At 42.6% G+C, this 144,179-nt stretch overlaps 3 protein-coding genes across 3 annotated transcripts in view; 2 read left to right on the top strand and 1 right to left on the bottom strand.

Annotated features, from left to right (window-relative positions):
- Nucleotides 1-21,820, bottom strand: part of LOC115130454 (MAGUK p55 subfamily member 7-like) — a 246,094-nt gene extending 224,274 nt beyond the window's left edge. The window contains exon 1 of the mRNA XM_029661620.2: nucleotides 21,661-21,820. The gene's annotated coding sequence lies outside the window, so the exon portion shown is untranslated. The remainder of the gene's footprint in view (nucleotides 1-21,660) is intronic.
- A 23,147-nt stretch (nucleotides 21,821-44,967) lies between these two features.
- LOC115130453 (WW domain-containing adapter protein with coiled-coil-like) lies at nucleotides 44,968-115,678 on the top strand. Its single transcript, XM_029661618.2, has 13 exons — nucleotides 44,968-45,187; nucleotides 45,380-45,413; nucleotides 46,284-46,476; nucleotides 60,247-60,341; nucleotides 69,755-69,870; nucleotides 74,723-74,844; nucleotides 82,566-82,808; nucleotides 96,911-97,033; nucleotides 97,183-97,331; nucleotides 107,097-107,224; nucleotides 112,441-112,627; nucleotides 112,854-112,981; nucleotides 113,094-115,678. The coding sequence occupies exons 1-13, from the start codon at nucleotides 45,147-45,149 to the stop codon at nucleotides 113,161-113,163; spliced, it is 1,629 nt and encodes a 542-aa protein (XP_029517478.1). The 5' UTR covers nucleotides 44,968-45,146; the 3' UTR covers nucleotides 113,164-115,678.
- Nucleotides 115,679-127,850: 12,172 nt separating this feature from the next.
- LOC115130452 (BMP and activin membrane-bound inhibitor homolog) lies at nucleotides 127,851-131,764 on the top strand. Its single transcript, XM_029661617.2, has 3 exons — nucleotides 127,851-128,395; nucleotides 129,884-130,162; nucleotides 130,775-131,764. Exons 1-3 carry the CDS (start codon nucleotides 128,320-128,322, stop codon nucleotides 131,191-131,193), a joined length of 774 nt encoding a protein of 257 aa, XP_029517477.1. The 5' UTR covers nucleotides 127,851-128,319; the 3' UTR covers nucleotides 131,194-131,764.
- Nucleotides 131,765-144,179: the final 12,415 nt, after the last annotated feature.

Raw genomic sequence — 144,179 nt, 5'->3', positions numbered from 1 at the left:
AGCGGTATGGCGGCAGCGTGGTCCCATGGGGTTTATACTTGCCTACAATGGTTTGTACAGATGAATGTGGTACCTTCAGGCGTTTGGAAATTACTCCCAAGGATGAACCTTGGCTGATTTATTTAGATTTTCCCATGATGTCAAGCAAAGAGGCACTGAGTTTGAAGGTAGGCCTTGAAATACATCCATAGGTACACCTCCAATTGGCTCAAATTATGTCAATTAGCCTATCATAAGCTTTTAAAGCCATGACATCATTTTCTGGAATTTTCCAAGCTGTTTAAAGGCACAGTCAACTTTGTGTAGGTAAACGTTTGACCCACTGGAATTGTGATACAGTGAATTATAAGTGAAATAATCTGTCTGTAAACAATTGTTGGATTGTTTGTCATGCCCAAAGTAGGTGTCCTAACCGACTTGCCAAAACTATAGTTTGTTAACAAGAAATTTGTGGTGGTTGAAAAACGAGTTTTAATGACTCCAACCTAAGTATATGTAAACCTCCGACTTCAACTGTATGTGGCAGGGTCAACAGACCGTCACGGATTATAAAAGGAAAACCAGCCACGTCGTGGACACCGACGTCTTCCTTCCGGACAGGCTGAACACGTTCTTCGCTGGCTTTAAGGATAATACAGTGCCACCAACGTGGCCCACTATCAAGGACTGTGGGCTCTCCTTCTCCGTGGCCGACGTGGGTAAGACATTTAAACGTGTTAAACCTTATCCCTAGCCGCGTCCTCAGAGCATGCCAGACCAACTGGCTGGTGTGTTCACAGATATATTCAATCTATCCCAGTCTGTTGTCCCCACATGCTTCAAGATGGCCATCATTGTCCCTGTACCCAAGAAAGCAAAGAAGAAGGTGCAACAGTGCCTCTTCAACCTCAGTAGGCTAAAGAAATGTGGCTTAACACCTAACACCCTCAAACTTTTACAGACCCACAATTGAGAGCATCCTGTCGGGCTGTATCACCGCCCGGTATGGCAACTACACTGCCCACAACCGCAAAGCTCTCCAGAGGGTGGAGCAGTCTGCCCAACGCATTACCAGGGGAAACTTCCCACCCTCCTGGACACCTACAGCACCCGATGCCATAGGAAGGCCAAAAAGATCATCAACCACCCGAGGCACTGCCTGTTCACATCCAGAAGGCGAGGTCAGTACATGTGCATCAATGTTGGGACCGAGCGACTGAAAAACAGCTTCTATCTAAAGACCATCAGACTGCTAAACAGCCATCACTAGCACTTCATACTATTCTACGGTATCTTAGTCACTTTTAAATTGTGTTTACATTGCATCACCCATTTCATATGTATATACTGTATTGTATACTACACCGCTGACTGTTAAACAGCCATCTCCAGCACATCATAGGCTGCTGCCTACAGACATAGATTAGGAATCACTGGCCACTAAGGAAATGAAACACTAGCCGCTTTAATAATGTCTCTGTATCTTAGATTACTCATCTCATGTGTAAACTGTACTCTATACTATTCTACAGTATCTTAGTCACTTTAATTGTTTGTAAATATTGCATCACACATCTGTCACGCCTTGGTCATAGTGTTTTGTGTTTTCGTTATATATTTGGTCAGGCCAGGGTGTGACATGGGTTTTGTGTTTCGTATTGGGGTTTTATAAGATTTGGGATTGCGTATGATTAGGGGTGTGTCTAGTTAGGCATGGCTGCCTGTGGCGGTTCTCAATCAGAGTCAGGTGATTCTCGCTGTCTCGGATTGGGAACCGTATTTAGGTAGCCTGGGTTTCACTTTGTATTTTGTGGGTGATTGTTCCTGTCTCTGTGTAGTTTCACCAGATAGGCTGTATTAGGTTTCACGTTCCGTTTGTTGTTTTGTATTTTTGTATAGTTAATTCATGTGTCACTTTTTCCATTCAAGTCATGAGTAACCACCACGCTGCATTTCGGTCCTCTCTTTCGACAAACGAAGAACGCCGTTACAGAATCACCCACCACACACGGACCGAGTGGCGTGGTTACAGGCAGCAACAGCAGGAGCAGCGAAGGGAGAACGTTATGGATAGCAGAGGCCGGGAGTATACGACGTGGGAAGAAATAGACAGGTGGGCGGCCGACCCAGAGAGAGTGCAGGAGCCCGCCTGGGATTCGCTGGAGCAATGCGAAGAGGGCTATAGGCGAATGGAGTCAAAAAGAAAAACACGGCGGCGCAGAGCGAAAACTGAAAGTAACCCCCAAATTTTTATTGGGGGAGGGCTCAGAGGGAGAGTGGCTGAGTCAGGAGTCAGACCTGAGCCAACTCTCCCTGTTAATCGTGAGGAGCAGCTGCAGTGGGAGAGGCTGCACCACTTGGAGAATTGGACATGGGAGGAAGAACTGGACGGAAAAGGACCCTGGACTCAGCCTGGTAAATATCGCCGCCCCAAGGAGGAACTAGAGGCGGATAAAGCGGAGAGGCGCTGGTATGAGGAGGCAGCACGGCGACGCGGATGGAAGCCCGAAAAGCAGCCCAAAAAAATTATTGGGGGGGGGCTATATGGGAGTATGGCTATGCCAGGTAGGAGACCTGCGCAAACTCCCTGTGCTTACCGGTGGGCTAGAGAGACCGGGCAGACACCGTGTTATGCTATGGAGCGCACAGTGTTTCCAGTGCGGGTGCATAGCCCGGTGCGGCACATACCAGCCCTTCGTATTGGCCGGGCTAGAGTGGGCATCGAGCCAGGTAAGGTTGGGCAGGCTCGGTGCTCAAGAGCTCCAGTGCGCCTGCACGGTCCGGTCTATCCAGAGCCACCTCCACACACCAGTCCTCCAGTTCCAGCACCACGCACCAGGCCTTCAGTGCGCCTCGCCTGTTCAACACAGCCAGAGCCTTCCTTCCCTCCTACGCTGTCGGAGTCCCCCGCCTGTTTAGCTCAGCCAGAGCCTTCCTTCCCTCCTACGCTGTCGGAGTCTCCCGCCTGTTTAGCTCAGCCAGAGCCTTCCTTCCCTCCTACGCTGTCGGAGTCTCCCGCCTGTTCAGCGCAGCCAGAGCCTGTCTCCTCTCCTGCGCTGCCAGAGCCTCCCGCCTGTTCAGCGCTTCTAGAGCTTTCCTCCTCTACAACGCTGCCGGAGCCTCCTGCCTGTTCGGAGCAGCCTGAGCTGTCAGTCTGCAAGGAGCTGTCAGTCTGCATGAAGCAGCCAGAGCTGTCAGTCTGCAAAGAGCTGCCAGTCTGCAAGGAGCTGTCAGTCTGCAAGGTGCTGTCAGTCTGCATGAAGCAGCCAGAGATGTCAGTCTGCAAAGAGCTGCCAGTCTGCAGGGTGCTGTCAGCTGAGCTGCCAGTCTGGAGCTGCAGTCTGCAGGTGCTGTCAGTCTGCATGAAGCAGCCAGAGCTGCCAGTCTGCAAAGAGCAGTCAGAGCCAGTCTGCATGAAGCAGGAGCTGCCAGTCTGCAAGGAGCTGCCAGTCTCAGTCCTGCATGGAGCAGTCAGAGCTGTCAGTCTGCATAGAGCAGCTAGATCCACCAGTCAGCCATAATCTTCCAGATCTGCCAGTCAACCAGTCTCTTCCAGATCTGCCAGTCAACCAGTCTCTTCCAGATCTGCCAGTCAACCAGTCTCTTCCAGATCTGCCAGTCAACCAGTCTCTTCAGATCTGCCAGACCATCTTCCAGATCTGCCAGTCAACCAGAATCTTCCAGATCTGCCAGTCAACCAGAATCTTCCAGATCTGCCAGAATCTTCCAGATCTGCCAGTCACCAGAATCCACCAGAATCTTCCAGATCTGCCAGTCAACCAGAATCTTCCAGATCTGCCAGTCAACCAGAATCTTCCAGATCTGCCAGTCAACCAGAATCTTCCAGATCTGCTAGTCAACCAGAATCTTCCAGATCTGCTAGTCAACCAGAATCTTCCAGATCTGCTAGTCAACCAGAATCTTCCAGATCTGCTAGTCAACCTGAATCTTCCAGATCTGCTAGTCAACCTGAATCTTCCAGATCTGCTAGTCAACCTGAATCTTCCAGATCCGCCAGCCAGCCAGGATCTACCGGAGCCTACTACCTACCTGAGCTTCATCTCAGTACTGGGCTTCCTCTCAGTACTGGGCTTTCTCTCAGTACTGAGCTTCCCCTCAGTTCCGGGCTGCCCCTCAGTTCCCGAGCTGCCCCTCAGTCCCGAGCTGCCCCTCAGTCCCGAGCTGCCCCTCAGTCACGAGCTGCTCCTCAGTTCAGTGGGGTTCTGGGTGAGGACTATTAGGCCATGGTCGGCGGCGAGGGTGGATTATCCCAGGACGCGAAGGGGAGGAACTAGGACATTAAGGAAGTGGGGTCCACGTCCCGAGCCGGAGCCGCCACCATGGACAGACGCCCACCCGGACCCTCCCTATGGTTTTGAGGTGCGTCCGGGAGTCCGCACCTTAGGGGGGAGGGTTCTGTCACGCCTTGGTCATAGTGTTTTGTGTTTTCGTTATATATTTGGTCAGGCCAGGGTGTGACAAACGAAGAACGCCGTTACACCATCTCATATGTACAGTGGGGCAAAAAAGTATTTAGTCAGCCACCAATTGTGCAAGTTCTCCCACTTAAAAAGATGAGAGAGCAACAGTGTGTGAAAACCTTGTGAAGACTTACAGAAAACGTTTGACCTCTGTCATTGACAACAAAGGGTATATAACAAAGTATTGAGATAAACTTTTGTTATTGACCAAATACTTATTTTCCACCATAATTTGCAAATATATTAATTAAAAATCCTACAATGCGATTTTCTGGATTTTTTTTTTTCATTTTGTCTGTCATAGTTGAAGTGTACTTGTGATGAAAATTACAGGCCTCTCATCTTTTTAAGTGGGAGAACTTGCAAAATTGGTGGCTGACTAAATACTTTTTTGCCCCACTGTATATACTGTACTCTATACTATGCCACTGCATCTTAGTCCATTGCCGCTTTGACATATGTATATATATTAATCCATTCCTTACTTACATTTACGTGTATTTTGGGTATATGTTGTGAAACTGTTAGATATTATTGCACTGTCGGAGCTAGAAGCACAAGCATTTCGCTACACCCGCAATAACATCTGCTAAACACATGTTTGTGACCAATAACATTTGATCGGGGGGTTCTCAAACTTTTTTGGGTCGAGGACCCCTTTTGTTATAGCAAATTCATCAGGGACCCCCTCATAAAATCAGAACACAACTTGAGTGAGATAAAAAGAGCATACACGGAGTTTTACTATGACTTTGGCAGTGCATGGCCAGATGAACCAAGTCTCTGGACCTAGGAAGGAACATTTTAGAAGGCTCACCTCTTGGCATCAGAGTGAAAAATAAATAGTTTTCAAGCTAATTATATGCAATTCTACAGACTGTCATATGGCAGAGATATTTGTTGTTGTTGCAGCTTTGATGCTAATATCCTACAATTCTACAAATTGTTCCATGAGGCAAAGTCAAATTTGTGCATTTATGTAAAAATAAGTAGTATTGAGTTTATTAATGGTTAATTGGTGGAGTATAGGCCTACTGTGGATACCAATATCCCTGTGAGCCTCCCAGTCCCATGTTGCCCAGGGAGGCTAATAGCTTACTCCTGTCTATACAGCAATAAATCCAATCATTCAAAATAGGCTATACAGCAAGGATCATTAACTTAAAAAATAAAAACACAAAAAAACACAAAGTGGATTGTTTTAAATCAAATTGACTTAGAGTCAGAAGGGCCTGCAATTTGGGCAGAGCGAGTGGCAAACACCAAATACTGTAGATGATTGTTGAGACTGTCAATGAAAACCAAAGAGATCCAGCCAGGCATATTGCATTATGTAAAAAGACAATCGCAGAAAAACTGTTTGGAAAACAAAAATGGCTATTGCTGTACAGAGAAGATAATGAAAAGATACTAATAAGTATTTTAGTGGGACGGCAGGGTAGCCTAGTGTTAGAGCGGTGGACTAGCAACCGAAAGGTTCAAATCCCCAAGCTGACAAGGTAAAAATCTGTCGTTCTGCCCCTGAACAGGCAGTTAACCCACTGTTCCTAGGCCATCATTGAAAATAAGAATTTGTTATTAAAACTGACTTGCCTAGTTAAATAAAAGTTTAGTTATCAAAATGATAAACTTAATTGAGAAAATAGTCTTATTGGCACCAGTGGATAACGGTGAGAGTGCATATTTAATGTCTTTATCATTGGGTTAGTGACACTTTGTTTTTGGAAAATAAATTTCCTCCATGTTAGATGGATGTCATATTGTATTTGTGTCTCCCCTTTTCGTAGGCCTAATATATGGATCAGACAACGTCGTTTTTATTGATCTGTTTGTCAGTGTCAGCAGAGTAGGCTAACCTGTACTTTTTGTCGTATAAAAAAAAAAAGACATGCCTCAGAATACGTAGTAAAACGTTCAAGTATATGTTTTCAAAATGCATACTGCCTCCAGCTCATTGCAAAGTGGTGTGTGACGTGCTGAAGACTGCCTAGTTGCCTAAACACGCTTCAAATACCAGTTGAGAATTAAAAATAGTAACTGCGATTGCCTTTAAAACTGTCGCACAATGATTGGGCTTATTAAAGCATGTTTCACTCCAGCAGCAACAAACAGCTGTATCAGAAGTTCTCGTGCTACATTGACTGGTATTTCATTCAATGAATAGGCTAAAGTGATTTACCTGCCATGAAAACCACTGCTGCTACTTCTGCTGCTCCAACAGCACATCCAAGTACCAAACCCACCCCAGTCATGAAAGGAGCCAACGAAGCAGCGGAGGGAGGAGAGAAAGAAAGGGAGGACAGAGTAAACCCTCCACCACTGTCAGCAGTATTCTGACCTGAGGGAGGGGTTGGAAGGTTGCGTTCAAATGGCACCCTATTCACTATATTGTGTACTCATTTTGAAAAGAGCCCTATGGCAATAGGGTGCCAGTTGAGACACAGCCAAAGACCGGCAAAACGCACCCACACACCCAGCCCTGACCGGATGCCCTCCCTCACAAAGGCACAGTCTGACAACATACCAAACCCCTTTCTTTCTTCAGTGTTTTTGTTCATCCTTCTTGCTAGTCATCAGAATCCATTCTGTATCCACAAGGAAAGTCAAAGAGCAAGATCATGGGCTAGGGTCATCACATACAATACAAGAATTCAGACCCCTTCCTTCGTCCACATTTTGTTACATTACAGCCTTATTTTAAAATGGAAAACATGTCCTCATAACTCCACACACAATACCCCATAATGACAAAGCGAACATGGGATTAGAGAAATATTTGCTAATTTGTTAAAAAATAATAATAATAATATTCAGACCCTTTGGTATTAAGACTCGAAATTGAGCTCAGGTGCATCCCATTTCCATTGATCATCCTTGATCAAACCCAGTGCCTCTTTGCTTGACATCATGGGAAAATCAAAAGAAATCAGCCAAGACCTCAGAAAAAAAAGTTGTAGACCTCCACAAGTCTGGTTCATCCTTGGGAGCAATTTCCAAACGCTTGAAGGTACCACGTTCATCTGTACAAACAATAGTATGCAAGTATAAACACCATGGGACCATGCAGCCATCATACCGCTCAGGATGGAGACGCGTTCTGTCTCCTAGAGATTTACATACAGTACTTTGGTGTACAACGTGCAAATCAATCCCAAAACAACAGCAAAGGACCTTGTGAAGATGCTGGAAGAAACAGGTTCAAAACTTTTTATATCTACAGTAAAACGAGTCCTATATCGACATAACCTGAGAGGCTGCTCAGCAAGGAAGAAGCCACTGCTCCAAAACTGCCATAAAATAGCCAGACTACGGTTTGCAAATGCACATGGGGACAAAGATTTTAGAGAAATGTCCTCTGGTCTGATAAAACAAAAATAGAATTGTTTGGTCATAATGACCATCGTTATGTTTGGAGGAAAAAGGGGGAGGTTTGCAAGCCGAAGAACACCGTCCCAACCGTGAAGCAAGGGGTTGGCAGCCTCACGTTGTGGCGGTGCTTTGCTGCAGGAGGGACTGGTGCACTTCACAAAATAGATGGCATCATGAGCGTGGAAAAGTATGTTGATATATTGAAGCAATATCTCAAGACATCAGTCAGGAAGTTAAAGCTTGGTCGCAAATGGATCTTCCAAATGGACAACAAAGTCAAGGTATTGGAGTGGCCATCACAAAGCCCTGAGCTCAATCCTATAGAACATTTGTGGGCAGAACTGAAAAAGTGTGTGCGAACAAAGAGGCCTACAAACCTGACTCAGTTACACCAGATCTGTCAGGAGGAATGGGCAAAAATGCACCCAATATATTGTGGGAAGCTTAAAAACATCTTATGACTGCAGGGGCAGTATTGATTAGCTTGGATGAAAAGGTGCCCAGAGTAAACTGCCGGCTCCTCAGTCCCAGGTGCTAATATATGCATATTATTATTAGTATTGGATAGAAAACACTTTGAAATTTCTAAATCTGTTTGAATGATTGTGAATATAACAGAACTCATATGGCAGGCAAAAACATGAGAAAAAATCCAACCAGGAAGTGGGAAATCTGAGGTTGGTCGATTTTCAACTCAGCCCCTATACAGTGGGATATTGGTCATCTTGCACTTCCTAAGGCTTCCACTAGATGTCAACGGTCTTTAGAAACTTATTTGAGGCTTCTATTGTGAAGTGGGGCCGAATTGAGTCAGAGGTCTGGCAGCAGTCACGCGCTGGTCACGCAGATTTCACATGAGAGGTATCTCCCGTTCCTTTGCTTTTCTGAAGACAAAGGAATTCTCCGGTTGGAACATTATTGAAGATTTATGTTAAAAACATCCTAAAGATTGATTCCATACATCGTTTGACAAGTTTCTACGGGCTGTAACGGAACTTTTTGACATTTCGTCTGCAACTAATGAAAGCACTTTGTGAGTTTTGATTTGTTTACCAAACATGCTAGCAAAGGTAGCTATTTGGACAAAAATGGTGGACATTATCGAACAAATGAAACATTTATTGTGGACCTGGGATTCCTGGGAGTGCATTCTGATCAAGATCATCAAAGGTAAGGGAATATTTATAATGTTATTTCTGACTTCTGTTGACTCCAACATGGCGGATATATGTATTTGTTCTCTGAGCGCTGTTCTAAGATTATAGCATGGTTTGCTTTTTCCGTAATGTTATTTGAAATCTGACACAGCGGTTGCATTAAGGAGAAGTATATCTTTAATTCCATGTATAACACTTGAATTTTCACCAACAGTTATGAGGAGTATTTCTGTAAATTGATGTGGCTCTCTGCAATATCACCGGATGTTTTTGGAACTACTGAACATAACGCGCCCAATGTATACTCAGATATAAATATGAACTTTATTGAACAAAACATACATGTATTGTGTAACATGAAGTCCTATGAGTGTCATTTGATGAATATCATCAAATGTTAGTGATTCATTTTATCTCTATTTGTGCTTTTTGTGACTCCTCTCTTTGGCTGGAAAAATGGCTGTGTTTATCTGTGGTTTGGCTCTGACCTAACAATCGTTTGTGGTGCTTTCGCTGTAAAGCCTATTTGAATCAGGACACTGTGGTGGGATTAACAACAAGATGACCTTTTAAAATGGTATAAAATACTTACATTTTAATTATGAGATTTCTGTTTTGAATTTGGCGCCCTGCACTTTCACTGGCTGTTGCCATATCGATCCCGTTGACGGGATTTCAGCCCTAAGAAGTTAAGGAACACTACCCGAAGCGTTTGACCCAAGTTAACCTTTTTGGGATAGGGGGCAGCATTTTCACTTTTGGATGAATAGCGTGCCCAGAGTGAACTGCCTCCTACTCTGTCCCAGATGCTAATATATGCATATTAGTATTGGATAGAAACCACTCTGACGTTTCTAAAACTGTTTGAATGATGTCTGTGAGTATAACAGAACTCATTTGGCAGGCGAAAACCTGAGAAAAATCCAACCGGGAAGTGGGACATCTGAGGTTTGTAGTTTTTCAAAGCTTGGCCTACCAAATACACATTGAGATATGGATGAGGTTGCAATTCCTACGGCTTCCACTAGATGTCAACCGTATTTTGAAACTTGAATGAGGATTCTACTATAAAAGGAGGGGCTCATGAGACCTCTGACGCGCGCTCCCGACAGAGTTACCTCACGTTCCAGTGCTTTTTCTGAAGACAAAGGAATTCTCCGGTTGGAGCATTATTGATGTTTTATGTTAAAAACATAACGACTGATACCATACATCGTTTGACATGTTTCTAAAGGACTGTAACGGAACTTTTTGAATTTTAAAGTGGTGAAGGAATTTTTACTAGGGTTAAATGTCAGGAATTGTGAAAAACTGAGTTTAAATGTATTTGGCTAAGGTGTATGTACATGTCATGCTCTGACCATAGAGGACCAAGGGTTCTCTATGGTATTTGGGTCAGAGCGTGACTAGGGGTTGTTCAAGTCATGTTGGTGGGTTGTATGGTTTTTTATTTTACCTTTATTTAACCAGGTAGGCAAGTTGAGAACAAGTTCTCATTTACAATTGCGACCTGGCCAAGATAAAGCAAAGCAGTTCGACAGATACAACGACATAGAGTTACACATGGAGTAAAACAAACATAACAGTCAATAATACAGTATAAACAAGTCTATATACAATGTGAGCAAATGAGGTGAGAAGGGAGGTAAAGGCAAAAAAGGCCATGGTGGCAAAGTAAATACAATATAGCAAGTAAAACACTGGAATGGTAGTTTTGCAATGGAAGAATGTGCAAAGTAGAAATAAAAATAATGGGGTGCAAAGGAGCAAAATTAATTAATTAAATACAGTTGGGAAAGAGGTAGTTGTTTGGGCTAAATTATAGGTGGGCTATGTACAGGTGCAGTAATCTGTGAGCTGCTCTGACAGTTGGTGCTTAAAGCTAGTGAGGGAGATAAGTGTTTCCAGTTTCAGAGATTTTTGTAGTTCGTTCCAGTCATTGGCAGCAGAGAACTGGAAGGAGAGGTGGCCAAAGAAAGAATTGGTTTTGGGGGTGACTAGAGAGATATACCTGCTGGAGCGTGTGCTACAGGTGGGAGATGCTATGGTGACCAGCGAGCTGAGATAAGGGGGGACTTTACCTAGCAGGGTCTTGTAGATGACATGGAGCCAGTGGTTTTGGCGATGAGTATGAAGCGAGGGCCAGCCAACGAGAGCATACAGGTCGCAATGGTGGGTAGTATATGGTGCTTTGGTGACAAAACGGATTGCACTGTGATAGACTGCATCCGATTTGTTGAGTAGGGTATTGGAGGCTATTTTGTAAATGACATCGCCAAAGTCACCAAAGGTTTCCAATTAGAGGCAGCTGGTAATCGTTGCCTCTAACTGGGGATCATATTTAGGAAGCCCTTTCTCTCACCTGCTTTGTGGGATATTGTGTTTATGCTTCTTGCACCACTGATGTCACGTTTTCGGTTGGTCCGTCCATTAAAACAACCGTGACAGTAAACTTCCGACTTCAACTGTATGAGTCATATAACGCCTGATGAGAGCACTGTCAGGAATACTAACAGTGTTTTTTTAATTAAAAGACACAATTACTCATCAACAACAATACTAAAATAAAGTGCAATATGCATGTGAAATCAATATGTAAACATGTCTCGACATTGTATAATCCTATGCTATAATGTTTTCTTACAAGGAGAAAAACATGCACACTGTAGCACTTCTCATGTCCCACTCTGGGGTAATGTGATGGATGGGCTGTCACTGTTTAGTAGCTCTCTGTAGCCCCGGAGGTCCATCCATCTGTAGTGAGCGTGACATAGGGTTGGCCAATTCATTGACAACTTTGGCTTTAGCTTGCTTAGTTTAAAGCGAGTACCACCTGTTTTCTGAAATGGGTGCGAGAGGGCGAAGTTCGTACCGTTGCTCGAGCACTTTCACGAGGTGCTGAAACCTCCTATGCTTCTCAACCACCGAGAATGGGTAAACATAGTCTATCGCTCTTGTAATTTCTTTGCTCCGGTCTGAATCAGCTGCGATAGGCTGCTTGAATGCAGAAGGTAGACGAAGTTGTGTTGTTGTTTTTATGTGTTTCTTGCTCCGGTGGTACTGGAGTGATGTCGGCGTAAATGTGTCAACATGTTTGAGGTATTAGCAGCTGAATAGGCTATTCTGGTTGAGCAGTGGCGACATACTTTCTCTGTCTGTCGACTTTGTAATCTACCAGGAAGTAAAATGTTCCCAAACTGCAGATTTCTCAACCCCAGCACTCGCCATCGTACAGAACTAGTTGCCGGCTGCGCCTTACAAAAGTACAGTTTGAAATACAACAATTAAGATTTTAATTTGGATTACAACATTTGAATAGGCTGTAGTTTTAACGGAATAGCCTGAAATGTATTTTCTTAGCTCCGATTTACTTGAGCCATACAATGCAGTGTAGGCATAGGCTGAAGGCCTAGTGTTTTTTGTATTTATTTTTCTGTATTCATTGGAGTTCACAGTGCGCACTGAATCAAGGTCCCTGTACCGAATGGTTCGGTACAAATACATATACTGTTACACCTCTACCTCATAGGGAAGGAGTTCGTGCTGGAGATGGATCACCGGGCCTTTCAATGGCTCCATCAGATGAGAGACACATACTGTATTAGAAGATTACCAGGTGGTACCTTTCCTTACAGCCCTTCAAGTTCTCTGTCCTGGACCTGGTAAAGAGAACATCATGGCAGACTTCCTGTCATGTCATCAGGATGAATACGTTTTGCACCGACTTCGCACTGCGACATCACGTCTGTCACATCACGATGTTGTCACCATCGACGATGGCTGTCAACCTTCTATATCTGATACCATCTTAATATCGCCCAACCCTAATGTCCATATCACAACACCTTGATGCCTAAACTTCTCTCGTTCCCCCAAAGACGCAATTTGTGACACATCCTACAGGTACCTCCACATCACTGTGCATTCCTGGAGAGAGATAAACAATAAAACATGGGAACATCTGGACATTCGTGCAGCAGAATGCATAATCAACCATTCACCTAAATAGGTCATCACTCAGCAGTCATATTGCGCATCCCTCCCTGCCCCTATGTTACTGTATATAAGCCAAAGGACATGCTGCCTGTCATCTAATACTTTGCGGTGAGTGTCTGCATCCCAAATGGCACCCTATTCGTTATATATAGTGGGACCCAGGCCCCTATGGGCTCTCGTCAAAGGGAATAGGGTGCCATTTGGGATACAGATTATGAGTCAGGGGCCTCCTGAGTGTCGCAGCGTCACTACAGACCTGGGTTCGATCCCACGAAGTGTCACAACTGGCCGCGACCGGGGGTCCCATAGGGTGGTGCACAATTGGCCCAGCTTCGTACGGGTTCAGGGAGGGTTTGACCAGGGGGGCTTTACTTGGCTCATCGTGCTCTAGCAACTCCTTGTGTCGGACCAGGCGCCTGCAGGCTGACTCTGGTAGTCAGTTGAACAGTGTTTCCTCCAACACATTGGTGCAACTGGCTTCCGGGTTAAGGCTAAGGTTAAGAAGCGCGGTTTGAAGGACACATGACTCGACCTTCGCCTCTCCCAAGCCCATTGGGGAGTTGCAGCGATGAGACAAGACTTAAATTAGGGCCTCCCAGGTGGCGCAGTGGTTAAGGGTGCTGTACTACAGCGCCAGCTGTGCCATCAGAGTCCCTGGGTTCGCGCCCAGGCTCTGTCGTGACCGGGAGGTCTGTGGGGCGACGCACAATTGGCCTAGCGTCGTCCGGGTTAGGGAGGGCTTGGCCGGTAGGGATGTCCTTGTCTCATCGCGCACCAGTGACTCCTGTGGCGGGGCCGGGCGCAGTGCGCGCTAACCAAGGTTGCCAGGTGCACGGTGTTTCCTCCGACACATTGGTGCGGCTGGCTTCCGGGTTGGATGCACACTGTTAAGAAGCAGTGCGGCTTGGTTGGGTTGTGTATCGGAGGACGCATGACTTTCAACCTTCGTCTCTCCCGAGCCCGTACGGGAGTTGTAGCGATGAGACAAGATAGTAGCTACTACAACAATTGGATACCACGAAAAAGGGGTAAAATTTAAATTGGGGAAAACTACTACAAAAAAGTTGTTTTGTTTTTTTAAAGACAAAAACAAAATAAACAGTGAGTCAGAAGCAATGCTGATGAGGCAGTAGTGGTTACAGACAGAGGCCAGGACCTTTTTACAACCATCTCTCACATTTCCTTGCTTGCCTTTTTCTACATATGGGAGTTTAGAACTGAACAGCCTGCATTTCTGCATGTATAAGGCATCCACTTATTGTATTGACCTGAGTTTTTACCATCACAAGCATTTGAATTGAGGCGTAGAAATAAGTAAGCCTAACATGGTGATCAAACCGGACGCCTGTGTGCACCATCGTGCGAATATTGATTTTGTACCCCCATACCAGACACAATCAGGACACACAGGTTGAAATATCAAAACAAACTCTGAACCAATTATATTAATTTGGGGACAGGTCAAAAAGCATTAAACATTTAACGCAATTTAGCAATGCTAGCTTGCTGTTGGTAGCTAATTTGTCCTGGGATATAAACATTGGGTTGTGATTTTACCTGAAAGGCACAAGGTCCTCTGACCCAACAATTAATCCACAGATGAGAAAGGAATTTGGTTTACCATTTTGTCATCTCCTCCTTCCTCAGGCTTCTGTTTTACTTCTTTGGACTTTAAATGGCGGTTGGCAACCAACTTTACGATACATTACTGCAACAGACCCACGTGGGTATATGCTCCTAAAGACCATTAAAGAGATGGGAGAGGCCGGACTGGCAGCGTGTTGAGCATCAAAAATAGAACCTATTTCTATTTTAGCGCCTAGCCAAACAGGCGCTCGCTGAGGCACGCGAGCAGTGTGGATGCAATGACTGAATAACATGTATGTGTACATTTATTTTGCATCACGAGCGGTGTGGTTAGCATGTAAGGCTTGCTCCTGATAGGCATGCCTCATTTCCTAGAGACCTAGCCTACAGTAGAGTCTTTCAAATTCTTAATAAGGGTAGCTCTACAGATGATGCAATCTCTATTGCACTCCACACTGCCCTTTCCCACCTGGACAAAAGGAACACCTATGTGAGAATGCTAATTCATTGACTACAGCTCAGCGTTCAACACCATAGTACCCTCAAAGCTCATCACTAAGCTAAAGAACCTGGGACTTAACACCTCCCTCTGCAACTGGATCCTGGACTTCCTGACGGGCCGCCCCCAGGTGGTGAGGGTAGGTAGCAACACATCTGCCACGCTGATCCTCAACACTGGAGCTTCCCAGGGGTGTGGGCTCAGTCCCCTCCTGTACTCCCTGTTCACCCACGACTGCATGGCCAGGCACGACTCCAACACCATCATTAAGTTTGTAGATGACACAACAGTGGTAGGCCTGATCACCAACAACGACGAGACAGCCTATAGGGAGGAGGTCAGAGACCTGGCCGGGTGGTGCCAGAATAACAACCTATCCCTCAACGTAACCAAGACTAAGGAGGTGATTATGGACTATAGGAAAAAGAGCACCGAGCACGCCCCGATTCTCTTCGACGAGGCTGTAGTGGAGCAGGATGAGAGCTTCAAGTTCCTTGGTGTCCACATCAACAACAAACTAGAATTGTCCAAACACACCAAGACAGTCGTGAAGAGGGCACGACAAAGCCTATTCCCCCTCAGGAAACTAAAAAGATTTGGCATGGGTCCTGAGATCCTCAAAAGGTTCTACACCTGAAACATCAAGAGCATCCTGACCGGTTGCATCACTGCCTGGTACGGCAATTGCTCGGCCTCCGACCCCAAGGCACTTCAGAGGGTAGTGGGTACGGCCCAGTACATCACTGGAGCAAAGCTGCCTGCCATCCAGGACCTCTACACCAGGCGGTGTCAGAGGAAGGCCCTAAAAATTGTCAAAAACCCCAGTCACCCCAGTCATAGACTGTCCTCTCTACTACCGCATGGCAAGCGGTACCGGAGTGCCAAGTCTAGGACAAAAAGGCTTCTCAACAGTTTTTACCCCCAAGCCATATGACTCCTGAACAGGTAACCAAATGGTGTGCCCCCCCCACCCCTCTTTTACACTGCTGCTACTCTCTGTTTATCATATATGCATAGTCACTTTAACTATACAGTCATGTACATACTACCTCAATTAAGCCGACCAACCAGTGCTTCCGCAAATTGGCTAACCGGGCTATTTGCATTGTGTCCCACCACCCGCCAACCCTTCTTTTTACACTGCTGCTACTTTCTGTTCATCATATATGCATAGTCGCTTTAACCATACCTACATGTACATACTACCTCAATAAGCCTGACTAACCGGTGTCTGTATATTAGAGGTTGACCGATTTCAAGTTTTCATAACAATCGGAAATCGGTATTTTGGGGCGCCGATTTCCGATTAAAAAAAAAAAATTTTTTTTTTAATACCTTTTATTTAACTAAGCAAGTCAGTTAAGAACACATTCTTATTTTCAATGACTGCCTAGGAACTGTGGGTTAACTGCCTTGTTTAGGGGCAGAACGACAGATTTTCATCTTGTCAGCTCAGGGGTTCCAATCTTGCAACCGCACAGTTAACTAGTCCAACGCTCTAACCATTGCACTCCACGAGTAGCCTACCTGTTACGTGAATGCAGTAGAAGCCAAGGTAAATTGCTAGCTAGCATTAAACTTATCTTATAAAAAACAATCAATCATAATCACTAGTTATAACTAGTAATCCAGTTTAGCAGGCAATATTAACCAGGTGAAATTGTGTCATTTGTCTTGCGTTCATTGCATGCAGAGTCAGGGTATATGCAACAGTTTGGGCTGCCTGGCTCATTGCAAACTAATTTGCCAGAATTTTACGTAATTATGACATACATTGAAGGTTGTGCAATGTAACAAGAATATTTAGACTTAGGGATGCCACCCGTTAGATAAAATTAGAACGGTTCCGTATTTCACTGAAATAATAAACGTTTTGTTTTCGAAATGATAGATTCTGGATTTGATCATATTAATGAACAAAGGCTCGTATTTCTGCGTGTTATTATGTTATAATTAAGTCTGATTTGATAGAGCAGTCTTACTGAGCAGCAGCAGGCCCATAATCATTCATTCAAACAGCACTTTCGTGCGTTTTGCCAGCAGCTCTTCGCAAGCACAGCGCTGTTTATGATTTCAAGCCTATCAGCCTAATGGCTGGTGTAACCAATGTGAAATGGCTAGCTAGTTAGCTGGGTGTGCGCTAATACTGTTTCAAACGTCACTCGCTTTTAGATTTGGAGTAGTTACTCCCCTTGCGCTGCAAGGGGAGTAATGGGTAACGATGCGTCGAGTGTGGCTGTTGTCGATGTGTTCCTGGTTCGAGCCCAGGTAGGGGCGAGGAGGGGGACGGAAGCTATACTGTTACACTGGCAATACTATAGTGCCTTTCCACCTGGCTACTCCTACCCCGGTCAACAGCACTTCACCCCACACAGCAACTCGCCCAAGCCTTCCCCATTTCTCCTTCTCCCAAATCCGTTCAGCTGATGTTCTGAAAGAGCTGCAAAATCTGGACCCCTACAAATCAGCCGGGCTAGACAATCTGGACCCTTTCTTTCTAAAATGATCTGCCGAAATTGTTGCCACCCCTATTACTAGCCTGTTCAACCTCTCTTTCGTATCGTCTGAGATTCCCAAAGATTGGAAAGCAGCTGCGGTCATCCCCCTCTTCAAAGGGGGGGACACTCTTGACCCAAACTGCTACAGACCTATATCTATCCTACCATGCCTTTCTAAGGTCTTCGAAAGCCAAGTCAACAAACAGATTACCGACCATTTCGAATCTCACCATACCTTCTCTGCTATGCAATCTGGTTTCAGAGCTGGTCTTGGGTGCACCTCAGCCACGCTCAAGGTCCTAAACAATATCTTAACCGCCATCGATAAGAAACATTACTGTGCAGCCGTATTCATTGATCTGGCCAAGGCTTTCGACTCTGTCAATCACCACATCCTCATCGGCAGACTCGATAGCCTTGGTTTCTCAAATTATTGCCTCCCCTGGTTCACCAACTACTTATCTGATAGAGTTTAGTGTGTCAAATCGGAGGGTCTGCTGTCCGGACCTCTGGCAGTCTCTATGGGGGTGCCACAGGGTTCAATTCTTGGACCGACTCTCTTCTCTGATCCACCTCTACGCAGACGACACCATTCTGTATACTTCTGGCCCTTCTTTGGACACTGTTAACAACCCTCCAGGCGAGCTTCAATGCCATACAATTCTCCTTCCGTGGACTCCAATTGCTCTTAAATACAAGTAAAACTAAATAAATGCTCTTCAACCGATCGCTACCTACACCTGCCCGCCTGTCCAACATCACTACTCTGGACGGCTCTGACTTAGAATACGTGGACAACTACAAATACTTGGTGTCTGGTTAGACTGTAAACTCTCCTTCCAGACCCATATCAAACATCTCCAATCCAAAGTTAAATCTAGAATTGGCTTCCTTTTTCGCAACAAAGCATCCTTCACTCATGCTGCCAAACATACCCTTGTAAAACTGACCATCCTACCAATCCTCGACATCGGCGATGTCATTTACAAAATAGCCTCCAATACCCTACTCAACAAATTGGATGCAGTCTATCACAGTGCAATCCGTTTTGTCACCAAAGCCCCATATACTACCCACCATTGCGACCTGTACGCTCTCGTTGGGTGGCCCTCGCTTCATACTCGTCGCCAAACCCACTGTCTCCATGTCATCTACAAGACCCTGCTAGGTAAAGTCCCCCCTTATCTCAGCTCGCTGGTCACCATAGCATCTCCCACCTGTAGCACACGCTCCAGCAGGTATATCTCTCTAGTCACCCCTAAAAACCAATTATTTCTTTGGCCGCCTCTCCTTCCAGTTCTCTGCTGCCAATGACTGGAACGAACTACAAAAATCTCTGAAATTGGAAACACTTATCTCCCTCACTAGCTTTAAGCACCAACTGTCAGAGCAGCTCAAAGATTACTGCACCTGTACATAGCCCACCTATAATTTAGCCCAAACAACTACCTCTTTCGCTACTGTATTTAATTTATTTATTTAGCTCCTTTGCACCCCATTATTTTTATTTCTACTTTGCACATTCTTCCACTGCAAATCTACCATTCCAGTGTTTTACTTGCCATTTTGTATTTACTTTGCCTTTACCTCCCTTATCTCACCTCATTTGCTCACATCGTATATAGACTTGTTTATACTGTATTATTGACTGTGTTTGTTTTACTCCATGTGTAACTGTGTCGTTGTTTGTGTCGAACTGCTTTGCTTTATCTTGGCCAGGTCGCAATTGTAAATGAGAACTTGTTCTCAACTTGCCTATCCTGGTTAAATAAAGGTGAAAAAAATATATAAAAGAAAGAAAGAACATCCAATCGTCAAAGGTATATGAAATACAAATGGTAGAGAGAGAAATAGTCCTATAAATACTATATTAACTACAACCTAAAACCTCTTACCTTGGAATATTGAAGTCTCATGTTAAAAGGAACCACCAACTTCCATGTTCTCATGTTCTGAGCAAGGAACTTAAACATTAGCTATTTTACATGGCACACATTTTTACATGGCACATAATTACTTTCTTCTCCAACACTTTGTTTTTGCATTACCGGTATTTAAACCAAATTGAACATGTTTCATTATTTATTTGAGACTAAATTGATTTTATTTATGTTTTATATTAAGTTAAAATAAGTGTTAATTCAGTATTGTTGTAATTGTCATTATTCCAAATAAAAAATATTTACAAATTGGCCGATTAAAATCGGTAGCGGCTTTTTTGGTCCTCCAATAATCGGTGTTGAAAAATCATAATCGGTCGACCTCTACTGTATATAGCCTTGCTACTGTTTTTTTTCTTTAGTTACCCACACACACAAATGATTTTCGCACTATTGGTTAGAGCCTGTAAGTATGCATTTCACTGTAAGGTCTACTACACCTGTTGTATTCAGCGCACGTGACAAATAAACTTTGATTTGACTTAGATATTCCACTTCACCTCCTGAAATATGGAAACCCACAGAAATTCATAACCTGGCTTTAGGTTAATCAACAGCTCAGCAGGAAATGTTGTCTCAATCAGCAAGTACAGTCGCTTAGGCCTAGTACTTTATTCCAATAACAAAAGCTGCCCTACTTCCTTACTGTGCAATTACAATGCAATTACTACAGTACTAGCTATGTAACAGTAGTCAGTACAGTGTTACTACTACACACAGGTATAGAGCTGGGTGCATTTCAGTTGGCAGTGTTAAAACCAAGAAGTTGAGATGAGCCAAGGGTGAAGCACTCTTAGAGTCTCTGTGATCCAGTTGGAAATATACTGGAAGGGAACACCATATCAATACTGGAGACTAACCAGAATCCACAAGAATCGGACTAGGCTTTAGCTTCCAAGCCATATGGTGAAGACAGGAAAGGTGATCTGAGCAGCCGCAGTCAGACCACAGCCCTGCCAGCATCCCCTGGTTTGGCCTAGTCTCCACCCCCTGCAGCAGACCACAAACCACATGGTGATGGCTGGGCCTGGGGGTTTGTCCACCCACTATTTGATTGTACATGTGCAAGAAGATCAGTATCAGTAGCCTATGACCCTTGGCCCTTAAGACCTCAGGCCACACACACTCACCCTGTCTGTCACCTGACTAAAATATGATGTAACAACAATGCTATTACAGTGTTATTACACAGGTATGAGAGCTAAAGTGTTACCTATAATCCCGATACTGTACAAACAATCACTTTTTTGTTTGATCTAAATACTACTACTATTTACGGGCGGCAGGTAGCCTAGTGGTCAGAGCGTTGGATTTGTAACCGAATCCCGAGCTGACAAGATAAAAATCTGTCGTTCTGCCCCTGAACAAGGCAGTTAACCCACTGTTCATAGGCCGTAATTGAAAATAAGAATCTGTTCTTAACTGACTTGCCTAGTTAAATAAAGGTAAAATTAAAAAAATAAAAGATCATGTTTTTTTTTTAAATGTGTGCAAATACTGATGTGTTTACATTTCAAACACCTGTCACCCAGAGCGGCTACAGGTGACATCATCCTAGCTACAGTACTTACTACGCCAGAGACAAAACCAATAAACATTTGGCATAATCTAGCAATGATACAAAGGAGCAAAATACAGAAATGGTGATTGCAATCTGTAGAATCTGAATCATTAGTCATGTTATTATCAACGTCGCGTGCTAAAACTTGAAGTTGCTTAGTTAAGAGAGAGCCGAGCTAGCTTCACTATTACGTCAATAAAGAAAAGATCTAGCTACCATAACATGTATAGTTTCTGATGTTGATGTCCTTATTCCAAACAATGCAAAGCCCCCAAAATAAGGGGTTAGTTTGCAAATATGTACCCAGTTGCCTCGCGCTGTCAGTGACAAGCTCCGTGTCAAAACACTTGGCTCGAGCTCAAGAAGGGGGTCTGTATTCCTTCGCAACCGTGCTAGCTCACTACAGCTAACCTTGCATATTGGAAAGTACAGCTATTATTCCCATATATTTTGTTAATTTGCTAAAGAGATGTGAGCGGATTTAGAAAACAACTTAATTTATTAACCAACTGTTGCCATGAGGACAGAACAGCTGGCAAGTTAGTTTCCCACGCAACATGGAACAGTTTATCGTCAAACGCAATATTACTCACTCAAGCTTCGTTGCATTAGTGCAAATTTGCTCACAGTTTGCTCTTCGCCAGATCACTTCGGGGTAGAAACTCCTTTGCAGTCAGCCTTACTAGCTAGATATTTCAATTCTAGACGGAGACATTTCTGGCTTTTTCAATATCTCAAACTCATCCTTTTACTTTCTCTGACGGGGACACGAGAATTTCACAAAGAAACGCCCAGTCCCAAACTCGTTCAATGAATCTCTTCTTTGATTGGCTGGCATTCCCATTTTGGGTATTCCCAGTTGTTGATCTGCACATTTCCATAGGTCCTCTCTTGTAACATTATTTGAAAAAGAGATGAACAGAATTCAAATGTATTTATAGACTATAGCAATAATAGATCATTTGGATATTCACCATGTTTACATTAAGGTATAGTAAAAACGATTTATAAAGGCTTTATAAATATAAACAATATTCAGACAGTACCAGTCAAAAGTTTACACACCTACTCATTCAATGGTTTATCTTTATTTGTACTCTTTTCTACACTGTAGAATAATAGTGAAGACATCAAAACTATGAAATAACACATATGGAATCATGTTGTAACCAAAAAAAATTGTTAAACAAATCGAAATATATTTTAGATTCTTCAAAGTAGCCACCCTTTGCCTTGATGATAGCTTTGCACACTCTTGGCATTCTTTCAACCAGCTTCATGAGGTAATCACCTGGAATGCATTTCAATTAACAGGTGTGCTTTGTTAAGTTCATTTGTGGAATTTCTTTCCTTAGTGCGTTTGAGCCAATCAGTTGTGTTTTGATATAAGGTAGGGGTGGTATACAGAAGATAGCCCTATTTGGTAAAAGACCAAGTCCATATTTATGGCAAGAACAGCTCAAATAAGCAGAGAATCGACAGTCCATCATTACTTTAAGACATGCAGGTCAGTCAATGCGGAAAATGTCAAGAAATGCAGTCGCAAAACCATCAAGCGCTATGATGAAATTGGTTCTCATAAGGACCACCACAGGAAAGGAAGACCCAGATTTACCTCTGCTGCAGAGGATAAGTTAATTCGAGTTGCCAGCCTCAAAAATTGCAGCCCAAATAAATGCGTCACAGAGTTCAAGTAACAGACGCATCTCAACATCAACTGTTCAGAGGAGACTGTGTGAATCAGCTCTTCATTGTCAAATTGCTGTAAAGAAACCACTAATAATAAGAAGAGACTTGCTTGGGCCAAAAAACATGAGCAATGGACATTAGACCGGTGGAAATCTGTCCTTTGGTCAGATTTTTGGTTCCAACTGCCGTGTCTTTGTGAAACGCAGAGTAAGTGATCTGGTGATCTCCGCATGTGTGTTTCCCACTGTGAAGCATGGATGAAGAAGTGTGATGGTTTCGGGGTGCTTTGCTGGTGACACAGTCTGTGATTTATTTAGAATTCAACGCACACTTAAACAGCATTCTGCAGCGATATGCCATCCCATCTGGTTTGCGCTTAGTGGGACTATAATTTGTTTTTCAACAGGACAATGACCCAACACACCTCCAGCTGGTGTAAGGGCCATTTGACCAAGAAGGAGAGTGATGGAGTGCTGCATCAGATGGCCTGGCCTCAACTATCACCCGACCTCAACACAATTGAGATTTCTTGGGAAATGTTGAATTGAAAGGAAAAGTGAAGGAAAAGCAGCCAACAAGTGCTCTGCATATGTGGGAACTCCTTCAAGACTGTTGGGAAAGCATTCCAGGTGAAGCTGGTTGAGGGAATTCCAAGAGTGTGCAAAGCTGTCAAGGCAAAAGGTGGCTACTTTGAAGAATCGAAAATATATTTAGCTTTGTTTCACACTTTTTGGGTTACTATATGATTCCATATGTGGTATTTCATAGTTTTGATGTCTTCACTATTACCCTACAATGTAGAAAATAGTAAAAATAAAGAAAACCCTCGAATGAGTAGGTGTGTCCAAACTTTTGACTGGTACTGTAAATTCAACATTTTGGCAGGTATCTCACTCCATAGACTTGCTTCCATTCAGCCAGAAGAGCATTGGTGAGGTCGGGCACTGATGTTGGGCGGTTAGGCCTGGTTCGCAGTCTGCGTTCCAATTCATCCCAAAGGTGTTAGATGGGGTTGAGGAGAGGGCTCTATGCAGGCCAGTCAAGTTCTTCGACACCGATCTCAAAAACACTTTTCTGTATGAACCTCGCTTTGTGCTCGAGGGAATTGTAATACTGAAACAGGAAAGTGCCTTCTCCAAACTGTTGCCGCAAAGTTGGAAGAGCAGAATCGTCTAGAATGTCATTGTATGCTGTAGTGTTAAGATTTCCCTTCACTTGAACTATTGGGCCTAGCCCAAACCTTAAAAAATAGCCCCAGACCAATATTCCTCCTCCCCCAAACTTTACAGTATGTACCATGCATTAGGGCAGGTAGCATTCTCCTGGCAATCGCCAGATGGTGAAGCGTGATTCATCACTCCAGAGAACGCGTTTCCACGGCTCCAGAGTCCAATGGCGTTGAGCTTTACACCACTCAAGCCGGCTCTTGGCATTGCGCATGGTGATCTTAGGCTTGTGTGTGGCCGACATTGCTTCCAGAGGCAGTTTGGAAATCGATAGCGAGTGTTGCAACCGAGGACACGTCATTTTTCAGCACTCAATTCTGTGAGCTTGTGTGGTTGACTGGTGCAGCTCTAGCAGAGCAGAAATTTGATGAACTGACTTGTTGGAAAGGTGGCATCCTATGACGGTGCCACATTGAAAGTCAATGAGCCCTTCAGTACGGGCCATTCTACTGCCAATGTTTGTCTATGGAGATTGCATTGCTCTGTGCTCGATTTCATACAGCTGTCAACTAAATAAATAGCCCGAATCCACTAATTTGAAGGTGTTTCCACAAACTTATGGCCATGTAATGTATATTTAAGCAATGAGGCACAAAATAAATGCTTTGTCATACCCGTGGTATGCAGTCTGTTATACCACGGCTGTCAGTCAATCAGGATTCAGGACTCGAACCACGCAGTTAAAAATGTACATATAAACTCAGCAAAAAAAAGAAATGTCAATTTCTCAGGACCCTGTCTTTCAAAGATAATTCGTAAAAATCCAAATATCTTGACAGATCGTTATTGTAAAGGGTTTTTACACTGTTTCCCATGCTTGTTCAATGAACCATAAACAATTAAGGAACATGCAACTGTGGAACAGTCGTTAAGACACTAACAGCTTACAGACAGTAGGCAATTAAGGTCACAGTTATGAAAACTGTGGGCCTTTCTAATGACTTTGAAAAACACCAAAAGAATGATACCCAGGGTCCCTGCTCATCTGCGTGAATGTGCCTTGGGCTGCATGAGGACTGCAGATGTGGCCAGGGCAATCAATTGCAATGTTCGTACTGTGAGACGCTACAGATGGCGCTACAGGGAGACAGGACGGACAGCTGATCGTCCTTGCAGGGGCAGACCACGCACAGGATCGGTACATCCGAACATCACACCTGCGGGACAGGTACAGGATGACAACAACTGCCCGAGTTACACAAGGAACGCACAATCCCGCCATCAGTGCTCAGACTGTCCGCAATAGGCTGAGAGAGGGCTGAGGGCTTGTAGGCCTGTTGTAAGGCAGGTCCTCACCAGACATCACCTCACAAACCCACCATCGCTGGACCAGACAGGACTGGCAAAAAGTGCTTTTCCCTGACGAGTCACGGTTTTGTCTCACCAGAGGTGATTGTCGGATTCGGGTTTATCGACGAAGGAATGAGCATTACACCGAGGCCTGTACTCTGGAGCGGGATCGATTTGGAGGCTCCATCATGGTCTGGGGTGGTGAGTCACAGCATCATCGGACTGAGCTTGTTGTCGTTGCAGGCAATCTCAACGCTCTGCGTTACAGGGAAGACATCCTCCTCCCTCATGTGGTACCCTTCCTGCAGGCTCATCCTGACAGGACTCTCCAGCATGACAATGCCACAAGCCATACCGCTCGTTCTGTGCGTGATTTCCTGCAAGACAGGAATGTCAGTGTTCAATCAATGGGATTGAGCGTGTCTGGGACTTGTTGGATCTGAGGGTGAGGGCTAGGGCCATTCCCCCCAGAAATGTCCTAAAACTTACAGGTGCCTTGGAAGAGTGGGGTAACATGGGGCGGCAGGCAGCCTAGTGGTTTGATCGTTGGACTTGTAACCGAAAGGTTGCAAGATTGAATCCCTGAGCTGGAGCTGACAAGGTAAAAATCTGTTGTTCTGTCCCTGATCAAGGCAGTTAACCCACTGTTCCTAGGCCGTCATTGAAAATAAGGTTTTGTTCTTAACTGACTTGACAAGTTAAAAGTTACAAATAAAAAACATTTCACAGCAAGAACTAGCAAATCTGGTGCAGCCCATGAGGAGGAGATGCACTGCAGTACTTAATGCTGCTGGTGGCCACACCAGATACTGACTTTTACTTTTGATTTTGACCCCCCTTTGTTCAGGGACACATTATTCCATTTCTGTTAGTCACATGTCTGTGGAACTTGTTCAGTTTATGTCTCAGTTGTTGAGTATTGTTATGTTCATACAAATATTTACACATGTTAAGTTTGCTGAAAATAAACTCAGTTGACAGTGAGACGACATTTATTTTTTTGCGGAGTTTATATACACTACTGTTTAAAAGTTTGGGGTCACTTAGGAATGTCCATGTTTTTGAAAGAAGCTATTTTTTGGGTCCATTAAAATAACATCAAATTGATCAGAAATACAGTGTAGACGTTGTAAATGACTATTGTAGCTGAAATTTCTTTAATGGAATATCTACATAGGCGTACAGAGGCCCATTATCAGCAACCATCACTCCTGTGTTCCAATGGCATGATGTGTTAGCTAATCCAAATCATTTTAAAAGGCTAATTGATCATTCGAAAACCCTTTTGCAATTAAGTTACAGGTGAAAACTGTCGTGCTGATTAAAGAAGCAATAAAACTGGCCTTCTTTAGACTAGTTGAGTATCGGTAGCATCAACATTTGTGGGTTTGATTAAAGGCTCAAAATGGCCAGAAACAAAGAACTTTCTTCTGAAACTCGTGAGTCTATTCTTGTTCTAAGAAATTAAGGCAATTCCATGCGAGAAATTGCCAAGAAACTGAAGATATTGTACAACTCCCTTCACAGAACAGCGCAAACTGGCTCTAACCAGAATAGAAAGAGTGGTAGGCCCCAGTGCACAACTGAGCAAGAGGACAAGTACATTAGAATGTCTAGTTTGAGAAACAGGCTCCTAACAAGTCCTCAACTGGTAGCTTCGTTAAATAGTTCCCGTAAAACACCTGTCTCAACGTCAACAGTGAAGAAAAATATATTAAACATAGTGGCTGTTTATTGTTCGGCAGTATTATGAGTTGGGGGTAGAAGCTTTAAGGAGCCCTTTGGTCCTAGAGAGAGAACAGTCTGGAGGTGACTGGAGTTGACCATTTTTGGGCCTTCCTCTGACACTGCCTAGCATATAGGTGTTACGCACGCCTCTAGGAAGAAGGAACGCAACACCCTGCTACAACGCAACTCCCTGTGGTGCGAAAGAGGTATGGGACTGTAGGTGCAAGTAAGGATGACAAAAGGCAGAGAATTTACAGTTTACTAGGAATTTATTCCATCACACGGTAATTTTGGGGAAAAGGGGCTGGACGGAACCAAAGCAAAGAAAGTAAATATCAAAGCCCCCTCTCCTACCTTACCTGCCTACCCACTACTTACCTAACTTAACACCACCTGGTGCCCTAAACAAAATACAGGGGGTGGTCCGCCCACGTCTTACCTAGTGTGAATAGACAGTGAATATACTACGGGTATATGTATGCCCGCGGAACTCTTGCCTAAGCACTCCCTAGGTGCCTTCCTCTTCCCCCTGGGTACAAATGAAACACAATAATACAAACTACTTCACAACAAAAGATGATAAACTCAGGACATTAAAGAAGCTATATCTGACAAAGTAACAAACTAACACAGAACATACCAAAGCTGCTCCCAACAACAACTAACATAGTACATACCAAAACTCCATGTCTCACTCTCAGCAACAACCAACATATAATATAGCAATCAGCCTCCTCTTTCTACCGAGCAACAGAACTCTGGCTTATATAGCTTCAGAAGGAGTTGGTAATTGAAGACAGCTGCGTCCTGACGAGGGGACGGGGTCAGCTCTCCAATCATCAATGGGGCTGACCAAGCTGCTCGGGGAGAATTTCAGGAAGCCATTTCCTGAAATGCATACATTAAATACACAAACCACAACACAAAAACTGGGGAACGTAACACGCCCACCACAAAACATGCAAAGTTTGCAATAACAAAAACCAATGCATCCCCAGTTATTAAAACTGTGATAGAGCGTCGGCAATCACATTTGCCGTGCCCTTCACATAGGCTATCTGTACATTATATCCTTGCACAATCAGAGCCCACCTCATAAGGCGGCGGTTCTGATTGTACATTTGCTTCAGAAACACTAAAGGATTATGGTCCATGAAGACCAGTATAGGCAAGGCACTGGAGCACACATATACTTCAAAGAACTGTAAGGCTAGCAATAAAGCCAGCGTCTCTTGTTCAATTGTGTAGTACCTTGACTGACACGAGTTGAACTTGCGGGAGAAGAAACTGACGGGCCGATCCACTCCCTCTTCATCTTCCTGTAAGAGAACCGCACCCACCCCCACTATACTAGCATCTACCTCCAACTTAAAAGGTTTGTCGAAGTTGGGGGCGGCAAGCACTGGGGCACTACCCTCCCTCCAGCCCGGAGCTGGCAGAGTCTCCCTCCAGTCCGGAGCTGCCGGAGTCTCCCTCCTGTCCGGAGCTGCCGGAGTCTCCCTCCTGTACGGAGCTGCCGGAGTCTCCCTCCTGTCCGGAGCTGCCGGAGTCTCCCTCCTGTCCGGAGCTGCCGGAGTCGCCCTCCTGTCCGGAGCTGCCGGAGTTGCCCTCCTGTCCGGGGCCCGCTGCGAGGGTCCCCAGTCCGGGGTCGGCGGCGAGGGTCCCCGCTCCAACTGCATTGTCTTCTTCATTGTCTATGAAGAAACCTGGAAATATCACATTTGCATAAGTATTCAGACCCTTACTCAGTACTTTATTGAAGCACCGTTGGCAGCGATTACAGCCTCGAGTCTTCTTGGTTATGACACAACAAGCTTGGCACACCTGTATTTGGGGAGTTTCTCCAATTCTTCTCTGCAGATCCTCTCAAGTTCTGTCAGGTTGGATGAGGAGCATCGCTGCACAGCAATTTTCAGGTCTTTCCAGACATATTCGATTGGGTTCAAGTCCTGGCTGTGGCTGGGCCACTCAAGTACTTTCAGAGACTTGTCTTGAAGCCATTCTTGCATTTTCTTGGGTGTGTGCTTGGGGTCGTTGTCCTGTTGGAAGGTGAACCTTCGCCCCAGTCTCAGATCCTGAGCACTCTGGAGCAGGTTTTCATCAAGGATCTCTCTGTACTTTGCTCTGTTCATCCAATGTGCAACATGTTTTCATGAAAATATTCTCAAATCTGCCTAAAACAATATGTGCATTTTCCCACCAGAGATGTGCTTCCATCAAACTGACTTTGTGCGGATAAAAGATGTACATGATGACATAGTGCACATAAAAATAACTTTGCCATTAAATTCCCATGTACCAAATGAAAAATACAAGTTAAATGGGTTTTCATCGCATTTTCAACTACTGATGGTTTGTCACAAAAACTGACAAACCATCAAGCGTTTTAAAGTTTACTTCAATATGATGGTTATTATACCAATATTTGCTTGTTTCCACCACTATGTGTCGCACTATGTGTCGCATAATTTATTTTACAGACACAAAAGATGTCGAACAAACAAATTGTAAATTGGCATTTATAAAATTGTACCGGCATTTCATGTTTCCATTAGCCCGGTCGTGACTTTTTTCACACATTAGGTAATTAATTTGCATGAAATGGTTGGATGGTTAGTTTTGGCCAGGTTTTCACCCACAACCAAAACTGGAATTAGAGTGGACTTGCTTCTTCCAGTCATCTTCTTCAACATAGACCAATAATCCCCTGACTCAGTACCCCTGCCTATTGTAGAGCAAAACTGTCTCCATGTATTTCTCTTGACAGAATTAATGACCCTACGCTCTAAAGCTCTCTTCCTTTGGAAATCAAGTAAATTCTCAGGAGTCATATTCCTACATAGAACTCTGTAAGCCCTATTTCTTTCTTGAATAGCCTACCCTCCATTTCTCACCCACTGGCACATACTGTACATGTTAGTAATTTAGAAGACAATACTATCCAGAACGACTTACATGAGCAATTAGGATTAAGTTTTTTGCTCAAGGGCACATCGACATATTTTTCACCTAGTCGGCTCGGGGATTCTAACCAGTGACCTTTTGGATACTGGCTCAGCGCTCTTTACGACTAGGCTACCTGCCGCCCCACAGCACTCAAAATCAGAGAGGTCACAGATGCCCGCCAGGTCACCTTTGATACAAGTCAGTATTTGACGTCCATCCATGTCTGAGATGTCGGGAGATGACATGGAAACTAGCCACCAGAGATAACAGTGAGCGCTGTTAGCTTCAACTAAGATTCAATTTTGCTAAGGCTATAAGAACTGGTCGTCTCGTGCGTTCGGAACAGAGAGTAAAAGGAACAGGTTTCTGGCGCTGAAGAATAGATTCAAGGCATAATGTACAGACAAAGGTATGGTAGGATGTGAATACAGTGGAGGTAAACCTAGGCATTGAGTGACGATGAGAGAGGTTTTGTCTCTAGAGACATCATTTAGACCAGGTGAGGTCACAGCATGTGTGGGAGGTGAAACAATAGGGCTAGCTAAGGCATATTGAGCAGGGCTGGAGTTTCTACAGTCAAATAGGACAATAATCACTAACCCAAACTGCAATGGACAAGACATACTGACATTAGGGAGAGGCATGCGTAACCGAGTGATCATAGAGACTAGTTGGAGGCTAGGCGAGCTGGAGACACGGCTATTCAGACAGCTAGCGGGCCGGGGATAACAAGCTATCAGAAGGACCTTAGGGGGAACGTCGCGACGGAAGAAGTCTGTTGTAGCCCCCTCGGACGGTTATGTCGGCAGACCAGTCGTGTTGGATTGACAGGGCTCCGTGTAGGCAGTAAAAGGGTCCAGGCCAATTGGAAAAATAGGTATTGTAGCCCAAGGAGTGGCTGATGGACCTCTTCAGCTTGCCGGGGGTGGGCCTAGCACGAGGATAGTTCCAGGCTCACTGGTGCTTGCTTCGGGACAGAGACGTTAGTCAGGGGGTAGCCACTCATCGCTAGCTGGCTGCGATGATCCAGGTGAAAAGGTTGCGCTTGTTGTAGGAAACCGGAGATGTGGAGAAAGAGCAGTCCGGTATGCTCTGGGTTGAAACAGGCTGTGCAGACTGGCAGAGTTTGACCAAGCTAAGGTTAGCTGATGACCACTAGCCATGGCTAACTGACCATTAGCTAGTAGCTAGTTAGCTGGCAAACTTCTGTTGGGGGTTTTGTTTCTAGAGTATAGAAAATAGCAGATTCATACCACATTGGGTGAGGCGGGTTGCAGAAGGGTATGTTGAAACTGAGGTTAAAATAAATATATATATATATTTATATACTAAATATATATATGAAGGGGGAAAAAAGGTATATACATGGGACAAGACGAAGACAAAGGCATCTGAACTGCTACGCCATCTTTGAATTTGATGATGGTGTTCAAGTCATGCATGGACATGCAGTTGTGGGTGAACAGGGAATACAGGATGGGACTAAGCACACACCCCTGTGTCGCCCCCTTGTTGAGGGACAGCGTTGCGGAGGTGATGTTGCCTACCCTCACCTCCTGTGGTCGGCCTGTCAGAAGGTCCAGGATCCAGTTGCAGAGGGAGGTGTTCACTCACAGGGTCCTGACCTTGGTGACGAGCTTGGAGAGGACAATGGTGCTGAATGCTGAGCTGTAGTCAATATACAGCATTCTCACATAGGTTTTCCTCTTATGTAGGTGGGTGAGGGCAGTGTGGAGTGCAATTGAGATTGCGTTATTTGTGGATTTGTTGGGGTGGTATGCAAATTGGAGTGGGTCTGGGATGATGGAGTTTATGTGTGCCATAACCAGCCTTTCAAAGCACTTCATGATTACAGATGTAAGTGCTACAGGGAGGTAGTCATTGTGGTATGAAGCCTTAGAGTTCTTGGGAACAGGAATGATGTTGGTTATCTTAAGACGTGGGGATTACAGACTGGGACAAGGAGAAGATGAAAATGATTGTGAATATGCCTGCCAGTTGTTCTGCGCATGCTCTGAGAATGCGCTCCGGAAAACCATCCTGCTAGATTTGACCTGATTAAAGACATCACCCAGTCCTCTGTGTCCTCGGTCTAGTTCTGTACTTCTGATGCACTGGATGTACATGTTGTATCTTTAAATTCCTGGCTGTAATAAAATACTCTTGAGGAGTTTATGACATGCCAACATAGGGTGTGACTCAGGCTCAGTGCAGAAAAGCCCCAACTGATAAGCTACAAGTGCTTTTTTCACATGTAGGCATAGTGTGAACCATTGAGCTATGGCGCCCCCTGGTGTTTTCTTTTCAGGCACCGTGGAGCGACTTCCTTTCCCCGCCTCTGCTAATGAACTGAGGTCCACACTCCAGTCCAGGTGGAGGTGGTAATGCACCTTGAAGTTGGTTGCCAACCACCATATAAAGTCTAAAGAAGAAGAAGAACCCTGAAGGAGGAGAAATTACTAGGTAAAAAAATTGGTTTACCCTTTTATGTGTGTATTAATTGTCAGAGTAGAGGACTGAGTAGAGGACTGTGCATTTCAGGTAAATAACAAACCCTAGCTAAATTGCCATGAATGTTAATGCTTTTCGACCTGTCCCCAAATTAATATACTTGGTTCATTTTGTTCGTTTTGATATTTAAACCTGTGTGTCCTGATCATGTCTGGTGTGGGTGGACAAAATCAACATGCGTGCAATGGCGCATGCAGACGCACGCGTGTGAGCAATGTGGTCAGCATGTTCGACTCCTCTTTTGTTTATTTTAAAAAACTTTTTACAATAGCCTGATGCATGGACTCATTTGCACTGGTGTACCGGACACCCCCACAGCCCCCGCCAGGGGTCCACGAGCTCTGGGGTGCCATGGGCCTGTAACAAATGCCATGGTCAAAAGGCTAAGACGGCGCCAGTGCAAAGTGGAGCTTACTCAAGTGATCAAGAGCGCATATCAGACCGAGAAGCATTTCATTCTAGGCTAGAAGTGACAGTTACATGGATGGTTAAAAACAGCTTTATTCCCATAGCAACATCAAGTAAACTGGGCAGAAGGGAGTGGTGATTCAAATACAGCAGTCCTGCAACATCTTTAATAGAGCCTCTCCCATCTTCTGAAATTGCCGGCCTGAACACGTTGTTGAAAGAGATGAGCTGTATATATAGGAATCTCTGGGACAGACCGTTTGGATACTGGACAGCCAATAAATGCTAACAAATCATCATTAGAGGACAATAGTTATTTGCTATTTTCTTCATACTGGTGAACCGGTTTTTGAGTTATGTGTTTGCATTATCAACAGTCCCTTATCTCTGGTATATCTTGACCAGTGGTGTAAAGTACATTACATTTACATTTAAGTCATTTAGCAGACGCTCTTATCCAGAGCGACTTACAAATTGGTGCATTCACCTTATGACATCCAGTGGAACAGTAGTGCATCTAAATCTTTTAAGGGGGGGGGGTGAGAGGGATTACTTTATCCTATCCTAGGTATTCCTTAAAGAGGTGGGGTTTCAGGTGTCTCCGGAAGGTGGTGATTGACTCCGCTGTCCTGGCGTCGTGAGGGAGTTTGTTCCACCATTGGGGGGCCAGAGCAGCGAACAGTTTTGACTGGGCTGAGCGGGAACTGTACTTCCTCAGTGGTAGGGAGGCGAGCAGGCCAGAGGTGGATGAACGCAGTGCCCTTGTTTGGGTGTAGGGCCTGATCAGAGCCTGGAGGTACTGAGGTGCCGTTCCCCTCACAGCTCCGTAGGCAAGCACCATGGTCTTGTAGCGGATGCGAGCTTCAACTGGAAGCCAGTGGAGGGAGCGGAGGAGCGGGGTGACGTGAGAGAACTTGGGAAGGTTGAACACCAGACGGGCTGCGGCGTTCTGGATGAGTTGTAGGGGTTTAATGGCACAGGCAGGGAGCCCAGCCAACAGCGAGTTGCAGTAATCCAGACGGGAGATGACAAGTGCCTGGATTAGGACCTGCGCCGCTTCCTGTGTGAGGCAGGGTCGTACTCTGCGGATGTTGTAGAGCATGAACCTACAGGAACGGGCCACCGCCTTGATGTTAGTTGAGAACGACAGGGTGTTGTCCAGGATCACGCCAAGGTTCTTAGCGCTCTAGGAGGAGGACACAATGGAGTTGTCAACCGTGATGGCGAGATCATGGAACGGGCAGTCCTTCCCCGGGAGGAAGAGCAGCTCCGTCTTGCCGAGGTTCAGCTTGAGGTGGTGATCCGTCATCCACACTGATATGTCTGCCAGACATGCAGAGATGCGATTCGCCACCTGGTCATCAGAAGGGGGAAAGGAGAAGATTAATTGTGTGTCGTCTGCATAGCAATGATAGGAGAGACCATGTGAGGTTATGACAGAGCCAAGTGACTTGGTGTATAGCGAGAATAGGAGAGGGCCTAGAACAGAGCCCTGGGGGACACCAGTGGTGAGAGCACGTGGTGTGGAGACGGATTCTCGCCACGCCACCTGGTAGGAGCGACCTGTCAGGTAGGACGCAATCCAAGCGTGGGCCGCGCCGGAGATGCCCAACTCGGAGAGGGTGGAGAGGAGGATCTGATGGTTCACAGTATCGAAGGCAGCCGATAGGTCTAGAAGGATGAGAGCAGAGGAGAGAGAGTTAGCTTTAGCAGTGCGGAGCGCCTCCGTGATACAGAGAAGAGCAGTCTCAGTTGAATGACTAGTCTTGAAACCTGACTGATTTGGATCAAGAAGGTCATTCTGAGAGAGATAGCGGGAGAGCTGGCCAAGGACGGCACGTTCAAGAGTTTTGGAGAGAAAAGAAAGGGATACTGGTCTGTAGTTGTTGACATCGGAGGGATCGAGTGTAGGTTTTTTCAGAAGGGGTGCAACTCTCGCTCTCTTGAAGACGGAAGGGACGTAGCCAGCGGTCAGGGATGAGTTGATGAGCGAGGTGAGGTAAGGGAGAAGGTCTCCGGAAATGGTCTGGACAAGAGAGGGAATAGGGTCAAGCGGGCAGGTTGTTGGGCGGCCGGCCGTCACAAGACGCGAGATTTCATCTGGAGAGAGAGGGGAGAAAGCGGTCAGAGCACAGGGTAGGGCAGTGTGAGCAGAACCAGCGGTGTCGTTTGACTTAGCAAACGAGGATCGGATGTCGTCGACCTTCTTTTCAAAATGGTTGACGAAGTCATCTGCAGAGAGGGAGGAGGGGGGAGGGGGAGGAGGATTCAGGAGGGAGGAGAAGGTTGCAAAGAGCTTCCTAGGGTTAGAGGCAGATGCTTGGAATTTAGAGTGGTAGAAAGTGGCTTTAGCAGCAGAGAGAGAAGAGGAAAATGTAGAGAGGAGGGAGTGAAAGGATGTCAGGTCCGCAGGGAGGCGAGTTTTCCTCCATTTCCGCTCGGCTGCCCGGAGCCCTGTTCTGTGAGCTCGCAATGAGTCGTCGAGCCACGGAGCGGGAGGGGAGGACCGAGCCGGCCTGGAGGATAGGGGACATAGAGAGTCAAAGGATGCAGAAAGGGAGGAGAGGAGGGTTGAGGAGGCAGAATCAGGAGATAGGTTGGAGAAGGTTTGAGCAGAGGGAAGAGATGATAGGATGGAAGAGGAGAGAGTAGCGGGGGAGAGAGAGCGAAGGTTGGGACGGCGCGATACCATCCGAGTAGGGGCAGTGTGGGAAGTGTTGGATGAGAGCGAGAGGGAAAAGGATACAAGGTAGTGGTCGGAGACTTGGAGGGGAGTTGCAACGAGGTTAGTGGAAGAACAGCATCTAGTAAAGATGAGGTCGAGCGTATTTCCTGCCTTGTGAGTAGGGGGGAAGGTGAGAGGGTGAGGTCAAAAGAGGAGAGGAGTGGAAAGAAGGAGGCAGAGAGGAATGAGTCAAAGGTAGACGTGGGGAGGTTAAAGTCGCCCAGAACTGTGAGAGGTGAGCCGTCCTCAGGAAAGGAGCTTATCAAGGCATCAAGCTCATTGATGAACTCTCCGAGGGAACCTGGAGGGCGATAAATGATAAGGATGTTAAGCTTGAAAGGGCTGGTAACTGTGACAGCATGGAATTCAAAGGAGGCGATAGACAGATGGGTAAGGGGAGAAAGAGAGAATGACCACTTGGGAGAGATGAGGATCCCGGTGCCACCACCCCGCTGACCAGAAGCTCTCGGGGTGTGCGAGAACACGTGGGCAGACAAAGAGAGAGCAGTAGGAGTAGCAGTGTTGTCTGTGGTGATCCATGTTTCCGTCAGTGCCAAGAAGTCGAGGGACTGGAGGGAGGCATAGGCTGAGATGAACTCTGCCTTGTTGGCCGCAGATCGGCAGTTCCAGAGGCTACTGGAGACCTGGAACTCCACGTGGGTCGTGCGCGCTGGGACCACCAGATTAGGGTGGCCGCGGCCACGCGGTGTGGAGCGTTTGTATGGTCTGTGCAGAGAGGAGAGAACAGGGATAGACAGACACATAGTTGACAGGCTACACAAGAGGCTACGCTAATGCAAAGGAGATTGGAATGATAAGTGGACTACACGTCTCGAGTGTTCAGAAAGTTAAGCTTACGTAGCAAGAATCTTATTGACTAAAATGATTAAAATGATACAGTACTGCTGAAGTAGGCTAGCTGGCAGAGGCTGCGTTGTTGACTATGTAGGCTAGCTGGCACTGGCTGCGTTGTTGACACTACACTAATCAAGTCGTTCCGTTGAGTGTAATAGTTTCTACTGTGCTGCTATTCGGGGCTAGCTGGCTAGCTAGCAGTGTTGATTACGTTACGTTGCGTTAAAAGAACGACAATAGCTGGCTAGCTAACCTAGGAAATCGCTCTAGACTACACAATTATCTTTGATACAAAGACGGCTATGTAGCTAGCTATGTAGCTAGCTACGATCAAACAAATCAAGCCGTTGTACTGTAATGAAATTAAATGAAAAATGTGATACTACCTGTGGAGCGAAGCGAAATGCGACCGGATTGTTGAGTGCAGAAGTTCTGTTCGGTAGACGTTGGCTAGCTGTTGGCTAGCTAGCAGAGTCTCCTACGTTAAGGACGACATAAAACTACACACTCTAAACTACACAATTATCTTGGATACGAAGACAGCAAAGACAACTATGTAGCTAGCTAACACTACACTAATCAAGTCGTTCAGTTGAGTGTAATAGTTGTGCTGCTAATCGGTAGATGGTGGACTAGCTAACGGTGGACGTTAGCTAGCTGGCTAGCTGCAGGGCAGTGTAGACTGCGTTAGGACGACGAAATACGATAATTACGCAATTATCTATGATACAAAGACGGCTATGTAGCTAGCTAAGAAGAAATTGCTAAGATTAGACAAATCAAACCGTTGTACTATAATGAAATGTAATGAAATGTAATGAAACAAGTCTACCTGCGGACCGAGTGCAGATGCGACCGCTCGCTCCAACCCGTACTTTAAGTAGGCTAGTCTTTTTGGGTATCTGTACTTTAATTTACTATTTTTATATTTTTGACAACTTTTACTTTTACTCCACAACATTCCTAGAGAAAATAATGTACTTTTTACTCTGTACATTTTCCTTCACACCCAAAAGTACTTGTTACATTTTGAATGCTTACCAGGACAGGAAAATGGTGCAATTCATGCACTTATCAAGAGAACATCCCTGGTCATCCCTACTGCCGCCGATCTTGTGAACTCATTAAACACAAATGCTTCTTTGTAAATTATGTCTAAGTGTTGGAGTGTGCCCCTGTCTATCTGTAAAAAACAAGAAAATATAAATGTTAGTGTAACAGTATAACTTTAATCCGTCCCCTCGCCACTTCCCGGGTGCGAACCAGGGACCCTTTGCACACATCGACAACAGTAACCCACGAAGCATCGTTACCCATCGCTCCACAAAAGCCGTGGCCCGTGCAGAGCAAGGGGAACCACTACTTCAAGGTCTCAGAGCAAGTGACATCACCAATTGAAACGCCACTAACGCGCACCACTGCTACGGCGCACCACCGCCACGGCTACACTCACCCCCCTTTTGACCTCCTCCTCTTTCCACAGCAACCAGTGATCCGGGTCACGGTACCAATGTAACAGTATAACTTTAATCCGTCCCCTCGCCCCTACCCGGGCGCGAACCAGGGACCCTCTGCACACATCAACAGCAGTAACCCACGAAGCATTGTTACCCACGAAGCATCGTTACCCATCGCTCCACAAATGCCACGGCCCATGCAGAGCAAGGGGAACCACTACTTCAAGGTCTCAGAGCAAGTGACGTCACCGATTGAAACGCCACTAGCGCGCACCACCGCTAACTAGCTAGCAATTTTACATCGGCTACATTAGCAATACCTCCGCCTTTGCGGGATGCGCGGGGGATATGGTCACTAGTGTAACCAGGAGGAGAGGCCTCATTTAACACAGTAAATTCATCAGGCTTAGGTCATGTTTCAATCAGGCCAATCACATCAAGATTATGATCAGTGATTAGTTCATTGACTGTAACAGCCTTGGAAGTGAGGGATCTAACATTAAATAGCCCTATTTTGAGATGTGAGATATCACAATGTCTTTCAATAATGGCTTTATTCCAGTGACATTGCTAAGGTGAACACCGCCATGTTTAATTTTGCCCAACCTAGATCGAGGCACAGACATGGTCTCAATGGGAATAGCTGAGCTGACTACACTGACTCTGCTAGTGGCAGGCTCCACTAGCTGGTAGGCTGGCTAACAACCTGTTGCCTGGCCTGCACCTCATCTCATTGTGGAGCTAGGGGAGTTAGAGCCCTGTCTATGTTTGTAGATAAGATGAGAGCACTCCTCCAGCTAGGATGGAGTCCGTCACTCCTCAACAGGCCAGGCTTGGTCCTGTTTGTGGGTGAGTCACAGAAAGAGGGTCACTTATCTTCAAATTATATATTTTGGGAGGGGTGATGGAGTTGTGAGACCTCATCACTCCCCATAACGGGGAGGGGGCCAGAGACAATTACTCAATGCCGACACATCTTTCTAGCTGTTTTACACGCTGAAGCTATGTTGCGCTTGGTTACCTCTGACTTTCATTCTAACATCGTTGGTGCCGATGTGGATAACAATATCTCTATACTCTCTACACTCTGCAGTTTTAGCTTTAGCCAGCACCATCTTCAGATTAGCCTTATTGTCGGTAGCCCTGCCCCCTGGTAAAAAGTGTATGTTCGCTGGATGATTTGTTTTGTGTCTAATACTGCGGGTAATGGAGTGGCCAATGACTAGGGTTTTCAATTTGTCAGAGCTACTGGTGGGAGGCTCTCAGACCCCGTAACGGGAGGAGTAGAGACCAGAGAAGGCTAGGCCTCTGACTCTGACCGGTTGCTAAATGGGGAGAACCGGTTGAAAGTTTCTGTTGGCTGAATGAGTGACAACGGTTGAGCAATTCCTACAGCATTTCCTTCTAGAAGCCATGAGAAAATTGTCCAGCTGCGGGGACTGTGCGAGGGGATTTAAACTACTATATGTACTTACTGGTGACACAGACGCTGTTTCATCCTTTCCTACACCCAAATTACCCTTGCCTAACGATTGCGTCTGAAGCTGGGTTTGCAGCACAGCTATCTTCACCATAAGGCGATCGTTCTCCTGTATATTATGAGTACAGTGACTGCAATTAGAAGGCATCATGTTAATGTTATTACTTAGCTTCGGCTGGAGGAGGTACTGACTTGCAGATAATGTGTCCGGGATGAAAAAGTTCAATGAAGAAAGTTGAAAAAAACTTAAAATATAAACGGTAATTAAAAATAAAAATCGTAAAGTTGGCAGGTAGCAACGTAAGGTTAGCATCAAACCGCACAGCAGCACGTAAACAAGTCTACAAGTTGTGACCCACGTTTGCTACTATACCAGCCTCCACTCACAAGGCCATATACACTGTCTGCAGTTGTGATACCGGTTGGACGTACTGCCAGACGTACTGGAGGCAGCTTATGGTAGAGACATTAACTTATCTGGTAACAGATCTGGTGGACATTCCTGCAGTCAGTGTGCCAATTACATACACCCTATATACACCCTCAGAACTTGAGACATCTGTGGCATTGTGTAATGATCATGATGTTTAATCAGTTTCTTGATATGCCACACCTGTCAGGTGAATGGATTATATTGGCAGAAGATAAATGCTCACTAAGAGAGATGTGAACAAATTTGTGCACAAAATTTGAGATAAATAAGATTTTTGTGCATATGGAACATTTCTGGAATCTTTCATTTCAGCTCATGAAACATGGCACCAACACTTGACATGTTGCATATTTATTTTTATTCAGTGTAGCTATAGATAGTGATGAAACAATCCATAGTAAGCTAGAGTTTTGATGGTGGACTGACAGTATTATTTGGAATTAATAAACTTTCTATCCAAGCTGGGATATGTAGGATCATGTCTATGTAAAAAATAAATATTGATTTATTTCCTTAAAAAAAAAAAATTAATTAGAAAATGACAAACAAATAGACCGGTACAGTTGAAAAAATTAATGGAAGTATACTGCATATGGAGACTGTTTCGTGCCAAAAACAAAGGGTTAATTAAGAAAAATAAGGGGTTAATTAATGTTTTGTAAAATAAATCAAATAAAAAATATTTCCTGATCTTTCTTACACTACATGACCGGAAGTATGTGGACACCTGCTCATCAAACATCTCATTCCAAAATGGGCATTAATATAGAGTTGATCCCCCGTTTGCTGCTATAACAGCCTCCACTCCACTCAGGCTTTCCACTAGATGTTGGAACATTGCTGTGGAGACTTGCTTCCATTCAGCCACAAGAGTATTAGTGAGGTTGGGCACTGATGTTGGGCGATTAGGCCTGGCTCGCAGTCGGCGTTCCAATTCATCTCAAAGGTGTTCGATGGGTTTGAGGTCAGGGCTCTGTGCAGGTCAGTCAAGTTCTTCCACACTGATTTCAACAAATCATTTCTGTATGGATCTCGCTTTGTGCACGGGGGCATTATCATGCTGAAACATGAAAGGGCTTTTCCCAAACTGTTGCCACAAAGTTGGAAGCACAGAATCAACTAGACTGTAATTGTATGCTGTAGCATTAAGATTTCCCATCACTGGAACGTAGAGGCCTAGCCAGAACCATGATAAACAGCCCCAGACCATTATTCCTCCTCCACTAAACCTTACAGTTTGCACTATGCATTGGAGCAGGTAGCGTTCTCCTGGCATCTGCCAAACCCAGATTCGTCTGTCGGACTACCAAATGGTGAAGCGTGATTCATCATTCCAGGGAACGCCTCCAGTGGTGTCTAACTTTACACCCCTCCAGCTGACGCTTTGTATTGCTCACATGGTGATCTTAGGCTTGTGTGCAGCTGCTCGCCACATGGAAATCCATTTCATGAAGCTCCCAATGAACAATTATTGTGTTGACTTTCCTTCCAGAGGCAGTTTGTAACTCGGTAGTAAGTGTTGCAACTGAGGACAGATGATATTTATGTGCCACGCGCTTGTGTAGCCTACCACTTCACGGCTGAGCCTTTGTTGCTCCTAAACGTTTCCACTTCACAATAACAGCATTTACAGTTGACCGGGGCGGCTCTAACATGGCAGAAATTTGACTAACTGACTTGTTGGAAAGGGGCCGGAGAAGAAGGCTAACGTTTTACATGTTCCTAACCAATTGTGTTTTTTTGTTTGTTTCTTTGGGTTGTTTGTAGCGTATTTTTTTACTGATTTTGTGCTGTTACCGTCTCTTTTGACGGAAAATAACTTCTGGACATCAGAACTGCGATTACTCAGCACGAACTGGCAAAATATATTTTTTTCCCTGTCATTTGCATGAAGAGAAGGCGGAGAAAAAGCGGCCGGAGCGCGGGCTGCCTTCTGAGAATTCATAGGCGATTGAATAAACCCTCACTGCCTTCCATTCTGCTAGCAAATGTGCCATCTTTGGAAAATAAAATTGATGACCTATGCGGGAGATTATACAACCAATAGAACATTCAAACCTGTAATATTTTTTGTTTCACGGAGTCATTACTGAACGACGACATCATCAACACACAGCTGGCTGGTTATACACTGCATCGACAGGATAGAACAGCGGCGTCTGGTAAGACAAGGGGCGAGGTAACAATGTATTTAAGGAAGTGTCAAGGTTTTGCTCGCCTGAGGTCGAGTATCTCATGATAAGCTGTAGACCACACTTTCTACCTAGAGATTTTTCCTAGAGATCTGTATTTTTCGTGGCTGTCTACATACCACCACAGACTGATGCTGGCACTAAGACCGCACTCAATGAGCTGTATTCCTCCATAAGCAAACAGGAAAACACTCACCCAGAAGCAGCACTCCTAGTGGCCGGGGAATTTAATGTAGGGAAACTTAAATCCATCTTACCAAATTTCTATCAGCATGTTAAATGTGCAACCAGAGGGGAAAAAACTCTGGACCACCATTACTCCACACACAGAGATGCATACAAAGCTCTCTCTTGCCCTGCATTTGGCAAATCTGACCATAATTCTATCCTCCTGATTCCTGCTAACAAACTCAAATTAAAGCAGGAAGCACCAGTGACTCGATCAATAAAAAAGTGGTCAGATGAAGCAGATGCTAGGCTACAGGACTGTTTTGCTAGCACAGACTAGAAAATGTTCTGGGATTCCTCTGATGGCATTTAAGAGTACACCACATCAGCCATTGGCTTCATCAATAAGTGCATCGATGACGTCGTCCCCACAGTGACCGTACGTACATACCCCAACAAGAAGCCATGGATTACAGGCAACATCCGCACTGAGCTAAAGGCTAGAGCTGCCGCTTTCAATGATTGGGACTCTAACCCGGAAGCTTATAAGAAATCCCGCTATGCCCTCCGACGAACCATCAAACAAGCTAAGTGTCAATGCAGGACTAAGATCAAATGGTACTACACCGGCTCTGATGCTCGTCGGATGCGTCAGGACTTGCAAAACCATTACAGATTACAAAGGGAAGCACAGCTGAAGGCTGCCCAGTTACACGAGCCTACCAGACGAGTTAACTACTTCTATGCTCGCTTCGAAGCAAATACCACGCTCTCCGCAGACGATTTGAATAATACCTTTAAAAGGTCAACATTCACAGGGACGCAGGGCCAGACAGATTACCAGGACGTGTACTGCGAGCATGCGCTGACCAACTGCCAAGTGCCTTTACTGACATTTTCAACCTCTCCCTGTCTGAGTCTGTAATACCAACATGTTTTAAGCAGACCACCATAGTCCCTGTGCCCAAGAACACTCAGGTAACTTGCCTAAATGACTGCCGACCCGTAGCACTCACGTCTGTAGCCATGGAGTGCTTTGAAAGGCTGGTCATGGCTCACATCAATACCATTATCCCAGAAACCCTAGACCCACTCCAATTTGCATGCCGCCCTAACAGATCCACAGATGATGCAATCTCTATTGCACTCCACACTGCCCTTTCCCATCTGGACAAAAGGAACACCTATGTGAGAAAGCTATTAATTGACTACAGCTCAGTGTTCAGCAACATAGTGCCCTCAAAGCTCATCACTAAGCTAAGGACCCTGGCACTAAACACCTCCTTCTGCAACTGGATCCTAGACTTCCTGACGGGCCAACCCCGGGTGGTAAGAATATGTAACAACACATCCGCTACGCTGATCCTCAACACAGGGGCCCCTCAGGGGTGTCTGCTCAGTCCCCTCCTGTACTCCCTGCTTCACTCATGACTGCACGGCCAGGCACGACTCCAACAACATCATTACGTTTGGCTTATCTTGAAGCCACTCCTGCGTTGTCTTAGCTGTGTGCTTAGGGTCATTGTCCTGTTGGAAGGTGAACCTTCACCTTCATCTGAACAGGTGTTCTAAAGGTGATTTGATAGTTTCTGATCTACCCCCTGGGAAATACCTGACCTTTAATGATTTTATTTGTTAAGCATCTTGAAATGCATTTGTTGTAAGAAATGTGCCATATAAATACAGTTTGATTGATTGGCTGACGACAACATTAACAACTACACAATACAATGTTTATTTATTCATGACACTAACATTCTTTAGTTTCTAAATAAACACTTGTAAATCATCATTAATTTAGATTTTATCACTCAATTTGTCATCATTTACACACATGTCACCAAACTAAGTAGCCTATTTATTTGTAGGATGTACAAAGCAATTATAGTTGCCTCTCCTTTTAGGCTTTTCAATTATTAAAGTGTAGCTAATAATGCAACATCGTGTTGAATGTTTTAACTCCTGTGAAATGTATAATGATTGTCTTACAAGGCATTAAAGCATTGCAAGAGTCTACAATCAGCTTGTTTCCGAAATTCACAAAGAGAGCTCCATACTGGGACTTCCTGACCAATAGTGGAAATCCATTGTGCACCAAAGTGCTGGTGCTTCTTTTGTCTGTGGCCCGTCGGCTTTCTTTTTCATTTTGACCATGCTCACAATATGTAAATGACCATATCTCCACCAATCTGTTCAGACTAGGATATGTTTATTTCTCAGAAGGTTTACTTTGCAGGCAGCATCAGACAGGTTGCTTGAAGAGGGTGACACTGTGCAGCTATCTCGTGATGCCTCCTCCCTCCTGTGTCAGCTAGTCAAGTGAGGACGTGAGGCGTATGGAGTCACATATGAGCTAAATCTGTATCAGACCTGGGTTTCTTATTGAAATGGAAATTAGATTTGACCTAGAAGTACATTACACGACATACACTATAATAGGTCAAAATATGTGTTAATGCACTTCCACAAATACCCAGCAGACAGCACAAGAGATCCACAATAGAACCAGGGAGATTGTTTTGAGTTCATACCCGAACTACTAGATTACCTACCACTCTGAGAGTGTATTTGTGAAAAAATGTGACAGACATGCTGGTAGGTAATAAACCTATTTTGGTGCATGAAAATGACACTGAAGTGTGCTGTTCTAAAGTAATCCGTGTTGTTGTTTTTCTGAACAACTTTGCAGCGTCTCAAAAAAAAATCGACAACCGGATGATGGCAGCCGAGTTTAGCGCCGCAGTGTCCCGGATGTAGTAGTGGGAGGGGGGACCTGCAGGCTGAGCTTCACCTTTCCGTAGATAGGGGCATAGCTAGTTGGTGTGCGCGCGAGTGGGAGATGGACCGAGAGCGTTTTTCCGATTAGCAACTGAAATACTCAGAACTATTAAAATAATATAACAGGTTGCTGAAAGAAAACATAACTTAGTCCATCTTTCACATCCAATCCACACACACTAACACGGCATTGATGGTAATGTATGCAAGGAAACAACCGAGACTCAGCGATGGGTAAACAGCTCTAACGTTACTTCTATTCAGTTTTTTCTTCTCAGTTTTGACAATCCGCCATTTTTATTGCAATAAAAATAAGTAGAAACTTATGGAAGCTATTCAGCTGTTGCAGATTATTGAACTGTTTTTGTTTTGTTTTTTTCATTGATGTTTGAGATCATCTTTACAACCTGTTTCTTATTTTTTTAGGTGCAACGACCGAAGGGATTCACAGCCCTACCAGGTACTTGTTAGCTAGCAACAAATAAGATTAAAATGGATACTCTAGTGCAGGCTTCTTGAGTACTACAGGCCTCGGTGCGGAAAATCGCAAAGTAGCGAATTTCCTTTGGGTTTGAACAAAAAACAATGCTGTATGTTGGTTAACATTACAATTATGACTTGTAGATTGTATACATAATTTAAACGTCGAATTGTTCTTTGTGAACACATTTACTAGCGAGTTTTATTGGAGCCCATAGTTAACTATAATTCCGGCCTATTCGTAATGTCACAGCTTGCGCGATATAAGATTAAGGAGCAAAGTTCAGAAAAATAAATGTAGTTAACTAAATAAACTTCATGTTGGTAACACCCAAATACTATAATAAATGAGGTTTTCTTTGAAATTAAGAATTAACGTTAGTAGCTAGCTATATATGGTCGGCATTAACGCTAACTAATGTTAGCTAACGTTAAATGATAAGACAGAAAACACTTGAATTAGCTGTCTCTCACATCTATTGATTTCAAAATGTGGCGTTTACACCCCACGTTTATTTTGAGTCTTACATGCGCAGGGTTTAGCTAATCAATTGTCATTGCCCATCCATGGAGCCAATAGCTTGTGACGTAGCCACAGCTGATCTAGCTAACTACAAGATTAAGTCACGACTTTTTAGAATTTGCAAGCTCTTGTAAACACATTTTCATGGCATGCGTATTATTTGGCTGCATAATTTTGGGGCTAATAAGCTTTTGTGCTATGCAACTTGTAATGATATCACATTCACAGACACTTAGACGTCTAGATTCAGCTCGAGTCTTTCGAATCGATCATGGCTCTGAATTGATTGCCGTTCCAGAATCTATTTTTGTTTTGATTTGTTTTCAGACTCTCAAGTACTCATCGAAGAGTCACCCCGGTGGTGATCACCGCCATGACAAGATGCGAGACACCGCAGATGCCACTCCACCATGTAAAATGCTTCGGCGATCTGACAGTCCTGACAACAAACACATTGACAGCACGGGGCATGGCAGGGCAAAGGCAGTCCACGCGCAGCGGGCCAGAGAGAGGGATGGAGGTGAGAAATGCATTTAAGATCTTTTAAAAAATTGTTCAAGTAGCTAACCACCAGTGTCTGTTAGTTTCTCCCTATGCAAATTTTACTACTGACATGTATTCTGCTATTAATTTGTTAAGCTGTATGGTGTAGGCCGAGTCAGAAATATCGTGTTGCTAAGATCAAGCATACGTGTAAGTCGCTCTGAGTGTCTGTCTGCTAAATGACTATAATTTAAATGTAAACAGTACTTTCTCTCAAATGATGTTGCCATTATAGATCTGAAGTGCAAGGCAACAGCTCTGTCTAGTCACATGCCTTAAATCTATCTTTAAAGATGCACTACGCAGAAATGGCTCCACCATTTCCTTGTTGCTAAAATACCACTAGTTTGCCTAATTTCAGTTTTGACAAAACAAGCAGTCATTGTGTAGAGCATAATAGAACCATCTAAACCGCTGGGAAATATATTTTCCAAAACCAAAAATGTTGTATATTCAGCTGTTTGAAGCTTGTGTACAAAACCGAAAGTAAAAGACAAAAATGAAACTTCTGAACGGGAAGTATAGAAATAGCACATAGATGGTTTAATGACACACTTATTGGAAGTGAAAGACTGCACAGTGCCTCATATGTGCTGCTTAGTATATCTATAAGACAGTGACGAAATCAAGTCCAGCATATCAGCCAGGACAACACATGTAATAAATCATGGCAGAGGTGTAAATCATAAGAAAGATCATCTAAGAAATCAGAAGTGTATGTCTAAACCTAGAATCATATTCGTATCCTCTCGCTTCTCCTGTTTTCTGAGTTTGGGCTCTGAATGAGGTTCATTATCCCTGGTATTTTGATCTTGAATTGAACACTTAAGTTACTCTACCTTCTGCATTGTCAAACAGTAGTCGGATGGCACTCTCTAGGATAGGTAAGACTAGACAATATTCTGAGTGCTGTGGTGAAACTAGACAATTATGTCAGATTCATTAAAACTAGCTAGCTGGCGGATGCCAGCTCTGTAAAGCGCATCTCCTTCTTGAACTAGCACTTAATTTCACTGTCTACACTAGTCAGCCTGCTCATTGTACACTGATACACTCATATGCTTACCTAAAACAGTGTTTTGAATAGGGTTACCAGTTGTGCCTTGTTAAAGAGTTGATGTGATATCTGTTAGCATTGTGTTTTTCATCCCAATTCTAAATATGTCCATAACCAACTATTTGCAAATGCACACTATTAACATTGACTAGTTTTGTCAACTATTAGCCTCTATTTGGATGTAGCCTCTTTAACCATTGACCAAACTGCTAATGTTTCATTGTAATATTCTTTTAAGAATAGTATTCACACACCAACTTTGGAGATTTGGTCATGAGATAACAGCAGTATGGTGCTCAACCTTTATTTCCCATTATACTGTACTTCTGGTCTGCTCTGTACCTGGTTAAGTCTAGCTGTGCATTATTTAAGCCTATTTACTGGCAGTGTGTTTGCCTATTTCTTGCAGGGCCTAAAATGAACACCTGTACAAATGCGGGTAGATTTTGTCATTGGCGGGTAAGATGTCTATTTCACCCACCACGTTGGCGGCATTTCACTCTAATTTGTGAATTAAAGTAAATGCTGCAGTAGCTGTTTTCAAAGTATTTCTGCGGCCTTGTTTCATAGCTGGTAAATTAATTGCACAAAGTCAAAGAGCTACGAATCCTACTATAGCCTATCCCCTGGCGCTGCAACACTGCCTGGCTTGGGTCTGTGCGCATGTGAAGAGCTGAGTGAGATATGTTTTTAGAAGCGCTGCGCACGGGTACAAAAGTTGGTCTAATTTACTTGTCTACTGAAGTGACACTGCCCTTGTGTTTCTTGGCTATTTACATTGTATTGTTAACAAGCTAGGTTTTTCAATGTTGGAGTTTCAACTGTTAGGGAAGAGAAGACGACTCAGGCACAAACATGACATTTCCACGGTAACCTCCCACCCTTAACCTCTTACCTCTACCTGGGACGCTTGCGTCCCAACTAGAGCTCTGGAAATGCAAATGCGCTACGCTAAATGCTAATAGTATTAGTTAAAACTCAAAAGTTCATTAAAATACACATGCAGGGTATCAAATTAAAGCTACACTCGTTGTGAATCCAGGCAACAAGTCAGATTTTTAAAATGCTTTTCGGCGACAGCATGAGAAGCTATTATCTGATAGCATGCACCAATACACTACAACAGAAAAGCACAGCAGGGGACGTAAACAAAATAATTAGCATTTCGGCGTTACACAAACCGCACAATAAAATAGAAAACAGTCATTACCTTTCACCATCTTCTTTGTTGGCACTCCTAGATGTCCCATAAACACTATTGGGTCTTTATTTCGATTAAATCGGGCCATATAAAGCCAAGATATCGTTATATGTAGACTGTGTGATAAACGAAAAAAACAGCGATTTCACAACGTAACGTCATTTTTTAAAATTCAAAAAGTAGACGATAAACTTTCACAAAACACTTCGAAATACGTTTGTAATGCTACTTTAGGTATTAGTAAACGTTAATAAGCGATAAAAATCATCCGTAGGCGATGTACCATTAGCTGTCGTCTTGGAAAAAATTTCAGGAGAGAGCTCTTCCGGAATGATCTGGGCGGAGACCGGAGGTACGTCGTGCCCCTCTTTCGGTTCAACCAAGAATCAAAGAGGATTAAATTCACAAGATACTCGACTACATGGGGATGCTGTGGGAGTTGAATGCTCGGTCTTATCTAATTCGGCTCACTGTTAACAATTGCTGGAAGTGGCGCAAGGATATTTATTTCCATTTTCTGTGATCAGGTTTTCCTGCGCTTTCCGATGTAACGCACGTTATGTAATAGCCACAGTCGTGATTTAACCAGTTTTAAAAACGTCCGAGGGTTTCCTATACACACATTCTAACCATATGAACGTACTATATTCCTGGCATGAGTAGCAGGGCGCTGAAATGTTGCGCGATTTTTAACAAAATGTTCAAAAAAGTAGAGGGTAGGAGCAACTAGTTAAAGGGGCAGGTGAAATGTTTGTTTCTGATCTTTTGGTTAACTTCTTAGTGATCCCTTCATGCGCCAATCCCGTTAACACCCAGTGAAATAGCAGCGCGCCAAATTCAAAAACTGAAATACTCATAATAATTAATAAATCATACAAGTGTTATACACTGGTTTAAAGATGAACTTCTTGTTAATCCAGCCACTGTGTCAGATTTCAAAAAGGCTTTACAGCAAAGCAAACCATGCTATTATGAGGACAGCACCCGATCAAACAAACACATGAAAATCATAATTCAATCCGCCAGGCACAACACAAAAGTAGAAATAACATATTATTCATGCCTTACCTTTGAAGATCTTCTTTTCTTGGCACTCCAATATGTCCATTAAACATCACAAATGGTCCTTTTGTTTGATTAGTTCTGTCTATCCCCAAAATGTCCATTTATTTGGCGCGTTTGGTTTTGAAAATACATTACATTACATTTAAGTCATTTAGCAGACGCTCTTATCCAGAGCGACTTACAAATTGGTGCGTTCACCTTATGACATCCAGTGGAACAGCCACTTTACAATAGTGCATCTAAATCTAAATACACCGGTTCCAACTCGCGCAACATTCCTACAAAGTATCTAATAAGTTACCTGTAAACTTGATCCAGACTCTTCAAACAACTTTAGGTATTTTTTAACGTAAATAATCGATACAATTTAAGACGGGATAAACTGTGTTCAATAGCGGATAAAAACAAAGTGGAGTGAGTTTTCAGGCTTTCAGCCTCTAACAAACAGTACACTTCACTCGACCCTCATTCTGAACTGCCTTACTTCTTCATTTCTCAAAGGAAAAACAATCTCTAAAGACTGACATCCAGTGGAAGCGATAGGAACTGCAAGCAAGTGCCTTAGAAATCCAGGTATCCATAGAAATCCCATTGAAAAGAGAGTGACCTCAATATTTTTTCCTGGATGGTTTGTCCTCAGGGTTTCGCCTGCCAAATAAGTTATGTTATACTCACAGACATCATTCAAACTGTTTTAGAAATTTCAGTGTTTTCTATCCAAATCTACTAATAATATGCAAATCCTAGCTTCTGGGCCTGAGTAGCAGGCAGTTTACTTTGGGCACACTTTTCATCTGGATGTGAAAATAGTGACCCCTATCCTTAAGAAGTTTAAGATTCAGGTCACAAATGAAACAATATACCACGTTACTTCTTACTAGTAATACATGTATGGTTTTAGAAAAATTACTAAGCATATTCATCTATTTTTTTGGTGTGTTTTTGTTGGTGCAATTGTAGGGAAAAAATCTGGAGGAAAATATATGAGTGTCTGGTAACTTTTTAAATCTATCTGCCACAGTGGCTGGTGGGCTTTGGTCACTATCCAAAATGTCTGCCCTCTTTTTCCCTACCCTGACTGGAAATCGGTCGTTGTTTGTCTTTATCCACAATGAGAACGGCATAACCAACCTAACCCACCCAGACATGTATGAACAGTGAAAGACCAGTGTATAGGTTTGTTTACTTCAATATCATGCTGAACATCTGTGGCACATACGCTATATGCAAGGGACATCTGGGCATGTATTCATCAAGCATGTGCGATTATGAGTGCTGGCCTAGAATCGGGTCTCTCCTGTCCATGTAATCTTAGTCATTACGATCTAAAAGGCAAAACTTATTGTGTATCATCACTCTTCTGAGATACTTTATACAGGCCCTGAATTAAGCCCCACTCTAAGTCAGTGCACACTGAGTTCTTGCCTGTACCATACAATGTAAATACTACACAGAAGGAAGCATGCCTGATTACATATGATTAAATTAATTACTGTGGTTGGCTCATCATTCACTGAACAAAATTATAAATGCAACATTTTAAATTGTTGGTCCCATGTTTCATGAGCTGAAATAAAAGATCCCAGAAATGTTACATATGCACAAAAAGCTTATTTCTCAAATTGTGCATCGCGTGCATGAGCGTTGCAAAAATAAATGTCAAAATTCATGTTATTCAATTATTGCACACAACGAGCATCTCCGTTGCCAAGGGCTAAAATAGAAGTCATTACTATTTCTGACGCAGATTGCGCTGCAAGTCCTGCCTCTCCCATCTCCTCATTGGCTTATAGAAGCAGGTACCCACGTGCCATCTCCTCATTGGCTTATACCCATGTGGGTGATTGAAAGACTTAACTGTTTTGCCGGTCGTCGTGGTAATACTATGAAAGTTTAGATGCCAATCGCCATATTAGTTCAAAGATGAAAAAGCCTGGAAGGAGGAGAGATGACTAGAAACGATTCGGTTGACCGTTTTATGTGTGGATTAATTGTCGGAGTAGAGGACCTTGTGCAGTTTGGGTAAAATAACAACTCAATGTTTATATCCCAGGACAAATTAGCTAGCAACAGCAAGCTAGCTAAATAGGACAAATTAGCTAGCATGTGCAAACTAGCTAGATAAATTGCCATACATGTTTAATGCTTTTCAACCTGTCCCCAAATTAATGTAATTGGTTCAGAGTATTTTAACCTGTGTGTCATGGTCGCGTTTTGTGTGGGGGGACAAAATACATTTATGCGCGCGCAGCCGGTTTGGGTTCCGTGTCAGTGAGCATTTCTCCTTTGCCAAGATAATCCAGGTGTGGCATATCAAGAAGCTGATTAAACAGCATGATCATTACACGGTGCACCTTGTGCTGAGGACAATAAAAGTTACTCCACAATTACTAACCTAAATGAGAGTGAAAAGGAGGCCTTTCTAAAATGTGCAGTTTTGTCTCGCAACACTGTCCTGTGTGGCTCAGTTGGTAGAGCATGGCACTTGCAATGCAAGGCGTGTGGGTTTGATTCCCACGGGGGACCAGTGCAACAAAAATATGGAAATGTATGCACTCACTACTACTATACGTCACTCTGGATAAGAGCATCTGCTAAATGACTAAAATGTAAATGCAATGCCACAGATGTCTCAAGCTTTGAGAGAGTGTGTAATTGGCATGCTGACTGCAAGAATGTCCTCCAGAGTCCAGAGGATGGAATGTTCGTTTCTCTACCAACATCGTTTTAGAGAATTTGGCAGTACGTTCAACCGGCCTCACAACCGCTTTCTAGGGTTAAAGCGTGGTGTGGGCAAGCAGTTTACTGATGTCAGCTTTATGAACAGGGTGTCCCATGGTGGGGTTATGGTATGGGCAGGCATAAGCTATGGACAACAGACATGATTGCATTTTATCAATGCACGTTTGAATGCACAAAAACACTGTGATGTGATCCTGAGCCCCATTTTCTTTACGCGTATCTGACCAACAGATGCATATCTGTATTCCCAGTCATGTGAAATCCATAGATAAAGGCCGTATGAATTTATTTCAATAGACTGATTTCCTCATATGAACTGTAACTCGGTAAAATCAATGAAATTGTTTTATTTATGTTCAGTGTATTTATTCTAGGCAAAACATGCCTTTGCCATGACATACAAACTCATCTTGTGATATACTCACTTTACTCCTTTAGGCCCCTTGTAACTCTCTAGGCTTGTTGCGAGAACTTCTTTTTTTTAAAGGTGTGAGTAGTTCTGACAAGTGCTAGGAAATGGCAGTGAATTTCTGATTTGAGACGCTTAAATTATACATGCATTCTTTCCCCAATCTCACTTTTGGTAGGAGCTAACTAGCGTTCACCCCATACTGTTACCAGGACTTGCAACCAAAAGTATATTCTTGTAAACTATGGAGCGATATGGGACTGGCAAAGATTTTCAGCTTGCAGGCAGAAGCTGGAATAAGTTTGAGTGACAGTGAGCGCTTTGCATAGGCGCTTTGTTTGTTTATCATTTATTTTTTGAAACTAGAAGAAAATGCCTGGAACGTAAAATAACGTAGTTAGCCAGTTTCCATGTTTTTAAAATAACGGTTCTGTTCCGGGACAGTATGGATCACTTTCGTTCCTTGAAATGTTATTTTCCTGTTTGTTGGTTCTGTTCCCTGAACCGGTTCCAACCCCTGATTGGCCCCGTGTGTTGCAGCCTGCCAACCCTTCTATCATTTTCCATCATGCCATATAACAAACAATAGTTGGCCACAGCACCTAGACCTACAGCACGGGATGAGGAGTTAACTTGTAGGGCTAGGGCCCTAAATACTTGAAATGGCTCATCTGACATGACATAATTGTTAAAAGCAATGCAATGGCAAGCTTGCTAAAAAACTATTTAGTAATGTCAGCTCAATGATCACTTCAATGAAGGAAAGATGCATGTTAGGAGTATTTGAACCGTGCCAAAGTTGGTAGACCTAGACGTTGACAGCTACTTATTGCCCCATAGTCACTTTCATGCACAGTGACCACAAACTAAGCCTCAATGTTCTCTTTTTCTTGTCAGCCATGAGGTTTTCAGACTTGTAATGCAGTTTCACCATCTTCAGGGGAGCATAATGAAATCCTTAATTGAATACCTTTTCAGACTTTGCCATGTTAATGTAAAGGCCACAATAGTCTAAAATAGCTGTTCGTTAATCTTTTCAGTGTTAGCTTTTGGTACAGTTAAGTATTCTGTGCAAGAAGTACCCTTATCAATGAACAATGGAATGAATTACAAGAAATACATTAAAAAAATTAAACCATCCTTCTGTGAGTTGCGTCTGTGGTCTGAAATAAGGCTCCTGCCCATTTCAATTGGTCTCCTAATATGAGTATCTGCCATATTTCTATTCCATTTTGATTATCACAAGGTAATAGTTGACAATGTCACTATTTTTTTATATATTGTCTTAGTTAATTTTATTATCTGGTGGAACATCTTTTGATAAAGCATACGCCCACACCCAAAAAATGCATCGCCTTATTCACCGATTTGTCTCCAATGACAGTGAATGTTCAATCTATTCCAGTAATGGAACACCTGATTCAAGTAATCAAGGGCTTGATGATCAGTTGATTAATTTAATCATGTGTGCTTGTACTAGAATAGATAAGTGGAGTGGCTGGAGGCACTCTTCAGTCACCTGTTGATACCCTTTTCGTTCGCCTCAGATAATGTTCAGGGTCGGAAATGAACTTTTTGGGCCACCAGCCACTGTGGCCGGTAGATAAAGAAAATCTACCAGCCAAAAATCACAAAAAAACTGAGCGTGCATTCTGTTTCAAAAACAAATGTTTTACTAGTAAAAAGTATTGGGGTATATTGCTTAATTGTATTTTTTTTACCAAAATGTTAAAATGCATAATTTAGAGCCAATAATAAAAACAACTTACCAAGAATCAACAAAGTGCCTGCCCTGCCACAAAATGCTGTTTATTTGTTATTAGTTTAGATTTTTTGATAAGCAGTACATGATGTGTTCTTAATTAGAAATGTAGAAGCACACACATCTAGGAGAACAATGAGTAAAAGTTTTTGGCAGTGATCCACCAAGCACAATCATTAGGTGAGACAAATGTTCAGCTGGCCTTTTTAAGGGACGAGATTTTACCGAGACTTTCCTTTTGCACTCGCTTGTCTGTGATGAAACAAATCAATGACTGCGATGTCTCCCCAGCAGCAGTCAGTTGTAGCAAACTCAAAGTAACGTTGAAAAACAACTTAGCATGTGAACAAAACGATGTTCTAGCCAAGAAACATTAGGACAAAGTCATACTTTACTATCCTTTCTAGTCAATTTCAAATCAAATGTAACCATTTGTCACGCGCCAAATACAAGTGTAGACCTTACAGTGAAAGGCTTACGTACAAGCCCTTAACCAACAGTACATTTCAAAAAAGTAAAACATTTTTTTAACCAAATAAAGTAAAAAGTAACACAATAACCAGGCTATGTATAGGGGGTACAGAGTCTGCGGGGGATACAGGTTAGTTGAGGTAATTTGTACATGTAGGTAGGGGTGAAATGAACATGCATAGATAGTAAACAGCGAGCAGCAGCAGTGTACAAAACAAATATGGGGGGGGGGGGGTTTGTCAGTGTTGTCAGTGTCAATAGTCCAGTTCAGCAGTCTTTTGGCTTGGGGGTGAAGCTGTTATGGAGCCTTTTAGTCCTCGACTTCTCTCTCCGGTACCGCTTGCTGTGCGGCAGCAGAGAGAACAGTCTATGACTTGGGTGACTGGAGTCTCTGGCAATTTTTGGGGCTTTCCTCTGACACTGCCTAGTATATAGGTCCTGGATGGCAGGAAGCTTGTCCCCAGTGATATACTGGGCCATACGAACAACCCTCTGTGGCGCCTTACGGTCAGATGCCGAGCAATTGCCATACCAGGCGGTGATGCTCTCGTGGTGCAGCTATAGAAACTTTTGATTATCTGGGGACCCATGCCTAATCTTTTCCGTCTCCAGGAAGAAAAAGGTGTTGTGCCGTCTTCACGACTGTCTTGGTGTGTTTTGGACCATGATAGTTGAAGCTCTCGACCCTCTCCACTACAGTCCTGTCGATGTTAATGGGGGAGTGTTCGGGCCCGCCTTTTCCTGTAGTCCAGGAAAAGGTCAGCTCCTTTGTCTTGCTCACATTGAGGGAGAGGTTGTAGTCTTGGCACCACACTGCCAGGTCTCTGACACGCCTATAGGCTGTCTCATCATTGTCGGTGATCAGGCTGTTGTTGTCAGCAATGTTAATGTTGTTTGAGTCGTGGGTGTACAGGAGGAATCTAAGTACACACTCAGTGTGGTAGACGTGTTGTTGCCTACCCTTACCACCTGGGGGCGGCACGTCAGGAACTCCAGGATCCATTTGCAGAGGGAGGTGTTTAGTCCCAGGGTCCTTAGCTTAGTGATGAGCTTCGTGGGCATTATGGTGTTGAATGATGAGTTGTATTCAATGAACAGCATTTTGTCCATGTGGGAAAGGGCAGTGTAGAGTGCGATTGAGATTGCGTCATCTGTGGATCTTTTGGGGTGGTATGCGAATTGGAGTGGTTCTAGGGTATCTGGAGGGATGCTGTTGATGTGAGCCATGACCAACTTTTCAAAGCACTTCATGGCTACTGATGTGAGTGCTACGGGTAGGTAATCATTTAGGCAGGTTACCTTCACTTCATTTGGGCACAGGGACTATGGGTGGTCTGCTTGAAACATGTAGTCGACCGATTAATCGGAATGGCCGATTAATTAGGGCCTATTTCAAGTTTTCGTAACAAACCGAAATCGGTATTTTGGGGCGCCGATTAAAAATAATAATGTAATTTTTTATAAACATTTTTTTTTTATACCTTTTATTTAACTAGGCAAGTCCGTTAACACATTCTTATTTTCAATGACGGCCTAGGAACGATGGGTTAACTGCCTCGTTCATGGGGAAAACGACAGATTTTCACCTTGTCAGCTCGGGGGATCTAGTCCAACGCAATAACGATCTGCCTCCCTCTCGTTGCACTCCACAAGGAGACTGCCTGTTACTCGAATGCAGTAAGCCAAGGTAAGTTGCTAGCTAGCATTAAACTTATCTTATAAAAAACAATCAATCATAATCACTAGTTAACTACAAATGGTTGATGATATTACTAGATATTATCTAGCGTGTCCTGCGTTGCATATAATCTGACTGAGCATACAAGTATCTGACTGAGTGGTGGTAGGCAGAAGCAGGCGTGTAAACATTCATTCAAACAGCATTTTTGTGCGTTTTGCCAGCGGCTCTTCGTTGTCCGTCAAGCATTGCGCTGTTTATGACTTCAAGCCTATCAACTCCCGAGATGAGGCTGGTGTAACTGAAGTGAAATGGCTAGCTAGTTAGAGTGCGCTAATAGCGTTTAAAACGTCTCTCGCTCTGAGCCTTGCAGTGGTTGTTACCCTTGCTCTGCATGGGTAACGCTGCTTCGGGGGTGGCTGTTGTCATTGTGTTCCTGGTTCGAGCCCAGGGAGGAGCGAGGAGAGGGACGGAAGTTATACTGTTACACTGGCAATACTAAAGTGCCTATAAGAACATCCAATAGTCAAAGGTTAATGAAATACAAATGGTATAGAGGGAAATAGTCCTATAATAACTACAACCTCTTACCTGGGAATATTGAAGACTCATGTTAAAAGGAACCACCAGCTTTCATATGTTCTCATGTTTTGAGCAAGGAATTCAAAACATTAGCTTTCTTACATAGCACATATTGCACTTTTATTTTCTTCTCCAACACTGTTTTTGCATTATTTAAACCAAATTGAACATGTTTCATTATTTACTTGGGCTAAATTGATTTTGAACTATTATATTAAGTTAAAATAAGTGTTCATTCAGTATTGTTGTAATTGTCATTATTACAAATAAATAAATAAAAATTGTCCGATTTAATCGGTATCTGCTTTTTTGGTCCTCCAATAATCGGTATCGGCGTTGAAAAATCATTATCGGTCGACCTCTATTACAGATGTCAGGGAGAGGTTGAACATGTTAGTGAAGACACCTGCCAGTTGGTCATCGCATGCTTTGAGTACACGTCCTGGTAATCTGTCAGGCCCCGTGGCTTTGTGGATGTTGACCTGTTTAAAGGTCTTGCTCACATTGGCTACCGAGAGCGTTATCACAGTCGTCTAGAACTGCTGGTGCTCTCGTGCATGCTTCGGTGTTGCTTGCCTCAAAGCGAGCATAAAGGGCATTTAGCTCGTCTTGTAGGCTTGCATCACTGTGCAGCTCACGTCTGTGTTTCCCTTTGTAGTCCGTAATCGTTTTCAAGCCCTGTCACATCCAAAGAGTGTTAGAGCCAGTGTAGTATAATTAAAATTTAGTCCTGTATTGACACTTTGCTTGTTTGATGGTTCGTCTGAGGGCATAGCAGGATTTCTTATAAGCGTCCGGATTAGTGTCCCGCTCCTTCAAAGCGGCAGCTCTAGCCTTTAGCACGATGCGGATGTTGCCTGTAATCCATGGCTTCTGGTTGGGGTACGTACGGTCACTTTGGGGATGACAAACTTCTACATGTGGGCTTTGGATTTTTGGATTTTTTTACTTTTTCCAAGCGTTCTATGTTGCCAACATGGTTGTTGAAATATACATTCTTAATTTCCAACCTTGAGAATGTTCGCATGATGATTTTGCCTGGACAGAATAAACAAAAACATGCTAAATGTATCTCGAGCCCATGGCAGCAAGATGGTTCAGGTATGGACCCGAAAGATATCAGGGCTTGTATTTAGTGTCTGAAAATAGGAGAGATCATCTACGATCAGGTCCTCCCTGTCCATCTAATCTTATTCATTATCTAAAAGGCAAAAATGATCCTAAAACAGTACTCCTCCTCTAAGAGCCATAGGGCTCTAGCCAAAAATAGTGCCCCACATAGGTAATAGGGTGCAATTTTGGACACAACCCTTGACCTTTAGGAGTTATCCCTTCAAGTTAAATGCTTTTCAGCATCCCCTATTATTCTCACTCTCCATTGTTGATACTGCTGTCAGTACAGAGATGCCACAGCTAATCTGTCCTCTGGGCTGTAGCTTGTCTTTTCATTTCCATCGATATTGGAGTATTTGTGACATAGCTACTTCCTCCACCTGCTGCGTTTGGTGATGCTATGTCCCCGTCCCAAATGGCAACCTATTCCCTATATAGTGCACTACCTTTGATCAGATCCCTATGGTCTCTGGTCAAAAGTAGTGCGCTATATAGGAATTAGGATACCCTGGTTCCCTTAGGCTTCTGCCTCTGACTCACACCTGCCGCATGGGACTGGGAGCTCTCTCTCTCTCACACACACACACACACACACACACAGCAACCTTCCTCCTCCCTCTGGGCCTGCAGCCACAGGCAATATGGCCCACTGTGTTAACACACCATTGTATCTGCATCACAAGGAATTAAAAGGAAAAAATGAGATACAGCAAACACTATCTGCTATTGATGCAGACAAGTCTTTTTATTTGGCATTGGTTTCCAGTTAAACATAAGGTTTAACTTTTGAATTTGTGAATTGGAAATATGTGTATTTCTGGCAAGTCAGTTTTCCTAACTGCGTTTTGGATTTGCAAGCCAGTGCTGTGTTTGATAGGTTACGTTAATATGTAGCTTAGTAATTACCTTCACTAATTTGCATTAGCTGAGTACCTCTGTCAATCTCTGGATGTTAGCCTATAAACTACTTCACCTCTGCCTCTTTAGTTTCAAACGTCCTATGTCAATACAACTAGGCAATCAGTATTTGTTCTCAAAAGTTTATAAAATAATCTGAAAAGTTTATAAAAATGGAATGAATTACATAATTCCAAGACAATTGCAATTCACAACTAAAAAAGGTAATTTTGTTGCCTCACTTGGGGTAGTTCTGTGCCACTGTTTTTATTTGCCTTGTCAAATGTTTAACTGTGACCTTTCCGTGATGCTTATCTGATTTTGGGGATGCCTCTTGAGGTCTAGCTGCTAGTTAAAATTAATCTAGAAATAGATTGCCAGATTCAGTTGTGCATTAACAATGTTTCATCAGTAACTTTGTTTACTAACTTGTTATTTTGAGAAGTGGTTTACTTGTAATGTGAATCTGCGTAATATTTATACCCCAAAATAAATACTACAGTGTAGTTTTGATTCCAATTGAGGCACTGGTTTCTTCTTCTGATGGTAGTTGGATGCACTTATCAGTCAGCGATGATACTTATTAGGCTGATGTCTGGCTGACGCATTCTAAGCTTACCGAAAAAGTAAGGCTACCTTGAGACAATGTATTATCTTGAGTTTCTGTTACAGACTGAATGGGACAAGTGAAATGACTTTATTGTTCCATATCTAGCAATATGATACTTGCCTGTTGGTTGAATAAAAACCAACTTTTCTGTTCTTTCTAGGGACCAGTTATTCTCCACAGGAAAATTCACACAACCACAGCACTCATCATAGCAGCTCCAATTCACATTCGAACCCCAGCAAGACATCAGACGCAGTAAGTACATTACACGCTTACCACCTCTGCGTTGTTGATGTTAAAGCATGGTGGCCTGGACAATGTCCCAATCTCTCATTTTCTCTGAAGTGTACACTTATTCACTTCCCTGCGTGGATTTGAAAGGAAATGATTGGTTTTAAGAAATAAGCTGTTGATGCCTAAAATAGTCCAATGACTTGACATTTGTGGGAAGGAGTGTACAAGTGTACACGTTTCCCTAATCATTTGCTGAACATCTTCAATGTGCTAAATGCGTCAGTCGGTCTCTTGAGTGGGACTCTATAGCCAGACACTGGACCAGACCAGGGTTCGTATGTATCAAGCATTCCAGACAGGGTCCAACATAAACTATTGTCCTGTGGCCTGGGAATAACATGTTGGCCCAGTGGATCTTGTCAGTCACTGACTTGTCCAGGCCAGTAACTTCTCAGCACATTTTGCATTCCAATTTGACATTTACCTGCTCTGTCAGTCTGCCATCTGAAAACCATTGAAGACCACATGCTGAAAAGTCATACTATTTGTATTTGAGCAATATGATAGGGTGGTAAAGCACCACACTCACAACTTCTTGTTCTCAAGCAGTACATTACTAGGTGACACGCCCATGAGCCGTGCAGAGCAAAAATAAGCATTCATCAATCCACCCGCTGATCTTATTTTATTTATTTTAGGTGAACATACTTGCAATAGTCTGTCTAATGTTCATTTTATGCAAAAAGTGTATTGATATCTCTTTTGAAATGCAGATGTCTCTTTAAAGGGGCAACATCTTATTCTTAAAATGTGACTCATTTCAGGAAACTAGGCATATGTTGCGTGTCACTACTTCACAGGAGAGCTTATGCTTTTGATCAAAATGTGTTTTGTTTTGTCAGAAATGCCTTCTGGAACGTGAACTTTAATGTACCTTAACAGACTTGTATACCATCTGTAAATACTAATACAATTAAATTACGAGCCTAGTTGGTTTAGCCACATAAAAAGTCAGCAACCTTCCTGCTAGCCATGATTGTCTGAGATGAGTTGGCTGGACATGCTGAGAGAGGAGTTCAGATTGGTCTGCCATATAGCACGCTTCTGTCTATTTGAGCTGGTCAGTGTATGTAGGTAATCCTGTCTTAACGCGGATTAAAAAAATATATATATGTATCACGTCAGTGTTGCTCTCCACTTTCTGGAGGACCGAGTTTTGAAATCAGTGGAATTCGAGTATGATGGCTAAGGAGCTGGAGAAAGCACCTGTCTCCGAATAACATCTGCAAACTAAGGGCAACCATGGCATCTGTGACAGGCAGAGGCATCCATCCATGATAGTCTAGCTATGGGCATTTTTTCCGATATTATACGTTTCTAATTTTGACAGTCGTTTTCATTTCAAGTTGGTATACTGTTAGCTTGCGAGCCAGCTAACGTTACGTGTATGATATTATTCGTATCTCAGAGCCATTTGCTTTGCTAGATATAGCCTGATGCAAGCTAACATTGAACCTGGTTGGTTAGCTGCCTGCAGATTCATGCAGGGTAGTAACGTTATGAGTTGGCATTATTGTTCATTCTTTACCTAGCTAGCTACATGTTTCAACAAAAGACTCCAATTTGCAAGTAACCATTTCAATAGAATGTCAATACGTCAACTGTTGCTAGACATAGCTGGTAAATTCGCTCTGACTATCTACTCTGATTTCAGAGCACTCTCGTCTGTGTGCCAGAGCACAGAATAACAGACAAATTTATGGACGGTCAACACCCGTTGAATATGGCTAGTGTCTGTAAACGTTGGCAAGAAAGCGCAAATTGTTGCCAGCAGCATAGTTGCAATCACCAATGCTCTGGATAACATAACAGCCTAACCAGCACTGCGAGGGCAAGTAAAATGGTCAGTGAACGGTTCTCTCATGTTAGCCAGTTTGCTTGACTGTTAGGACAGAACGCTCGGCTCAATCCTTGAAGAGAGATGGTTGGGTGTAAAGCTTAAGAGGATGTGAACGATGCTGAATGGGTATAGACAAAGGGTTATCCAGTAGTAGTAGTAGTAGTAGTAGTAGTACCAAAACATTCAAAGGACCTTTTCTCAAAAAGTTACAAGTTTATCAACTTTAAAAGCAGAATTACTTTTCAATTGTTCCTCAAATGCAGTGTATGATATACCATTTTGTAGCTCTCTCTGCTTTTATCCAATGATTTTTTTTGTTGCTACAAGACCAAATCAAGGCGGTTGGTCACAAATGACATATTATACAAACAAAAATGAATGCTATGAATACAGTGCAATGTTAAAAAATGGATTAATGTCTCAAATTGCTAAATTATATTAAAAAGCTTTTTAGTACCTTACCCTAGAGAGGTTATGTGGGACGCTAGCGTCCCACCTGGCTAACATCCAGTGAGATTGCAGAGCGCCAAATTTAAATACAGAAATACTCATTAAAAATTCAGAAAACAAAATATATTTTAACATAGTTTTAAAGATGAACTTGTGAATCCAACCACTGTCAGATTTTAAAAAATGCTTTACGGCGAAAGCATACCTTACGATTATTTGAGAACATAGCCCAGCAGAAAAATCATTACAAACAGTAACCAGCCAAGTAAAAGAGTTACACAAGTCAGAAATAGAGAGAATTAATCCCTTACGTTTGATGATCTTCATATGGTTGCACTCAGAAGACATACATTTACTCAATAAATGTTTATTTTGTTCAAAAAAGTCTCTTTATATCCAAAAACCTTCATTTTGTTCACGCTTTTTCTTCAGTAATCCACAGGCTCAAACGCAGTCAAAACAGGCAGACAAAAAAATCCAATTTGTATCCGTAAAGTTCATAGAAACAATGTTTATATTCAACCCTCAGGTTGTTTTTAGCTTAAATAATCGATAATATTTCAACCGGACAATAACGTCGTCAATATAAAATGTAAACAAGAAAGGCGCGCTCTCGGGATTGTGCATGAAAAGCTCTGTGACACAGCAGGGTCCACTCATTAAAACTGATCTTACTCCCTCATACTGTAATGGCATTGAATAGAAAAACTACACACACACACATCCTACTTCCTGAATGGATTTTTCTCAGGTTTTCAACCGGCCAAATCAGTTCTGTTATACACAGACACTATTTTAACAGTTTTGGAAACTGTCAAGTGTTTTCTATCCAAATATGCATATCATATCTTCTGGACCCGAGTAGCAGGCAGTTTAATTTGGGCACGTTTTTCATCCAAAATTCCGAATGCTGCCCCCTACCCTAGATAAGTTAAACCTCTGGGATATGTGGGACGCTAGTGTCCCACCTCGCCAACAGCCAGTGAAATTGCAGGGCGCCAAATTCAAAACAGAAATCCCATAATTAAAATTCCTCAAACATACAAGTATTTTACACAATTTTAAAGAGAAACTTCTTGTAAATCCAGCCACAATGTCCGATTTCTAATAGGCTTTACGGCGAAAGCACACAACAATTATGTTAGGTCAGCACCTAGTCACAGAAAACCATACAGCCATTTTCCAGCCAAGGAGAGGGCTCACAAAAGTCAGATATAGCGACTAAATTAATCACTAACCTTTGGTCTTCATCAGATGGCACTCACAGGACTTACATCATAAATGTGTGTTTTGTTCGATAAAGTTAATCTTGATGTCAGAAATGCATTGTCTCGAACAAACATCCGGTGAAAGTGCAGAGAACCACATCAAATTACAGAAATACTCATAATAGACATCGATAAAAGATACAAGTGTTATGCATGGAATTATAGGTAAACCTCTCCTTAATGCAACCGCTGTGTCAGATTTCAAAAAGGCTTTACGGCGAAAGCACACCTTGCGATTATGTTAGGTCAGCACCTAGCCACAGAAAAACGTACAGCGATTTTCCAAAGAGGTGTCAGAAATAGCGTTATAAATAATCACTCCCAGGATTCCCAGTTCCACAAATGTTTGTTTTGTTCAATAAAGTCCATAATTCATGTCCAAATACCTCCTTTTTGTTAGCGCGTTTAGTTCACAAATCCAAACTCACGAGGCGAGGGCAAGTCCAGGCGAAAGTTCAGACGAAAACGAAGGAACGCAGTTACCTCTCACGGCCACGCGCATGATTTAGCTCATGGCATTCTGCCAGACACATGACTCAAACAGCTCTCATTCTCTCCCCCTTCACAGTAGAAGCCTGAAACAAGGTTCTAACGACTGTTGACATCTAGTGGAAGTCTTAGGATGTCCAATATAACCCCATAGACACTGTATATTCGATAGGCAATGACTTGAAAAACTGCAAACCTCAAATTTCCCACTTCCTGTTTAGATTTTTTCTCCGGTTTGCCTGCCATATGAGTTCTGTTATACTCTCAGACATCATTCAAACAGTTTTAGAAACTTCAGAGGTTTTCTATCCAATAATAATATGCATATATTAGCAACTGGGACCGAGGGGCAGGCCGTTTACTCTGGGCACCTTTCATTAGGCTTATTAGGTTTACCCAATAATAATGCACTGAAACACAGATTGGGCACGTTATTGCGCACGTTGTTACAAATCAAATATATTGAGGAACTCAATTGACAAAATGGAACTCAATTGATTTAAATATGATAGGCTACATGGGCCTACATTTTCCAATCTTTTAATGCAGTCATCTGTTTTTAATTTGAAGCATCTTTTTATTCTTCACTTATTCGTAACAATTGCAACGACTCTGTATTTGTAGTCGACTTCGTTCTGAAGTTATTGGTAGTCAGACAGATAAACATAATGGTTTTAGCGGAGATCTTTCAATAGTGGCACAAGATGGCAAAAAAAGCATCTAACGAAGCACTTACCTGCTACGAGTGGTCTGAGGCAGTCGGTAAATAACGAGTGTTTTTTAGTGCAACTTTAATACCGGTGGTTTTGGGAAACAGCTCAGCGATAACGATGCCCCTAACAAGGTTCTAACGATGAACATGGCCATAAAATGCTTTTAGGAAACCAGGCCCTGATCAGTTGATCTCTTGTTACTGTGTCAAGCGAGTTTGATACAGACAGCTGCGCGTCTAGGTTCTCCACTACCACCCCCATTGAAATATTGACCTATCAGGGGCATCAGAAACCATAAAGCTGCTTCAATGTAAACATACTTATTAGGGTACAACAATATAGTTGGCCTATATATTTCGTTAAAACATTTCACCTTAATGTTGTAACTGCCACGTCTTTTGGGATATTTCAACAACTTGATCTAAGCACCTCGCCTCCGTTTCGTCCACAAAACAAGGATAATAAATAAAAGTATTGGGGCGGATGGTTGCACCATTTCCCTTAATGCAGATTCCATCTTTAAATGGCAAAATATTATAAAAAGAAACTTCCTCTCTGTCAACTGCGTTTTATTTTCAGCAATCTTAACATGAGTAAATATTTGTATAAACATAAGATTCAACGACTGAGACATAAACTGAACAAGTTCCACCGACATGTGACTAACAAATGGAATAATGTGTCCCTGAACAAAGAGGTCAAAATCAAAAGTAAGTCTGTGTCTGGTGTGGCCACCAGCTGCGTTAAGTACTGCAGTGCATCTCCTCCTCATGGACTGCACCAGATTTTCCAGTTCTTGCTGTGAGATGTTACCCCACTCTTCCACCAAGGCCTCTTCAAGTTCCTGGACATTTCTGGGGGGAATGGCCCTAGCCCTCTCCCTCCAATCCAACAGGTCCTAGACGTGCTCAATGGGATTGAGATCCGGGCTCTTCGCTGGCCATGGCAGAACACTGACATACCTGCCTTGCAGGAAATCACTCACAGAACGAGCAATATGGCTGGTGGCATTGTCATGCTGGAGGGTCATGAGCCTGCACGAAGGGTACCACATGAAGACATCCTCCTCCTTCCATGTAGTGCAAAGCGTTAAGATTGCCTGCAATCTCAGTCCGATGATGTTGTGACACACCGCCCCAGACCATGATGGACCCTCCAAATCGATCCGCTCCAGAGTGCAGGCCTCGGTGTAACACTAATTCCTTTGACGATAAACGTGAATCTGACCATCACCCCTGGTGAGGCAAAACCGTGACTCGTCAGTGAAGAGCACTTTTTGCCAGTCATGCCTGGTCCAGCGACAATTGGTTTGTGCCCATAGGCGGTGCGGTTGCCCGTGATGACTGGTGAGGAGTTGCCTTACAACAGGCCTACTAGAAGTCCTAGTATGATGTTTAAAGCCTTTACAATGGTGATCTGTGAAGTTATCTGGATTTTTACGAATTATCTTTGAAAGACGGGGTCCTGAAAAAGGAACACCTTCTTTTTTTGCTGAGTTCATATGCCATTTGATATCTTTGTTAGCCTACATTTTCATTTGATAAATAAATATAGATTATTTAAATCTAACAATTGACTTGATTTCGTAACACATTTCAAATATGGACAGTCCAGGGATATTTTACCCCCGATCTGGATAAAAATTACTTCGTCAGACAATTATTTTAAAGTCTTGTATTTGATTGATTAAATTGGAAACAAATGAAATAAGGGTAGGCTTCACCAACATTAGTTTTCCATTCATACGTGTCGGGTAAATTGTCACAGTACATTTGCCTTGGTAAACGAGAAAATACTCTTTCAGTGGTCCAGAATGATTGTCGAACGGATAGATAAATTGTCCTTTCGTCTTCTCAAGTAGGTATTTGATAGCAAGCAGGACCAAGGTAACACCGATATCAAGTGAAAACCTACAGGGGGAAACAGTCTTATGCTTCTATCAGCTGCTAGGCTAATTCCTCTCCTACTTTTGTTTTCATTTAAAAGATGTTAAGTGTGTGTATCAAGTGGCTGGCCTCTTCAGTCAGTAATGAGCTGTGAAGCTGCTGTCTTGGTTGAGATCATGATCATTGGTTTCCCAAAGAACGGAGCCTGAACACGGCCTTGCCTTTCTTTATTGTTGTCGATAGACCCTAGTCCCTAATTATTGGATGACATTGAACGTAATTCAAGTGTTTGTCACTTGTCAAAAATAAAGATCAGCAAAATGTATTTTATTTAACTTTATTATATTTAGCTGACTGGTACCATGCACACCATTACTCAACAGGCCTGTGAATACAACACATTTGTATCTGTAGTCCCTGGGCAGGTGGTTTTCCGAATCAGAAACATTATTGCCATGCTACCAATGTTGCTAGGAATTTGTCTTGGGTTTTGTACATGGAAGCATCCACCTCAACAATCACAAAAACAGCAATATTTTGAAATCTTGAGAAGCGTTCCTAGTTGTCAGTTGGGTTAGCCAGCATCCGTCCCTCCATCTCTTCTCCCAACCAGCCCTGGTATCGGAGCCAAACCTTCATGCCCAGATAGACCCACACATCTTTTACATCTCACATTGCAAGCTCTTGCATCAGATCTAATCCCTCTATATATTTTTTGCCTCAACTCTTGATGGGATAAAATGCAGCGTTGTATTTTCTCCTATCCTTACTTAATTGTCCCTTCTCATGCTCTTTCCTTTCCCGAATGTCGTCATCTTCTTGCCAAATGTCCCTCGCTCTCTCTCGCGCTCTCTAGGGCTTTCATAAAGTATTCAGACTTTTCCCACATTTTGTTACTCTGAATTTAAAATGGATTCCATTGAGACTTTGTCACGGCCTAAACACAACACCATATGCACACAAAAAAAGAGAAGTGTGTGTGTATATATATGCGCACACACCCACACACACACACGCAGGGTAGCCTAGTGGTTAGAGCGTTGGACTAGTAACCAGAAGGTTGCAAGTTCAAATCCCCAAGCTGACAAGGTCACTCTAACCCTGAACAGGCAGTTAACCCACTGTTCCTAGGCCGTCATTGAAAATAAGAATTTGTCTTAAGAACTGTCTTGCCTAGTTAAATAAAGGTAAAATAAAACACACAGTGGGGCAAAAAAGTATTTTGTCAGCCACCAATTGTGCAAGTTCTCCCACTTAAAAAGATGAGAGGCCTGTAATTTTCATCATAGGTACACTTCAACTATGACAGACAAAATGAGGGAAAAAAATCCAGAAAATCACGTAGGATTTTTAATGATTTATTTTGTTGCAAATTATGGTGGGGAAAAAGTATTTGGTCAATAACAAAAGTTTATCTCAATACTTTATTATATACCCTTTGTTGGCAATGACAGAGGTCAAACGTTTTCTGTAAGTCTTCACAAGGTTTTCACACACTGTTGCTGGTATTTTGGCCCATTCCTCCATGCAGATATCCTCTAGAGCAGTGATGTTTTGGGGCTGTTGCTGGGCAACACGGACTTTCAACTCCCTCCAAAGATTTTCTATGGGGTTGAGATCTGGAGACTGGCTAGGCCACTCCAGGACCTTGAAATGCTTCTTACGAAGCCACTCCTTCGTTGCCCGGGCGGTGTGTTTGGGATCATTGTCATGTTGAAAGACCCAGCCACGTTTCAGGTTCAATGCCCTTGCCAAAATAATCTGTCCACCTGATGGGCGTGCCATATCAAGAAGCTTATTAAACAGCATGATCATTGCACAGTTGCACCTTGTGCTGAGGACAATAAAAGTTACTCCACAATACTAACCTAAATGAGAGTGAAAAGAAGGAAGCCTGTACATAATATAAATAATCCAAAACATGCCTGAGTACCACACTCCATATTTTGGGGATATCAAGAAACAGAATAGAGCCAAGCACAGACAAAATACTAGAGGAAAATCTGGTTGTCTGCTTTCCAACAGACACTGGGAGACAAATTCACCTTTCAGCAGGACAATAACCTAAAACACAAGGCCAAATATTCACTGCTTACTAAGACTATGCTGAATGTTCCCGGGTGGCATCTATGGCAAGAGTTAAATGGCTGTCTAGCGACAACCAACTTGATAGAGCTTGAAGAATTGTTTTAATTGTGTAAATATGGTACAATCCAGGTGTGCCAAGCTCTTAGACTTACCCAGAAAGACTCAGTTGTAATTGCTGCCATATGTGATTAACATTTCTTGACATTTCTTGACTGGTGTGAATACCTATGTAAATCAGATATCACTGTATTTCAATAAATTTACTTTAAGTTCTAAAAACATGTTTTGTCTTTGTCATGGTGTATTGTGTGTAGATGGGTGAGAAATAAATGTTATCCATTTTGAATTCCCGCTGTAACACAACAAAGTTGAATAAGTGAAGGGGTATGAATACTTTCTGAAGACATTGTAGATGCCCTCAGTCTGCTTGCTTGCTTGTGGTGGCACAATGCACAGAATGATGGCTTGCCATAACTCTCTGTGGTTCATGACACCTGGTAGGTCCGCCGTTGTGAGACCAGTCTCTCGGCAGATGTTGGCCTCCCGTGGTATTCCTGTCCTCAACGTAAAATGCTCCCCTCTCCCTCACTCACCTTTTTCCTTTCTCCCTTACATAAATGTCCTCTTCCCTACTCCTCAGCCATATGAAGATAAAGATGACTGGTCAGAGCACATCAGTTCCTCTGGGAAGAAGTACTACTACAACTGCAGGACCGAGGTCTCACAGTGGGAGAAACCCAAAGAGTGGCTGGAGAGGTACGCATTACGCCATTTTCATTAACATAATACCGATTTCAAACACTACTGAGCCTAGTTGAGCTGAACTGTGCTGGCTGGCCTGGTTTTCTATTCATTTTTAAAATGCTTGTCTCTTAAGTCCTTGATGAGCTGTGAAACTGATGTCTGAATTCATAAACACCGCTTACCAAAAAACTGACACTGGGATGGCTTTGCTTTGCTCTACCCTGGTCCTGATTTGTTATTGCATTAAATGTTATTGCATTAAATGTAACATAAGCCATATTGTTTGTAAGTTACCATTCCATTTGTAGGGCCTTAAAAAAATCCACATTTCGGAGAACGTGGACAGAATCTTGGAATACAGACACTTAACTGCTAATCTTGGAATACAGACACTTAACTGCTATTCAACCATATTCAAAAATGCCCCCCGCACCTCTCTGATTCGTGGGGGTTGGGTTAAATGCGGAAGACAAGTTTCATTTGAATGCATTGTTGTACCACTGACTAGGTATCCACCTTTCCCTTTCTTCATTTTGTGTAGCCGTTAGCGATTATGCTAATAATTACAAAAGTTCTGGTAGAAATGAAAAGGCTTTCCAGAAAACCTTTTCCAGTTAAATTTTAACTATAAAGTAGCCTTCTCGTGAACCAGGCTTCCCTAAAACGGGAAGCATGGGGAAGTTCCATGGCAGTAATCCTCTAAAGAGTTTGGAAACCTGGTGCATGCGCAGCCCCCTCCTGTACTCCCTGTTCACCCATGAATGCGTGGCCACGCAATCAAGTTTGCAGACGACACAACAGTAGTAGGCGTATTACCAACAATGACGAGACTGCCTACAGGGAGGAGGTGAGGGCTCTGGGAGTGTGGTGCCAGGAAAATATCCTCACTAAACGTCAACAAAACAAGATAATTGTGGACTTCGGGAAACAGCAGAGGGAGCACCCCACCTATCCACATTTACGGGACCGCAGTGGAGAAGGTGGAATGCTTCAAGTTCTTTGGCGTACATATCACTGACAAACTGAAATGGTCCACCCACTCAGTGTGGTGAAGAAGGTGCAACAGTGCCTCTTTAACCTCAGGAGGTTGAAGAAATTTGGCTTGGTACCTAAAACCCTAACAAACTTTTACAGAGGCACAATTGAGAGCATCCTGTTGGGCTGTATCATCGCCTGGTATGGCAACTGCACCGCCCGCAACCGCAGGGCTCTCCAGAGGGTGGTGTGGTCTGCCCAACGCATCACCGGGGGCAAACTACCTGCCCTCCAGGACACCTTCATCACCTGATGTCACAGGAAGGCCGAAAAGATCAAGGACAACAACCACCCGAGCCACTGCCTGTTCACCCCGCTATCATCCAGAAGGCGAGGTCAGTACAGGTGCATCAAAGCTGGGACCGAGAAACAGAAGCTGTTTTTCAATCTCAAGGCCATCAGACTGTTAAATAGCCATCACTAGCACATTAGAGGCTGCTGCCTATATACATAGACTTGAAATTACTTACTGGCCACTAATAATGTTTACATATTTTCTATTTCTCATCTCGTATATACTGTATTCTATTCTACTGTTAGTATATGCCGCCCTGACATTGCTTGTCCATATATTTATATTTTCTCCTTTACTTAGATTTGTGTGTATTGGGTATATGTTGTGAAATTGTTAGATATTACTCCACTGTTGGAGCTAGGAACAATCATTTCGCTACACCCGCAATAACAGCTGCTAAACACATGTATGTGACCAATAACATTTTATTTTATTTGATCAGTGACTCCTCGCAACACGTCAAACCAATTAAATGCCTTGCTTTGGCGGAGCTCCAAAGGCACTCACCAGATTAGTGCCTTAGGAGCAACCGTGCAAAAATTAATAAAATTTAACCTCTAATGCTAATCTCCAGGAAGCCTAATTGTCTCCTTATTTCCATACTGTACTTGCATGACAAGGGTTGGATTTCCACTAAACAATTTTAGGTCCGCACTTACAAGGCATGTACAAAACCTGGTATATGGTTTGCCTCATACTGAACATTGTCTACTGGTATAATTTTAAACTGCACATATAACTCGACATGTAAACAGTGTATGAGTTTAGCTATTCTCTGCTTCAGATGAGATGCCCATAAGGCCAGTAATGCCATCATACTGTAGGCTTATGGCTGCATTGGCGATGCATGCCTTATGATAAGCTGCAAATGGATTCACATAGCTAATATACTGAGGGTGACAATCAAATTAAACAGATTGGAGTTCTACAACTACACAAAAAGGACATGTTCATTTGGGAATACAACAGACACATTAGACAGAACACCACCCCCTCTTGATTGTGATGTGATTCATCAACATTGACACTAGTTCATACGCACTATCCTCTAGTGCCTTGCAGTTGGAGGCTGAGCAATTGCCGTACCAGGCAGTGATGCAACCAGTGTCTGTTGCAGCTGTAGAACCTTTTGAGGATCTCAGGACCCATGCCGAATCTTTTTAGTTTCCTGCGGGGGAATAGGCTTTGTCGTGCCCTCTGCACGACAGTTTTGGTGTGTTTGGACCATTCTAGTTTGTTGATGTGGACACCAATGAACTTGAAGCTCTCAACCTGCTCCACTACAGCCCTGTCGGTGAGAATGGGGGCGTGCTCGGTCAGGTGAACAAAAACTTCAGACCAGTGGTGGCCAACCTTGCTCCACTGATCCCTGATCTACAGGGTGAGCAGACTTCAATTCCAGCCCAGCAATAGCGCACTTGACTCAACTCATAAGGTTGAATCGGGTGTGTTATTGCTTGTCTGAAACAGAAGCCTGCACATCCATCAGACCTCCAGCATGATTGGTCTGCTCCAATTGTTGTCGATTATAACTATTTTTGTATACAACATTTGCTAACATAGGTAGGCCTGCACATGTAACCCATGGCATATAGGATATGCCCTTAGTCTGTTGGGGCATTCATTGGGACCTCTCCATCTGCAAACAGGCTTTGACAGCTTTCCATGTCTGAAGACAGAAAACATCACAGAAATCGTGTTCATAATACTCAAATTAGACAGAACTGAATATTATGTTGCCATTTATCGCTCTGTCCTCAGTTTTCCTATCTAGGGACTGGAACTATGAAAAGATTCTCCAATGTCCTCCCACAAAATGACCTGCCCTATCCAATAGCTAGCCTAGGCAGCCAATAGTGCATGGGCACTAGATCTGCACAATCTGCTGCCTAGGTTATTAGCCTACACTCTCCCTTCAATGACAGCAGCAATTTCACTCTCTTTCATGGCTGTTATTTACGCTTTTGGTGACTATTTTTAATTTACAATGATTGCATCAGAATAGCTAGCTAATAGGATGTTGGGTGATTACATTTAATTCCCTTAGCTAAATAGTGTGGAAAGTTGGCTAGCTAGCAGCTCAGTTGTGTTAGCCTACAAAGTGGCCTACTTGTAGCCAGCCAGCTAGCTAATAATACATTGTTTAATAAAGAAAACCATTTATTTACTTGCCTCTGCTGTTTGACCAAGGACCCAATCTTAACAATGTTTTTGGTGGTAGCACAGCCGGTGGCCACGTGGACGAATCGAGACTAGGGGAAAAAAGTGTGTGTCATCAGCATAATCCACTTTCAATTTCTATAAATAGCAGACTATCGGCCACACTTAAACTAGCATAGGCAACAACTACCCGGACGGAAAACAGTGACTCATATAACACACAGCACCCGTTCTATGGGCGTGTGGGTGGAGCGTTCTTGAAATGTAACATCCAATCAAAATCCCAGTCGACCATTCAAACGGTTTTGCAATACAAAATTCTCTAGACCTCAAAGTGAGGCGTGACAACGATGTGATTTGATGTATGGCAACGTGAGACTAACTACAAAGTAGCCTTCCGGACAGAATATCATTATTTGCATCAATCCTGTGGCCATTTTGTTTTCAAATTTTGCAATCACAGGAGCGCTACAGAAACATTGCTAACCGAACAACAGTCTCTGACTGGTACACACTTGAATTGAAGGGTAACTACACCCAAAACCCAGACATTTCTTTAGATTTGTTTTCCCATCATTATAATTTGAACACTGCAAATTGACCACACCTAAGCCCAACAATAGATTGTATTTGAAAATAACAATTTCATTATTTGATTGAGACGCGATCACATGCTTTATTAGTTAGACCACTTTAGTTAAAACACAAATTAATACATTAATTGCCAATCCCTGGTTTAGAACGTTTTGTTTTTCTATTAAAAAGGTAGGATTTTTGAACAGAAACTGGGAAAAACAAAAACCTGAACTAAAATGAGAAAATGGAATTTGGGGAGAAACTAAACTCAATCAAATGTATTTATAAAGCCCTTTTTACATCAGCCGATGTCACAAAGTGCTATACAGAAACCCAGCCTAAAACCCCAAACAGTAAGCAATGCAGATGGAGAAGCACAGTGGCTAGGGAAAAACTCCCTAGAAAGGCATGAACCTAGGAAGAAGCCATGCTCTGAGGGGTAGCTGGTCCTCTTCTGGCTGTGCTGGGTTGAGATTATAACAGTACATGGCCAAAATGTTCAAACGTTCATAGATGATCTGCAGGGTCAAATAATTATAATAATAGTGGTTGTAGAGGGTGCAACAGGTCAGCACCTCAGGAGTACATTTTAGTTGGCTTTTCCATACAGATTAAACTGAATCGGGCAAAAAATTCAAACATATTATATAGGGCTCTACCTTTGCGCAGATCTTCCTCATCTTTGAGTGACAATGTGTTTTACTTACCTTCGGGCCCTGGTCAAAAGTAGTGATGGATCAATGGTGCCATTTGAGATGCAATCTTGAGCTCTAACTTGACTGTTTGTTTGTTTCCCAGAGAGCAGAGGCAGAAGGAGTCCTCCACTAAGTTGACGCCGGTCAACAGTTTCCCCAAAGACAGGGACTACAGACGGGAGGCCATGCAGCAGGCTACATCAGCCACTGGCTTTACTGCTGCTAGTAAGTCTTTAAAAAACATTTTTTTATACATGGTCTCCCATTGAGGTACAAAAGTAGGCTTGGCCGGTGTCATGCCTTCATACCGGCCTTGTGCCATACTGGGATATTCGGTAATACCTGCACTAAGCACAAGGGGAGCTATTTTCGAACCCCACAGCCTCTGTAATCCGAAGGTTAGCAATGCTAACAAGTACATGTAAAATCCCATAGAGAATTCTAACTAAATGGTAACGAGCGCATTGCAAATATTTTATACGATCTCTGATCTAAACTATTTAACGACAGACATCCCAGTTCATACAAGTAACTCTAAAATGCTACTCAGTTTGCTGCATGCCCAAAACATATTAGACTTGATCCAGGAGGGGGTTCTATTTCTTTCTTTATTTTACCTTTATTTAACCAGGCAAGTCAGTTAAGAACAAATTATTATTTTCAATGACGGCCTAGGAACAGTGGGTTAACTGCCTGTTAAAGGGCAGAACGACAGATTTGTACCTTGTCAGCTCGGGGGTTTGAACTTGCAACCTTCCGGCTGCTAGTCCAACGCTCTAACACTACCCTGCCGCCCCTATGCGACGCCTGATTTTGGTAGAAGCTAACCGCTTAGCTAGATAGCCGACTAGCTACTAAATTATCAAACCAAATGCACAACTGCAGAGCATTTACAACATTTTAGACAGTTAACTTAATAGTTAAGATATCTTGCTGGCAAACATTTAGTTGTGAATTCCATACTGTAACTACATCTAGGGTTTCAAAGGGTCGGTAAATTTCCAGACATTTTCCATGGGAAGTTAAGCCTTGAAATTGAGCTTAAATTCATGAAAAAAGTTGCCTTATAACAGTGAACCTTTTTTTGTGGGATATACATAAGGCAATTCTAGGTCTTGTGGCATATTTTGGTTAAACTATCCCCAATACAATGGAATATTAATTATTATACACACTATTACACTGTCTGAGCCAAGGACTACATGCTTTCTGGTAAGTTTTGAATACAACACTGGGTGGGGTGAATATATTTTATGACTTACCCTACCGTTCTAAAGTTTGGGGTCACTTAGAAATGCCCTTGTTTTTGAAAGAAAATCACATTTTTGTCCTTTAAAATAACATCAAATACAGTGTAGACGTTGTAAATGACTATTGTAGCTGGAAACGGCTTTTTATTTTATGCAATATCTACATAGGCGTACAGAGTCCCATTATCAGCAACCATCACTCCTGTGTTCCAATGGCACGTTGTGTTAGAAAACCCTTTTGCAATTGTTAGCACAGGTGAAAACTGTGTAGTGCTGATTAATGAAGCAATAGAACTGGCCTTTAGACTAGTTGAGTATCTGTAGCGTCAGCATTTGTGGGTTCAATTACAGGCTTAAAGTGTCCAGAAACAAAGGCCTTTCTTCTGAAACTCGTCAGTCTATTCTTGTTTTGAGAAATGGAGGCTAATTCCATGCGAGAAATTGAAGATATTGTACAAAGCTGTGTACTACTCCCTTCACAGAGCAGCACAAACTGTCTCTAACCAGAATAGAAAGAGGAGTGGGAGGCCCCGGTGCACAACTGGACAAGAGGACAAGTACATTACAGTTGAGTAACAGATACCTCACAAGAACTCAACCAGCAGGGTCATTAAATAGTACCCAGTCTTAAACTCAAAAGTCAAGAGGCGACTCCAACAGCTCCTCTGTTCATCATTTTAATCTAAGGCTGTCATTGTCTCAATGACAATGTAGTCACTTACTAGAGATACTGCAGGGGTGGTGGTGGCTCATGTTGGTGAGTGTGTGCCTGTGCTGTACAGCCAAATGGGGAGGACAGTCTAGCAGGGGCTTCTAACCAGACTTCAAAAGCCTGTTGATTTGAGATGGTTTGAATCATTAGAATATTTATCCAAACTAGAACTACTGTGTACAGTGGGGCCTGAAATTGACACCCTTGATAAAGATGAGCAATAATGACTAAAATAAATAATTCAAATACTGAGCTATATTGTATGATCAAGAAAATGGGGAAAGTATATTTACAATTTGCTCAAATACATCAAAAGTTAGGTAGGGGTCAAAATTGACACCCCTGAAGATTATTATAAATAAAGCAGTCAAGTTTATTTGGTCCCATATTCCTAGCATTCAATGACTACATCGCTTGTGACTCTACCAACTTGGATGAATCTACCCACAATACCCCATAGTGAGAAAGCAAAAATAGATTTTTAGTAATGTTTGCTAATTTATTAAAAATAACCTGAAATATGACATTTACAATAGTATTCAGACCCGACCGGGTTCAAGTCCGGGCTCTGGCTGGGCCACTCAAGGACATTCAGAGCCACTCCTGCATTGTCTTGGCTGAGTGCTTAGGGTCATTGCTTTACAATGAACACATTGATTTACAATGATGAACCCATTGGTTCGGTGTTGGGCCAATTGTGCGCCACTCTATGGGACTCCCGATCACGGCCGGTTGTGGTACAACCTGGAATAGAACCCGTGTCTGTAGTGACTCCTCTAGAACTGCGATACAGTGCCTTAGACCGCTGCGCCTCTCGGGTGCCTGTTGGTGAACCTTCGACCCAGTCTGAGATCCTGAGCGCTCTGGAGCAGGTTTTCATCAAGGATCTCTCTATACTAGGCTACCTGTGGAGGCAGGTAGTCTAGTGGTTAGAGTGTTGGGCCAGTAACCAAAAGGTTGCTGGATCAAATCACCGAGCTGATCTCTTGTTCTGCCCCTGAACAAGGCAGTTAACCCACTTGTTCCCCTGTAGGCTGTCGTTGTAAATACAAAAAAAAATCTTAGCTGGGTTGCTTAGTTAAAGGTTTAGAAAAAATATAAAAAGACTTCACTGTCTCCCAGTCCCTTTCGCTAAAAAACATCCCCATAGCATGATGCTGCCACCACCATGCTTCACCGTAGGGATGGTTCCAGGTTTCCTCCAGATATGATGCTTGGCATTCAGGCCAAATTTCTTGGTTTCATCAGACCAGAGAATCTTGTTTCTCATGGTCCTTTATGCGCCTTTTGGCAAACTCCAAGGGGGCTGTCATGTGCCTTGAACTGAGGAGTGGCTTCTGTCTGACATCTCTACCATAAAGGCCTGATTTGGTGGAGTGCTGCAGAGATGGTTGTCCTTCTGGAAGGTTCTTCTGTCTCCGCATAGGAACTCTAGAGCTCTGTCAGAGTGACCATCGGGTTCTTGGTCACCTCCCTCACCAAGGCCCTTCTCCCCCGATTGCTCAGTTTCGCTGGGAATGCTGCAGAAATGTTTTGATACCTTTCCCCAGATCTGTGCCTTCGACACATTCCCATCTCGGAGCTCTACGGACAAATCCTTCGACCTCATGGCTTGGTTTTTGCTCTGACATGCACTGTCAACCTTATATAGATAGGTGTGTGCCTTTCCAAATCATGTCCAATCAATTGACTTGACCACAGGTGGACTGCAGTCATGTTGAAGAAACCTCAAGTCTGATAATTGGAAACAGGATGCAGCTGAGCTCAATTTCGAATCTCACAGCAACGGGTCTGAATATTTATTTTTTATTGTGTAGATTGAGAAATTTTTGAATAAGACTGTAACGTAACAAAATGTGGAAAACGTCTGAAGGCACTGCCACAACAGGTGTAAATGTGGCATGACAAGTTCTGTCAGCTGTTATGACCATGTCATAATGTGTTATGACACTGGGTGTCAAGTTAAGTGTTACCCAATTGAGCATACAATATATTTTGTACAGTCATTATTGCTCATCTTTATCAAGTGTCAATAATTTCAGACCCTACTATATGAATGTCACTCGCTCGACACACCCACTTGCTGAGTTGTCATTTGAAAATGCAATTCCGCTTTTGAGGCAGTTTCCACTGGAGCGGACCCTGTCTTTAATAAACGTGTCTGTTGCCCAGACAGAGGCATTCTTGTACACTGCACTTGCCAGTATCACTTGTTTATTAGGCTAAGCTTTCGTCTTGGCCTCTTAACCTGTTAGTCCTATAGGGGCAGTATTTCATTTTTGGATAAAAAGACGTGCCCGTTTTAAGCGCAATATTTTGTTACGAAAAGATGCTCGAATATGCTTGGAATTGATAGTTCTGGAAAGAAGACACTCTTACGTTTCCAGAACTGCAAAGATTTTCACTGTGAGTCCCCTAGAACAAACGCTTCGGGCAAAACCAAGATGTTTGACCGACCAGGAAATGAACAGGATTTCTGAGGCTACGTTTTCCATGATCGCCTTATATGGCTGTGAATGCGACAGGAATGAACGGACACTTTATCTTGTTTCCCCAAGGTCTCTGCAGCATTGTGACGTATTTGTAGGCATATCATTGGAAGATTGACCATAAGAGACTACAATTGCCAAGTGTCCCGCTTGGTGTCTGCGTGGCAATTGGTGCGCAAAAGTCAGATCCCAGTATTTTTCCATCCGAATCAGAGAACAAAGCTTGCTTCAAGGACTGGGCTTTCAATGGAGAGATATATGCCAAACCACCTTCAGGATTGATTCAAACAACGTTTTCCATGTTTCAGTCGATATTATGGAGTTATTTCGGAAAAAAGTTTGACGTGTAGGTGACTGAATTTTCGGTTAGTTTCGGTAGCCAAATGCATAGTAACAAAACGGAACGATGTGTCCTACACAAGAATCTTTCAGGAAAAACTGGACATCTGCTATGTAACTGAGAGTCTCCTCATTGAAACATCTGAAGTTCTTCAAAGGTAAATTATTTTATTTGATTCCTTGGCTGGTTTTTGTGAATATGTTGCGTGCTAAATGCTAACGCTAAATGCTAAGCTAGCTATCACCACTCTTACACAAATTATTGATTTTCTCTGGTTCAAAAGCATATTTTGAAAATCGGAGACAACAGGATTGTTAAGAAAAGGATAAGCTTGAGAGCAGGCATATTTATTTCATTTCATTTGCGATTGTTATGGTAATGAGCTTGAGGCTCTAGTAACGATACCGCATGCGGGATGGGGCGGACTATGAGGTTAACTTCTTTGGGGTAACCCCCCCCTTCTCAATTTCCGCCTAAAGACATACCCTAATCTAACTGCCTTGTAGCTCAGGCCCAGAAGCAAGGATATGCATATTCTTGGTATCATTTGAAAGGAAACACTGAATTTTGTGGAAATGTGAATTGAATGTAGGAGAATATAACACAATAGATCTGGTAGAAGAAAATACAAGGAAATAAACATACATTTTCTGTTTTGATTGTTGCTGCATCATCTTTCAAACGACCAAGAACAGCCAAACATACATATAGGATGCTGGGGATGATTTGAATGAAGAATATAAGATGGCAACAATAGCTGAGCAAAGGTTTAGACAGAACTTGAGCGAGCTACATGACATTGAGCATGAAGTCACCCAAGTGTCCCACACAAATGTAACCAAATGTACCCAAGTGGCCAAATTGGTACAGTGATACATTTTGACGGAAATGACTATATACATAAATGCTATTCTAACACACACCAAAAATATATATATATATATATATATAAAAAAAAAATTTTTTTAAATAACGAGGGTAACTATTTACTCTCTCGCTTTCTCTATCAATTTCCTATATAATTTGGGTTAAATCTGTGTACCTAGACTTTGTTTTAGCTTTTCCTGATTTATTCGCCATAATTTAAATATATAAACTTGCTGAAAATTCTATTGACTATGTACTGCTATACGTAACACTCGTGGCTCCGTCAAGTAGGATTTGCAATGGCGAATTAACCTCTTTTACACCAGAGTTTACGACAAAGGCTGGTCTTCAAACGTATAACCATTACATATTGCCGTTTACCTCAACTCATTGGCTATCTTCCAAGCTAGATTTCAAGATGATCAGTGGTCATTGGGCCAAAATGCAGTCAATCAACGATAGACCGGTCCTAACATTGGTGCGCAATGAGGTCGTTGATTGGTGTCTTCAAAACGGTTTGTTTCGGTCAATACGTCCAGGGAAAAGAACAGTCAAGTATGGTTGTGGTAGTAACAACCAGAGAATTGAGGATTGAAAACAACAACGGGATAAACGTATGTTTAGTGTGTGTAATTACCATGAACGCTTCGTCCAAAGTTGAATGAGACGGAAATCACGACGCAAGCGGTTTACAAATGTTTTGTGTTAGGCTATAAAAATGGATGTTATCAAACAAAACGAACATTCACTGTGTAAGTTAGGACACTTGGCATTGCCACCAGAGGAAGATCTTCAAAGGTAAGCAATTTATTTTATTATCTGACTTTCGTGACGCTAATTAATGCTTGGTTGGAAAATGCTAGTAATACTTGTGTGTGCGGGGAGCTGTCCTCAGAAAATCGCATGGTTTGCTTTCGCAGTAAAGCCTGTTTGAAATCTGACACAGCGGCTGGATTAATAAGACGTTCATCTTTTAAATGATTTAAGATGTATGTATTTACAAGAATGTTTACGATAACAAATGGTGTATTTAGAATGTTAGCACTCTGCAGTTTCACCCGGATGTTGGCCTGGTGGGACGTTAGCGTCTCACCTACCCTAGAGAGGTTAAGTTTCATTTAACTTGTTGTAACTCCCATCCCGTGAACGGGACCGTTGTCATCATCTAACACTAATTAGCATAACGCAACAGACATAAATATTACTAGAAAATATTCCTATTCATGAAAATCACAAGTGAAATATATTGAAACACAGCCTTAGCCTTTTGTTAATCACCCTGTCATCTCAGATTTTCAAAATATGCTTTACAGCCAAAGCTAGACAAGCATTTGTGTAAGTTTATCGATAGCCTAGCATAGCATTATGTCCAGCTAGCAGCAGGTAACTTGGTCACGAAAATCAGAAAAGGAATAGAATTAAATATTTTACCTTTGAGCTTTGGATGTTTTCACTCACGAGACTCCCAGTTAGATAGCAAATGTTTTAAAAAATCCCCAAATATTATTTTTGTAGGCAAAAGTTTGTTCTTCACGTTTGGCTGAGAAATCGACCGGAAATTGCGGTCACGACAACGCCGAAAAACATTCCAAATTAGCTCCATAATATCGTCAGAAACATGGCAAACGTTGTTTAGAATCAATCCTCAAGATGTTTTTCAAATATCTATTCGATAATATATCCACCGGGACAATTGTTTTTTTAGTAGGAGCGAGAGGAAAAATGGCTAACTCTGTATTTTACGCAAGAATCACTCAGAGCCATCTTGCGCAATGTAGCCGCTTACGCTTATTCTTCAACATAAATGCGCGAAACTACGTCACAATGCTGTAGACACCTTGGGGAATACATAGAAAAAGTAATCTGGTTGATAGCCCATTCACTGCTCAATAGGGACGCATCGGAACGCAGAGCATTCAAAACATGAGTCACTTCCGGATTGGATTTTTTTCTGTCTTTCGCCTGCAATATCAGTTCTGTTATACTCACAGACAATATTTTTACAGTTTTGGAAACTTTAGAGTGTTTTCTATCCTAAGCTGTCAATTATATGCATATTCTAGCATCTTGTCCTGACAAAATATCCCGTTTACTTTGGGAACGTTATTTTTTCAAAAAAGAAAAAACTGCCCCCTAGTCACAGCAGGTTAAATGTTTCCCACAATGCACCTGCAAAAAAATTGTGATCAGATGTGCGAATCATAACCGGATGTGCGAATGCTTTTCACATTTGAGATCTGACAAGGCTGCCTCCCTCACTCCCTCTTCCTCCTCTCCTCCCTCCACAGAATCAGCCCAGACGGAGAAGCAGCCAGCATTGGCGTCCTCCTCAGGCACGGGCCTGAACCCCACATCGGTTACCCCCGGTTCCTCTTCGGCCTCTACCACGGTGCCCGTGTCCCCAGTCCTGCAGTCCCCCGTACATACCCCCCTGCTCCAGGACCCCTCACTGCTCAGACAGCTCCTCCCAGCACTTCAGACCGCCCTACAGCTTAACAATGCCAGCGTCGACATGGCCAAGATCAACGAGGGTAAGAAAGTCACGTGCGTACACACCATGTCCTCTGAAGAGTCTTACATGTGAGGGTTATGGTGGTAAATGATTTCGCAGCCAGCAAATTATGGGTCATCGCCATCTGTTTCTCTTCTTTTACCTCCCTCTGAGGACACTGCACAGGTACTAGGCAGGTACAGTTGAAGTTGGGAAGTTTACATACACCTTTACATTTAAACTCAGTTTTTCCACAATTCCTGGCATTTAATCCTTGTAAAAATGTCTTGTCTTTAGGTCAGTTAGGATCACCACTTTATTTTAAGAATGTGAAATGTCAGAATAATAGTAGAGAATGATTTATTTCACATTCACATTGGGTCAGATGTTTTCATACACAACATTTGTATTTGGTAGCATTGCCTTTAAATTGTTTAAACTTGGGTCAAACTTTTCGGGTAGCCTTCCACAAGTTTCCCATAATAGATTGGGTGAATTTTGGCTCATTCCTCCTGACAGAGCTGATGTAATTGAGTCAGGTTTGTAGGCCTCGTTGCTCGCACACGCTTTTGCAGTTCTGCCCACGCATTTTCTGTGGGATTGAGGTCAGAGCTTTGTGATGGCCACTCCAATACCTTGACTTTGTTGTCCTTAAGCCATTTTGTCACAACTTTGGAAGTTTGCTGGGGGTCATTGTCCCTTTGGAAGACCCATTTGCGACCAAGGTTTGGTCATTATGGCCAAACAGTTCAATTTTTGTTTCATCAGACCAGAGGACATTTCTCCAAAAAGGACGATCTTTGTCTCCATGGGCAGTTGTAAACCGTAGTCTGGCTTTCTTATGGCGGTTTTGGAGCAGTGGCTTCTTCCTTTCAGGTTATGTCGATATAGGACTCGTTTTACTGTGGATATAGATACTTTTGTACCTGTTTCCTCCAGCATCTTCACAAGGTCTTTTGCCTTTTTGTTCTGGGATTGATTTGCACTTCTCGCACCAACGTACGTTCGCCACAAGGAGACAGAACGAGTCTCCTTCCTCAGCAGTATGACGGCTGCGTGGTCCCATGGTGTTTACTTGTTTACTATTGTTTGTACAGATGAACGTGGTACCTTCAGGCATTTGAACCAGACTGTGGTGGTCTACAACTTTTTTTCTGCGGTCTTGGGTGATTTTCTTTTTATTTCTTTTATTTTCCCACTGAGTTTGAAGGTAGGCCTTGAAATACATCCACAGGTACACCTCCAATTGACTCAAATGATGTCACTTAGCCTATCAGAAGCTTCCAAAGCCATGACATAATTTTCGGGAATTTTCCAAGCTGTTTAAAGGCACAGTCAACTTTGTGTAGGTAAACGTTTGACCCACTGGAATTGTGATACAGTGAATTATAAGTGAAATAATCTGTAAACAATTGTTGGAAAAATTACTTGTCATACACAAAGTAGATTTCCTAACTGACTTGCCACAAGAAATTTGTGGAGTGGTTGAAAAACTAGTTTTAGTGACTCCATCCTAAGTGTATGTAAACTTCCAACTTCAATTGTATGTACACTTGACTAACAGGTTACCTGTGTATGCATACACCCACAGGTTGTCCAACCTAGGAGTGAGCTGCCTTTTCTTCTGAGGTCTTCCATATTGGTAGTGGTGCCTGACTGTGTGGTAATGTTGTCATGATACCAGAATTTTGATTTCGATACCAATTTTAGTATCATGATACTCGATATCAAGGCATATTAGCCAGTCACAGAATGGCACTTGATTCTGACAGATCAACTCAGCTACTTCTTCAGTCGTTTGGTGTCTTGAGTTCAAATCATTACATTTGCATTTAAAACACACATATATATATATACAGTGGGGCAAAAAAGTATGTAGTCAGCCACCAATTGTGCAAGTTCTCCCACTTAAAAATATGAGAGGCCTGTAATTTTCATCATACGTACACTTTAACTATGACAGAGAAAATGAGAAAAAAAAATCAGAAAATCACATTGTAGGATTTTCAATGAATTTATTTGCAAATTATGGTGGAAAATAAGTATTTGGTCACCTACAAACAAGCAAGATTTCTGGCTCTCACAGACCTGTAACTTCTTCTTTAAGAAGCTCCTCTCTCCTCCACTCGTTACCTGTATTAATGGCACCTGTTTGAACTTGTTGTCAGTATAAAAGACACCTGTCCACAACCTCAGTCACACTCCAAACTCCACTATGGCCAAGACCAAAGAGCTGTCAAAGGACACCAGAAACAAAATTGTAGACCTGCACCAGGCTGGGAAGACTGAATCTGTAATAGGTAAGCAGCTTGGTTTGAAGAAATCAACTGTGGGAGCAATTATTAGGAAATGGAAGACATACAAAACCACTGATAATCTCCCTCGATCTGGGGCTCCATGCAAGATCTCACCCCGTGGGGTGAAAATGATCACAAGGTGAACAAAAATCCCAGAACCACACGGGGGGGGCTAGTGAATGACCTGCAGAGAGCTGGGACCAAAGTAACAAAGCCTACCATCAGTAACACACTACGCCGCCAGGGACTCAAATCCTGCAGTGCCAGATGTGTCCCCCTGCTTAAGCCAGTACATGTCCAGGCCCGTCTGAAGTTTGCTAGAGAGCATTTGGATGATCCAGAAGAAGATTGGGAGAATGTCATATGGTCAGATCAAACAAAAATAGCACTTTTTGGTAAAAACTCAACTCATCGTGTTTGGAGGACAAAGAATGCTGAGTTGCATCCAAAGAACACCATACCTACTGAAACGTGGCTGTGTCTTTCAGCATGACAATGATCCCAAACACACCGCCCGGGCAAGGAAGGAGTGGCTTCGTAAGAAGCATTTCAAGGTCCTGGAGTGGCCTAGCCAGTCTCCAGATCTCAACCCCATAGAAAATCTTTGGAGGGAGTTGAAAGTCCGTGTTGCCCAGCAACAGCCCCAAAACATCACTGCTCTAGAGGAGATCTGGATGGAGGAATGGGCCAAAATACCAGCAACAGTGTGTGAAAACCTTGTGAAGACTTACAGAAAACATTTAACCTCTGTCATTGCAAACAAAGGGTATATAACAAAGTATTGAGAAACTTTTGTTGTTGACAAAATACTTATTTCCCACCATAATGTGCAAATAAATTCATAAAAAATCCTACAATGTGATTTTCTGGATTTTTCTTTTCTCATTTTGTCTGTCATAGTTGAAGTGTACCTATGATGAAAATTACTGGCCTCATCTTTTTCAGTGGGAGAACTTGCACAATTGGTGGCTGACTAAATACTCTCTTGCCCCACTGTTTATATATATAATGAGTGACAGCCATGTCTGCATTAAAGGAAATGGTCACCCATTTTGAGTTATTGTTTTGTTCATCTAATTATGTCTTGATTTTCTGGGTCATTTCATGTTTTCACGTGAATCTGAGTTATTGGCATTCAAGCTGGCTGACATCCGACCTGTATGACTTAGAACTGTGGTAAAGTTGCTCTCAGTACACTGTAATTTTAATAGGAATACGACTTTTAGATATCATACATGTCAGATTTCAATGCTGGCTGATGTCACAACTCCAGGATGTCTGATCTCGAAAGCCATTGATCATATTTTGTGTCAGTGTAACGCCTGACCCAGCACTGTCGACCAACCACGTTCACGTTGTCATGCAGCGTCACACAGTTGCTAAGCTACTCGTCACGCGATCCCTTCTCAAAGTCGGTGTATATGTTGAAACGTGCCTGTTTTCCTCAATAGTACGTATTGTCAAGATTCCAAAGCTATACAATATTACAGATAGTAAGTTAATTCTCACATCTCTGCAAATATTTGTTGAATTTCGTGCTAATGTTGGGTTTTTGAGATAATGCTTAATAGACTCCCATTCACTCAGAATCGCCCAGATTGCACCTTGCGTCCCATTGAAGTAGCACGGGCAATGTTTCCCATCTCCTCAACGGTGAAAGAGCCGTTCATTTGTCTCTCTGATTTGCACACCTCTTTTTTGAGGTTTAAATGTTTTTCTGCAGATATATACTGCATCATTCTCTAAAGAGGGTGAATACTCACTGCAGAAACAATAAGTAGTGGGGAGAGCGCGTCAGTTTGGTCCACACTGATTTTTACAGTGTGCAAAAAATAAGTACAATTTTTGCAGACCATCTAATAATTTGGCAATGTAAAAATGTATTTGAATGCTCATTCGACGATCTGACACAATGTGTCTTTCCCTCTCTTGGTGTAGTTTGTGTCATGTTTACAAAAGGTAGCAGATGCTCTTATCCAGAGAGACTTCCTCAAGGGCTCATCTTCAAATTTTTCTCCCAGTCGGCTCGGATTCAAAACCGCAACCTTTCAGTTACTGGACCAAGGCTCTTAACCGCTATGCTACCTGCCGCCCTGTGTTCTAATGCTACTATTAGTCAGGGTCTGGTTGGTTGGAGGCTGACCCTGTCTGGCGTGTCATGCCTGGTGCTTAAGTGCTCCAGAGCAAATGTGCTCAGCGGGGCCCTCTGTCACACAGACCGGGGCTCTGCAGCAGCCCAATCCTGCTTCAATATGCACCGATGACTGGCCATGCAGAAAAGAACATGGCTGGCACTGGCTGTCTGGGGCGAGCGTGTCATCCTCTCTGACTGCTTTATGATCCCTGAGCATGGCCCAGAATGCAATATCTTTACTTGAAGCCAACATAAGATACTCAAAGCCATCGTAATGCTTTTATTACTTGTTTTCAAGCATGTGTGCCTTCAGGTTTCAAATTGTGTTCTGTGCCGTGACCATTTCAGATTTGTTAGAACCATTGCATAACTATGAGATGCTATTTACATTTTGAGGTCCACTCTCTAACAAAAAAAAACACGTAAAATTGCATATTGATGTAGTGTTGCAATTTTAGTATGCTTCTATACTAGAACATGAAACTTTCTGTACTTTGTCTACTAATTGAGAGGTTGTCTGTCTATCAGCGCAGCCGATGTCCCCTTATAGTGCGAGTGCACCGTGCATGCTACACTTATTCATTGCTAGCTCTAACCTGTCCTGAGGAACCACTTTACTCACTGGGAGTCTGGGCTGCATCATGTTATCTCCCCACTCATGCTGCACAGAAGTTAACACACTTGAATAATGCAACACATGATGTAGAAATGTTGCAACTGTTATTTACTGTTCGCAAAACAGTCCATTACAGGCTAGAACACAATGCAAGAAGATACCAGTAGCTTCCAGCTTTGTAGGCTAATTTTCCTTGCTAGCTTACAGCCAACATCCATTCACTCCCCTAGTACTTTGTGATGACATGCAAACCATAATGCAAAAAATGCTGATTTTCAGTCACTGCCAAAAACGTTATTCGTTCACGTCGTCTCTCTTGCCTCACATCTGTGCGGCCTCTCTGGGAGGGGGTCATTAGGTTGAGTCATTAGGTCTTAAACAGACAGCATACTCTGTTATAAAAAGATTGCTTCTTCTATGCATGTTAAGTACAATCAAATAAGTCCCAAATGGAAGGCAAAGAGATGTAGCCCCATGAAATCAGCCAATACAAGCTCAATAATTCAATGTATGCCCATACTCCACTTGATGGAATTAAGTCTGTATTGCAAATTTTTCTTGGCTACATCTTGATTTACCAAGTTTATCAACAGAGATGTACCATTCAAATAAATTATTACCGTTATGTAGTTTGGTAAAAGCAAATTGATTCATTAATGCATACATAGCATTCTCTGAAAAATTGACAAAACATTTCAAATGTAATAATATTGAACTCAAAAGATCTGTCTGGATCAAGTGCCATTCTGTAACTTTGGCTAATATACCTTTTTAATCCAATGGTATCGTGATACTAAACCTGGTATGGCTATCGGAGTCAAAATTATGGTATCGTGACAACAATAGTGAGGTACAAAGTAGAGGTCGGCCGATTATGATTTCTCAATGCCGATTGTTGGAGGACCAAAAAAAAGCCGCTGCCGATTTGAAAAGAGAGCGAAAAAATATTTTTTTATACAATTTTACAATTATTTATTTATTTGTAATAATGACTATTACAACTACTGAATGAACATTTTAATATAATACATCAATAAAATCAATTTAGCCTCAAATAAATGAAACATTTTCAATTTGGTTTAAATAATGCAAAAACTAAGTGTTGGAGAAGTAAAAGTGCAATATGTGCCATGTAAAAAAGCTAAGGTTTTGAGTTCCTTGCTCAGAACATGAGAACATATGAAAGTTGGTGGTTCCTTTTTAACATGAGACTTCACTATTCCAAGGTAAGAGGTTTTAAGTTGTAGGAATTATAGGAATTATAGGACTATTTCTTTCTATACAATTTTGTATTTCATATACCTTTGACTATTGGATGTTCTTATAGGCACTTTAGTATTGCCAGTGGAATAGTATAGCTTCCGTCCCTCTCCTCGCCCCTACCTGGGCTCGAACCAGGAACACATCGACAACAGCCACACTCGAAGCAGCGTTACCCATCGCTCCAATGGTGGAACAAAAAAGCAGCGGCCCTACTCCGGAGACACCTGAAACCCATCGCTCCACAAAAGTAATCCTTCTCAGCGGCCCTTGCAGAGCAAGTGGGAATAACTACACCAAGTCTCAGAGCGCTAAGTGACGTTTAAAACGCTAAAATGCTCCACAAAAGCAGCACACCCCACTTACTAGCTAGCCATTTAACTCATCTGGTAGGCTTGCTAGCCATTTAACTCATCTGGTAGGCTTGTGTCACTGGGCAGCTCTCGGCTGTACTTCCATTTGTAGTCTAATAGTTTGCAAGCCTTGCCACATCCGATGAGCTTCGGAGCTGGTGTAGTACGATTCGATCTTAGTCCTTTATTGACACTTTGCTTGTTTGATGGTTCGTCGGAGGGCATAGCGGGATTTCTTATAAGCTTCCGGGTTAGAGTCCCGCTCCTTGAAAGTGAAAGCTCTACCCTTTAGCTCAGTGTGAATGTTGCCTGTAATCATGGCTTCTGGTTGGGGTATGTACATACAGTCACTGTGGGGACGACGTCATCGATGCACTTATTGATGAAGCCAATGACTGTGGTGTACTCCTTAATGCCATCGAAAGAGTACCAGAGCATATTCCAGTCTTCACGCAAAACAGTCCTGTAGTTTAACATCTGCTTCATCTGACCACTTTTTTTTTTTTATTATCGGAGTCACTGGTGCTTCCAGCTTTAATTTTTGCGTGTAAATCAGGAGGATAGAGTTATGGTCAGATTTGCCAAATGAAGCGTCGAGGAAGAGCTCCGTGTGTGGAGTAAAGGTGGTCTAGATTTTATTTTATTTTTTCCCCCCTCTGGTTTGCTCATTTAACATGCTGATAGAAATTCAGTAAAACTGATTTGTTTCCCTACATTAAAGTTACCGGCCACTGGGAGAGCATTTTCCTGTTTGCTTATGGGGGAATACAGCTCATTGAGTGCGGTTTTTGTTCCAACCTTGCTGATAGAAATTCAGTAAAACTGATTTGTTTCCCTACATTAAAGTTACCGGCCACTGGGAGAGCATTTTCCTGTTTGCTTATGGGGGAATACAGCTCATTGAGTGCGGTTTTTGTTCCAACCTTGTATGTAGACGGCTACGAAAAATACAGAAACTCTCTAGGTAGATAGTGTGGTCTTCAGCTTATCAGGAGATACTCGACCTCAGGCGAGCCAAACTTTGACTTCCTTAGATATCGCACAGCTGTTTACATAAATGCATATGCCCCTGCCTCTTGTCTTACCAGAGGCTGGTGTTCTATCCTGCTGATAGTCTATAACCCTCCAGCTGTACAGCCACTACACGGTGAGACATAAGATATTACCGTTTTCAATGTCCCGTTGGTAGGATATATGTGCTTTCAGTTCGTCCCATTTCTTTTCCAGTGATTGAACGTTAGCTTGCAGAACGGAAGGCAAGCTCAGATTAGCCATTCGTTGCCTGATCCTCGCAAGGCAGGCACCCTGATCTTTTGCTTCAATCTCCGTTTCCTTCTCCAGCGAATCACGGGGATTGGGGCCTGGTCATGTGTCTGGGATATCCTTCATGTCCGACTCATTGAGTGTAACTCCTCGTCCAGTTTGAGGTGAATAATCCCAGTTCTGATGTCCAGAAGCTCTTTTTGGTTATAAGAGGTAGCACTAACATTATGTACAAAACAAGTTATGAACAACTCGAAACACCAACAAAATAGCATGATTGGTTGAGAGCCGGTAAGACGTCAGCCCTTACACTCCGGCGAATTTGTCCTGCGTGTTATAGAGTTGGGTGATGTCAACCTTTGTCCTGTCGTAATTGTGTACTCATAAAAGATTGTGATATATGATGATATTGCACACTATTGGCCAACCCCCTAAAAAATACATGCTTTAAAAAAAAATACAAAATTAGACGCTGCTAAAACCACAGTTGGGCTATAGGGCTAAATCACATGCGACAAATCTAATTTTATTTGTCACATACACGTGTTTAGCAGATGTTGCGAATGTAAAGAAATGCTTGTGTTTCTAGCTCCAACATTGCAGGAATTTGTAACAATACACACAATCTAAAGGAATGGAATTAAGAATATATAAATATTTGGACGAACAATGTCAGAGCGACTGACTTGCCTAGTTAAATATAAATAAACTTTAATATGAGATGAATAATGTAAAATACTTAAACATTATTATCAGTCTCTCGGTCCCAGCTTTGATGCACCTGTACTGACCTCGCCTTCTGGATGATAGCAGGGTGAACAGGCAGTGGCTCGGTTGGTTGTCCTTGATCTTTTTGACCTTCCTGTGATATCGGGTGCTGTAGATGTCCTGGAGGGCAGGTAGTTTGCCCCCGTGATGCGTTTGGCAGACCGCACCACCCTCTGGAGAGCTCTACAGTTGCGGGCGGTGCAGTTGCCGTACCGGGCGGTTATACAGCCCAACAGGACACTCTCAATTGTGCATCTATAAAAGTTTAGGTGACGAGCTACATTTCTTCAGCCTTCACAACACTCACTGTGTGGGTGGACCATTTCAGTTTGTCAGTGATGTGTATGCCGAGAAACTTGAAGCATTCCATCGTCTCCACTGCGGTCCCATCGATGCGGATGGGGGGGTGCTCCCTCTGCTGTTTCCTCCTTTGTTTTGTTAACGTTGGGTGAGATGTTATTTTCCTGGCACCACAATCCGAGCCCTCACCTCCTCCCTGTAGGCTGTCTTATCATTGTTGATAATCAGGCCTACTACTGTTGTCGTCTGCCAACTTGATGATTAAGTTGGAGGCATGCATGGCCACGCAGTCATGGGTGAACAGGGAGTACAGGAGGGGGCTGAGCACACATCCTTGTGGGCCCCCAGTGTTGAGGATCAGCCTCTTGAAGCTAGGGGGAACCATTTTATGTTTGGAAAAATAACGTTCCCAAAGTAAACGGCCTATTAACAAAAGGCTAAGTTGTGTTTTCCTATATTGCACTTGTGATTTCATGAATACGAATATTTTCTAGTTAAATTATTTGACTGTGGCGCTATGCTATTCGGTGTTGTTGATGACAATTCTCCCGGATCCGGGATGGGTGGTTCTAAGAGGTTCACCTGGGGTGGCCCGCCAGGAAGTCCAGGACCCAGTTGCCCAGGACGTGTTTCAGACTCAGGGCCTCGAGCTAAATGATGAGCTATGAGGGTACTATGGTGTTGACTGCTATAGTCAATGAACAGCATTCTTACATAGGTAATCCTGTTGTTCAGATGGGATAGGGCAGAGCAATGGCATCGTCTTTGGTTCTGTTGGGGCGGTATGCAAATTGAAGTGGGTTTAGGTTGTCAGGTATGGTGGAGATATGATCCTTGACTACTCTCGCAAAGCACTCTGACAGAAGTGCTACGGGGCGATAGTCATTCAGTTCAATTACCTTTGCTTTGTTACAGGAACAATGGTGTACATCTTGAAGCATGTGGGGACATAGGGAGAGTTAGAATAGGGAGAGTTAGAATATGTCCGTAAACACTCCAGCCAGCTGGTCTGCACATGTTCTGAGGACGTGGCTAGGGAAACCGTCTGGGCCGACAGCCTTGCGAGGGTTAACACGCTTAAATGTCTTACTCTCGTTGACCACAGAGAAGGAGAGCGCACACTCCTTTGTGACGGGCCGCGTTGGTGGCAGTATTATCCTCAAAGCGGGTGAAGGTGTTTAGTTTGTCCGAAAGCAAGACGTCTGTGTCTCCGACGTGGCTGGTTTTCCCTTTGTAGTCCGTTATTGTCTGTAGATCCTGCCACTTCACTTTCTCTTTACTGACGTTTTACCTGTTTGATTGCATTACGGAGGGAATAACTACGCTGTTTGTATTCGGCCATATTCCCAGTCACTTTGCCATGGTTAAATGCGGTGTTTTGCGCTTTCAGTTTTGCGCGAATGCTGCCATCTATCCATGGTTTCTGGTTAAGGTAGGTTTTAAAATTCAGTGGGTACAACACTTCCTGATTAACACAGTCACCGTATCAGTATATTTGTCTGTTGTTCTCGGAGGCTACCTGGAACATATCCCAGTCCGCGTGATCAAAACAATCTTGAAGCGTGGAATTCCAATTTGGTCAGACCAGCGTCGGTGTAGTCCTTAGCACGAGTACTTCCTGTTTGAGTTTCTGCCTATAGGAAGGGAGGAGCAACATCGAGTCGTGATCAGATTTGTCCGAAGGGAGGGCCTTGTAGGCATCCTGGAAGCTGGAGTAGCAGTGGTCGAGTGTTTTAAGTCAATGTGTTGATAGAACTTCAGTAACGTTTTCCTCAAATTTGCATTGTTAAAATCCCCAGCTACAATAAATGCAGCCTCAGGATATGTGGTTTCCAGTTTGCATAAAGTCCAGTGAAGTTCTTTGACGGCCGTCGTGGTATCGACTTGAGGGGGAATATACACGGCTGTGACTAACCGAAGAGAATTCTCTTTTGGAGGTAATACGGTCGGCATTTGAGGTATTCTAGGTTGGGTGAACAAAAGGACTTGAGTTCCTGTATATTATCACAATCACACCATGAGTAGTTAATCATGCAACATACAACCCCGCTCTTCTTCTTCCCGGAGAGAGATTTATTCCCGTTTGCCCAATGAACTGAGAAACCAACTGGCTGAACGGACTATCCTCAGAGCCATGTTTCTGTGAAAGAGTATGTTACATTCCCTGATTATTCTCTGGAAGTAAATCCTTGACCACAGCTCATAAACTTTATTATCCAGAGAATGAACATTAGAGAGTAATCTACTCGGAAGCGGTGGGTGGTGTGTGCGCCTCCTGAGTTGGACTAAAAGTCAGCTCTGAGTGCCTCCATTCCACCTGCAGAGTTTTGGAACAGCCTCTGGCATCAGTTCAATTGCCCTGGGGGATACTAACAAAGCATCCGGTTCGGGAAAGTCGTATTGCTGGTAATGCTTGAGTTACCGCCGCGCTGATTTCCTGGGCAAATAATGTAAATACTGCTAAAGAGCTTGAAGCACGGCAGCCCTATACATTGGCGCCATTATTGCATCAAGTGGATGAATCATTACAAAAATATAAGTGTGGGAAAATCCTTTCTAATATTACTTTCTGGTAGAGTTTCATCAGTATGGAACAGGTGTGTCTGATGGAACCAAGTGACAGTCGGCTGATTAGGAGCGGGTTAAAACTGGCGTCATGGACAAAAACTCATATCGTAATTGATCAATTGCAATCTTTTTTGGGTTGAAGTGCACAGTTACTCTAGCCTGGCTGACTTGCGCCGCACGTGACTACACAGCGAGCTGCACTGATGTAAAGGCTGGTGTTAGCAAGACTACAGGTACTCTCCATTATTTGGTTACCAGGTGATCCATCATATATCATGAGATAACGCTGCTACAGACAGAGCCCTGTATTTTAAACATTCATTTAGTTATGCATTGATTTCTTAATTCTGATTTTGAATGTAATATGTAGAACCAAGTTCAAGTCTGTCACTATATTGGTGTTTGGTAATTGCAGCATATTATTTGCCCCAAATGCAATCAAAATGTAGGCCTGTAACTTTTTGCCACCGATTGCGTGGCGAGGTCGATGGCCAAAACACAGAAACCGCGTTCATCCATTTTGGTTGGTGGCTTTCATAACGTTTGATGCTTTTCCTTTGGCTGATTCCCAGGCTTCTAACGAGTCTTGCAGCCCCTGGCCTGGGCTATTATCTCCCCGGTGTGGTAGTCTGCAAGCACCGGCTGCGCAGCTTATAAATGGCATCAGTGTAGTGCAGTGTCAATTACATGTTAGGGCTACAGTTGTTGTCACAAAATAGTACACCGCTTTCAGCTCCGATGTTATTTTGGCATGACATTTCTTGTACGTGGCATTTTGGATTTCTTGTCCAGAGTGTGAACCATCTTCTTGAACCCGCTGATCAATTGTTTAAATTGGGGCCACGTCATTTGCAATGTGGTACGTTATGGCATCTGTTATATTTCATTCATTCCTTCAGTCAGAATGTATTAAAATCAAATTATCAATTGTTATATTGTGGGTGAAGCTAAATGCTTGTGTTGCATAGGGAGTTGTATGTTTGTGTGTGCAAGCAAACGATTCCATAATGGATTGTTGCCTGGGCTTTGCTCTTGTCATGTCGCTTGTTGGCCTCTGCCTCATTTTTCTTCGTCATGCTGTATTACATGCCTGTGTTTCAAATGGTAGGTTAAGATGCTTGTGTTTCCTTGAGTGGTTGCTATAGTTTTGCGACAGTACAAGCACACTGCCTCACGCTGCTCAATGTCACTAGGTTTAAAACCAAAGTAAGTCCCAACAACCAACACTGCATCCTTTGGCAGTATTTGTTCTTGGATTTCTGGGACTGCATGTTCTTCATTGCTGTTCATTTTCCCCCGCTAATGAGCGAAGCTACACGTAACATCACTTGAGAACTGCCAACAGGTGTGGGAACATGGAATAGAACACAGCTCTGGTTGGCTGCTGTAGTCTTAGTTCAAATGAAACGACATGAAGGAATATTTGTCGTTTCATTTGAACTAAGACTACAGCAGCCAACCAGAGCTGTGTTCTATTCCATGTTCCCACAAGTCGCTCTGGATAAGAGCGTCTGCTAAATGACTTAAATGTAAATGTAATGAATATAGTGTAATCATCGAAAAATACCGACATATGCAAAATTGCTTCAGTATGACTCAGAAATGTTCGGTTTATCGTCCCAGTGAGTTACATAATAAATCATGGGTTGGATAGAAGCATAGTCTACAGTCTAAAGAACTGGATACTAATTGCTTTGCCTTGTCCTTCTCTCTTAAGTCTATTGTTTGTTCCAGTTCTCATAAAGCTGTGATTGAGAATAGCCTAGGCCTATAGCCTCTGACTTTCAAAAATAACAAGACTGAAAGTGGCAACTTTAGGACAACAGTACCTTCAAGAGCTATTAGGGAAATAGTTTGTCGTAAAGCTTCTATGATGGACATTCGGTTTTTTACCTTGCATGCCTGTGTTTCATGCAAAGAACGGAGAGAATTTTTATTTTTTTAATACACCTCTAGACACAATATAGTGGAGTGTCCAATTTATAAAAATAAAAAAATTAAGTGAATAGTTTTTGTCTATAAAGCCCATGCATATGACAGAGTGAGGAAAAAGGGAAACAATATTTTCTGACTGGACATTTTGCACTGCCTTGGTGAAATTCACCGCTCTGTCTAGCCTAGATTCCTCTCTTGTGTTCTGCTCTATTGAAACAGATTGTACCAAATGTGAATAGGCAGTTTACTCAATGTCACTTGGGCGCTAGCCGACTCAGTTCTGCGGCCTTATGCGCGGCACCAGTGAAGTTCAAATATGGTAAACCATTGTCTGTCACATCACGATATCACCATCGACGATGGCTGTCAATCATCAACGCAAGTCGATACTATGGTAATATTGCCCAATCCATCCTGATTCAGTTTGCTCCTATGTCAAAATACATTTTTACCAGCTAGAGAGTAGTTATAGAATTTAATTTGCTCCATTGTTTACATTTTGTTTGGTCGCGCACTTAGTGTGGCCTATCTGATGGCTCTAAAACAGGGGTGATGTTAGGGATCATCTTATGTTATGGTTTTAGATAAAAGCCCATATTTCTAAGCTTTCCTCACTCATTTTTTTAATTTTTTTCCTTCTCTTTCCAGTCCTCAAAGCTGCTGTCACTCAAGCGTCGTTACAGTCGTTGCTTCATAAGATCCTCACAGCCGGCCCGTCAGCCTTCAACATCACTACTCTGCTCTCCCAAGCAGCCCAGCTCTCCAACCAAGGTAGGCCTTCAGCCACCCTGTTGTTTTATCTGGCTTCCTTGTTTGTTTTTAGATCCACAATGGCAACCTTCCTATTCCAACTTGCCACTGTTTTAAAGTATCTAAACCAGATAGATGTCTAATTCTCCACTCTCTGTTACCCCCAACAGCCCAGCAGTCAAACCAGTCCCCCATGTCGTTGACGTCAGACGCCTCCTCTCCCCGCTCCTACGTGTCTCCCAGGATCAGCACGCCGCAGAACAACGCTGGTCACCACAAAGCCCTGCTCAGCACACCCCCTGTAGCCTCACAGAACAAGGTACTGTCTACTACTACCACTCTGGTAGGCCATGTCTATTTGGCTGCTTTTAGACATACAGCCCAATTCTAATATTTTTTTCACTAATTGTTCTTTTGACTAATCGTATCAGCTCTGAAAAGGATCTGATGTGATTGGTGAAAAGACCAAGTAGTGAAAAAAAAGCCTTGCCAGTCTAATATACTAACTACTGCCTGCCTAGCAGCCTACTTCCTGCCTAGAACCTCTGTCTAAAGTAGGCAAAGCCATGTCTATCAATGTGTCGCATTAAGTATTGGCTGTCTTGTTCTGTATGTAATGTAAATGAGTGAAGGGAATGGTAGTATTTGTGTTGGCTTTATAACCTAGCTGGTCTGGGCCTAGAAGTATTTTCTGTTGGTGTTTCACAGCATCATAAACTGGCCTAAATCATACCCAGGTTCAGTGTTTAAGTGATGTAGTGTTGTCACAATACCAGAATTTGGACTTCCATACCAGGTTTAGTATTACGATACTCAATACCAAAACAATACCGTGGCAAAGAAATATGTATTAGCCAAGGTCAGAGAATGGCAATTGATCTGTCTAGATTCTAGACAGAAACTCTGCTACTGCTCTGTACAATCATTGGGGATCTTTTGAGTTATATCATTATATTTGAATATTTTGATGTCCATTTGAGACAGCCATGTCAAATCAACATTTTTACATACACTTAGGTTGTGTTGATAATGGGATATGTAGAAGGGTGAGCCGGTCAAGGATCAATTCAGACAAAGTGGTAAATTGTATGACAAGCGACAGTTTATTCAGAGTAAAGATATCTGGTACAGCGTAATTACGGCTCTTCCGTTAGCTCGCACAGAACCAGCAGGAAAGAGAGCGTTTACAATTTACACAGTCCTTATATGTGGAACAGAAAGTAGGTTGATTCTAGAAGATCGGATCTTTGGATTGGTTCAGGCTGGGGTGTAGTCTGTAGTCTTCCGCCATTGGCTCAGTTGTCTGTCCGTCATCGTAGAATCCTCTTCGGGCCTGTCTGTTCTTGGTCACACAATGTTCGGCTAGAAAGGAGATTATGTGTGTGCGCTGGTTTGTCTGCAAACCCAGGCTGTGTGTCCTAGGCAGTTAGTGTGTGTAATGTGTGTGTGTGTGTGTGTGAGCTATCCTGTATGGGACCCAACATGCTTTACTGTGAAAATACGTTGTCTCAGTTATAGCAATGTAATATCAGTAGGCTGGTCACCTGCATAAGAAATAGCATTTCTTTACAGTTGGAGTCATTAAACCTTGCTTTTCAACCACTCCACAAATTTCTTATTAACAAACTATGGTTTTGGCAAGTCGGTTAGGACATCTACTTTGTGCATGACACAGGTACTTTTTCCAACAATTGCTTACAGACAGATTATTTCACTTATAATTCACTGTCACAATTACAGTGGGTCAAAAGTTTACATATACGAAGTTGACTGTGCCTTTAACTTGTTAGGGCCGTGGTCCCGTGGTGGGAACATCAATCAGCGGAAATGTTCAAGTGCGCCACCTATAGTTTTTGATAAAACTCAAACTTTCATTAAAATGCACATACAATGTACTGATTTAAAGCTACACTCGTTGTGAATCTATCCACCAAGTCAGATTTGTAAAATGCTTATCGGCAAAAGCATGAGAAGCTATTATCTGATAGCATGTATCCCCCAAAATACTGCAACGTCACCTAACGACAGAGTTTGCGATAGCCGGGGGCTACTCAAAACGCAGAAATAAAATATATAACATTCATTACCTTTGACGAGCTTCTTTCTTGGCACTCCTAGATATCCCATAAAGATCATTTTGGGTATTTTTTCGATTAAATCGGTCCATATATAGCCTAGATATCGATCTATGAATAGTGTGTGATCAAGGAAAAAATGATAATTTTTTAAAATTAAGAAAGTCGACGATAAACTTTCACAAAACACTTCGAAATGCTTTTGTAATGCAACTTTAGGTATTAGTAAACGTTAAATGATCACGGGGCGATGTATATTCTTTAACTTCACGTCTTGAAATCATGGCCGGATATTGCTCAACCAAAACATCCTGTCGGAGACTGGAGGAAATCGGCTCCCTTGTTTCGGTTTGACCAAGAAACAAAGCCGAAGCAAATGACAAGACTCTAGACATCGTGTGGAAGCTGTAGGTATTGCAACCTCGACCTCATTTAATCTGGGTCATCTTTAACAATTCTTGGAAGTGGCGCATGGATATTTTTTTCCATTTTCAGTGATCAGATTTTCCTGCACTTTTCGATGAAACGCACGTTCTGTTATAGTCACAGCCGTGATTTAACCAGTTTTATAAACGTCTGAGTGTTTTCTATCCACACATACTAATCATATGCATATACTATATTCCTTGCATGAATAGCAGGGCGCTGAAATGTTGCGCGATTTTTAACAAAAAGCTGCGAAAATTCGCAGCTTCCCTAAGAGTTAAACAGCTTGGAAAATTCCCAAAACTGTCATAGCCTATCAGAAGCTTCTAAAGCCAAGTGTCCTCATTTGAGTCAATTGGAGGTGTACCTGTGGATGTATTTCAAGGCCTACCTTCAAACAGTGCCTCTTTGCTTGACATCATGGGAAAATCAAGACCTCAGAAAAAAGGATGAACCAGACCTCCACAAGTGTGGTTCATGCTTGGACCGCAATTTCCAAACGCCTGAAGGTACCACTTTCATCTGTAAAAGCAATAGTATGCAAGTATAATCACCATGGCATGGGACCACGCAGTCATCATACCGCTCAGGAAGGAGACTCGTTCTGTCTCCTGGAGAATAGTGCATATCATTCCCAGAACAACAGCAAAGGACCTTGTGAAGATGCTGGAGGAAACATGTACAGCGGTATCTATATCCACAGTAAAACGAGTCCAATATCGACATAACCCGAAAGGCCGATCAGCAAGGAAGCCTACCAATTTGTAAGTCGCTCTGGATAAGAGCGTCTGCTAAATGACTTAAATGTAAATGTAAATGTAAGAAGCCACTGCTCCAAAACCGCCATTCAAAAAAGCCAGACTATGGTTTGCAACTGCAAATGGGGACTAAGAAAGTACTTTTTGGAGGAATGTCCTCTGGTCTGATGAAACAAAAATAGAACCTAATAGCTATAATGACCATTGTTATGTTTGGAGGGAAAAGGGGGAGGCTTGCAAGCCGAAGAACACCATCCCAACCGTGAAGCACGGGGGTGGCAGCATCATGTTGTGGGGGTGCTTTGCTGCAGGAGGGACTGGCGCACTTCACAAAATAGATGGCATCATGAGGAAGAAAAATTATGTGGATATATTGAAGCAACATCTTAAGACATCAAGTCAGGAAGTTTTCTTTCGGATCAGTAGGACGCTAGCGTCCCGCCTCAACAACAACCGGTGAAATTACAGAGCGCCAAATTCAATACTAATATTTAACTTTCATAAAATCACAAGTGATATACATCAAAATAAAGCTTAACTTGTTGTAAATCCAGCCGCCGAGTCAGATTTCAAAAAGGCTTTACGGCGAAAGCAAGCCATGCGTTTATCTGAGGACAGCGCCCCGCATACCAACACATGAAAAACATATTTCAACCAGGCAGGTGCGACACAAAAGTGAGAAATACCGATAATTCATGCCTTACCTTTGAAGATCTTCTGTTGGCACTCCAAAATGTCCCAGAAACATCACAAATGGTCCTTTTGGTCGATAAATTCCTTCTTTGTATCCCCAAAATGTCCATTTATTTGGCGCGATTGATTCAGAAATAGACTGGTTCCAACTCGCCCAACATGACTACAAAGTATCTAATAAGTTACCTGTAAACTTGGTCCAAACATTTCAAGTAACTTTCCTTACTTACAAGTAATCCAACCTTAGATATCCTAAAACATAAATAATCGATCAAATTTAAGACTGAATATACTGTGTTCAATAGTAGATAAAAAAAAAAACAACATGGAGCGAGCTCCAGTTCACGCGCGTCACACAGAAAAGTCAACTTGGCTTGACACTCACAATGAACAGCCCTACTACTTAATTTCTCAAAAGAAAAACATCAACCAATTTCTCAAGACTGATGACATCTAGTGGAAGCCATAAGAACTGTAACCAGGTTCCTCATAAGTTTCCCATAGAAAACCAATTGAAAACAGTGACAACAAAAATTCCTGGATGGTTTGTCCTCGGGTTTCGCCTATCAAATACGTTCTGTTATACTCGCAGAAAACACTTTGTTTCTCAAACTTAGACATAATTTTATCTAAATCTACCAATTATATACATATCCTAGCTTCTGGGCCTAAGAAACAGGCAGTTTACTTTGGGCACGCTTTTCATCCGGACGTGAAAATTCTGCCCCCTATCCCTATGAAGTTAAAGCTTGGTCGCAAATGGCTCTTCCAAATGGAATACGACCCCAAGCATACTTCCAAAGTTGTGACAAAATGGCTTAAGGACAACACAGTCAAGGTATTGGAGTGGCCACCAAAGAGCCCTGACCTCAAACCTATAGAAAATGTGTATGCAGAAAAAGTGTGCGCGCAAGGAGGCCTACAAACCTGACTCCGTTACACCAGCTCTGTCAGGAGGAATGGGCTAAAATGTACCCAACTTATTGTGGGAAGCTTGTAGAAGGCTACCTGAAACGTTTGACCCAAGTTAAACAATTTAAAGGCAATACTACCAAATACCAATTGAGTGTGTGAGACTTCTGACCCACTGGGAATGTGATGAATGAAATAAAAGCTGAAATAAGTAATTCTATTATTCTGGCATTTCACATTCTTAAAATAAAGTGGTGTTAACTGTCCTAAGACACATTTTTTTTTACTAGGATTTAATGTCAGGGATGGTTTAAAAAAACAAACAAAAAAACAGTTTAAATGTATTTGGCTAAGGTGTATGTAAACTCCCGACTTCAACTATTTACTAAATAAAATTAAAATAACACAATAGAATAACATATTAATGAGGCTTTATACATTGAATACCGGTACCTAGTCAATGTTCGGGAGTACAGGTTAGTCGAGGTAATTTGTACATGTAAAGTGACTGCATAGATAATGTCGTAGCAGTGTAAAAAACGTTCGGTTGTCCATTTGATTTATTGTTCAGCACTCTTATTATGGCTTTGGGTGTCAAACTTTTTGAGGATCTGGGGACCCATGACAAATCTTGTCAGTCTCCTGCGGGGGAAAAGGCGTTGGTATGCCCTCTTCATAACTTTCTCGGTGTGTTGGGACCTTGATAGTTTGTTGGTGACGTGGACGCCAAGCAACTTGAAACTCTCAACCTGCTCCACTACAGCCCCATCGATGTGAATTGGAGCGTGTTTGGCACTCCTTTTCCTGTAGTCCTGTAGTTGTCTTGCTCAAATTGTGGGAGAGGAGGTTCTCCTGGCACCACACTGCCAGGTCTCTGACCTCCATAGAGGCTCTCTCATTGTTGTCTGTAATCAGGCGGTCAGCCAACTTAAAGATGGTGTTGGAGTTTTGCTTGGGAGTGCAGGTGGGATCTAAGCACGCACCTCTGTGGTGCCCCTGTGTTGAGGATCAGTGTGGCAGATGTGGTGTTGCCTACCCTTTCCACCTGGTGGTGGCCGGTAAGGAAGTCCAGGATCCAGTTGCAGAGGGAGGTGTTTAATCCCAGGGTCCTTAGCTTAGTGATGAGCTTCGTGGGCACTATGGTGTTGAACACTTGAGCTGTGGTCAATGAACAGCATTCTCACATAGGTGTTCCTTTTGTCCAGGTGGGAAAGGACAGTGTGGAGTTTAATAGAGATTGTGTCTGGATCTGTTGGGGCGGTACGTGAATTAGTGGGCTAGGGTTTCCGGGATGATGATGTGACCAGCCATTCAAAGCACTTCATGGCTACCGACATAAGTGCTATGGAGCGGTAGTCATTTAGGCAGGTAAACTTTGCTTTCTTGGGCACAGGGACCTCTGGTGGTCTGCTTGAAACATGTAGGTATTACTGACTTGGTCGGGGAGAGGTGGAAAATATCAATGAAGACACTTGCCAGTTGGTCCGCGCATGCTTTGAGTACACGTCCTGGTAATCCATCTGGCCTTGTGAATGTTGACCTGTTTAACAGTCTTGCTCATTTTCAGCAAAGTGAAAAAAATTGTCCGATCCTTAAGAGGCTAATGGTCTTGCTCACATCTGCTATGGAGAGCGTGATCACACTGGCGTCTGGGAACAACTGGTGCTCACGTTCATGTTTCAGTGTTGCTTTCCTCGAAGCAAGCATTGAAGGCATTTAGCCCGTCTGGTCGGCTCGCGTCACTGGGTTGTGGCTGGGTTTCCTTTTTGTAGTCCATAATAGTTTGCGAGCCCTGCCACATCCAACGAGCGTCAGAGCCGGTGTAGTAGGATTCCTCCTTAGTCCTGTATTAAACGCTTTGCCTGACATTTTGGATATATATCAACGGAATTAATCGAACAAAAGGACCATTTGTGATGTTTATGAGACATATTGGAGTGCCAACAAAAGAAGCTTGTCAAAGGTAAATGCATGATTTTACATTTTTATTTCTGTGTTTTGTGTCGCGCCTGCAGGGTTGAAATATGTTTTCTCTCTTTGTTTACTATGGTGCTATCCTCAGATAATAGCATTGTTTGCTTTTGCCGAAAAGCCTTTTTGAAATCTGACATGTTGGCTGGATTCACAACACGTGTAGCTTTTAATTTGGTATCTTACATGTGTGATTTTATGAATGTTTGATTTTTATAGTCATTTATTTGAATTTGGCCCTCTGCATTTTCACTGGCTTTTGGCCAGGTGGAATGCTAGCTTCCCACATATCCCAGAGAGGTTAAAAGCGACAGCTCATGGCTTTGGCTCAGTGCAGATGTTGCCTATAATCTGAGGCTTCTGGTTCATCGACGCACTTATTGATGAAGCCGGTGACTGAGGTGGTGTACTCCCCATTGCCATTGGATAAATCCCGGAACATATTCCAGTCTTTGCTAGCAAAACAGTCCTGCATCCGCGTCATCTGACCACTTTTGTATATATTGATATAACTATTATATCGAAGTAAACTTGGGAGTCACGTGATGACATGTTGTGTGGTCCTCCCACTACAACTCAAAAGCATTTCATTTATTAGTCTACTGATGAAATAGTGCCTTCAGAATGTATTCATACCTCTTGATTTATTCCTTGTGTTACAGCCTGAATTCAAAATTCTCACCCATCTACACACAATACCCCATAATGAGAAAGTGTAAATGTATTTTAGGAATGTTGGCAAATTTAATTGACAATATAATAGACATCTCATTTACATAAATATTCACACCCCTGAGTCTGTACATTTAGAATCACCTTTTGGCAGTGATTACAGCAGTCTTTCTGGGCAAGAATCTAAGAGCTTTCCACACTAAGTTCTTCAAGCTCTCAAATTAGTTAATGAATGAATTCATATCCCAGTGACTGGTAGAAAGCAGACTGAACCAGGTTTTCCTTCAGGATTTTGTCTACTTAGCTCAATCTCCCCAGTCCTTAATGATTGCAAGCATACCCATAAATAATATAATGCAGCCACCTCTATGCTTGAGGCAAATGTTTGGGGCAAATCCATTACTACACTTTGTATTCTGGACAGAAAGTAAATTGCTTTGCCATATTGTTTGCAGTATTACTTTAGTGCCTTGTTGCAAACAGGAGGTTTTGGAATGTTTTTTAAATTCTGTACAGGCTTCTTACATTTCACTCTGTCAATTAGGTTATTATTGTGGAGTAACTACAATGTTGTTGATCCATCCTTTGTTTTCTCCTATCACAGCCATTAACCTGTTGGTGTTAGGGGGCGGTAGTTTTCATTTTTGGAAAAAAAATGTTCCTGTTTTAAAAGGGATATTTTGTCAGGAAAAGATGCTAGAATATGCATATAATTGACAACTTTCGATAGAAAACGCTAACGTTTCCAAAACTGTAAAGATATTGTCTGTGAGTATAACAGAACTGATGTTGCAAGCGAAAGCCTGAGAAAAATCCAATCCGGAAGTGCCCCAGGTTTTGAAAGCGCTGCGTTCCAATGACTCCCTATATGGCTGTGAATGTACCATCAACGAGCGTACGCGTTCTACGTATTCCCCAAGGTGTCTTCAGCATTGTCACGTAGTTTTACGCATTTCTGTTGAAGAATAGCCGTATGGGGGCACATTGGTGGCTCCGAGAGAGACTCTCGCGTAAAGTGCAGAGGTAGCCATTACTCCAATCGGTCCTAGAGAAAAAGGAATTGTCCCGACGGATATATTATCGAATAGATATTTGAAAAACACCTTGAGGATGGATTCTAAACAACGTTTGCCATGTTTCTGTCAATATTATGGAGCTAATTTGGGGGGAAAATTCGGCGTTGTGGTGACCGCAATTTCCGGGCGATTTCTCAGCCAAACGTGAAGAACAAACGGAGCTGATTCGCCTACAAAAATCATATTTTGGGAAAAAATGAACTTTGGCTATCTACCCGGGAGTCTCGTGATTGAAAACATCCGAAGTTCATCAAAGGTAAATTATTTAATTTGATTGCTTTTCTGATTTCCGTGACACGGTTGCTTGCTGCTAGCAAGGCATAATGCTATGCTAGGCTATTATGAACTTACACAAATGCTTGTCTAGCGTTGGCTGTAAAGCATATTTTGAAAATCTGAGATGACAGGGTGATTAACAAAAGGCTAAGCTGTGTTCCAATATATTTCACTTGTGATTTTCATGAATCGGAATATTTTCTAGGAAGATTTGTCCGTTGCGTTATGCTAATTAGTGTAAGATGATGAAAACGGTCCCGTTCACGGGATGGGGTGTCACGAGAGGTTAAACTTGAACTGTTTTAAAGTCACCATTGGCATCATGGAGAATTCCCTGAGCGGTTTCCTTCCTCTCCGTCAACTGAGTTAGGAAGAACGCCTGTATATTTGTAGTGGCTGGGTGTATTAATACACTGTCCAACACCGTCCATGCTCAAAGGGATATTCACGTCTGCTTTTTTTTATTTGACCCATCTACCAATAGCTGCCCATCTTTGCGAGTCATTGGAAAGCCTCCCTGGTCCTTGTTGTTGAATCTGTTTGAAATTCACTTCTCGACTGAGAGACCTTACAATTATCTGTATGTGTGGGGTAAGGAGATGAGGTAGTCATTCTAGTCATGTAAAACGCTATTATTACACACAGTCATGCAACTTATGAGACTTGCACATTTTTACTCCTGAACTTATTTAGGCTTCCCATGACAAAGGGGTTTAATACTTATGACATTTCAGCTTTTCATTTTTTTAAACTAATTTGTAAAAACATAATTCCACTTCGACCTTATGGGGTTTTGTACGTTGGCCAGTTTAATCCATTTTAAATTCAGGCTGTAACATAACAAAATGTGTAAAAAGTCCAGGCGTGTGAATACTTTCTGAAGGCACGAAGTTATAATGACCTTCACAGCGTGACGAAAATGCATGGTGATAGGCTTGACGGGTCTTTGTATGATATTTTTTATGAGGATTTTAGAATATTTGCATAAATATGTCGCCAACTGGATGGAAACCATAGCTACTGCCATTTGTATTCTATAACATCCCATCCCCTTGTGTTTGTGTGTTGAGTCAATCAACAGCAAGTGAATTTCAGTAAAATTATGGTTTGTGCTAGTCTAATCTGGGCCTTTAACCTTCCTCCCTGTCTGTGTGGTTGTGGTGAACCTCAAGGGTTCTGGTGTGTTTCCTCTCTAACCCTTCTCCGCTCTCTGGCTGTGGTCCAGGTGAGCAACACGCCGGCTGTGAAGCAGCAAGGATCAGCCCCTCAGCCCTCCCCCCAGCAGCCCCTCCCCAGCGACAAACAGCACGGACACGACATCGCAGCCTCCCCAAGGACTCTCCAGCGTCAAGGGTGAGCTTTTCATTTACATTTTTAGTAATTTAGCAGACACTTGATTCATTTATGGGCTAGAGCACTGTACAGTACATTCGGAAAGTATTCCCTTTTTTCCACATTGTTACGTTACAGCCTTATTCTAAAATGGATTAAATGATTTTTTCCCCCTTCAATCTTCACACAATACCCCATAATGACAAAGCGAAAACAGGTTTTTAGACATTTTTCCAAATGTATTAAAAATAAAACTTATACCTTATTTACATAAATGTTCAGACCCTTTGCTATGAGACTCGAAATTGATCTCCGGTGCATCCTGTTTCCATTGATCATCCTTGGTGTTTCTACGACTTGATTGGAGTCCGTGGGAAATTCAATTGATTGGACGTGATTTGGAAGACACAGCTCTATACAGTTGAAGTTGGAAGTTTACATACACCTTAGCCAAAGACATTTAAACTCTTTTATACTTTTTCACAATTCCTGACATTTAATCCATGTAAAAAATGTCCTGTTTTAGGTCGGTTAGGATCACCACTTTATTTTAAGAATGTGAAATGTCAGAATAATAGTAGAGAATTATTTATTTCAGCTTTTATGTCTTCACATTCCCAGTGGGTCAGAATTTTACATACACTCAATTAGTATTTGGTAGTATTGCCTTTTTTAAATTGTGTGGGGTCGGGTGCCTTCCTCAAGCTTCCCACAATAAGTTATAATACATTTTGGCCAATTCCTCCTGACAGAGCCAGTGTAACTGAGTCAGGTTTGTAGGCCTCTTTGCTCACACACGCTTTTTCAGTTCTGCACACACATTTTCTATGAGATTGAGGTCAGGGCTTTGTGATGGCCACTCCAATACCAATAGCTTGACTTTGTTGTCCTTAAATAATTTTGCCACAACTTTGGAAGTATGCTGGGGGTCATTGTCCATTTGGAAGACCCATTTGCTAACAAGCTTTAACTTCCTGGCTCATGTCTTGAGATGTTGCTTCAATATATCCACATAATTGTATTCCTCATGATGTCATCTATTTTGTGAAGTTCAGCAAAGCATTCCCACAACATGATGCTGCCACCCCCGTGTTTCACAGTTAGGATGGTGTACTTCGGCTTGCAAGCCCCCCCTTTTTCGACCAAACATAACGATGGTCATTATGGCCAAACAGTTCTATTTTTGTTTCATCAGACCAGAGGACATTTCTCCAAAAAGTACAAACTTTGTCCCCATGTGCAGTTGCAAACCGTAGTCTGGCTTTTTTATGGGGATTTTGGAGCAGTGACTTGACTTCTTCCTTGCTGAGCGGCCTTTCAGGTTATGTCGACATATGACTCGTTTTACTGTGGATATAGATACTTTTGTACCGGTTTCCTCCAGCATTTTCACAAGGTCCTTTGCTGTTCTTCTGGGATTGTAAGTACACAAGTAGCCATTTTTCCAATCGCTTCTTATGAGAAACCAATTGTCCCGACGGTTCTTTTTATCGAATAGATATGTGAAAAACACCTTGAGGATTGACTCTAAACAACGTTTGCCATGTTTCTGTCGATATTATGGAGCTAATTTGGAAAAAAGTTTGGCGTTGTAGTGACTGCATTTTCCGGTCGATTTCTCAGCCAAACATGAAGAACAAACGGAGCTATTTCGCCTACAAAAATAATATTTTTGGAAAAAAGGAACATTTGCTATCTAACTGGGAGTGTCCTGAGTGAAAACATCCGAAGTTCTTCAGAGGTAAATTATTTAATTTGATTGCGTTTCTTATTTTCGTGAAAATGTTGCCTGCTGGTAGCAGGGCATGATGCTATGCTAGGCTATCGATAAACTTACACAAGTGCTTGTCTAGCGTTGGCTGTAAAGCATATTTTGAAAATCTGAGATGGCAGTATGATTAACAAAAGGCTAAGCTGTGTCTCAATATATTTCATTTGTGATTTTCATGAATAGGAATATTTTCTAGGGATATTTCTGTCCGCTGCGTTATGCTAATTCGTTTCAGGCGATGATTACTTTCCCGGATCCGGGAAGGGCAGTATCAAGAAGTTAAAGGCACAGTCAACCTAGTGTATGTAAACTTCTGACCCACTGGAATTGTGATACAGTGAATTATAAGTGAAATCTGTCGCTAAAAAATGTTGATGTCCTAACTGACTTGCCAAAACTATAGTTCGTTAACCTGTTGAGTGTAGGGGGCAGCATTTTGATGTTTGGATGAAAAATGTACCCAAATGAAACTGCCTATTTGTCAGGCCCAGAAACTAGAAGATGAATATAATTGTCAGATTAGGATAGAAAACACTTTAAAGTTTCCAAAACCGCCAAAATATTGTCTGTGAGTATAACAGAACTGATATTGCAGGCGAAAACCTGAGGAAAATCCAACCCGGAAGTCTTGTTTTTCCTGAAAGCTCTCTGTTCCATTACCTGCCTTCGCTCCATTTAAAGGGATATCAACCATATTCCTTTTCCTATTGCTTCCACATGGTGTGAACAGTCTTTAGACATAGTTTCAGGCTTTTATTCTGAAAAATGAGCGAGAAAGATGATCTCGCGTCAGTGGATGGCTGGGTGCCAGCAGCGTTTTGCATGCGCAACAGCTTGGAGCAGACATTTTTCTTTTTCTCCTATTGAAGAAGCTACAGTCCCGGTTGAAATATTATCAATTATATATTGTAAAAACAACCTGAGGATTGATTATAAAAAATAAAATAAAACGTTTGACATGTTTCTACGAACTTTAATAAGAATACTATTTGGAATTTTCGTTTGCGATGTCTTGACCGCTCGAGCCTGTGAATTTCTGAACATAACGCGCCAACCAAATGGAGGTGTTTTGGATATAAAAAATAATATTTTTGGAACAAAAGAGATTTTATTGTAACTGGGAGTCTCGTGAGTGCGAACATCCGACGATCATCAAAGGTAAGCGATTTAATTTATTGCTTTTCTGATTTTCGTGACCAATCTACCTTGGCTGCTAGCTGTTTGTAATATTTTGTCTACTGAGAGAGATGTCCTTACATAAACACTTGGTATGCTTTCGCCGAAAAGCTTTATTAAAATCTGACACGCCAGGTGGATTTAACAACAAGCTAAGCTGTGTTTTGCTATATTGCACTTGCACTCATGAAAATTAAATATTTTTTGCAATTTAATTTGAATTTGGTGCTCTGCAATTCAGCGGATGTTGACAAATGATCCCGTTAACGGGATGGGTGCATCAAGAAGTTAACAAGAAATTTGTGGAGTGGTTGAAAAACGAGTTTTAATGACTCCATCCTTAGTGTATGTAAACTTCCGACTTCCAACTGTATGTGGTCCCACAGTTGGCGGCGCATGTCAGAGCAGAAACTAAGCCTTGAGGTCGAAGGAATTGTCCGTAGAGCTCAGAGACAGGATTGTGTCTCGGCACATCTGGGAAAGGGTGCCAAACAATTTTTGCAGCATTGAAGATCCCCAAGAACACAGTGCCCTCCATCATTCTTAAATGGAGATGTTTGGAACCACCAAGACTCTTCCTAGAGCTGGCCGCCCAGCCAAACTGATCTATCGCAGGAGAAGGATCTTTGTCAGGGAGGTGACCACGGTCCTGATGGTCCCCCTGACAGAGCTGCAGAGTTCTTCTGTGGAGATGGGAGAACCTTCCAGAAAGAGAACCATCTCTGCAGAACTCCAATCAGGGCTTTATGGTAGTGCTCAGATGGAAGCCACTCCTCAGCAAAAGGCACCTGACAGCCCGCTTGGAGTTAGCCAAAAGGCACCTAACCACTCTGACCATGAGAAACAAGATTCTCTGGTCTGATGAAACCAAGATTGAACTCTTTGGCCTGAATGCCAAGTGTCATGTCTGGAGGAAACCTGGCCCTACTGTGAAGGATGGTTGTGGCAACATCAAGCTGTGTGGATATTTTTCAGCTGCAGGGACTGGAAGACTAGTCAGGATCGAGGGAAAGCTGAACGGAACAAAGTACAGAGATCCTTGATGAAAACCAGAGTGCTCAGGACCTCAGAATAGGGCAAAGGTTCACCTTCCAAAAAACCAACAAACCTAAGCACACGACCTTGACCATGCAGGAGTGGCTTCAGGACAAGTCTCAATGTCCTTGAGTGGCTCAGCCAGATCTTGGACTTGAACCCGATCTAACATCTCTGAAGAGACATGACAATATCTGTGCAGCGACTCTCCTCATCCAATCTGACACAGTTTGACGATATGCAGAGAAGAATGGGAGAAACTCCCCACATAATGTGCCTAACTTGTAGCGTCATACCCAAGAAGACTTGGTGCTTCAGCAAAGTACTGAGTAAAGGGTCTGTAAATGTAATATTTAAGTTTATTTATACATTTGCACAAAAAAATCTTAAAGCAAAAACTGTCATTATCGGGTATTGTGTACATTGAAGAAACCAATACATTTTTGAGTAACATTGTGTGGCGTTGAATGTGTTCATTTGTGTTTTTAGTGTGGGAAATCTATTTACAAAAATATTAACTGAGCAGATGCTCCTATCTATAGAAGACAAAACAACCACATATTGCTAGTAAGATTCTTCAAGAAACTCTGTTGGTCTGACTGATGTGAAGCAAAAACAGAACAATGCCATCTGTGAGCCTGTCTTGTAGGAGACAGTTTGTCAATATGTCATGTTATGGCACCACCTGCTGGCGGTTTATAGAACAACACGTTTTTCATAAGTCATTGCATTGTATCGCTACACACAAAGACAATGGATGCACCATTGTTTAACCAAAGAAATCAAGACGACATCAAGTTAATCACATCTGATATGTATTGGAACTGTTAAGCGGATGTAACCAAATATCACGATTCACAAGCCACTAAGTGAATACAATATTGCAAAATTAAGTATTACAATGTAGATTACCCCACCCTGACTGTAGTCAGACAGTGGACTTCATGGGTGTTTTGAGCTTAAAATAATATGCAGAATGTGTCAGTCTTGTCTGATGTGGACCCTTTTCTCTGGTTGTATTTGATCAGCAGAATCTCACATAATCTGCACAATTGTTTAGTTATTTGATTTCTAAGAACCTTAATTGTTGATATTATGCTGTGTTGGTCTGTTTTGTATGATATATTGGTTTGACCCTCCTGTCTCCCCTGTTACAACAACAAAGTTGGTGTTAGTGTTATTACAGCAGAATATCATTGGCATATAATATGCATAATTAGTCTGACCCTCTCATTGCGCTTCTGTCATTCCACAGCAGTCAGAGGAGTCCATCCCCAGGTCCCAACTACGTCCCCCCCAGCAGCAGCAGTGCCGCCTCCTCCAGCACCTCTTCCTCCACCCGACCAGCTTCCTGCTCCTTCACCCCCACCCTAGCAGCACACTTCAATGAGAATCTCATCAAGCATGTCCAGGGCTGGCCTGCCGACCACGCAGAGAAACAGGTAGGATACGCATTTAAGGAATTGTATGCATTGTTTTTTATTATTTCACCAGTAAAGATATTTGGTAAAGAGCATAGAGTGTATAGATTTTACAGTATTGGGTAACCTATTAATTTCATTATTTTGATGTGAACCCAGATTCATTATGCAATGATCAGTATCATTGCTGTTGTTCTTTTTGATTTTCTTTGATTATTTTAAACCTTTTATCTCCCCCCCCCCCCAGGCTTCCAGACTACGTGAGGAGGCCCACACCATGGGAAGCATCTACATGTCTGAAAATTGCACGGAGCTCAAAAATCTCAGATCCTTAGTTCGAGTCAGTGAAATTCAAGCGACATTGCGTGAGCAGAGGTAAGAGTCCAGACCCTAATTGCCTGTGATATGCGTGTAACATCCATGTGCTCTATTATTACAAATCTTTTAACATGACAACTAATACATTTTTTTTTCTACTCTTGTCTAGGATATTATTTTTGAGACAACAAATTAAAGAACTTGAAAAGTTGAAGAATCAGAATTCCTTCATGGTCTGAGAACTTGAGTTGAAGAATGGAGAGGATAGGGTGGAGAGACCCATTGCACATGGTTGTAAGAGAGCCGTTGGTTGGGAGAACTGTTCTTGTTCTGTGCCCAGTCTTAACACAAGCTGCAGTTGGGTTGGCTTTGGACCGTTGGGCATGGAGCGTGCTGGGCTTGTGGGAGAGGGTCTGAGTGGTTGGTTGGTTGGGGAAGAGGGGAGAAAAAGGGTTGATACAAGACATGGGCTGTGTCCCAAATGGCACCCCATTGCCTTTATAGTACACTATGTAGTGGATAGGGTGCCATTTGGGATGCACATATGGTTGGTTTTGTATGTGCCCTGAAGATGTAGATTTCTTGTAGATGTTATCCATGTTGTAAATATGTTTTGTAGATTATTGAAACCATGGAAAGCCATGCTTATCAAAGCTTTTGACATCCAAACTAATCAACGTTATGCCGAGGAAGTAACGGCTTAATTTCATAGCCTCCTTCATATTAAACTTGTCTGTCAGTGGTGTGTCCCAAATGCCACACTATTTCCTCTATAGTGCACTACCTTTAACCAGAACCCTATAGGCCTTAGTCAAAAGTAGTGCACTATATTGGGAATAGGATGCTATTTGGGACGGCACTGTCAGTCTGCAGACTTGAAGCTTTTGTTTTAATAGATGGGTGAACCATTGCCTTGAGAACATCTATGACCTGCATGGAAACGGTGGAGTATAGTGTTATACAGTCAATAATAACTGAAACATTAACTTAGTATAAAACAAGCAAGCAAGGTAAAACAAACTCACTGGTTTTTCTCTGCTCTTGAATAATAATAATGCTCAATGGATTAAAGTTATTTTCCCTATCATCCCCCTTTGGTTGAAGTATAATGGTTACACACACACAGGATGTGTCCCAAATGGCACACTATTTCCTATGTGTATTGAACTACTTTTGGTTAAAATTTGCACTATATATGGAGTAGGGTGATATTTGGGAGACGGCCGCACACAGCTACCCATCCCCACCTTCCTCCTGCTGAAAGGTACATAATGTCTGGTCGCAATGGTTCAGATCTGTTTGTTCACAGCTCCCTGTGGCCCTGTCCTGCATTTCCTAAAATGAAAAACAAACAAACCAGTGCCTGGTGGTGTGATGAGTGAGTGAAGGGGGAAAAAAAGGTGCCACAATTGTGCTGCTTTGAGATCAAGGACCATTCCCACTGCTAGCCCCTCCATAACTCCCACCCTGGTCATACCCATTACATGCAGGAGCCCAACCCCGTGGTCTATCTCCTCCTATAATGTAGAGGAGCCGGGAAGAGTAAAAACCCTCCTGTTTTTTTTTCTCAAACTTTCCAGCAAGTTTTTTTGGGGGGGGGGTTACTTATATTAAAAGCGAGGTGGCACAGTCTTGGTTCAACCGAGAGTTCATTCCTATGTACAGTTGATAAAGTAATAATGGAGTTTAAGAAGTAAAGAAAAAGGCTTTATTAAAAAGTTGCAGTGCTACTAGTATATCAGAATGTTATTAATAAATTATTGCTACACTTTTCTTTGCACAATGAGTGCTACTTGGAGCTATTAAAGCAGCTGTTTGGGGGGCACTGGCAAGGTATAGGGTACGTCTGAAATGGCACCGTATTCCTGATTTGGTACATTACCTCTGACCAGGGCCCATAGTCAAAACGACTAAAAAGGAGAAGATGTCATAATTCTCAAGATTTTTCAGGAAGTGCGATGGAAGCCAAATGGCACTCAGTGAATTGACCTGAATTACACAATTAGAACTACTGGCTCCCGTTTGTACTTCTTGCTCTCTGTTATGAGTCTCTCTTCTCCTTTTTAGTCTTCTTACCTAAAGGACCTGGTTAAAAGTGGTGCACTATATAGGGAACATGGTACCATTTGGGATATGGACATGGAGGTGCTGATCACTAACCTCACACACCAGGGTCAGAGGTTGAGCAGAGCAATGACAGCCAATGTGATATGTGCGTATTGTAATAAACATGCTAAACTCAAGTGAGCACTGGTTATTATTTTATTGGGGTTCTGTTAGTGTTTTGTTTATTACTATTAATGCTAGTGCCTTGTTGAAAGTCTTAAGTCACACAACCTCTGACATGGAAATAAATATACCATGTTTTTTCTATTTGATCCAGTAACAAAAAGATATTCAACAAGTGTTTGTCATGCATCGATCTATAGGGTTGTTTTTGGCACTCCCGTCCATACTTGCATCTTTGTATCCCCCCTGTTCACTCTGAGTCAGTACAGAAACAGTGGCTTTGTCCCAAATGGTGCCCTATGTATAACAATAGTGCTCTATGTAGGAAATGGGGGTGCGATTTGGGAAGTAAACGGTGTCCTGAGCTCTGACTGCCTGATTTTTCTCCACTGTTCTAATCTTCTATTCAGTCTGATTTGAGATGCACCAACACATTCAGTAAAGCTGACCACATCATTGCTTTGTATATTGTTTTCCTCTGAAGTATATTGAAAAAATAAATAAAATATGCCTCTACAGAACCAAGTTCTCTGTTTTGACCTCGTCAGTTCAGTACTTTGTTTATTAATGTTATTTGTTCAAAACTAGCCTGAGTGCCAGTGTCTGCTGTCATGTTTACTCATTGTCATGTCCAACATGTTTGGTTTGACGATGAACTCTGCAAAAGCTCAAACAGACCTGGGACCAGGGTAACTTGTTCCAATGTTCCCACAATGAACATGTTGAATGTTTCCAATATGTCAAAGTGTTCAGTATGTCTAGGGTAACCAAAATAAATGACCACAGAAGAACGACAGTTCAAGTTAGTCCTTCATGTTGACAGTGCATTTGGAAAGTACTCAGACCCCTTGACTTCTTCCACATTTTGTTACATTAAAGCCTTGTCCTAAAATGGATTTGTAATTTTTCCCTCCGTATACACAATATCCCATAATGACAAAGCCAAAACAGATTTTGAGTGTTTTGCAAATTGTATTAAAAATAATTTTAAAAATGCCTTGTTTATATAAGTATTCAGGTTAAGATGCTTGAAATTGAGCTCCAGTGCATCCTGTTTCCTTTGGAGTCCTGTGGTAAAATGTATTTGATCTGACATGATTTAGAAAGGCGCACACCTGTCTATTTTATTTTTATTTATTTATTTTTATTTCACCTTTATTTAACCAGGTAGGCAAGTTGAGAACAAGTTCTCATTTACAATTGCGACCTGGCCAAGATAAAGCAAAGCAGTTCGACAGATACAACGACACAGAGTTACACATGGAGTAAAACAAACATACAGTCAATAATACAGTATAAACAAGTCTATATACAATGTGAGCAAATGAGGAGAGAAGGGAGGTAAAGGCAAAAAGGCCATGGTGGCAAAGTAAATACAATATAGCAAGTAAAACACTGGAATGGTAGTTTTGCAATGGAAGAATGTGCAAAGTAGAAATAAAAATAATGGGGTGCAAAGGAGCAAAATAAATAAATTAAATACAGTTGGGAAAGAGGTAGTTGTTTGGGCTAAATTATAGGTGGGCTATGTACAGCTGCAGTAATCTGTAAGATGCTCTGACAGTTGGTGCTTAAAGCTAGTGAGGGAGAAAAGTGTTTCCAGTTTCAGAGATTTTTGTAGTTCGTTCCAGTCATTGGCAGCAGAGAACTGGAAGGAGAGGTGGCCAAAGAAAGAATTGGTTTTGGGGGTGACTAGAGAGATATACCTGCTGGAGCGTGTGCTACAGGTGGGAGATGCTATGGTGACCAGCGAGCTGAGATAAGGGGGGACTTTACCTAGCAGGGTCTTTGGCGACGAGTATGAAGCGAGGGCCAGCCAACGAGAGCGTACAGGTCGCAATGGTGGGTAGTATATGGGGCTTTGGTGACAAAACGGATTGCACTGTTATAGACTGCATCCAATTTGTTGAGTAGGGTATTGGATAGTGGTCATTCTCTCTTTCTCCCTTACCCATCTGTCTAGCTATTTTGTAAATGACATCGCCAAAGTCGAGGATTGGTAGGATGGTCAGTTTTACAAGGGTATGTTTGGCAGCATGAGTGAATGATGCTTTGTTGCGAAATAGGAAGCCAATTCTAGATTTAATTTTGGATTGGAGATGTTTGATATGGGTCTGGAAGGAGAGTTTACAGTCTAACCAGACACCTAAGTATTTGTAGTTGTCCACGTATTCTAAGTCAGAGCCGTCCAGATCACCTTCCCCCTACTCAGTGATGTTGGACAGGCGGGTAGGTGCAGGTAGCGATCGGTTAAAGAGCATGCATTTAGTTTTACTTGTATTTAAGAGCAATTGGAGGCCACGGAAGGAGAGTTGTATTGCATTGAAGCTTGCCTGGAGGGTTGTTAACACAGTGTCCAAAGAAGGGCCGGAAGTATACAGAATGGTGTCGTCTCAGAATGACCTTCTTGATCCAAATCAGTCAGGTTTCAAGACAACTGAGCCTAGAGGTGGACTTCAGAGACTCACCAGCAGCAAGAGCGACCTCATTGATGTATATAGAGAAGAGAGTTGGTCCAAGAATTGATGCTCTCCACTGGCTTCCAGTTGAACATCCGCTACAAGACCATGGTGCTTGCCTACGGAGTGCACCTCAGTACCTCCAGGCTCTGATCACCCTGTGGCAACCCCATAGAGACTGCCAGAGGTCCGGACAGCAGACCCTCCGATTTGACACACTGAAATCTATCAGAGAAGTAGTTGGTGAACCAGGCGAGGCAATCATTTGAGAAACCAAGGCTGTCGAGTCTGCCCGATGAGGATGTGGTGATTGACAGAGTCGAAAGCCTTGGCCAGATCAATGAATACGGCTGCACAGTAATGTTTCTTATCGATGGTGGTTAAGATATCGTTTAGGACCTTGAGCGTGGCTGAGGTGCACCCATGACCAGCTCTGAAACCAGATTGCATAGCAGAGAAGGTATGGTGAGATTAGTTTTACGAAATGGTCGGTAATCTGTTTGTTGACTTGGCTTTCGAAGACCTTAGAAAGGCATGGTAGGATAGATATAGGTCTATAGCAGTTTGGGTCAAGAGTGTCCCCCCTTTGAAGAGGGGGATGACCATGCAGCTGCTTTCCAATCTTTGGGAATCTCAGACGACACGAAAGAGAGGTTGAACAGGCTAGTAATAGGGGTGGCAACAATTTTGGCAGATAATTTTAGAAAGAAAGGGTCCAGATTGTCTAGCCCGGCTGATTTGTAGGGGTCCAGATTTTTCAGCTCTTTCAGAACATCAGCTGAACGGATTTGGGAGAAGGAGAAATGGGGAAGGCTTGGGCGAGTTGCTGTTGGGGGTGCAGTGCTGTTGACCGGGGTAGGAGTAGCCAGGTGGAAAGCATGGCCAGCCGTAGAAAAATGCTTATTGAAATTCTCAATTATGGTGGATTTATCAGTGGTGACAGTGTTTCCTATCTTCAGTGCAGTGGGCAGCTGGGAGCAGGTGTTCTTATTCTCCATGGACTTTACAGTGTCCCAGAACTTTTTTGAGTTAGTGTTGCAGGAAGCAAATTTCTGCTTGAAAAAGCTAGCCTTGGCTTTTCTAACTGCCTGTGTATAACGGTTTCTAGCTTCCCTGAACAGCTGCATATCACAGGGGCTGTTCGATGCTAATGCAGAACGCCATAGGATGTTTTTGTGTTGGTTAAGGGCAGTCAGGTCTGGGGAGAACCATGGGCTATATCTGTTCCTGGTTTAAATTTCTTGAATGGGGCATGTTTATTTAAGATGGTTAGGTAGGCATTTTTTTTAAATATCCAGGCATCCTCTACTGACGGGATGAGATCAATATCCTTCCAGGATACCCCGGCCAGGTCGATTAGAAAGGCCTGCTCGCTGAAGTGTTTCAGGGAGCGTTTCACAGTGATGAGTGGAGGTCGTTTGACCGCTGACCCATTACGGATGCAGGCAATGAGGCAGTGATCGCTGAGATCTTGGTTGAAGACAGCAGAGGTGTATTTAGAGGGGAAGTTGGTTAGGATGATATCTATGAGGGTGCCCGTGTTCAAGGCTTTGGGGGGGTACCTGGTAGGTTCATTGATAATTTGTGTGAGATTGAGGGCATCAAGTTTAGTTTGTAGGATGGCTGGGGTGTTAAGCATGTTCCAGTTTAGGTCGCCTAGCAGCACGAGCTCTGAAGATAGATGGGGGGCAATCAGTTCACATATGGTGTCCAGAGCACAGCTGGGGGCAGAGGGTGGTCTATAGCAGGCGGCAACGGTGAGAGACTTGTTTTTAGACAGGTGGATTTTTAAAAGTAGAAGTTCAAATTGTTTGGGTACAGACCTGGATAGTAGGACAGAACTCTGCAGGCTATCTTTGCAGTAGATTGCAACACCGCCCCCTTTGGCAGTTCTATCTTGTCTGAAAATGTTGTAGTTTGGAATTAAAATTTCGGAATTTTTGGTGGTCTTCCTAAGCCAGGATTCAGACACAGCTAGAACATCCGGGTTGGCAGAGTGTGCTAAAGCAGTGAATAGAACAAACTTAGGGAGGAGGCTTCTAATGTTAACATGCATGAAACCAAGGCTATTACGGTTACAGAAGTCATCAAAAGAGAGCGCCTGGGGAATAGGAGTGGAGCTAGGCACTGCAGGGCCTGGATTCACCTCTACATCCACAGAGGAACATAGGAGGAGAAGAATAAGGGTGCGGCTAAAAGCAATAAGAATTGGTCGTCTAGAACGTCTGGAACAGAGAGTAAAAGGAGGTTTCTGGGGGCGATAAAATAGCATCAAGGTATAATGTACAGACAAAGGTATGGTAGGATGTGAATACAGTGGAGGTAAACCTAGGTACTTGAGTGATGAAGAGAGAGATATTGTCTCTAGAAACATAATTGAAACCAGGAGATGTCATAGCATGTGTGGGTGGTGGAACTAATAAATTGGATAAGGTATAGTGAGCAGGACTAGAGGCTCTACAGTGAAATAAGCCAATAAACACTAACCAGAACAGCAATGGACAAGACATAATGACATTAAGGAGAGGCATCCTTAGTCGAGTGATCAAAAGGGTCCAGTGAGTGGAGAGGTTGGTTGGGGGTCACGGCGATTTAAACAGCTAGCCAGGCCATCGGTAGCAAGCTAGCATAGGATGGAGGTCTGTTGTTAGCCACCTCTTGCGTTCCGTCAGTAGATTAGTGAGGTTCCGTGTGGTAGAGGGGATTAATCCAAATCACACAAAAAAATAAACAACAAATAAATAAATAATAAATAAAATAAACATTAGATATAGTTATAGAGGCCCAAGAAGAAACATAATAATAATACAAATAAAATAAATTGGTCCCACAGTTGACATTGCATCTCAGAGCAAAAACCAAGCCATAAGGTTGAAGGAATTGTCTGTAGAGCTCAGAGACAGGACTGTGTCGGGGCACAAATCTGGGGACTGATACCAAAACAAGTTTGGAGCCATCAAGACTCTTCCTAGAGCTGGCTGCCCGGCCAAACTGAGCAATTGTGGGAGAAGGGCCTTTTTTTAGGGAGATGACCAAGGTTCTGATGGTCACTCTGTGACAGAGCTGCAGAGAACCTTCCAGAATGACAACCATCTCTGCAGCACTCCACCAATCAGGCCTTCATGGCCAGATGGAAGCCTTTCCTCAGTAAAAGGCACGTGACAGCCCGCTTGGAGTTTGCCAACAGGCACCTAAGGACTCTCAAGCCATGAGAAACATTCTCTGGTCTTATGAAACCAAGATTTAAGTCTTTGGCCTGAACCTGGCACCACCCCTATGGTGAAGCAATTTGGTGGCAGCATTATACTGTGTGGATGGTTTTCAGTGGCAGGGACTGAGATACTAGTCATGATCGAAGGAAAGATGAACGGAGCAAAGTACAGAGAGATCCTTGATGCAAACCTGCTCAGGACCTCAGACTGGGTGAAGCTTCACCTTCCAACAGAACAACGACAGGAGAAACTCAGGAGAATGGAGAATTTCCCAGAATACAGGTGTGCCAAGCTTGTTGAGTCATACCCAAGAAGAATCGAGACTGTAATTGCTGCTAATGGTGCTTCAACAAAGTACTGAGTATAGGGTCTGAATACTTTTGTAAATGTGATATTTAAAAATATATACATATTATACATTTGCAAAAATGTCTAAAAACCTGTATGCTTTGTCATTGTGTGTATCGTGTGTAGATTGATGAGAGAATTTTTTTTTTAAATCAATTTTAGAATTAAGGCTATAATGTAACAAAATTTAGAAAAAATATTTTCTGAATGCACTGTAAGTGGACTGCTGCCATCAGGTATCTGGCAATGCTTGCCAGTCCTCACTTTCTCCCCTCATGTCTCCACGAGCTGTCACTCTTTCCTCTACCCAATGATTCTTTCTTCATTTAAGATTCCTGTTTTCCTTCCCTTTTCCCAGTTGCTACTTTAGATTTCTTTCTCCTATGCAGGACGGAGAAACCCCTATGAAAATCAGTAGGTCTTCTGTTTATTACTATTATGGGGCCATGTATCGTGGGACAAAATACCAGCAACAGTGTGTGAAAACCTTGTGAAGACTTACAGAAAACGTTTGACCTCTGTCATTGCCAACAAAGGGTATATAACAAAGTATTGAGATAAACTTTTGTTATTGACCAAATACTTATTTTCCACCATAATTTGCAAATAAATTCATAAAAAATCCTACAATGTGATTTTCAGGAATTTTTTTCTCATTTTGTCTGTCATAGTTGAAGTGTACCTACGATGAAAATTACAGGCCTCTCTCATCTGTTTAAGTGGGAGAACTTGCACAACTGGTGGCTGATTAAATACTTTTTTGTCCCACTGTATGTGAGAATGCTGTTCATTGACTACAGCTCAGCATTCAACACCATAGTGCCCACAAAGCTAATCACTAAGCTAAGGACCCTGGGGCGAAACACCTCCCACTGCAGCTGGATAATGGACTTCCTGACGGGCCACCCCCAGGTGGTAAGGCAACAACACATTTGCCACACTGATCCTCTATACTGGGGCCCCTCATGTGTGCATGTTTAGTTCCCTCCTGTACTCCCTGTTCACTCATGACTGCATGGCCAAACACGATTCCAACACCATCATTAAGTTTGCTGATGACACAACAGCAGCAGGCCTGACAACAATGAGACAGCCTATACCGAGGAAGTCAGAAACCTGTCAGTGTGGTGCCAGGACAACAACCTCTCCCTCAATGTGAGCAAGACAAAGGAGCTGGTCGTGGACTACAGGAAAAGGTGGGCCGAACAGGCCTCCATTAACATTGACGGGGCTGTAGTGGAGCGAGTCGAGAGTTTCAAGTTCCTTGGTGTCCACATCACCAACAAACTATCATGCTCCAAACACACCAAGACAGTCGTGAAGAGGGCACGACAACACCTTTTCCCCCTCAGGAGACTGAAAGGATTAGGCATGGTTCCCCAGATCCTCAAAAGTACTACAGCTGCACCATCGAGAGCATCCTGACCGGTTCTATCACCACGTGGTATGGCAACTGCTCAGCATCTAACCGTAAGGCGCGACAGTGGGTAGTACATACGGCCCAGTACATCACTGGGGCCAAGCTTCCTGCCATCCAGGACCTATATACTAGGCTGTGTCAGAGGAAGGCCCAAAAATGGTCAACTCCAGTCACCTCCAGACTGTTCTCTCTCTAGGACCAAAAGGCTCTTTAAAGCTTCTACCCCCAAGCCATAAGACTGCCAAACAATAAACAGCCACTATGTTTAATATATTTCTCTTCACTGTTGATGAAAACTGGTGTTTTGCGGGAACTATTTAAAATGAAGCTGCCAGCTGAGGACTAGACACTCTAATGTACTTGTCTTCTTGCTCAGTTGTGCACCGGGGCTTCACACTCCTCTTTCTATTCTGGTTAGGGCCAGTTTGTGCTGTTATGTGAAGGAAGTAGTACACAGTGGTGTACAAGATCTTCAGTTTCTTGGCAATTTCCCGCATGGAATAGCCTTAATTTCTCAGAACAAGAATAGACTGATGAGTTTCAGAAGAAAGTCCTTTGTTTCTGTCCATTTTGAGCCTGTAACCGAACCCACAAGTGCTGATGCTCCAGACACTCAACTAGTCTATAGAAGGCCAGTTTTATAGTTTTTTTAATCAGCACTACATTTTTCAGCTGTGCTAACATAATTGCAAAAGGGTTTTCTAATGATCAAATAGCCTTTTAAAATGATAAGCTTGGATTAGCTAACACAATGTGCCATTGGAACACAGGAGTGATGGTTGCTGATAATGGGCCTCTATACACCTATGTAGACATTCCATAAATAACCTGCCGTTTCCAGCTACAATAGTAATTTACAACATTAACAATGTCTACACTATATTTCTGATCAATTAATTTGATGTGATTTTAATGGACAACACATTTGCTTTTCTTTCAAAAACAAGGATATTTCTAAGTGACCCCAAACTTTTGAACGGTAGTATATATATATATATATATATATATATATAATAATTAAAGAGCATCAGTAAAATATCAATAGCGAGGCTATATACAGGGGCTACTGGTATAGAGTCAATGTGCTGGGGCACCGGTTAGTCAAGGTAATTGAGATTTTTAAGGCATATTAAAATGACTGAACAGTGATTTGAGTTAATTGATTGGTTTGAGATCATTTGAGTTAAGCTGATTGCTTGATTAATTGATTGATTCATTCAGCAGAAAATGTTTCATGCAAGAGAGAAAAAAGAATGAAAACCTGTCTATCCGTGACTACCATCCACAGTTGGCAGGGGACATTTCACTCTGAGCCAGTAGATGGCATTATTCAACCATACAACTGAGGTCAACCCAGTATCACAGATTATTGTGAAATAGACACAAATTGCTTATGGGAAATTTGTGGCAGACACACAAAAAAGTGTATTTTTTTGTGTGCAGTGCATGAGTTTGTATACAGTTCATTTCAACCACAGATAACAGTAGGTTACTTAAGACAGATATGGCCATATAAATACGAATGTCTAGCAACCCAAAGGTTGTGTGTTTGAATCTCATCATGGATAACTTTAGCATTTTCTCTAATTAGCTACTTGCAACTACTTACTACTTTTGAGATACTTTGCAACCACTTAGCATGCTAGCTAAGCTTAACCCTAACCTTAACCCTTTAACCTTACTCCTAAACCTAACCCTTTAACTACTTAGCTAGCATGTTAACTATCCCTAACCTTATCCCCTAAACCTAACTCTGACCTTAACCCCTAGCCTAGCTAACTTTAGCCACAACAAATTGGAATTAGTGTAATGTACACTAATGCATTATTAAGAAAGAAAATCATTGTGATGAAAAAGTGGACTTTTTTGTGTGCCTGTCACGAGTTTCGAATAAGTAATTTGTGTTCATGTTACAATAAGATGTGATGTTGTGTTGCCTGAGATACAGACAAAAGGCCTACCTTTCATGCAGGGAACATGCCATTCATTATGGTTCATCCATAGAGCACCTCAAGGCTTTTTGGATATTATTACAATATCTGATTATATATCGCCACCTCTATTTCATTTCTGAAGTTTATTAGAATTTAATATATTCTAGAGGAAAGGGTTGCATAGGCTATTATGTTACAGTTCTTCGTGACAGTTACCTGAAACGGATATAAAAAGTTAATTTACCAGACGGAGAGCATCATTTTGGAGCATAGGAGTGTCATGTTTGTTATAAAGATTAGCAATATTAGCAGAGTGTGAAAACAGTTGCAAGGATAAGAGTAGGCCTATATCGGACATTTCTAAAATGGTGTAACTACTTGTCATTTCTAGAGGCAGATCAACAGGTTTAGGTTTAGCCTAGTTTGTTCAACAGTTTTGGGTGGATGATGCAAAGCAGGTGTAGGTCTGGCATCTCTCAGGAAAGCTTTACCCTTTGACATTGTGTCTATGACCGTCTGGCAAAAATGTGTCTCAATTCAATTCAAAGGACTTTATTGGCATGGGAAACATATGTTTACATTGCCAAAGCAAGTGAAATAGATAAGCTAATAAACAAAAGTGAAACAAACAATCAATCAGAAATGAGGTGTAAACATTGCACTCACAAAAGTTTCAAAAGAGTAGAAACATTTAAATGTTGGGCCTATATCATGGCTATGGCTATGTAATAGCGAGAGGCATCTCTCTGTCTCTCGCTATTCTTCGTAGGCTGAAGATATTATTTTCCATTTAGGCCCAGGCCTAGCATTTTCTTTTGGTATGAATATTTTTCATATATGGCTTAGGCTACTAGTTGGCTTGACATTTTCACATAATATGTGACTAGGCATTTACTACCATCATGAGAATGTTGCCATTGTTTACTTTTCCGGAGATTCCGCCCAAAGGTGTTAATTAGGGGATAGAGACAGATGAAAACTACTGCTGCATAGTTTACCACGAGAATGTTTGATGCTATCAGTATAATTAAAAAAAAAATTTTTTTTAATTTTACCTTTATTTAACCAGGCAAGTCAGTTAAGAACACATTCTTATTTTCAATGACGGCCTGGGAACAGTGGGTTAACTGCCTGTTCAGGGGCAGAACGACAGATTTGTACCTTGTCAGCTCGGGGGTTTGAACTCGCAACCTTCCGGTTACTAGTCCAACGCTCTAACCACTAGGCTACGCTGCCGCCCCATAAAAGCTTACCTAGCTAACATTCCACGAAGCACCTAAATCCTGTTCGTTCATGGAATTCTGAAATAAACTAATTCTCAAGTTGAACACTTTAGCCTAAAATAGGTATTCAATATCCTAATATTCCTAACCCATGTAGGCCTATAGCCCACAACCCAGACATGGGATGGCTGGCTGCTACATAATAGGCATACGACATTGGTGAATAACACTTAACCTTTTTCCTGAATAATGTAATTTATGATTGTTTGGTTGTAATTCGTTCTTGTCTCTCAGTCAATCAACTTTTAAAAACATTTTTTTTCATTATTTGTTCTTAAAAAAAAAAACGTCCAACTGTCTTGGACTACAGTTTTCAAAGTAATCAGAATCAACAGAATAGACTAGTGGCGTTTGATTTGGGCTGGTTGGTTTTGATATCAATCGGAGACTAGTGCTGCTGTGTGTTTTGCATGGGATTGTTTCGAGGGTAATTGAGTGTCCGTGTCTGTCTGTGTCGTCTCAGTGGCGCCAAGTGTCTTTTTGGATTGCTAATTTCTCTAAACGCCTATTAACCACCCATAACATCCATTTACACAGGCAGCAACAATCTATACTGAACACAAATATAAACACATCATGCAACAATTTCAATGATTTTACTGAGTTAATGTTCATATAAGGAAATCAGTCAATTGAAATAAATCAATTAGGCTCTAATCTAGGTATTTCATGTCTAGGCAGAAGCACAGCCATTGCTGGGCCTGGGAGGGCATAGGCCCACCCACTGGGGAGCCAGGCCAAGCCAATCAGAAAATCAGAATATTTTTTTACCCACAAAAGGGCTTTATTACAGACAGAAATACAGTGCCTTGCGAAAGTATTCGGCCCCCTTGAACTTTGTGACCTTTTGCCACATTTCAGGCTTCAAACATAAAGATATAAAACTGCATTTTTTTGTGAAGAATCAACAACAAGTGGGACACAATCATGAAGTGGAACGACATTTATTTTTTGATTTGTTAAAAAAGTTTGAAATATCCAATAAATGTCGTTCCACTTCATGATTGTGTCCCACTTGTTGTTGATTCTTCACAAAAAAATACCGTTTTATATCTTTATGTTTGAAGCCTGAAATGTGGCAAAAGGTCGCAAAGTTCAAGGGGGCCAAATACTTTCGCACGGCACTGTACTCCTGAGTTTCATCATCTGTCCGGATGGCTGGTCTCAGACAATCCCGCAGGTGAAGAAGTCAGATGTGGAGGTCCTGGGCTGGTGTGGTTACACGTTGTAAATCCAGTTGGACGTACTGCATTATGTTGGAGGTGGCTTATGGTAGAGAAATTAACATTAAATTATCTGGCAAAAGCTCTGGTGGAAATTCCAGCAGTCAGCATGCCAATTGCACACTCCCTCAAAATCTGTGGCCTTTAATTGTCCACAGCACATGGTGCACCTGTGTAATGATCATGCTGTTTATTCAGCTTCTTGATATGCCACACCAGAAATGCTCACTAAACAGGGATGTAAACTAATTTGTGCACAACATTTGAGAGAAATAAGCTTCTTGTGCTTATGGAAATTTTCCAGGATGTTTTATTTCAGCTCATGAAACATGGGACCAACACTTTACATGTTGCGTAATAGATCTCTGGCATAGGCTGGGGAACCTGCTCGTGGTGGCGTCCGCCTAACGAGGCAATTTGGATAGGCTACATACAGACAGGTAGGTAAAGATGAGCTCATAGCCTAAGTTCTAAATAGACTAGACTATGTTTTCATTATTAGTTTATATTCTACCTGAATAGCCTAAGGCATGTATAGACCTATTTTATGCTGCTTTTTATTAAAACAATGTAGCCAACACTCACGGCTACATTGATTGACCCAAACTGTAACACTGTTACATTGCATTGACTAGTTAGTATAAGAGAGTGTATGGCACTTACATACAGTAGGAGGAATGTTAAATTGTGTGAATGCAATGGAAATCAATGGGAATCTAAAATATGCTAATTGCGCTAGGGATGACCCAATGAGCACTCAGTGGGTGGACTTAGGTTACGTATCGAAGTCTGGCTCAGATATTTCTTCAACTCAAGAGCCTCTCCCCGAAGTCGACTAGTGAAGTGTTGATGCGAGAGTGAGCAACCATTTATTCACATTTCGTTGGTTTCGGATTATAAATGTTATGCACAACCATCATCGCGGGTGTGTGTGAAGTCGGAGTGGACAAGTAGTTGCAAGATTTATCACTTTTTCTACTCATGGAATGTATTTTTTTTCTTATTTTCAGCAGCTATAAACATTCCGTTTTTTTCCTGCAGGGCTATTCAAGTAAGGTAAAAGTCGGATTTTAGGGCTATTTCTCTTGTAACTTAGTTTTCTCGATGCAGGAACAAGCCATTCGTTTTTTTTGTTATTTTCTTACGTCTTCCAAACGATTGTGATCGTGGCAACATTTGTTCGCGGTCCACCGCTATCTTCTGCAGCGTTCATGTAACCTTGTTTTTGAGCTCAGCCCTACGGGTTTTGCTACTGGGATAAGGGGACTAAAAAGTTACTTGTCATAAATGGATCGCCATTCCAGTTTCATTTGCATTTGGCTACAACTGGAACTGTGTGCCATAGCTGTTCTTCTTACTAAAGGTAAACATTGATCCCTAAAAACGTGCTTTTAAGTTAGCTTTTTTGGATATGTTTCTAAATGTCTCTCAATCAACAATACGTTTTATAATTTTACCAGATATTCCAACACCAGAGGTGTCGTAATTGTTATAACTAAGAAAACGCAACTTTCTATCCAGCAGGTGTTCTGTGTGTCCCCCATGAGTTCATATTGCAAGGCCTTCCATTATGGTAAAATTGGCACTAAACAGACTGAATGACTCAAATGGTTATCATAGTTCTCGCGTTTGTGCACACGCACTATTTGATACGTGTGATATTATGTAGTCAATGGTCAGCTCAGGATGTTTTAATAAAATGACAGCATGTAACTGAGACTCTGAAAGTAGCCTACACACAAACAGCTTGTAACAACATACAAAGGCCCGTATTTACTTGGGTGCATCTCTGTGTTTTTATGTTTGTTGCTGTCTTGTAACACAGTGTTAATAAAGATAAGGATTTCTATTGAAAAGTATAACAACTCTATACAAATAGCCTGTGCCATATTTAACCGTTTTAAAACCACAGCCAAAGAGTAAACTGAAACATCGGATTATAAGTGAAACGCTACTCATAACATTTACAACGCGTTTTTATCACTATTTTTATTTCAATAAAGAAAAGGTGCAAAAAATAATAATGATAAGGTTGTTTGGTGGAAGCTTGTGAGATGAGAAGCCAGGGGAACACCCAGCCCATCCTGACCACACTAAAGCTTGCGTGCAAGCTGAAAAGGGAGTCTCCTGCACCACTCTCACCCCCCTTTACAAGTTTCCACTTGGGTTGAATTTTTGAAAACTTTGGCACACAAACCACTAATTATAAGCTACACGGTTCCTGTTTTATAATACGGACTAAAAGGACCATTTTGCACGGAAAGCTCTTAAACTCGGCTTATTTGCTGTAATTTAAACAGAGAAATACTTCTCAAAGTATTTCAGCGTGTACCTTGTCATTTACATGTATTTTGCCAATGTTGCCAATGTCACTTCAGTCCTAATCTGTGAGTCTTAAAAAGATAAGTAGTCTGGTTTCTGGGTCTTGAAATAGCGAGGTGACATCATGATTTGATTTTAAAAGCAAAGTAGGTAGACTATAGGCAAGGCTATTGACCTTATTTTATTCTGGGATAAGTTATTCACACAGCGTTGTGCGTGACTAACTCATATAGCCTACGTCCAGCTGACAAGTTTATAACATTTCACTTATTTTACTATGAAACACAAGATTTCTCCCCTGTCAGAATACGTTTGATTTCCCAAACTGCTAACGTTACCCTGTTAGAAAACATAGGCATAGTCCGTGCATACATTTCAAATCTGTGAATTAAGACGTTATTATTACTAGATAATAATATGTAGAATGTGTGGTCTGACATGTTGGTGGTGGGTAGGCTATAGCCTAATATTTAGCCTACAAGAAATCATAAACAAAGACTTACATGCATTTCCTAATTTTTTATTTTAGGAGAAATACGGTGTTACTGTGATGCCCCCCACTGCGTGGCCACAGGCTACATGTGCAAATCGGAACTAAACGCCTGTTTCACCAAGGTGTTGGACCCTATGAACACGAACTCGCCTCTCACACACGGGTGTCTAGATCCCGTAGCAAACGCTGCCGACGTGTGCAGCGCTAAGAACACAGATGCCCTGAGTGGGGGCTTGTCCACACTAGAATGTTGTCACGACGACATGTGTAACTACAGAGGACTACACGACCTGGCGCACACCAGAGAATCTACAGGTAAGGAAGGGGAGAGAATGGAAACTTTCAATTGCCCTACTATGGCTCTGTAAACTGTATGGATATTGAAGTTATTATATTATGTTCTATTCTACTCTTTTGACAAGGTTCATAATGTGTGATAGACAGAGCAACCAAAGTGACGATTTGTTGTGTAGCCTACTGTTTACATGTGTCATAGTCCTATGCTGGAACTCTATCGACAACGGCCTACTGTAAGGACATGCTGTCCATACACTTTTGTCTTTAACAATTCCGTCTTTAACAAAACTTCAGTTTGACTTTTAATCGGAAGCCAGCGTGGGGGTGCCTTGTAGAATATCCCTTCTCAGACTGTATGTAGTGGTGCCGAAATACTAGCTTAATTGAGTTATGGAAAGGTGCATACAGCCTTACAGAGAGGAAGGGAGAGCTCTCAAGTAGGGATTTCTGTTATGACTCAGTCCAAGGGAGTTTAACTCGTTTAGTAGCTGAATAATTTTTTTGGGGGGGGCTCTTATTTTAGAAAGGCGACTCATTGCATTCACCTTCTGAAAGCAGAAGACAGAAGTTTCCATTGAACATCGGTGTACATTGCACAATAAAGTAATCGTATTTTCCCTCCACCTCCAGACCACGGCAGGTACCAGCCTGAGAGCAACAACCATAACCTGGTCACGCGGGTACAGGAGCTGGCCTCTGCCAAAGAGGTGTGGTTCAGGGCGGCGGTGATTGCGGTGCCTATCGCGGGAGGCCTCATCCTGGTTCTTCTCATCATGCTGGCGTTAAGGATGCTCCGCAGCGAGAACAAGCGGCTGCAGGACCAGAGGCAGCAGATGTTGTCACGGCTCCACTACAGCTTCCATGGCCACCACACTAAGAAGGGCCACGTGGCAAAGCTAGACTTGGAGTGTATGGTGCCTGTGACGGGCCACGAGAACTGCTGCCTCACCTGTGACAAGATGAGACAGGCAGACCTGGGAAATGACAAGATACTGTCACTGGTACACTGGGGGATGTACAGTGGGCACGGGAAGCTGGAGTTCGTGTAACTTACTTTTCTAAGATCGTTTGACTTCACTTTATGTCCCACCACACCCTTCCCCACCCGCCCCCCAAAAAACAGCCAAGACTGCCTCCTCCACTCGTTGGGGTTTCTCTTTTAACTTAAAAAATGAATCCCCTTTTTTGTCCATTGTACTTATCTGTTTTCTTCAATGGAAGAAAAAAAGAGGACAGAATTGAACGCAAGCCTTGTGGTTTTTGCTAAAGGAGCACTTTACTTGAAAATTAAAGGCAAACCAATGAGGAGCTGAGCGGGCAGGGCTGAGCTGACGGATTGAAAGAGCTCTGTCAAGACCCTGTCTGCCTGTGCATCCTGGACTTTACACAGACTGCTGAAGGATTCCAAATCGGTCTTATTTGCACATTTGTAAAAACAAAAAAACTTTGTTTTGCTTAAAGAAAAGCTAAATAGGAGAAGAATTTTACACTGACACCAGGGTACAAAAAAGTACTTTTTGAGGAGTATAGGTGACTTAAGGTGTGTACACTCCTCTGTATGTTTCTTGATCCAAGCTTATTGTAAAGATTGAAAATATATATATTTTTGTCTGAAAGAAACACCCTGTTCTGTGTGTTCTTCCCTGCTACGTGTGTGTGAGAGCGAGAAAGAGAGATGAGAGCTGTGGCTCATGTCAGAGAGGCCTTTTTTCTATCTGTTTCTTTCTGGGTTGTGTGTCTATACAGTACTATGTGAGAGGATGTGTGGCGAGAGAGGAACACGCTGCCTCTGTGATGTGTGTGTGTGTGTGTGTGTGTGTAGGCCTGACTTCATAGTGAGGCCATGTTTCACAGTAGTGCTCCATATGACTCAGTCATTCTTGAACTTCCTCCAAAGGTTAGGATCTCAGCTTCAAACAAATGTTGTTTATTTCATTGCACATGCTGGATTCCTCCTGGAAGTAGTGTGGATATTTATTTTATACTCAATCGAAGGCCTGTATAATCCCTCCCCATTCAGCTTCTCTGGATGTGTTTCTGCCGACACACTAACCCTCCTGTATCCAACCTCGTGTTGATGAAGAGGGCTTTTTTCCCTGCCAAGCAACTAGGCTAGCGATTGTGCCAAATATCTTATTACACCACTTAGAAATAGATCTCAAGTGTGATGGTGGGATTTGTTTTATTAAGAGAGTTATTGATGAGCTATTAAGATAGTTAATATGGAACCTACAGACTTATGGGTTTAATAATGTGAAGCCTGTATTTTTTTTATATTGTTGTTGAAAACCCCCATCACTTCTTTTCCCAGTATGTGTTCCTCTCCCATCGATTTGGCCTTCTACTTTATTACATAGTAATACTTCCCTGATGACGTCTGAGAGGGGAGGGATGAACATGCAGGAGCACAAACACACACAGTATGCACTCACCCACGCACACACACACACACACACACACACACACACACACACACACACACACACACACACACACACACACACACACACACTCTCAGGGAGACTAGTAGGGCATCTTCATACACCGGATGCACCGTCACAGTGGCCTACAATAAAAGTATTCTCCAGGCCCATTACGATAGGCTACCATTTTGCTGAGAGGCAGGCGGTCATGCTGTTTGTATTGACATGCACATGTAATGAGGTGGTCAACTGGTTTCCTTCAAAATCCCAATTTGTTTTGAAGTGACTTCAAACTCCTCCCTTTCTAACTTGCCAGTGAATTTGTATTGATATACAGTACCAGTCAAAAGTTGAGTCACCTACTCATTCAAATGTTTTTCTTTATTTTCTACATTGTAGAATAATAGTGAAGACATAAAAACTATGAAATAGCACATGTAGAATAATGTAGTAACCAAAAAAGTGTTAAATGAATCAAAATATATTTTAGATTCTTCAAAGTAGCCACACTTGGACTTGATGACAGCTTTGCACAATCTTGACATTCCCTCATCCAGCTTCACCTGGAATGCTTTTCCAACAGTCTGGTAGGAGTTCATACTTGTTGGCTGCTTTTCCTTCACTCTGGTCCAACTCATCCTATACCATCTCAATTGGGTTGAGGTCAGGTGATTGTGGAGGCTAGGTCATCTGATGCAGCACTCCATCACTCTCCTTCTTGGTCAAATAGCCCTTACACAGCCTGGAGGTGTGTTGGGTCATTGTCCAATGATAGTCCCACTAAGCACAATCCAGATGGGATGGCTATGCTGGTTAAGTGTGTCTTGAATTCTAAATAAATCACTGACAGTGTCACCAGCAAAGCACCCGACACCATCACACCTCTTCCTCCATGCTTCACGGTGGGAACTACACATGTGGAGATCATCTGCTCACCTGCACTGCGTCTCACAAAAACATGGGGGTTGGAACCAATAATCTCAAATTTGACAGATTTCCACCGGTCTAATGTCCATTGCTCGTGTTTCTTGGCCTAAGAAAGTATTTTCTTCTTATTGGTATCCTTTAGTAGTGGTTTCTTTGCAGCAATTTGACCATGAACAGTTGATGTTGAGATGTGTCTGTTTCTTAAACTCTGTGAAGCATTTATTTCGGCTGACATTTCTGAGGCTGGTAACTAATGAACTTATCCTCTGCAGCAGCGGTAACTCTGGGTCATCCTTTCCTGTGGCGGTCCTCATGAGAGTCAGTTTCATCTTAACGCTTGATGGTTTTTGCGACTGTACTTGAAGAAAACTCAAAAGTTCTTTAAATGTTCCATATTGACTGACCTTCATGTCTTATTTGAGCTGTTCTTGCCATAATATGGACTTGGTCTTGTACCAAATAGGGCTATTTTCTGTATACCACCCCTACATGGTCACAACACAACTGATTGGCTCAAACGCATTAAGAAGGAAAGAAATTCCCCAAATTAACTTTTAACAAGGCACACCTGTTCAATTGAAATGCATTCCAGGTGACTACCTCATGAAGCTGGTTGAGAGAATTCCAAGAGTGTGCAAAGCTGTCATCAAGGCAAAGGGTGGCAAAGGATGTCCAAACTTTTGACTGGTGCTGTATATTCTGGTTGCGTCGGACCCTGGTTAAAAGTTGTGCACTATATAGGGAATAGGGTGCTATTTGGGGGGGGGGGGAGACTCTCACTCTCGCGTAGACTTGTCAAGAATCATAGGCTCATCTACTCCAGTCTCATGTTTTCCCACTAGCAGCTATGAGGGTGAGATATACAGCTTTTATTGGTATGTGACATTTTTCAACCTCATAGCGGGGAAGGTTAACTAGCGTGATTTAAATCAGAGGTGTTTTAATTTTTTTCTCTCCACCTCACTGACGATCAACATTCATGCAGTCGGTGCTGGGTGTGTGTGTATGTAAAGGGCTCTCATGGACTATGTTGTGGCCGAGTCATGGTAGTGGATGCACACCTTCTATATTATTCTTGTTTTCTCCTCTTCAGCAGACTCTATAGCAGGGATCATCAACTAGATTCAGCCGTGGGCCGTTTTATTTTCTTGAGGGGATGGTCAGGGTGCCGGAACATAATTACATATAATTTGTAGACTGCAAATTGACCACAAGAAGCCCAAACAGATATAATATTTGACTAAAACATAATAATTTAAATCTGTGCTTACATTTGTTTACAATCACATACACTACATGGCCAAAAGTATGTGGACACTTGCCCGTCGAACGTCTCATTCCAAATTCATGGGCATTAATATGGAGTTGATCCGACTTTCCTGCTATAACAGCCTCCACTCTTTTATTTTTTATTTTAATGGAATCTTTATTTAATTAGGCGAGTCAGTTAAGAACAAATTCTTATTTACAATGGCGTCCTACACCGGCCAAACTCGGACGATGCTGGGCCAATTGTGCGACCGCCCTATGGGACTCCCAATTACGTCCGGTTGTGATACAGCCTGGAATCTAACCAGGGTGTCTGTAGTGACGCCTCTAGCACTGAGATGCAGTGCCTTAGACCGCTGCGCCACTTGGGAGCCCAAGGTAAGACTTCTTTTCGGAAGGCCTTCCATTAGATGTTGGAACATTGCTGTAGGGACTAGCTTTCATACAGCCATATGCATTAGTGAGGACGGGCACTGATCTTGGGCATAAGGCCTGGCTCGCAGTCAGCGTTCCAATTCATCTCAAAAGTGTTTGATGGGGTTAAGGTCAGGGCTCTGTGCAGGCCAGTCAAGTTCTTCCACACCGATCTCGACAAACCATTTCTGTATGGACCTCGCTTTGTGCGCGAGGGAATTGTAATGCTGAAACAGGAAAGGACCTTCTCCAAACTTTTGCCATAAAGTTGGAAGCACAGAATCGTCTAGAATTTCATTCTTTCTATGCTGTAGTGTTAAGATTTCCCTTCACTGGAACTAAGGGGCCTAGCCCGAACCATGAAAAACATCCACCAGACCATTATTCCTCCTGCACAAAACTGTACAGTTGGCACTATGCATTGGGGCAGGTAACATTCTCCTGGCATCCGCCAAACCCAGATTCGTCCATCGTACTGCCAGATGGTGAAGCGTTGTTGCTTCTCGACGTTTCCACTTCACAATAGCAGCACTTACAGTTTACCAGGGCAGCTCTAGCATGGCAGAAATTTGACAAACTGACTTGTTGGAAAGGTGGCATCCTATGACGGTGTCACGTTGAAAGTCCCTAAGCTCTTCAGTAAAGCCATTCTACTGCCAATGTTTTTAAATGGAGATTGATTGACTGTGTGCTCGATTTTATACACCTGTCACCAACAGGTGTGACAAATAGCCGCTTCCACTAATTTGAAGGGGTGTCCTCATACTTTTGTGTATACAGTGTATATCTCTCAATTATGTATGGGAATACTTTGCTACAGATTTCCAAAATTAAAATCACTTGGAGTTGATTTGTTGGTGTCTTATGTACAACAACAAAAAATGTGGTCAGGATACTGCGGTCCGCCAGTTGGAGTACCCTGCTCTATAGAGATGTAAGGTTATCCATGTTAACTATTGATCATGAGTAGTTTATTACTCAGGATTTATCCTTAGTGAAGGTTACAGGTTATTATTTATCTTCTCTCAGCATTAACAACAAAGGTACATTACTCTTAATGCACAGTACAGTACATTAGTGTCATTCTGCCCTGTGACGAATGGACATTCTTTAAAACAAGACATGGAATAAATATTTATTCCACACAAAGCAAATTAATTTCCATTGAATGGATAAAAACATGTGTGGGTCCCCATCTAAATATTTATCCCTGCGTGTTAACATTTAGATATAAACCTTCCTCAAGAGAAAAATAATTTGGTTGGGAATGTTTACGAGATCTGACTGGGACTCTTGAAGCTTAATGTCACCGTCTGTAAATATATATTTTTTTAAAGAGGGCTTTTCAGTTGCATTTCAACCACGGTTAAATCAGCACAATATCTCTCCAAATGAAAGATAATGAATTAAAAGACGGTGACAGAGATGATAATGATTAAATTACAAGTTCCAAATAGATCTGACTTTGTATATCGGTGTAGCTAACAACTAGAGGTCGACCGATTTATGATTTTTCAAGGCTGATACCGATACAGATTATTGGAGGACCAAAAAAAGCCGCTACCGATTAATCGGACGATTAAAAAAAAAAATATATATATATATATATATATATATATATATATATATTATTTTTTTTATATATTTTTTGTAATAATGACAATTACAACAATACTGAATGAACACTTATTTTAACTTAATATAATACATCAAAATCAATTTAGCCTCAAATAAATAATGAAACATTTTCAATTTGGTTTAAATAATGCAAAAACAAAGTGTTGGAGAAGAAAGTAAAAGTGCAATATGTGCCATGTAAGAAAGCTAACTTTTAAGTTCCTTGCTCAAAACATGAGAACATATGAAAGCTGGTGGTTCCTTTTAACATGAGTCTTCAATATTCCCAAGAAGTTTTAGGTTGTAGTTATTATAGGAATTATAGGACTATTTATCTCTATACGATTTGTATTTCATTAACCTTTGACTATTGGATGTTCTTATAGGCACTTTAGTCTTGCCAGTGTAACAGTATACCTTCAGTCTCTCTCCTCGCTTCTACCTGGGCTCAAACCAGGAACACAACAACAACAGCCACCCTCGAAGCAGCGTTACCCATGCAGAGCAAGGTCTGGTCTCCAAGTCTCAGAGCGAGTGACGTTTGAAACACTATTAGTGTGCACCCCGCTAACTAGCTAGCCATTTCACATCGGTTACACCAGCCTAATCTCGGGAGTTGATGGGCTTGAAGTCATAAACAGCGCAATGCTTGACGCACAACGAAGAGCTGCTGGCAAAACAAACAAAATTGCTGTTTGAATGAATGCTTACAAGCCTGCTGCTGCCTACCACCGCTCAGTCCGACTGCTCTATCAAATCATAGACTTAGTTATAACATAATGACACACAGAAATACGAGCCATAGGTCATTAATATGGTCGAATCCGGAAACTATCATCTCGAAAACAAGACGTTTATTCTTTCAGTGAAATACTGAACCGTTCCGTATTTTATCTAACGGGTGGCATCCATTAGTCTAAATATTCCTGTTACATTGCACAAGCTTCATTGTTATGTCATAATTACGTAACATTCTGGCAAATTAGGCGGCCCAAACTGTTGCATATATGCTGACTCTGCGTGCAATGAACGCAAGAGAAGTGACACAATTTCACCTGGTTAATATTGCCTCCTAACCTGGATTTCTTTTATCTAAATATGCAGGTTTAAAAATATATACTTCTGTGTGTTGATTTTAAGAAAGGCATTGATGTTCATGGTTAGGTACACATTGGAGCAACGATACACACCGCACCAATTATATGCAACGCAGGACACGCTAGATAAACTAGTAATATCATCAACTATGTGTAGTTAACTAGTGATTATGATTGATTGATTGATTGTTTTTTATAAGATAAGTTTAATGCTAGCTAGAAACTTACCTTGGCTTGCTGCATTCGCGTAACAGGCAGTCTCCTCGTGGAGTGCAATGAGAGGCAGGTGGTTAGAGCGTTGGACTAGTTAACTGTAAGGTTGCAAGATTGAATCCCCCGTGCTGACAAGGTGAAAATCTGTCGTTCTGGCCCTGAACGAGGCAGTTAACCCACCGTTCCTAGGCCGTAATTGAAAATAAGAATGTGTTTTTAACTGACTTGCCTAGTTAAATAAAGATTCAATAAAGTGTTATGTAAATTGTTAATGAAAACTTGAAATCGGCCCTAATTAATCGGCCATTCCGATTAATCGGTCGACCTCTACTAACAACCCGTGCTGCTAGTCAAGAGTCCTGCTGGTTCGTTTTGTGTCACTGAGGCAAGGCTGAGAAGTCGTGCTAGTGAGGAGAAGGAGGAGGAGAGGAGGAGGACGACGACAAGAGGAAGGAAGAGGGGTCTGGAAGCGACCAAGCCAGTCCTCATGAGATGTGTTGAGACTCTGGCTATTAACTTACTGAAATTCAGAGAGCCCCCCCTAAGGATCCAGACTAGGCCCAGTAGTGACCTGTCCCCACCAGACCTTAACTGAACTGAGATGAACCCAGCCCTGGGCCTCTGGGACTGTGCCCCTCAGACAGACACTTTTCTCCATTCAGCACTCTGTGCACGTGACACCCTCATCATCAGTGCTACTATAAGGGCACTTATGGGCCCTTCTCTGTCAGTTGGAGATCGGGTCCTAAAGAAAGATGGCAGAACAATGTTTAACTCTCCTGAGAGACTGACATTTCTTACCCTCTGAGTCCCACCTCCTACAACCACACATCTCTCCAGTCAGAGATAGGCGCATATGGCATAACAAGGACGGGCCTTTCTTGTGGTTAAAAACCCTCTTTTGTAGTTACAATGTTATACAAGTCAGATGGGCCTAGTCATAGATGTAGGCATACGGAAGGGACATGTTTATAGTGGGACAGCACAATGTGCACCAGTTTGATTGCTTTTCATCTTGCTAGAGGACCACCTCCAACCTTTATGCCACATCCTGCTGTTAACGTAATCCCCGTACATCCAAACAGACTGTAGTCGAGGAGAGATTAAGTACATTATCAGGTGCCAACCGTGAGCACATTTAATGAACACAGAGTGTGACAATGGAGGCAGAACCTGAACATAACTGTTAAATAAGCCTCCCCCACACACACAAGAAAAAAGAGAGGGAGAAAAGCTAAAAGGTTGCGTGGATACTAAGGACTAATAATAATGGCTTTCACAAAGCTTATTGGCAGCTGGCCAGAGCCAGGCTACTCTCTTGAAGAGTACAGAGCAGGGACGGTGAGCAGCGGCAGCACCTTGAGTTGGCAGCCATAGCTCTCGGGGTGTGTGTGTGTGTGTGTGTGTGTGTGTGTGTGTGTGTGTGTGTGTGTGTGTGGTGTGTGTGTGTGTGTGTGTGTGTGTGTGTGTGTGTGTGTGTGTGTGTGTGTGTGTGTGTGTGTTGGCAGCCATAGCCCCAGGTGGGACACTGCTATGTGCAGGGAAGTTATACTGTGTGTGCATTGTGAGTCTTACATCCTAGGGATTACCTGATTGAAAGGAGAGATGACTGTGTTTCAGTGCATCTCCCTGACACTATTCCCTACTGTATGGAACATTTAAAAGGATGGCAGGCAGTGTTATGCCCACAGGATCTAGCCCCACAGTAACAGGTAAGACTGTGGAACTGCCTCCCAAAGGGCACTCTATTCCCTGTATAGTGCACCAGTCAACAAAACAAAAGCATAACAATGGCCATGGGGAGGAGAGTGGCGCTGTTTCCCTACTGCAGATTTCATCTTTAAGACCACGTCAGAGCAGATGCTATCTGGTTCACTAAGTCTCTGGGAGATTTGATAACATGAGCTGCACTGGTGTTTAGAAAACAATTATTTTTCTCTCCGGTGGATGGGTGTGTGCAGCCTGGATCAAAATCAAATTGTTCCATTTCAGTTTGGGTGAGTGGCCATTGTCAAGCGACACCCAAGAACATGCTACGGAAAAATGTGTCCAATGTATTTCATAGTAAGAGGGGCCCTACTAAGTCATCTACAGACAGACAACTGAAAGAAGGAGTCCATAAGTGATAAAACTTAGTGGAGCGATAAAACCGCTCCTGACAAAATAGATTTATCTATTTGTTTCTGTTTGAGAAATCACTAACTGACACAGCTAGCACATGTTGGAGGGCTACACCGCTGCAGGGCAAAGCATGACATTTAGACTGCTATGTTCCAAAACACTGGGGTAAACGCTGGGTAATTATTCTCTCTCAGAGCTTTACGACACTTTCTGGGGAACTTTCAAACGGCAGGGTTTGTTTGGGGAAAGTGTCCTATTTACCATTTACAATAAAAGTTGTTGCATCCCAAATGGCACCCTATACCCGATATAGAGCACTACTTTTGACCAGGGCCTGGGCCTTGGTCAAAAGTAATGCACTATATAAAGGATAGTATAAAAAATAGGGTGCCATTTGGGATGCAATCAGGGACAGACATGCAAAGGTTTTAGGTGTAAATATATACATTTTTATACAGTACATACACACATGGAAAATCATGTTTGGCATATAGGCCTACATGTGATTCTTGTTATACATTTCACAAACATGATATTTATTTGGAGTATAAAATTCTTGGTTGAGATTTGTACATACTGTAATGGCAGGAGTCAGCATTCCTGTATGCTGATAGACTACAGTATATAGTAGATCCTCAGAGCTCTACCTCTCCTCTCCACCTCTTTGATGATAGTTTATAGCCTATAGAACTGAAAACATTACTTTTGGACATTTAGCAGACACTCTTATCCAAAACGACTTAAAGTCAGTGTATTCAACTTAGGTAGGTAGGACAACCACACAGTCATGAAACCTCCTCTCCCTGTCCTCCTCTCCACCTCTCTCTACCTCTTCCCTCTGTCCACTCCCCCTCTTCCCCCTTTCCTCTCCACCTGTAACAGCTCTTGTTTGTGGTAGAAAGAGTAGACCAAGGTGCAGCGTGGAAAGTGTTCATGATTTTAATTCAAAAAACACTCAAACAAAATAACAAATTGAAAATGAAAGCGCACAGTTCTGTCAGGCAACAGTAACTAAACGGAAAACAAGATCCCAAAAACAGGCTGCCTAAGTATGATTCCCAATCAGAGACATCGATAGACAGCTGCCTCTGATTGGGAACCATACCCGGCCAACAAAGAAATAGAAAACTAGAATGCCCACCCAAATCACACCCTGACCTAACCAAATAGAGAAATTAACAGGCTCTCTAAGGTCAGGGCGTGACACCACCTCTTTGCAGATACGCTAGAACTTCAGACCTCCCCTCCCCTGTCCATATCTCTCTAGCGGGAGACAGGCCACGTCTACTTGGGTAATGGCTGGATCCTTAATGCCCAGTGATCCAGCACATGAGGTCATAAACCAGCCTCCCTGAACCCGAGGTCCCCCATCCAACCCAACCAGACACCTAGAGGTCACCACTCCCTGCTTCCTCTAGCACCCTCCACTACATCCTACATTAAGTGCATAGTCACTAGGGCAATTTACCAGTCACAGCCTGCGTCCTAAATGGCACCCCCACACATTGACATGGACTCTGTGCCGGTGACCCCCCTGTGTAGCCCTACTGTTATTTCCTGCTGCTCTTTAATTATTTGTCATTCTTATCTCTCTGTTTTAGGTATTTTCTTAAAACTGCATTGTTGGTTTAGGGCTTGTAAATGAGCATTTCACTGTAAGGTCTACACCTATTGTGTTCGGCGCATGTGACAAATACAATTTGATTTGATTTGATTCCCTATATCCTTCAAACTCAACTCTGGACCTAGAATCCAGTTCCACTGATTTGTTTCACTGTTCCCCTCTTGTCAGGGACTGATTTAAACCTTGGACACCAGGTGTGTGCAATTAATTATCAGGTAGAACAGAAAACCAGCAGGCTCCGGACCTCATAGTGTAAGTGATGAATACCCCATGCCCTATAACTAACTCTGGTCAAACGTAGTGCACAACATAGGGAATAGGGTGCCATTTAGGACAAAGCCACAGTCCCTCTGAGTCCCCATAGCTCAGTCCCGGAGAGTTTAGTTTGTTGTAAACATGATTCACTGCCCTCCAGACCTCTCAGTCTTAATGACTGTTTGGAAACTCTAGAGTGCAGGAGTAAACAGTGCTTCACTTTGCCAGACCAGACAGGCTGCCTCTCCCTCCCTGGTGTCCTGGTGCATCCGGTGGAATGGTGAAGCCGCCTGCCGCCTGGCTAAAGACCACGGCTCATAGGCAGGCCCATAGCCAGGTCAGATTTGACCTGAGTATTACGGTTATTGGGAAGGGTGTCTCTCTGTTTCCGAGGTGTGGTGCATTTTTAAAGCAAGGTCAGGTGTGATGAGCAGGTAGATCTCAAACTATGGTGGTCGGTGCCGTTTAAGATGAGAATGGCCTTATTTTTACAACAGCATACTGTCATTCATATTTATTTTGAGGCACACTTAACCAGCATGGCTACCACAGCATTCTGCAACGTTACCCATCCCATCTGGTTTGCACTTAGTGGGACTATCATTTGTGTTTCAACAGGACAATGACCCAACACACCTCCAGGCTGTGTAAGGGCTATTTGACCAAGAAGAAAAGTGATGGAGTGCTACATCAGATGACTTGGACTCCACAATCACCCGACCTCAACCCAATTGAGATGGTTTGCGATGAGTTGGACTGCAGAGTGAAGTAAAAGCAGCCAACAAGTGCTCAGCATATGTGGGAACTGCTTCAAGACTGTTGGAAAAGCATTCCAGGTGAAGCTGGTTGAGAGAATGCCAAGAGTATGCAAAGCTGTCACCAAGGCATCGGATGGATACTTTGAAGAATCTAGAATATAACATCTGTTTTGATTTATTTAACACTTGTTTGGTTACTACATGATTCCATATGTGTTATTTCATAGTTTTGATGTCTTCACTATTATTCTACAATGTAGAAAATAGTAAAAATAAAGAAAAACCCTGGAATGAGTAGGTGTGTCCAAACTTTTGACTGGTACTGTATGTGACCTGGCGAAAAATCGTTTCCAAGCCAAACCATATCAAAACCGCTACACACAGTCTACATTGTTGGTACCATATTAGCTAAAGTAATGTCATAGTCAACATAGCTAATATAACTAACGTGTTAGTAAACCCGCTGAAATCAGTAAGTAGTTCAGCAGTCACACCGTCGGACCCATGGCAAATAAATTAGTAAAATCAAAAGCTTAACTTGACTTGGAAGAGTTCCAGTGTTGTGTTGGATAGCAATAGCCAGCTAGCTAACATAGCATCCCTCTGTTTGAGCCGAGTGTTTGAGTAGGCTAAACTAGCTAGCTGCATTTGCTAGCTAATTAAGTGAAAGTGAGTAAGTGAATGTGAAAAAAATCTCTCTTGCTTCTACATTTTTGAAGAAATTAATTTGTTCCAAACTGTTGAACTATTGTCTTTCTCTTTGAGTCAACTACTTACCACATTTTATGCACTGTAGTGCTAGCTAGCTGTGGCTTATGCCACTTTCAGTACTAGATTAATTCTCTGATCCTTTGATTGGGTGGACAACATGTCATTTCATGCTGGAAGAGCTCTGATAGGTTGGGGGACTGTCACGACTTCTACCGAAGCCTCTCCTTGTTCGGGACAGGCTTCCGGGTACGGTCCGACATATTAGATCCTTCCATGCTGCGAGAGTTCCACCATCTCCATCCGGATCGCCCTGCACCTCGCCCTCCGGGTCGTCACCTAGGCCGGTGTCGACGTGCTGCTGGAGCTGCTGGAGCCGCTGGAGCCGCGAAGCCTGTCCTTGTTTGGGCAGGGCTCGGAGGTCTACGTCACCGGTCTTCTAGCCATCATTGATCCATTTTTCATTTTCCATTGGTTTTGTCTTGTCTTCCAACACACCTGGTTTCAATCCCATTCATTACCTGTTGTGTATTTAACCCTCTGTTTCCCCTCATGTCTTTGTCAGAGATTGTTTGTTATTTCAGTGTTGTGTTGTTTTTTGTATTGTTG

The sequence above is a fragment of the Oncorhynchus nerka genome, linkage group LG6 (assembly GCF_034236695.1).
Source record: "Oncorhynchus nerka isolate Pitt River linkage group LG6, Oner_Uvic_2.0, whole genome shotgun sequence".
NCBI classification, from domain to species: domain Eukaryota; kingdom Metazoa; phylum Chordata; class Actinopteri; order Salmoniformes; family Salmonidae; genus Oncorhynchus; species Oncorhynchus nerka.
The sequence above is the reverse complement of the archived record's forward strand: the minus strand, read 5'-3'. Positions and strand labels throughout refer to the sequence as shown.

Bases quoted from the DNA above. Each gene is read 5' to 3' on its own strand.
- LOC115130453 (XM_029661618.2), top strand. From the start codon at position 45,147: ATGGTAATGTATGCAAGGAAACAACCGAGACTCAGCGATGG. The intron at 82,809-96,910 runs GTAAGAAAGTCA...TTCTCTTTCCAG, and splicing joins CATGGCCAAGATCAACGAGG to TCCTCAAAGCTGCTGTCACT. The intron at 97,034-97,182 runs GTAGGCCTTCAG...TACCCCCAACAG, and splicing joins AGCCCAGCTCTCCAACCAAG to CCCAGCAGTCAAACCAGTCC.
- LOC115130452 (XM_029661617.2), top strand. From the start codon at position 128,320: ATGGATCGCCATTCCAGTTTCATTTGCATTTGGCTACAACTGGAACTG. The intron at 128,396-129,883 runs GTAAACATTGAT...TTTTTATTTTAG, and splicing joins AGCTGTTCTTCTTACTAAAG to GAGAAATACGGTGTTACTGT. The intron at 130,163-130,774 runs GTAAGGAAGGGG...CTCCACCTCCAG, and splicing joins GCACACCAGAGAATCTACAG to ACCACGGCAGGTACCAGCCT.